At 41.8% G+C, this 144179-nt stretch overlaps 3 protein-coding genes and 2 long non-coding RNA genes across 11 annotated transcripts in view; 2 read left to right on the top strand and 3 right to left on the bottom strand.

The window, feature by feature from the left end:
• Window positions 1-22158: 22158 nt before the first annotated feature.
• On the bottom strand, window positions 22159-26398 carry LOC128773650 (uncharacterized). Its single transcript, XR_008418000.1, has 2 exons — window positions 25821-26398; window positions 22159-25111 (listed from the first exon to the last, which is right to left on the bottom strand). It is a non-coding gene; the product is annotated as an uncharacterized LOC128773650 (long non-coding RNA).
• Window positions 26399-26659: 261 nt separating this feature from the next.
• Window positions 26660-95640, top strand: RMND5A (required for meiotic nuclear division 5 homolog A). 6 transcript variants are annotated; one of them, XM_019444097.2, is made up of 11 exons: window positions 26660-27445; window positions 47225-47367; window positions 55602-55706; window positions 63379-63513; window positions 65297-65397; window positions 77364-77530; window positions 78442-78607; window positions 81664-81766; window positions 83694-83848; window positions 85043-85130; window positions 95412-95640. In XM_019444097.2, exons 1-10 carry the CDS (start codon window positions 27304-27306, stop codon window positions 85104-85106), a joined length of 1281 nt encoding a protein of 426 aa, XP_019299642.1. In that variant the 5' UTR covers window positions 26660-27303; the 3' UTR covers window positions 85107-85130; window positions 95412-95640. The 6 variants fall into 6 exon arrangements, with proteins under 6 accessions (XP_019299642.1, XP_019299636.1, XP_019299630.1 ...); XM_019444091.2 differs by lacking the exon at window positions 95412-95640 and adding an exon at window positions 85610-89536; XM_019444085.2 differs by lacking the exon at window positions 95412-95640 and adding an exon at window positions 85614-89536.
• A 2267-nt stretch (window positions 95641-97907) lies between these two features.
• CD8A (CD8 subunit alpha) lies at window positions 97908-103036 on the bottom strand. Of its 2 annotated transcripts, none has more exons than XM_053890921.1 (6): window positions 102872-103036; window positions 102418-102783; window positions 101695-101805; window positions 101364-101474; window positions 100698-100728; window positions 97908-98026 (listed from the first exon to the last, which is right to left on the bottom strand). In XM_053890921.1, the coding sequence occupies exons 1-6, from the start codon at window positions 102918-102920 to the stop codon at window positions 97975-97977; spliced, it is 720 nt and encodes a 239-aa protein (XP_053746896.1). In that variant the 5' UTR covers window positions 102921-103036; the 3' UTR covers window positions 97908-97974. The 2 variants fall into 2 exon arrangements, with proteins under 2 accessions (XP_053746896.1, XP_053746895.1); XM_053890920.1 differs by having other exon boundaries at window positions 102388-102783.
• LOC109264219 (uncharacterized) lies at window positions 103000-105620 on the top strand. Its single transcript, XR_008418001.1, has 2 exons — window positions 103000-103105; window positions 104885-105620. It is a non-coding gene; the product is annotated as an uncharacterized LOC109264219 (long non-coding RNA).
• A 36989-nt stretch (window positions 105621-142609) lies between these two features.
• Window positions 142610-144179, bottom strand: part of CD8B (CD8 subunit beta) — a 15437-nt gene continuing 13867 nt past the window's right edge. Inside the window, exon 6 of the mRNA XM_019444175.2 lies at window positions 142610-143351. Within this exon, the coding sequence (XP_019299720.1) occupies window positions 143339-143351 (13 nt within the window). The 3' untranslated portion in view covers window positions 142610-143338. The remainder of the gene's footprint in view (window positions 143352-144179) is intronic.

The following is a 144179-nucleotide window of genomic DNA, read 5'->3' on the forward strand; positions in this document are numbered from 1 at the left end:
TCCTATTTTTACTGTTTCCTCACGTAAATTGGTACTCTAAAATAATGTAATTTTAAAATTACATAGAATTTTTGGTAAAATTTAGCTTCTTTAAGATAATTGGGTAGTTTTTATAAAAGATTAATGGACTTGAGTTTTTGGCCAACATGGAGCAATGCGAAGTGGATTTATCCTCCCACCTGAAACAACAACAGAATCAGACAAAATATTTGAAACAATAGTTTTCAACACTGCACCTAGGGCAGTGAAGGAAGGTGATCCCTGGGAGGTAAGAAACAAATGAGATAGGCACTATAATTGTTAGTGACTTGGATCTAGGATACATAAATATTCTCAAAACTATTAAAAATTTTAAAAATCTGACAATCTGTCATAGAAATGGGCAAAACAAGATGGTTCGTCACTAAAGATCCACAGATGGCAAATAAGCATATGAAGAGATGTTTAAAATCATTAGCTATTAGGGAAATGCAAATTAAAAACCAAAGTGAGACACTGTTATACCCCAATTAGAATGTCTTAAATTTAGAAGACTGTCCATATCAAGCATTGGCAAGGATATGAATAGAAGGATGTGGAGATAGGAATAAAAAGTGGTACAACCATTTTGAAAAACAGTTTGACACTTTCTTAAAATTTAAGCATAACCTTACCATATTCACCATAAACTTACCATCCGTTTTATTTCTAGATATTTACCTAAGAGAAATTAAAGTATATGTCCATACAGTAACTTGTGCACAAATATTCATATTGGCTTTATTCATAAAAGTGTCAAACTAGAAATGACCCAAATGTGCACCAGTGGGTGAGTGAATAAACAAATTGTGGTATATCCATGTAATGCAAAACTACTGAGAAAAAAAAAAAAAGGATGACTATTCATATATGCTATAACATAGATGAACCTTAAAATAATTATGCTGAGTAAGAGGCCAGGCACAAAAGAGTACATACTATGTAATTTTATCTACATAAAACTCTAGAATATGCAAAGAAATTTAGAATTACAAAAAGTACATCATGTAGATGGGTAGAAGACAGGGCAGTACAGGAAAGAGATTATCAAGGGGCACAAGGAACCTGGGGGTGATGACTGTGCTCACTGCGGATTGTGGCAATGGTTTCATGGGTATATACCTATGTCAAAACTTATCAAGGTGTACACTTTACATATGTGTAGTTTATTATAACTATACGTCAAAGCTAATTAAAAATTTCATTTTTATATTCTGTATTTCCTCTCTGAAGAGAATCTTTTTAAAAATAATGTTTTACCAGTTTCTTTATGGTTGGGTACTTAAAAAAATTATTTGAAATTATATGAAGTCATTTATACATTGAGGCTCTTTATGCTTATGTGTAGTTTTTATAAAAGATTCATTTGCATCTTTTCATTTGAAAAAATTTACAGATTTTATATCAGTTACATGTTATTCATTATATTGTTCAAATCTACTCTATCTTTATTAACTTCATTATCATAATCTTTTGAAAATGCAGATTTCATATATTTAATTACAATTATGGTTGTGTTTATTGTCTCATTTATGTTGGATTATTCTCTCATATTTGCTTGACTAGTGATGGAGAGTGATGGGAATCTCTCTTTGAGGATTATTCTTGGAGACAACTTAAATTTTACCTCTAAATTTTGTTTTTGCTTCAGAAAATTTTCTTCAACTTCCTTAAATTGTGAATTTTGCTGACTTTCCATTACTTTATTGTATACCACTATGTCTTGCCAACTAGAGCTTAGATGCATAGAACCACATCATTAAATTTTTTTTTTTTTAATTCAGAACCACATCATATCAGAAAGAGATCTCAGATACCATGATTTTCCAACCTCCTTAATTTATAGATGAGGGAACAAAGTCACAGAGAAGTAAATGTCTTTCCTAAAGCCAAACAATTGAGAGAACTGGGCTGGAACCCCAAACTTTTGATTCCCTGTTCTTTGCCCTTTGAAATCATCATCTTCTTCATTTTTCTACAATGGATTGTCCATTTCTTTTTAATGGCTCTCTGCTTAATCTTTCCATGATTTGTGACTGATGTTTTAATTTTTTTCCCTTTATTATTTGCTATGTTGCTGCAGTATAAAATTAAGGAAACCTCATTTAGGTATACATGGGTGAAAGTTCCCCCTTCAGGGCTTCCTGACTCCATTATAAATGAAGCTTCCTTACACAAAACAAAAAGGCGATCTAGTTAATGGATTAACCTAGTTAAGATATTTGTAAATGATATATCCAACAAGGGGTTAATATCAAAAATATGTAAAGAAGTTATAGGGGCGCCTGGGTGGCTCAGTTGGTTAAGCGTCCAACTTCGGCTCAGGTCATGATCCTGCGGTTTGTGAGTTCAAGCCCCGCGTCGGGTTCTGTGCTGACAGCTCAGAGCCTGGAGCCTGTTTCAGATTGTGTCTCTCTCTCTCTCTGACCCTCCCCCATTCATGCTCTGTCTCTCTCTCTGCCTCAAAAATAAATAAACATTAAAAAAAAGGAAGTTATATAACTCAACACCAACACCAAAACCCCCCAAACAATCTGATTAAAAAATGGACAAAGGACCTGAATAGACATTACTTCAAAGAAGACATACAGATGATTATATACAAAACAACATACGCGTGACACAATAAAAGATGCTCAACATCACTAATCATTATGGAAATGCAAATCAAAACAACAATGAGATATCACTTCACATCTGTCAGAATGACTAGTATCAAAAAGACAAGAAATAACAAGTGTTGGTGAGGATGTGGAGAATAAGGAACTCTTGTGCACCATTTGTGGGAATGTAAATTGGTGTGACCATTGTGGAAAACAGTAGGAAGGATCCTCAAAAAATTAAAAATACAAATACTATATGATCCAGTAATTCTACCATTTGGGTATCTACCCCCTAAAATGAAAATACTAATTCAAGGGGTGCCCACTGGCTCAATTGGAAGAGCATACAACTCTTGATCTCAGGGTAATGAGTTCAAGCCCCACATTGGGTGTAGAGATTACTTAAATAAGTAAAACTTAAAAAAATTTTTTTAAACCTACTAATTCAAAAGAATGTATGCACCCATATGATTATTGCAGCATTATTGACAACAGCCAAGGTATGGAAGCAGCCCAAGTGTCCATTGAGAGATGAACAGATAAAGAAGATGTGGAATATATATACAATGGAATATTACTCAGCCATAAAAATTAATGAGATTTTGCCACTTGTGACAACATGGATAGATCTAGAGTGTATTATACTAAGCGAAATAAGTCAGAGAAAGTCAAATTCCATATGATTTCACTTACATGTGGATCTAAAAAACAAAACAAATGAACAAACAAACAGAAACACTCATTTAAAAATGCAGAGAACAAACTGATGGTTGCCAGAAGGAAAGTAGGCAGAGGGGTGGCTGAGATAGATAAAGGGGATTAAGAGGTACAATTTATAATTTATAAAATAAATAAGTCACAGAGATGAAAAGTACTGTATAGGGAGTATAGTTAATAATATTGTAATAATGTATAGTGACAGATGGTAACTACACTTGTCATGGTGAGCACTGAGTAATGTATAGAATTGGTGAATCAATGTTACATACCTGAAACTAATATAACATTGTATGCTAATTATACCTCAATTTAAAAAAAGATGAGAAATCAATTGACATGATAATGAAACACAGGATACATTCTGATTAAGTATAATTAACATTCATGTAAAATAAAATGTGCTCACTTGTTTGCACATTTGTATGTATATACTTAAAAGAATCCTCTGTTTTTCAGATGCTGAGCCAGAACCACCCAGGTAAGCCACTCTTGGATTTCTGAACCTCAGAAACTATGTGAGATAATTAATGTTTGCTGTTTTAAGCTGCTAAATTTTGGGATAATTTGCTATGTAGCGATAGAAAACTAATACAGCAACGCTATCATGACATTTCCTCTCAACTCATTCTGGGTCCAGAGAGCTGGATATTGAGACAGGAAGACCAGCCCAGGAAGAGTTTTCATTCTTGGGAGTTGTTGAATCAATGCTTTATCACTTCTCCTATAGTATGTTGAGTCATGGATTTTAGGCACTCCATTAATTCTTTATTTTTAATTTATTATTATGACTATTTTATTTTTAGGCACTTCATTAATTCTAAAGGGAAAACTAGGACTCAGATCACAGCAAGAACATGGGGTGTCTGAGAGAGAGCCCTTTTCTCTTGTGTAAGTAAAGGGCAATGTGTTAAGAAATTAAGCAGTTGCACTGTCTTAAACTCTCATCAGATATTTAAAATGTAATTTGTCAAATTGCTGATTATGCATTAGTCATAAAATTAAAAATTTCATTTCCAACAAATGAAATTTATAAGATTATGGTTAATATTAATGGTAATTAATATAAAAGGAAACACCTATAACTTTTTTGGGAAAGATTTTATTCTTTAAGTAATCTCTACACCCAATGTGGGGCTCGAACTTACAACCCTGAGATCGAGAGTCACATGCTCCACTGACTGAGGTAGTCAGGCACTCCTAGAACTTTTTGTAATAGTCAATACCTTAAATATTATAATTTTTGTATTATAAACAGAATTTTAATTCAGTAGTACTATACTATTTAAACACTTATGCTAAGTTGGGAGAGGTGCAGGAAAGAGAAAATTAAAGAGAAACCTACAATTTAGACATAGAGTATGATGAAACCAGCTATTTTTCTCCTCTCCCCCCTCCCCTCCCCCTGCCAACGAGTACTGTCACTTTAAATTTAATAAGAAGTGAAGTACTGAAACAAGACACACACACACACACACACACACACACACACTGTAATTTGCCAGGGGAAACTGGTAAGAGTTGTTAAACTGGCAACTTAGGTCAGCAAATAAAAATTGCCAAACTGGCTCCCTCCCTGAGATGGTCATGAGAGTGGGTAAAATCAAGATAGATTTTCCTAAGTGGCTTAGTATTATCTTCTGTTTGGAGGAAAATATACAAGCAGTTTTGGCTGCTGACTATAAAATAGTGTTTCGTGTATTTTGTGTGGAGAAATGGCCAGAGAGCAAAGTAAGAGAGAGAATAGAAAATTATGTGAGTAGCTGCCCAGGGAGGGGTGAAAAAACCTGTGACTCTTAGTGCAATTTAGTTCAAAAGCACATAGATGTTTTACTTCTGAGCCTCAGGAGTAGCTGCACAAAACTCTTGCCAGAAGAAGTAGCAAACTTGACAAACTGCCTGCAAAATGACTTAGTTTAAGTAAATATTCAGGGAAATTTGAAAATTAAAGGGATTTAGAAATAATTAAGAAATCATGAGGGGGGAGCCTGGGTGACTCAGCTGGTTAAGTTTCTGACTTCAACTCAGGTCACGATCTTGCAGTTCATGAGTTTGAGCCCCAAATTGGGCTCTGTGCTGACAGCTCAGAGCCTGGACCTGCTTCAGATTCTGTGTCTCTTCTCTCTCTGCCCCCTTCCCCGCTGGCACTCTGTCTTTCTGTCTCTCTCTCTCTCAAAGATGAATAAACGTTAAAAAGAAAACCATGAGGAAAGAAATCCACATATATCATAGAATACAAACATACAGGTGTACAGGCAAATGCACACACACATATTTTTTAGTAGGATGTGCTAAAGGTATATACACCTTTTACTGTAATTGCAAGTTGTTTTAGTTTGCTTAGGTACTATGATTTGAAATTCTAAGTTTAATATAAAGTCATGCAGAAACCCACCATTTAATTCATGAAAAACACATTCTTCTGCTCCTGTACCCTTCAATCTCAAGAATATGCAGCACTATTTACCACCACTTGGCAGCATTGTACAGCATCTGTAGGAATATCTGGACTTCATAATCCATTAATCTCTAAAATTGCAAAACAAATATCCTGAGGCTATAGCTTTATGATAGAACTCACTCATGAAAATGTTATGTGATAACTAAAAAGAGAGTATTAGGTTAGGAAAAAAAATTAAGCACTGAAAATTCTATCTATAAGAGAAATCCACAGAGGGGAGATCCAGGACAGCTCTCGTGATGTAGGGAGGCTTTGAGGAAAAATCAGCTGGGGTCTGAAGCATCGGATCAGACTTCAGGAGATTGGGAGAATTGTATTAGATTGGCAGACGGGTGGGGACAAGAGCAAGAACAGTGTGAGAAGAGAAAATGAGACTGATTTAGACCAGAACTGAAAGTTCATGCTAGGAAGTAGTTTAAAAACATTTTTTTAATGTTTATTTATTTTTGAGAGGGAGAGAGACAGAGTGTGAGCAGGGGAGGGGCAGAGAGAGAGGGAGACACAGAATCTGAAGCAGGCTCTAGGCTCTGAGCTGTCAGCACAGAGCCCGAGGCATGGCTCGAACTCATGAACCATGAGATCATGACTTGAGCTGATGTTGGACACTTAACTGACTGAGCCAACCAGGCACCCTTAAAATCTCAGGGTTTTTAAAGAGAAAAATATGTTTTTTGGCCCACTGGACTGGTAAAATAAAAATAAAAAAAAAAACAAGAAAAATAGATTTTAATTATTTTGCCATTTAAATATACACCTTGTCCACCAGGTTCAATTCCTCTGGTTTTCCTCACGGGCATTGAACTCAGCTCTTTAAAAGGAAAAATACCCGGGGTGCCTGGGTGGCTCAGTCGGTTAAGCGTCCGACTTTGGCTCAGGTCATGATCTCACAGTCTGTGAGTTCGAGCCCCGCGTCGGGCTCTGGGCTGATGGCTCAGAGCCTGGAGCCTGCTTCCGATTCTGTGTCTCCCTCTCTCTGCCCCTCCCCCATTCATGCTCTGTCTCTCTCTGTCTCAAAAATAAATAAAAACGTTTAAAAAATTTTTAATAAAAAAAAAAAATAAAAGGAAAAATACCCTCCCCCTGTCCCTTCTCCAAATGTCCTGCTTCAACAGGCTGTTGAAGATCTAAGGAGAGGCTCCAGGGCAAAGCAGTTGGTTTTGTGGTTTTGCTTATGCCTCAGAAACATGTGCATGATGAGAAGAGAGATAGAGACAGAGTCACCTGGTATGGCATATACCTACTATGTTCCTTCCACTTCACAGATGAATGCACCTATAGTTAGAGATTGGAGGAATGCCCTAGATATGGCTGGATGAGAAAAGTTCTATCTCAATGCAATGATGCGTTTTAGTTAGTTGTACCTTATTGGACATCCATGATCAGGAGTTTATTCAGAAAAAAGAGTTTAAAATATCTACATCCCTTGCTATCATGAATCCAACTGTAAACAGAGAAGATAAGGAATATATGAATGAGCTTACAGAAATTTAAGATGCAAGATTAGGTTTTACCTTCTGATCTCTTGAAATATCTTCACATTCAAACCAAACATGGAAATGAAATAAAATGCTGAATCCTTAAAATTTCTGTAGTTATTAAATTCTCCAAAAATTTCAGGGCATTCAAAATATCAGCTAAGAAAAATCTTGTTCTTTATTACATTTTTAATAGAATTTTATTTATTATTTTAAAAAATGTTTGCTTATTTATTTATTTATTTATTTTATTTTGGCAGAAAGAGGGAGAGACAATCCTAAGCAGTCTCTGTACTGTAAGCAAAGAGCCTGATGTGGGGCTCAGTCTCACAGTTCTTGAGATCCGTGACCTAAGCCAAAACCAAGAGTTGAACGCTACTGACTGAGCCACCCATGCACCCCTATTTATAGAATTTTATTCATATAGCTTAAGTTTTAGTGACATGAGGTTCTCCACTTTTCTTTCATTCCCCAAAAGAATACCCTTTTTCTTTTGCTCAAATCAGTAAAAAAAAAAAAGGTGGCTGTAGTTACAAATATGAATAAAATATAGTCCCTGCCTATATTGGGATGAGACTTTTGGGAACATTGGGAGGCAATGAGTGCATTTTGCACGTGGGAGGAATGGGAATAATTGGGAGGCAGCCTCTAAGTTGGATCCTAATGATTCCTGCCTCCTCTTAGCCTTGCTCTTGTGTAATCCCCTCACCTTGAATGTGGGCTAGACCTAGTGACTCATTTCTAAAATCAATGCAGGAAAGGTGAGGGATGTCACTTCTGAGGTCAGGTTATAAAAATAGGGTGACTTCTGTCTTGCTCACCTTCTCCAACTTGTTCATTTGATGGAAGCCACTGCCATGTTGTGAGCAGCCCCTATGGAGAGGCCCAGTGGCAAGAAACCAAGGGTGGCCTCTGAGGAACTGAGGCCTCAGTCCATCTATGAGGAATTTAATCATGCTAGCAACCATGTGAGCCTTCCAATAACTACATCACCAGCATAGTTGAGCCTTCAGACAACTACACTACCAGCATAGCTAACATCTTGATTACAGCCTTATAAGAAACCTTGAACCAGAGGACTCAACTAGCTGCTCCTGAATTCCTGACCCACAAAAACCATGAGATCATGTTTGTTGTTTTAGCCATTAAGTTTTGGAATAATTTGAATATAGCAATAGATAACTTACACTGCCCTCAAGTAGATTATGATCTAATTAAGTAAAATAAACATGAAAATGAAGATAACAGTTAACAATTTTGTAGTGCTTATTATATGCCAGGTACTTTAGTAAGCATTTTACATACATTAATTTAATCCTTACAATAACTCTATGAGGTAAACTCCCATGCCGCTTTATAGATGAGGAAATTAAAGCAACAAGCGGTTAAATACCTTGCTCACTGTCACACAGCTAGTGGAGCTGGGATTCAAACCTGGTTTGGTTTGAGTGTTTTGTTTTTGCTTCAGAGTTCAAGTTCTTAATCACTGTACTGTACCTCTTTCTATCTTATATACATACTTATATAGAAGTAGGTACTCTTTATAGAAGAAGTACAGCATAAGGAATGATTGTATCTATAGGATAAAGGGGTCAGAAGGATTCACAGACACTTAAGCAAAATGCCTTCTGGAAAGAAGGCATTCCAGACAGATTGGAATGGCATAGGCTAGGGTAGGGGGGCAAAAACAACACTGTACTTGCCAAGGATATATGTTACTACTCCTTTCAAATGTTTGTAATCAATTATGTGGTCTTCTTCATATTCTGACCTTTATTTCTATTGGTAAACACTACACTCTCTGAATTCTAGTAAGCCTTTACTCTTTTTAGAAAGAATAATGCCTGATTCTCAACCAAGGGCAAAGGCAGGAGCTCAGAATGAGTTGAGCAGAAAAATATCCCCATTGGTTTCAACACTCAAAGTGATTTAGAGAATTAGTAATGGAGGCATTTGTCTTTTGTAGCAACAAAAGCATACTCTTTACACACCTCCCATGTGCTATTGAAGAGTACCCAAAAACCATAATGCTCTCCCAGCCTTTGGGATGATGAGGAATATCAGTCATAGGTTTGAGAACCACAAGTCTTTATACTGAAATGTAACTCTAAATAATCTTGCATCAGATCCAAATGATGTATTAATTATTTGACAGGAAAATGGACAGGAGAGAAAAAGGGGGATTAAACATAACTCATTAAAAAAAATAAAAAATAATAAAAAATTAAAAAAATTTAAAAAACATAACTCAGAATTAATCATTGGAAAAAGTAAACCAGGTAACCCTAAAAACAAAGAGAAGTGGCTGTAGATATAATAATTACAGACATAGGGGATGTATGGGTGGCTCAGTCGGTTGAGCGTCTGACTTCGGCTCAGGTCATGATCTTGTGGTTCTTGGGTTTGGGCCCTGACTCGGGCTCTGTGATGACAGCTCAGAGCCTGGAGCCTACTTCAGAATCTGTGTCTTCCTCTCTCTCTCTAACCCTCCCTTGTCCTCTCTGTCTCTCTCTGTCTCAAAAATAAATAATAAACATAAAAAAATTATGGACATAAAAGGAGTGGTGCCTTTCCCCCTTCATCATCATAATTACCTCAAAAAGCCAATTAAAAAAATTTTTGAGATACTGTAGATTCACATGCAGTTATAAGAAATAAGGCAGAAAGATACTGCATAGTACAATATCACAACCAAAAATTAACACTGGTACAATCCATAGAATTATTCAGTTTTCACCAGTTTTTTTTTAATATGAAATTTATTGTCAAATTGGTTTCCATACAACACCCAGTGCTCATCCCAACAGGTGCCCTCCTCAAGGCCCATCACCCACTTTCCCCTCCCCACCGCCCCCCATCAACCCTCAGTTTATTCTCAGTATTTAAGAGTCTCTTATGGTTTGCCTCCTTCCCTCTCTGTAACTTTTTTTTCCCCTTCCCCTCCCCCATGGTCTTCTGTCAAGTTTCTCAGGATCCACATAAGAGTGAAAACATATGGCATCTGTCTTTCTCTGCCTGACTTATTTCACTTAGCATAACACTCTTTAGTTCCATCCACGTTGCTACAAAAGGCCATATTTCATTCTTTCTCATTGCTAAGTAGCGTTCCACTGTATATATAAACCACAACTTCTTTGTCCATTTGTCAGTTGATGGACATTTAGGCTCTTTCCATAATTTAGCTATTGTTGAAAGTGCTGCTATAAATATTGGGGTACAAGTGCCCCTATGCATCAGCACTCCTGTATCCCTTGGGTAAATTCCTAGCAGTGCTATTGCTGGGTCATAGGGTAGATCTATTTTTAATTTTTTGAGGAACCTCCACACTGTTTTCCAGAGTGGCCACACCAGTTTGCATTCCCACCAACAGAGCAAGAGGGTTCCTGTTTCTCTACATCCTCACCAGCATCTATAGTCTCCTGATTTGTTCATTTTAGCTACTCTGACCGGGGTAAGGTGATATCTCAGTGTGGTCTTGATTTGTATTTCCCTGATGGGGAGTGATGTTGAGCATCTTTTCATGTGCCTATTGGCCATCTGGATGTCTTCTTTAGAAAAGTGTCTATTCATGTCTCCTGCCCATTTCTTCACTGGATTATTTGTTTTTCGAGTGTGGAGTTTGGTGAGTTCTTTATAGATTTTGATACTAGCCCTTTGTCCGCTATGTCATTTGCAAATATCTTTTCCCATTCCGTTGGTTGCCTTTTAGTTTTGTTGATTGTTTCCTTTGCAGTGCAGAAGCTTTTTATCTTGAAGAGGTCCCAATAGTTCATTTTTGCTTTTAATTCCCTTGCCTTTGGAGATGTGTCAGGTAAGAAATTGCTGTGGCTAAGGCCAGAGAGGTTTTTTCCTGCTTTCTCCTCTAGCTTTCACCAGTTTTATATGCACTTGTGTGTGTGCACAGGCAAGCTTCTATGCAATTTTATTACATATGTAGAATTGTGTGGCTACCACAATCAAGAGACAGAAGAGTTCCATCACAAAGATCCCTCATATTACTCTTTTGTAGCCATAGCCAGCCTATCCCTCCTACTATCCCTAATCCCTGGCAACATTCAAAATCTGTTCTCCATCTCTAGAATTTCATTATTCAAGAATGTGATATAAAAGGAAACTATGAGACTGGCTTCCCCACACTCCAGCATAATTCCCTTGAGATTCATTCAGGATGTTGCATGTATATTAGTTCATTCCTTTTTATTGCTGAGTAGTATGCTATGGTATGACTGTACGACATTTTTTGTTTTTGTTTTTGTTTTTTAACCAGCCACCTGTTGAAGGACATTGGTGTTGTTTCCTGTTTGGGGCTAACACAAATAAAACTTCTGTGAGCATTTGTGTACAGGTTTTTGTGTGAACATAAGTTCTCATTTCTCTGGGATAAATGCCCCAAAAGTGCAATTTCTGGGTTACATGGCAAGTGCAGGTTTAGTTTTGTATGAAACTGCCAAACTCTGCTTCAGAAGAATGGCTGTATCTTTTTACATTCCCACCAGCAATGTATGAGTGATCCAGTTTCTCTGCATCCCTACTTGCATTTGGTATATCACTATATTTTATTTTAGCCATCCTAACAGGTGTGTAGTGATATTATTGTTTAAATTCTTATTTTGCTAATTGTTAATGATTGTTGGACAGCTTTTTATGTGCTTATTTGTTGTCTGTATACCCTCTTCAGTGATAATTATGTTCATGTCCTTTGCTTTTTTCTGATTAGATTGTTTGGTTTTTTACTGTTGAGTTTTGAGAGTTCTTTATATACTCTAGATACAAGTTCTTTGGCAGATAAGTGGTCTGCAAATATATTCTCTCAGTCTATAGTTGTCTTTTTCATTCTCTTTACAGGACGTTTCACAGAGCAAAAGTTCTTAATTTTGATGAGATTCAACTTAATCAATTTTTCATTTTATGTATTGTGCTTTTGGTGTCAAATCTAAAAATTCTTTGCTTAGCCCTAAGTCCCGATGATTTTTGCCTATTTTTTTTAAGTTTTAAATTTTGTATTACTTGTCTGACATTTAAGTCAGTGATCTGTTTTGGGATTTTTTTTTAATGTTTATTTATTTTGAGAGAGAGAGAGAGAGAGAGAGAGAGAGAGAGAGAGAGAGAGAGAGAGAGGGGGGGCAAAGAGAAAGGGAGAGAGAATCCCAAGTAGGGTCTACACTGTCAGCGCAGAACCCAACACAGGGTTGGATCATAAGATCATGACCTGAGCCAAAACCATGAGTCAGATGCTCAACTGACTGAACCACCCAGGTGCCCTGATAACATTTTTGTAAAAACTGTGAGACTTATATCAAGGTTATTGGGGGGGGGGGAGGGGCAGCTATGAATGCTCAAAATACTTTATGACTCTATTTGCTGAAAGGCTATTCTTCCTCTGTTGATTTCTTTTGCACCTTTGTTAAAAATCACTTGGGCATATTCGTGTCAGCCTATTTCTGGGTTCTTTATTCTATTCCATTGATCTTTGTGTCTATCCCTGTGCCAATACCATACAGTCTTGATTGCTGTCACTGTACACTGAGATTTAACATTGCATAGAGTGATTCCTCCCATTTTATTCTTCTTTTTCAAAGTTGTTTTAGCTATTACAGTTCCTACACCTTTACATATAAATTTTACAGCAAAATTGCCTATGTTACAAAATACCTTGCTGAGATTTTAATCAGAATTGCATTAAATCTATAGTAATCAATTTGGGAGTTGACATCTTTACTCTTTCAATTTATGAATACAGTATATTTATCCATTTATTTAGGTATTTTTCTTTCATCAGTATTTTATAATTTTCAGAATATAGACCCTGTATACGTTTCATAAGATTTACACCTAAGCATTTTTCTTTGGAAGCAATTATAAATGTCATTGTTTTTAATTTGTTTCCTCAACTAATGTTGTTAGTATATTGAAATATAATTGAGTTTTGTGTGTTAATCTTGCATCTTGTGACCTTGCTGAACTTAGTTATTAAGTTTTGGGACTGTGTATGTATGTGTGTAGATTCCTTGGAATTTTCTACATAGACACTAATGTTATTGGCAAATAGGGACAGTATTATTTCCTCCTTTCCAATTTCTCTTTCTTGCTTTACTGAACTGGCTAGCACTTCCTGTTGCTTCACTAGGTGGTGAGAGTGGACATTCTAGGACATCTTAGGGAGAAGTATTCAGTCTTTTTAACCTTTCACCAGTAGTTATGACATTAGCTGTAGGTTTTTATAGTCTTTCTTTAACAAGATGAGGAATTCCCCCCTTATGCTTAGCTTACTAAGGCTTTTAATCATGAATGGATGTTGGATGTTACCAAATGCCTTTTCTGCATCAATTGATATGATCATATGATTTTTCTTCTTTAACCTGTTGATATGGCTGATTACATTTGTTGATTTTTGAACATTCAACCCACCTTGTATTCCTAAAATAAACCCCTCTACATTATGATATATAAATCTTTTATGTATTGCAGGAATCAATTTACTATTCTGTGAGCATTTTTGCAACTAAGCTCATGAGATATTGGTCTATAGTTTTGTTTTGGCTTACTATCTTTATCTGGTTTTGGTGTCAGGGTAATACTAGCTTCACAGAATGAATTGTGAAGTATTCATCATTTCATATTTTAAACTGGAAGGGATTGTATAGAATTGGCATTAATTACTCTTTAAAGATTTGGCAGAATTCTCCAGTGAAACCATGTGAGTCTAGAGATTTCTTTTTTGAGAGTTTCAAAATTATGAATTCAATTTCCTTAATAGCCTTAGGACTACTCAAATAATATATTTCATATAGAGTGAGTTGCAGTAGTTGAGTGTTTTTTTGAGGAACTATTTATATGTATACAGTTGTAGTAGTATTTCCTTGTTATCTTTTTAATGTCTACAGGGTCTGTAGTGATATTCCCTGTTTCATTCCTGGTATTTATAATTAGCGTCATGCCTCTTTTATTCTTTGTCAATCTTGCTAGAGGTTTTCTTTTATAGATTTTCTCTATTGTTTTCCTATTTTCGCTTTTATTGCTGCCGGCTTTTATATCTATTATTTCCTTCCTCTGCTTGCTTTGAGTTTGTTTTGCACTTCTTTTCCTAGTTCTTTGAGGTGAGACTTTTTCTTTGACCCATGCATTATTTAGAAGTGTGCTTAGTTCCAAGTGTTTGGAAATTTTCCTGTTATCTTTCTGTTACTTATTTCTAGTTTGATTCCATTGTGGTTGGACAACATAGTCGGTAGGATTTCATCTTTTTGTTTTTAATTTCATTTCTTTTGAGTGAGAATTGTTTCATGGCCCAGGAAATGATCTATTATGGTATGTGTTCCATGAGCACTTGATAAGAATATGTATGTAGCTATTATCGGGTGAAGTATTCTATAAATGTTGACCAGATCCTACTGGTTGTTGGTGTTGAGTTCTGTTATATCCCTGCTGATTTTGTCTAGTTGTTCTACCAGCTGTTGAGAGAAGGGTGTTGAAGTCTCCAACTATTATTGTGAATTTACCTATTTTAGTTCTATCAGTTTTTGTTTCACATTTTATTTGCGGCTCTGTTGTCTGGTGCATGCATATTTTGAATTGCCATGTCTTCTTGGTGAACTGACCCTTTTATCACAATATGGCCATTTCTATCTCTGATAATTTTCTTTGTTCTTGAGTCTTCTATATGTGATATTAATATAGTCACTCATGTTTTCCTTTAACATTTGTATGATGTATCTTTTTAAATCCTTTTCATTTAACTTGCCTCTATCATTGTACTTGAAATGACCTTATTGTAGACATCATATAGTTAGGCCATGTTCTTAAATCATTCTTCCAATTTTATCCTTTAATTGGTATACTAGACTATTAATATTTAATGTAATTATTGATATGATACAACTTAATTGTGCCATTTTATTTGTTTTCTGTGTGTACTGTTTTCCATTTCTGTAGTTTCTTTTTTCCTGCCATCATGTTAGTTACTTGAACATTTTTGAAAATTCTAATTTATCTATAGTGTTTTTCCCCAATTTTATTGAGATATAATTGACATGTAACATTGTGTAAGTTTAAGGTGTACAATGTGTTGATTTGATACACTGATATATTGCAAAATTGATTGCCACTTCTATAGTGTTTTTTAAATTTACCTATTTTTTTCCTTGTTGGTAAAATATGCATAACATAAAAATTACCATTTTTAAACATTTCTAAGTGTGTAATTCAGGAGCATTAAGTACATTCACAATGTTGTGCAACGATCGCCACTACCCATTTATAGAATCTTTCATCTCATACAGAAACTCTGTACCACTTAAACAGTAATTCCCCACTTCCCCTTTGTCTATAGTATTTTTTATTTTATTTTTTTTAGTATTTAAAAAAATATTTATTTATTTATTTATTTATTTATTTATTTATTTATTTATTTAGAGAGACAGAGATACAGAGAGAGCAGGGGAGGGCCAGAGAGAGAGGGAGACAGAGAATTCCAACCAGGCTCCATGCTGTCAGTGCAGATCTTGATGCAGGGCTCTAAATCACAAACTGTGAGATCATGACCTGAGCTGAAACCAAGAACCAAATGTTTAATCAACCGGGCCACCCAAGTGCCCCTAAATGTATGTAGAGTAAATACTTAAGACAATTATAAACAGGGAGGGCAGAGACATAAAGGGAGTTAAGGCTTCTATACTTAAGCTGGTAAAATGATGACACCAGTAGACTGTGATATGTATATATACTGTAATACCTAGAGCAATCACTAAAAAAACTATACAACAGGTAAAAAATACCCTCCCTGCTTAAAATTGTGTTAAACATTTACTTTACATACATTTAAATATATATAGTTTGCTGTTTACTCATTTTTTGATAGAGACAGAGAGTGAGTGGGGGAGGGACAGAGAGAGAGGGAGACAGAATCTGAAGCAAGCTCCAGGCTCTGAACTAACAGCACAGAGCCTGACGCGGGGCTTGAAGCCACCAACCATGAGATCATGACCTGAGGTGAAGTCGGACGCTTAACTGACTGAGCCACCCAAGCGCCCCTACTTTACATACATTTAGAACCACATAAAATAGTGTTATAATTTTTGCAACTGTCAACTTAGAAATTTATAAAACTCAAGCAGAGTCTATTGTATACAGCAATATTTTTGCTTATTGTGTTCTTTCTTCCTGATGTTCTAAGTTTCCTTCTTTTACCATTGTCTTTCTGTTTAGAAAATATTCTTTTTGGGGTGCCTGGGTGGCTCAGTTGGTTAAGCCTCTGACTTCTGCTCAGGTCATGATTTCATGGTTATTGGGCTCACTGCTGTCAGTGCAGAGCGTGCTTGGGATCCTCTGTCCCTCTCTGTCTCTGCCCCTCCCCAGCTTGTGCTCTGTCTCTCAAAATAAATAAACTTTAAAAATAAAAATAAACTAAAAATTAATAAAACTGATTTCCCTTTCATTATTGAAGAATATTTCACTGGGTATAGGATTCTGGGTTGACAGTCCTTTTAATATTTGAAAAATATTGTGCCACTTCCTTCTGGTCTCCACAGAACCTCAGGTAAGAAATCTGCTGTGTTTCATATTGGTGTTCCTCTATAAGTAAAGTTATTTCTCGCTGGCTGCTTTCAAAATATTTTGTCTGTGTTTAGTTTTCAGAAGTTTAATTGTATGTTTTGGAGTGGATTTCTTTGGGTTTGTCTTTTTTTGTGAAATAACTTCTTAAATTTGTAGGTTTATGTATTTTGCCAAGTTAGGAAAGTTTTCAACTATTATTTCTTTGAATATTTTTTTAGTTCTTCTCTTTCTCCTCTGGTGATAATGATATGATTGCTACTTTTTTTTTTTAATTATATGTCTCAAAGTCCCTAAGATTCCATTAATTTTATTCCAGACTATTTTCTCCAATAGTTAAGCTTGAGTAAGTTCCATTGGTCTGTTCCTCAAGTTCACTGATTCTAAACTCTGTTATCCTCACTTTATTATTGAGCTCTTATGGTTTTGGTTTGTTTTAATTTTACTCATGTATCTTTCAGTTCTATAATTTCAAATTAGTTGTTGCTGGTTTGTTTTGTTTTGTTTTTTGTTTTTAAGTAGGCTTCATGCCATGTAGCCCAACGTAGGCCTTGAATTCACAACCCTGAGATCAAGACCTGAGCTGAGATCAAGAGTCAAGGGATGCCTGGGTGACTCAGTCAGTTAAGTGCCCAACTCCAGCTCAGGTCATGATCTCACAGTTTGTGAGTTTGAAACTGGGTCTGGCTCAGTGCTGACAGCTCAGCGCCTGGAGCCTGCTTTGGATTCTGTGTCTCCCCCTCTCTCTACCCCTCCCCCATTTGTGCTCTATTTCTCTCAAAAATAAATAAACAAAAGAATCAGATACTCAACTGACTGAGCCACCCAGGCGTCCCTCATTTAGTTTTTTTATACTTTCTATTTCTTTGCTGTAATATTTATTTTCAATTTGTTTCAAGAGTATTTGTAAATGATTGATGAAGCATTTTTATGATAGCTGCTTTAACATAATTATCAGACAATTCCAACATTTGATTTATCTCATTATTAGCATCTATTGATTGTCTTTTCTCATTCATTCACGTTGTGATTTTCTTCATTCTTGGATGAGTGATTTTTTTTCTTTTTTTTTAATCTTGGACATTTTGGATACAGTAAAACCTTGGTTTGCAAGCATAATTCGTTCTAGAAACATGCTTGTAATCCAAAGCACTTGTAGATCAAAGTTAATTTCCCCATAAGAAATGGAAACTCAGATGATTCATTCTACAACCCAAAAATATTCATATAAAAATTATATGATTTAATATAATATAAAATAATAGCAAAAATATAAAATATAAAGAAAAATAAACAAATTAATCTGCACTTACCTTTGAAAACCTTTGTGGCTGGTATGAGGGAGACAAGAGAGAGGAGGGTTATTGTGTAGAACAACTTTCACTATCACTAAAGGAATTACTGCTATCTATTGGCTGAATAGAATTTTTTCTTTTTGTGTAAATTTAACAACGAATGTATCCAATGAGGATTTTTGCCTCCTCTTGAGGATTTCGCAGAAATGTGACATTTCATTAGCAATCACCCACAATCCCGCAGTGAGAGAGAGAGAGAGAGAGAGAGAGAGAGAGAGAGAGAGGAAACCTGCTCAGTTGTGATCATGTGATGTTTGGCATCACGTACTACTCGTATTGCAAGACATTGCTCGTTTATCAAGTTAAAATTTATTAGAAATATTTGTTTGTCTTGCGGAACACTTGCAGAACATGTTACTTTCAATCCAAGGTTTTACTGTATTACATTATAAAGCTCTAGATCCTTTTTAATCAATTATTTATGAATTTATTTTTAAAGCAGGAAGTCCCCTGTTGAGATTTAGCACATGGGCTGCTGGGTGTGTATGTTTAGCTTCTCTCTGAGCCCTGCCAACACCACTTTGGCAAAAGTGGAGCACTGACTCACACTGCCTTGTTGCAAATGGGTGGGGTAGGAGTTCAGCTCTCCCCTTACTCCATTGACAACTTCCCAGTGAAAGTGGGGCACCAACCCCCACTGTCTCGTTGCATCTGAGTGGGGGCATAAACTCAGCTCCCCTATCAATCTGCTGATACCACCTGCTGGGGAAAATGGAGCACCACCTGCATTTGCCAGGCAGGAGGTGGAAGGTCAGCTCCCCACTCCAGCTATGCCAAAACCATCCTGCAGGGGAACTGGAATGCTGCCTCTCATGTCCATGTATTATGAAAGGTCGAATGGAAAATTAACTCCTTGTTTGCTCAGCTCTGCTGAAAACCATGTAGCTTTTCTGTCTTTGGCTTAAGTAGGACAAAATTGCCAATAAGGCTTTCCTTTGTTAAGCCACTCTTTTTTCCATCCTTTGGCTAGGGAGAACAGGCTGAGCTTTTATTGCCTGTGCTCATTCGTAGTGTTGGGTTGGAGGATGTTATAGTGCTCTGAGATATGAGAGGAAATAAGGAAACTGGGAAACTTACCATTGTGTCATTCCTCAAGTCTCCAGATTCCTATGCAGCCCAACTTCTCCTTACCTTCTTACCTTCCTAAATATTACTGTGCTTAGTTTTTGTGCCATGTCTAGGGCTTTTTAGGGAAACCCAGAGGAATGGGATTACTTCATGTCAGTTGAATTGGAAGTCTCCTTAAAAGGACATTTTTATTTTTATTTTTATTTAATATTTCTTTATTTCTGAGAGAGAGAGAGAGAGAGAGAGAGAGAGACAGAGCATGAGTCGGGGAGGGGGAGAGAGAGAGAGAGAGAGAGACAGAATCCGAAGCAGGCTCCGAGCTGTCAGCACAGAGCCCGACGTGGGGCTTGAACTTGTGAACTGCAAGATCATGACCTGAGCTGAAGTTGGACGCTTAACCAACTGAGCCACCCAGGTGCCCCAAAGGCCATTTTTAAATATTTGCTTAGTTTACTACCTAGAATCTCCCCAGGTTGTCAAAAGTCATGAATCTTGTATTGTAGCAATTTACAGCCTAGACTCTACACTGAACAGATGCACAGGAAGATACCTAAATACATGAATCAAATGCATACATAAAACGAAGAAATAACAATACCTTAAGTTTTTATGGGGCTTAATAGTTTACAGAATGCTTTGTATACATATATATGTATATACATGTATACAAATGTATATACATATATATGTATACACACACTCATATATTTACTGGTTAAGTGTATATTTACTATATATTCATATCACTTCATAAGTATAAATATTACTCTCAACAATATTACAAGGTAGGTAGAGCAGATATTGGTATCAAAAAAAATAAAGGCTGTTTGGTTAAGGTTCTTGCCTAAGGTTGGTAAGTAGAAGTGTTACAATTTTTGTGACTCTTAGTCCTGAGCTCCTGATACCAAACCACACTACCTAGGGTAAATGACCCTTTGTTGTAGTAGAAATCCTGTGCTTAAATAATCACAAAGCATAACTTTGCTTTTTGGGGGCATAGTGGCTTGTGGGCTATGGAGTCAGATTCGAATTCAAATTCCAGTTCCACCATGTCTTATTTGTGTAATCTTGGAGAAATTACTTAACCCCTCTATACCTCAATTTCTTCATCTGTAAAATGGGGATAACTGTAATAATATTTACTTCAAAAGGTTGCTTTGGATAATCACATATTTAAAGCAAAGTGCCTGGCATATGGTAAGCACTCAATAAATGGTAGCTATTATTATAATTAGGGCTAAATAAAGCAAAAAATAAAAAACCCCACTGCATTTCCATAATGAGGAAATAATGATTCAGACTCAAAGCTTTCAAAAGCAGAGAGGGTGCATCTGTTCATTCCTGTTTGGTTGTGTCACACACCTCACATGTTGCTTAATAAACATCGGCATCTCTGTAATTTTAAAACTGGAAGGACCTAAAAGGTCATCTATTTCAAGCTTCTCATTTTATAGATAAGGAAACTTAGGTTGGGAGGGGTTGAATGAATTACTTCAGAGTTACAGTGTTAGCACCTTTCCTGCTACACCTGGTAAAGCACACAAAAGAGCGAGCAGGAAATAAAGTACAGAAAGACACCCCAGATTCCAGAAAGAAAAATATTTGGGCCAATAACATCTGGGGAGGTGGGGACAGGTACAAAAGGTATAAATACCTCCCTAAAGGTTGGTCCCCATGAATGAGGGCAATGCCTGCACACCATCCTCACAGAGATCTATAAGGGGGGTAGCTTAATTGGTGGACAACAAATTACAAGTGTCCTGGCTCCCGGAAGCAATGAAGGCTACACTGGAGAAGTTTTGCTGGTGAGAGAGGCAGTCTGTTACAAACATTAGTGGGGTTGAAAGAAGGGGGTGGTGGATACACAAGACAAGTCATTGTCAACACTGCCCATCCAATTCCTAACAGTAGGTCATAATGGCAGGCGAGTATCATCTAACCAGCCAGCAGACAGGCATTTAAGTGGCAATGTGCCCCAAACCACACAGGAGACGTAAAAGAAGTGGAAAACATTCACAAGGATATTTTTTGCTTGTCGTGGTACTTTTACCTACTTATTAAAGTGGTCTTAGTAACAATTTCCAGCAATGTGTGGAAATTTTTTTTAGCTTGAAAATGATGAACATTGACTTTTTTTAAGTGATGAGAAGGAATATTTTTTGTAATTCAGTATTTCATTATCCATTTTGTCAGTTTACTCTTACTTTTATATTAACCATGAGCTACAACAGTCAGTAAATTAGCAAGATCTTTTCTACAAGGTCTTTTTTTATGATTATGATTAGAAACAATCTTTCTTAAGTGTATTTTTCATGAAAGTACATTTTTAAAGCAGTTTTTAAAAATAGTCTCAAATCTGAAAGATGAAATTTTGATTTTTTCTCATATTAAGTTTATTTATTTATTTTGAGAGACAGAGCCTGAGCAGGGGAGGGGCAGAGAGAGGAGAGAGAGAATCCCTAGCAGGTTCCGCACTGTCAGTGCAGAGCCCAATGTGTGGCTTGATCCCATGACTGTGAGATCATGCCTTGAGCCAAAATCAAGAGTCAGATGCTTAACTAACTGAGCCACCCATGTGCCCCTTGACTTTCTCTATCTTGCCTTTGTGTAATTTCAGGTTTGTAAGTATAAATGAGAATGAAAAAAATATATATGAGATATGTTGAATAAGGGTGAGTGCTAAGCTCTAGTTATGTACAACAGCTATTAAACATTTCAAAGGATGTCAAAAGCAGTTCTGGGGCACCTGGCTGGGTCAGTCAGAAGAGTGTAGAGTGTATGACTCTTGATCTTGGGGTCATGAGTTCAAGCCCTATGTTGGGTGTAGAGATTACTCAAAAAAACAAAAGCAGTTCTAAGAACTTTTTTTTTCTTAGAGAAATGTTAAGTGTACAACAAAAGCAGTTTACAAAATATATATAAAAAGAGCTATCTTTTATGAGAATGCACATATGGGTATATGTACACACACAGGAAAAATTCTGGAAATTCACCCCAAATGTTAAAACATTTTTTTCTGGCTTCTGTGATTTCATGAGATCACAAAATATTTATGTATTTTTTTTCTTATTTCTTTACAATGAATATGTGTTTTGGTCAGAAGACAAAGGGTATACATTTTCCCTTTCTTTTCATTCATGTTTACTTAAATGTTACAGAGAATCCAATTTAAAGTGAAGGGAAAGACCAAAGTCCAGAATGATTGTAAATGAGAGGTTCTCCAGATTGAACAGAATAAGTGGGGCAGGAGTCCATTTGATACTAGAGTGGGGTTTCTGTTTGTGTTTGTATGTGAATTTTTTTTAATGTTTCTTTATTTTTGAGAGAGAGTGTGCACAAGTGGGGGAGGGACAGAAAGAGAGGAGGCAGAGAATCCAAAGCAGGCTCTGTGCTGTCAGTGCAAAGCCTGACATGGGGCTCAAACTCACGAACTGTGAGATCATGACCTGAGCTGAAGTCGGATGCTCAATGGACTAAGCCACCCAGGTGCCTTGTGTGTGAATTCTTTTTTGTTGTGTGGTAAAAATGCAACCATAGATACATAATTTTCAGTTGTTCTGAAAACTGATTTTTTTCCCCTCTTGCTTCTAGAGATCCTACTCTGAGAAATCAAGGTATAGGCTTAAAGCAATTATGCACTGGGTAGGAAGGGCCAATACAAACTAAAGAGGGAACATAAAGATCTCTGCCCTTACAAGTACTATTTTTCTCTCCTTGGTTAAATTTGAAGCCTCTTCTCTTATTTATGCTCCTTCCTTTAACACCTAAAACACCTTTTGTATTCTGATTAAATAAAAAAGAAACATCAGCCCCGACCTAGGAGCTAACAATCTAATTGAGTAAACAAGGAACATATTGGAAAAGTTAACCAAGAAAAGAGCACTATGCACTTAGGAATTAAATGACTTAACACAGAGAAGTCCTATAGCAGTCCTATAGCAGACTGGTAACTCCACTGTGGTCATGGTCTAGATCTGCACTGTTCAATATAACTTTCTACAGTGATGATAGTGTTCACTCTATACTGATTAGAACAGAAGCCCTTAGCCACATGTAGTTACTGAGTACTTGAAATGCTGCCTGTACAACCGAGGAACTGAATTTTTAATTTCATTTAATTTAAAAAGTTACATAGAGTTGGTGACTTACCATATTGAAGAGTGCAAGCCAAGATCTAGAAGGTACCAATAAAGGAGGACTTGTCTTGTTACTTGAAGAAAGGGGGAAGATTTCAATGGCTGAGGACAAAGAAAGGCATTCCGGGAGAAGAAAAAAACATGAACTGTGCTTACTTCACATTGAAAATGTGAAAACGTCCAGTGTTTGGGTGGGGGGATTGTGATGGGTTACTACACCAGGCAGACCAGTGTAGATGCAGCTTAGAGTTAGGACTTGGAGCTGCAGGAAATGGGGAGCAATTGGTTATTTCTTTTTAAATTGAGGTATAATTGATATGTAACATTATATTAGTTTCAGGTGTACAACATGATTTGGTATTTGTATGATTATATCTGATCAGTGTATAATAATAGTTCTTACTGTGGGTCAGGCATTATGTTGAGTGCGATAGACGGATTATATCTCACTTAATTATTATAACAACCTTTTTAGGGGAATGAAGATTTATTTGATGTCACCGTAGGGGTAAAAGAAGCAATTATAATCTTGGAAATATCTCTGAGGTACTGATGATGAGAATGTGGAAGTTAAAAAGCCTCATTAGGACATTAGGAAGTTAGATTCAATAGAACGTGACATCTGACTACATGTAGAGGGTGAATTGAAAAAGGGAGGAGACAATTTGTATCCCTAGAGATACTGATGAGGACAAAATCCTGGGGAACACCAAGGATTCTGGGGTGAATGAAGGCAGTTGACTTAGCAAAGCGATCTTGGCAAGATAGGTGGCAATGGAAACACACTAGTGGAGTTGAGGAATCTGATAAAGAAAAGATTTTTGAGAGTCCTATAGGTGAATTAAAGATGAGGATGGAAAAGTGGCAGTCGTACCTGGGAGGCAAGGTAATGCAGACAAAAACTGAGTAAAAGGGAGACAAGTTGATTTTGAAGGGAAGTATCAATATTTTTTGACATGCTGACTAGAGGTAATGAGTCCTCTGGACGATGATGTCTTGCTGGTTGGAGGGAATATGAAGTTAGAGTTTATGAAGCAGATCAAGGATGGAGAAAACGGCAATTGTAATATGTTGTCCCAGGACAGCTGGTAAAGAGAAACAAGAAGGTTGAGAATAGAACCTGGGGCAAATGCCCACCCACCCAGAGTGCTAAATGAGAAAGAAGAGCCAGCAAGGAAGAAAGGGTGACTGAACCATACTAGGGCAATGTCAAGGGAGAATTTTACAAGTGGAAGTGAGTCATAATTTTCTTGCATTGCAGTGAGGTCAAGGGGAAAAAAAAAAAACACTGTGAAAAAGGTGACTGAGCTTACCAAGGAGATCCTTGGAGAAAAGGGAGGAACAAGTGTGAAGGATTTGTCTGGGCATTTTGGCTGTGAAAGGAATGAGAGAAAAAGGGAAACAGCTTGGAAAGGGATAAATAAAGATTACCTCCACCCTCACCGCCCCCCACCCCCCACCCCAACTCCCCAGATAGGCGAGTTCCATTCAGTCTGAAAGCAGAAAGGAGGAACCTAGTGCAAAGCAGGGGAAGAAGATCTGGACGGAGGTGAGATGAAGCCAGCAGGCCAAGGGTTGGCAACTTAGAAGGGAAAAGAGGCTCCTGTTCCTCCAGGTACTTGACAACAGTTCACAAAATTGATGGTGCAGACAGAAATACTTTGAGAAGAGTGGCAGAGGATGCTGGAGCTGAGTTTTTTTATCTTCTCAGTGATACTGCAATCAGGGCCATCTGTCAAGAAAGAGAAAGTTAAACGGGTTAGGTGGGGAGGAGAAAGGAGATATGTAATAGCAGTCTGGGGCTGCCCTTGAGAATCACCAAGAAATGAATGGAAGGATTGGGGACTATGCCAACCTGATTGCATTTTAGGTTGCCATCCCAGATTTACATCTGGGAACTGACAATAGTAACAACCACCACCACCATTTATCATGTGGCTATTGCGTGCTTACTACAAGTGTTTTGATATATTATCTCAATTTCCTAAGAATCCAATTAAGTATTAATTCCAATTATTTGCAAGTTATAAAAAAAGGAAACTGAAACACAAAAATATTTCACCTTAATTTAAAAACAAAAAAAAAAAAAAATCCCTACTACGTTGCCAGGCACTGTTCCTGGGCCGGGAAAAAGACAGGCAAGCCTTGCCTTTATAGAGATTTACTGGAGAGGTGCAGGAGAAAAGTAAACGGATAAATGAACCAGATCATTTAAACTTAATAAATGGGGTGAAAATACGAAAACTGGGGATACACTTGATAGCATAATAAATATGATTAAGATGATACAGCCACGGAGGAGTGTGGGAAGGTAGAGGCTTTATTAGTGGTCAGGGAGAGGGCCCTCCCTCAGGGGACAAGTGAGCTGAGAACTTCAGGATGAGAAAGGTGTACGGTCAAAGGAAAGGGTAAATGCAGAGGCTCTGAAGCAATTTACTAACATGGCTTTTGGAGGAAAGGTAACGTTTGCGCCACTGAAGCTTAGTGAACAAGGGGATACAGGCCAAGGCTGGAGGCACCACGGCAAGTCCGGGGAAGAATGTACGCAGAGGAGGTAACTCAATTCGTATCGATGGAATAAGGCGCCCGACAGCGGGAGCCAGGCTGTGGAGCCACTCTCCCACGAGAGTTTCCACCGCGGGAAGCTGCCTGTCCGCGCGGTGGGGAGGTTACCGGTCCGGAGAGGTCTCAGGCCTTGGGGCCATGGGGTTGAGGCCCGCGGGGGGTGGGGAGTGTGACCTCCCCGCGGCGCCCGCGTCCGGGCTTCACCGTTGGTCGCGCCGGGCCCTTCCCGGCGCCAGCCCGCGAGGCTAGCAAGCAGCTCTCCTCCCCCGCCCTCCAGCATCACCTCCGCCTGGAATTGCCGTCAGTGACTCCCTCCCGCAGCACCACCCGCCCCGCCCGGGTCGGTTTTTCGTCCGGGGCGGCGAGTCCAGCCTTCAAAACTTCGGAATGACAGTGCTCCCAGGAGTAATGGGGAGATGACATAAATTATGACCTGAGCGAACTCCTACAGGAAACAGACCTTTTCATCTCTGTCTTATTTTCCCTCATGGCTTTCCAGAAACAACTTGGTTCCAGTATGTACTCCAAAGTCACCCCCTCCAACAGCGAGACTATTGGTTTGGCCCCTAGACTCGGATTGGCTGAAGGTTTACGCCTCGGTCAGGGATTGGAGGACGTTTGTTCCTTAGGTATACTCCGCGCCCATTGGTTCTTTTTCCCCGTTTCTGGGCGGAGTGGTTAGGGACGGTTTCCACCCTCTTGTTTACGGAGAGCGTAGTTGTAGCGCTTTGCAAGCTCCGGGGCTGTCTCCAAAGTTCCTTATTTAGCTCCTTGGACCAATTGGGTTCTTGCTCCACCCTCGCCCTCTCCCTTGCACGCTTACCCGCGTGGTACTGCCCACACCTTTAGAGCGGCGGCGCGAGCGGACGCCCGTCGCGTTCCTCCGCCCGCGCTCTCCAGGCTGCCCCCCCTCTAGTGTGCGCTTGGTACAGCCCGCGCCGCCTCTCTCCCTTGCTGGGGTGGCTGCCCTCCCCCCCCCCCTCGGGTCGGCGGCGCTTGGTGCCGCCCGGGAGAACCAGGTCATCGGTCGGTTTCCGTGAAAACAAAAACAATCGGCGGCGCCGCTGCGGGCAGCCGAACGCGGCGAGTGAGGACCAGGGTCGCGGGGCCGGGTGGGGAGAGCAAGCGGGAGCGGCGGCGACGCTCCCGGGGGCCGTGGGGGGGGCATGGGGCAGGCGGGCACTGGCTGCGCGGGGCTCCCCCGGCGCCGCGGCTAGCGCGCCCGCTGCCTCGGCCGCTTCAGCCGCCCGCGCCGCCCGCCTGGGGGACGAGGAGCAGGACGCGGCCTCGGCCGGGCCCGGGCCGAACGGCTGCGGATACCCGGGCGCCGGGGAGCCTGGCGCCGCCGCCGCCTCCGGGATGGATCAGTGCGTGACGGTGGAGCGCGAGCTGGAGAAGGTGCTGCACAAGTTCTCGGGCTATGGGCAGCTGTGCGAGCGCGGCCTGGAGGAGCTCATCGACTACACCGGCGGCCTCAAGCACGAGATCCTGCAGAGCCACGGTAGGGCGGCCCGGGTGGGCGCGCGGGGCAGGGCCTGGCCCCTCGGGCCCCGGCGGGCCAGCAGGGGTGCCCTCTGGAGGGCCGGGTCCCCGCCTCCCCCCGAAGCGCGGAGACCCCCTCCTCCTCAGCCCTCTTGTGACTTTTCCTCCTGTTTCCCTCGAACCTGCCCCGACCTCGTTGTCAATTGAGAGTGAGCGCGATCCACCCGGAAACCCATCCCCGAACCGCGAGTTCCAGCCGGGTTAAACGCGTGGGTGGCCAGTCCGTGGCACCTGCAAACTGCCGCCCTCCCGAGGTGGGCGCCCCTCACCCCGCCCGGCGCTCTCGGGTTGTCCCCGCGGGCTGAAGGTGCGCTAATTGCGTTGGACCCAAGGGTCTGGGTGATAAGAGGGTCAGTGCAGGAAGCCCCTTCTTCCTCTTCTCGTGCCCCAGATCCTTGACCCAGGGACTTACTTTCCAAGTCTTTTTTTTTTTTTTTTTTTTTTTTTGTCTTTCTTTTCTTTCTTTCTTTTAAAATTAGAAAGTCGAGTGTTATTCTTAGCTGCGGGTTAACAGAACAGCCGCTGCTGCAACTTCATGATTTGACTGCTGTGTGGAAGGAAGCAGCTCTTCAATTCCGCAGCAGCACAGACCTGATTCCTAGGAAGCTAGCTGAATCGAGCTGTTCAGCTCTCCTAGTGTAGCATGAGGAAGAACAGGCAACTTTCCTGAAGAAAACTGTGGCACGCGTTGTTAGTTACTTGCCTTACCTGGTCAGATTTTTACTTGTTTCCCTTTAGAAAACAGATTTTCTATAGAAGGTGTTTTACCTAGATTATTTTGTTATTGCTCTAGGACCTGGGGGCAGATACTTCGCCGAAGTTAGCTTGTGGAAGCTGATTGGGAAGGGTTTTTGGTTTTGTTTTTTTCAATAACATTGAAGGTCTGGTACCTTTAATTGCAGTATTCATAGAGGTGATTTCTTCTGATCAAAAAAGGATTTTATTTAATGGACTTATTCAAGAATTTGGGGCAGTGTTCTCAGCTAGGTTGGACAGAAATTTATGGAAAGGAAAGTTTGGTATTTGGGGTGAAATGCAGGACTTTGGCAGGTGACGTGAAGGCAGGGGCACCACCTGAGCTTCTCCTTCCTTCTGTGCCCTCCTTTCATGACTCCTTTCAGTTGAAAGCAAGTGCTAGCCCATGTAAGGGACTCCATAACATCCCATTCTGGACATGGCAGTCACTTTGGAACTCTGGGGAAGGAGCAAGCCTGCAACCATAGTGGGAATAGGAGTTAAAATATTAATACGGAAACATAAGCAGACCTAGATGGCTGCCTGTAAAGGGGGAAGTGGAGGTGGGAGTTGAGTGCGAATCCTGGGAAGGCTCTGGTGAATTTGGTTGTGGGACAAAGCGGAAGGGCCAAGGAGGATGGAGGCAAGGGCTTAATGTTTACTGGTGGCCAAAGATGCATAGTTAGAATCTGAGGGGAAAGTGAGGTCCAATATAGATCCCTGGTATCATTGCTACAGAGGAGAGTGAAGGAAGTCATGTAGGCTGGAGGGAGGAAAGACTCCAGGGTCTAACCACACCTTGAACTCTTGGAGAGTGGAGGGCCATGGAGGAGCCAGCAGAAACAGAAAAGGGTAGGAGCTTAGAAAAAGAGAAGTTGGTCAGCTGGTATTGGGCTGTTGGGAGTCAGTGACCCTCTGTGCTTGGAGCTTCATAGAGTTAAACTAGATTAGTGGGAGTTAAGAAAACTGTGTAAACTGAAGTGTAGGGAAGCCTAAAGCTGTTTAAGTAAAGCGGTGGGAAAGGTGTGTGTGTGTGTGTGTGTGTGTGTGTGTGTGTGCGCGCGCGCGCACGTGCCCTTGTGTGTCCACCTGCTTGTCCATCCGTTCCAGGGAATCTATGTCTTGTTAAAGGCTGAAAGGAAGAGAATGAGTCAAGGGTCTAGACTTGGAGAGGTGGAAGGAGCATTTCCTTTTTAGGGACCAGGTCAGGATTGAGGGGATGGATAGGCAGAATTTGAGAGAGAAGATGAAAAGTGAAATACTTTCCTGTAAGGGGGGGGGGGGATATTAATTGAAGGGGATGTGGTTGCAAGCCTCATTTTAGGGAATTTGGGACCCATCCTGGACGGATAAGATAATTGCCAGAAATTGCTGGAGCAGGAGTTTGTTTTAGACAAATTGTTTTTGCTTGGTATCAAGTAACTTTGCAAGGAATATATGTGGTCTGAGGGTATTAGCCACAGATTGTGCCATGCTATTCAAACAGTCTGACTTGGTGAATTGCCTGTGTTCCACTTTCAACCTGTTTTTTACTGTGTCTACAAAATTGCAGTTTGATATTGCAATTCTTTAATTTTCTTGAATTCTTTATTAATAGGATCAAGTGACTAAAGGCAGTTATGAAACATAAAAGAAAAAATAAATACTGCAAGTGCCACGTCTAGTTTCCAAAACAGAATGGTTTTTCTTATGTGTTCTTAGGTGTGAAGGCAAACATCATGCTTTGGTATCTGGGTTATGGTAATTTTCAAAGCAGATAATTTCTAATGTTCTTTGCTCAGGATGTGGGTATTACATTTGTATCTTAAATATACCCTTTCTAAAGTTAGGTCTACTGAAATCTGAATTTAGAACTGCGTTTTCAAGTGAATGTGCTTGTCTAGGCAATTGATATTGTGGGCTCCTGTGACATGAGAGAGGGTCTCCAATTGGGACCATCTGTCAGGGCTTTGGATCTCACTCTCTGGGGTTATTGTGATAATATTCTTGTAAGAATGTAATGTGCATAAAGTAGAATCTTGGGAACCATATGGATTCCCCAACATGGCATCATACTGATGGCGAGTAACTGTCTGATTTGGAAGTATCTTTTTGGCTACAGTCAGGGGATCAGTATAGTTTTTGAGGATGATTTACATTTTCTTGTGTTTAGATGTCTTTTTTCTAAAGTGAGCAAACCATACTAAATGAGGACAGTTAGGGTAGTTTGTGGTGGGAACTGATCATGCATAAATGAAGTTTAGTTAGGAAGCCCATTGACAACCCTTGTCCACCCTCATCACTCTTATTCCAGATTGTGAGACTGCCCAGAGGGGGCTCGCCTGGCAGATGGCCTGGAAGTAGTCCTGCAGTGAGCCCTAAAATCTCTTTTCATCTGCTCTAAATTGCCTCTATATAGCCTAGAATTCTTTCATATAAACTTTCTTTAATTAACTATTTCTTTTAAAATGCACTTTTCTTAATTCAGATACCTTTGGGAGAATAAGGTGAGGTGGATGGTCACTCACACCTGGAGGATTAATTTGTGCTCTGCCATTTAATCCACTCCTCACCAAGTCCGGCCTGGGAGAAGGAAAAAAAAATTTTTTTTAATTAATTTTTTAATGGGAGTGTGAGGCCTGAGACCGAGGAGTAATTTCAGAGTATAAGGCTCTGACAGATAAGTGCAGGCTTCGACTGGGTCGTGGCCAGTGTTTTGGTGGTTGAGGGGCAACATAGCAGTAACAGAAGTGCGAAGAGGCAGTAAAGAATCACAGAGAATACTAAACAGAAGTTCTGCCGGAGCCTGATTCATTCCTCTTCCTGGAGACTGATCGACTGTAAAGGCTTTCTTCAGGCCCTAGAACTGCCTTGGAAACCTTAGGGTGGTAGATTGCAGGATGGGAGAGTGAGCCAGAGCCTGCAGAGTGAGGTGTCTGAGGTAAAAGGGATTAGACATGACTGTTGACAGCACATGAAAGGTCTGTGGAAAGGAATACCATTTTTTAGCGTCATTAGCCAGAAGTTCAAGGATTGTACCAAGCTCTGAGTCTTACCCTTACTTTATTTAAACTTCAGGTTTGCTTAATTTCCGTAACTCTTAAGAAAGAGGAGAGCAGTGGTGTCATTTAGTTGTACCAGCTTTTCAGTGAGTTCCCCCATATGCATGAAGTTTGAGCTAATTTAGGATTCAGTATGGTTGATTCTGTTTGGTGGTCATTCCTGGTGAGCCCTTGATCTTTGGGTAATGCACAAGTGGTTCTCAAACTTTACTCACACATATGCACTCTTTTTTTTTCCCAGATAGATTCATGGTTTCACTTAAATAGATTTAGCCTCATTGTAGGCACTAGTATTTGTGAAGTCATTGATTTGGTGTACTAGGTATAATAAACTATTAAAAGCAAATTCATAACTATTAAAATATTGTTTCACATACAATTAAAGTCACCATTTGCATCAATGGTATGGAAACCATACTTTGGACAACCCTTAATTAACAGTATGGATAAATTTTGGTGATTTGACTTGTGATTATTTGTATGCTTTTTAGCAATTTTTTTCTTTTGGCAAATACATTTTGTTTCCCACTAGCACTTCTGTTCTGGAAGGGAGAGCAAAAAAGAACTGTATATCATGTTTTGCTGGTATTCTGATTTCACATTTGGTGAGTAGAGAATGGACTGAAACAATAGGGTAGCATTTATGATGTATCTGAAGTATATTTTGGAAAATTACTATCTTTGTAAGAGTCAAAAGTGTGCAGTATTTTAAAAAATTATTTCTAGGCTATTACAGAGAGTTATAATGTAGTTTCTGAAAATGAGTCTCAGTGAATTTTCTAAGTTTTAATTTTATTTGAGTAGGTAGTATGTTCAAATGGTATAAATCCAAATAATAAAAAAGGATACTCACTAAGAAATCTCCTTCCTACTCTTTCTTATTTCTGGACCACCTAGTCTTCTACCTCATACAAAGATGCTAGCTTGCTTCCAGGAAAATTTTTAAGAAAATTCAGGGAAATGGTAATTTGTCACTATTCCTTTTTACTTTGAGGTATGGAACATGTAGTTCTACTTACTGTGATTTAAGCTTAGTATTATTGCAGTTTGCAAGCTGGTAAAGACAACTTAATTTGTAGGAGTGATCAATACATGTATTTGTTAGCTTCTAAAACTCCTTGTGTGTGTGTGTGAGAGAGAGAGACAGAGAGAGAGAGAGAGAGGGGGGAATAGGGAGAGGGAGAGAGGGAGGGAGAGAGAGGGGTATGACTCCTAGTAGTAAAACTCATTTAAACCATAACCGTCCATCTTTCTCTCTTTGGTGATTCAAAGAATATTTAGTTACTAGTTGCAGAACTGCTTCCAGTTTTTAAAATTTGAAGGTAATAAATGAGAAGGTAAGTAGGCAATTAAGCATGAAAGAAAAGGCAAATTGTGGTGGTCATGTTTTTCACTAATTTCTATGGTATGGTTTGTATCAGTAGACAGAACACAGATTCAGGGCCACATGGTAGGTATAACTTTTCATTCTAGAATTTGAGTTGTATATATTGAAAAGTATGCTTATTTATGCATGTAAATTCCCTGTGCTTTTTAGAGCCTCCCAGGGTCGAATGTGTGATGTTGAATGAATTATTAAAGGATCAGAGTTTGGTAGAGGAATAGTTTACCTATTCAGTCTCAGTCTTTGGTGTACTTGGAGTAAGCTGCGGTATCTGGTCTCCCATTTGTCAACTGAACTTTTTGCTAAATATTAACAAGATTGAGAGAATAAGGACTTTAAATTTTGAATTGAATAAAATTTGATATCTACATTTAACATCTAGTGTGGAAAGTAGCAGATAAGTAGGTCAGAAAAGTTAGGGTGGATAACAGTAGTCATTGTTCAAATACTCTAAGAGAAGAATAGAGCAGTTAAGGCACTACTTGGGCTGTTTTAGATGGTGAGAAGAATAGGTTAGTGTGGGCATTTCCAGTTAGGTTTAGAAGCAGATTTAACTTTGTCAGCCATTCCTTTCCAGGCTCTTTCAGGAGATAATTCTTTGTTATTTGGCTCATTATTCATTCATTCAATACACCAGGAGACTAGTATATTACTCAGGATTCTTTTGATTGCAAGTGGCAATCAAATAGTTTTAATTAAAGTGGGCTTTGTTGACTCATGACTAAATAGGCTGAGGTAAGGCCAGCTGGCTCCAGGACTAGAGAAGGTACCATAAGGACTGGTCTTTTTCTCTTTCTCACTCACCTGTGCTTTCCATGGTTGGCTTCATTCTCAGAGGAGCTTTCTCTACACAGAAGTTAAAGGTGGCCAATGGAGTTCATGTCATCCTTATCCTGCTAGTGATCCTAAAGACAGGAACATGCCTTTTTTTCCCCTTGTATTTTCAAAAACAAAATTACCAGGGAGTGTCTGTATTGCCTTGGTAAGGGTCATAAACCTTTTCTTGAATCAGTAACAGGGGCCAGGGCATGGAGTCCATTGGCCACCTTGGGCTGTCTTTGCTTACCCTGTGTACGGAGATGTACGGCCGTGTGATCATACAGAGGAGAGAGTTCTAAGAAGGAAAACTTGTATCCAGACAAAAGTGATAGATGGCTATTATAGTTGAGCAGCTGCAAGTTAGACTAATAGCAATGTTCTTTGCAATGTTTTCTTGACTAGCCAAACCTTTATTTCTCAACTTTTGTCTTGCCTCCTAACTGTAATGTTCAAACAGTTCAAATACTGAGTTGTTAGGACAACTTAATCTATAGATTAAAAAATATAATTTGGTTCATGTTACCTTTGGGAACTTACATGAAATTGCTTGTATGCTTGGAATAATAAAATCATTTTCCTAAGGTTATTTTATATCTTAAGTAGTTTCTAACCCTGGATAATAATATTTGTGAAGGAGAAGCTTGCTAATACTTTTGTGATACTATCATACTAGAGTATATAGAGAAATCTCCATTGTTTCCATGTCTTAGTCTCTTAGTTGTTAGGAAAGTGAAAATGCTGTTTTAGTAAACTATTCACTTAGGACATTGAAACTGACTTGTTTTTATTTGGGGCCCTGCTTCTTCATCTGTAAAATCTTTGAAAATGACCCTAAAATGCAGTATAGGGGAGAATTCTAGAGGGTCCCGGCCCTGTGCTGTGTATTGGAGCCCCATGGTACTCTGTGTAACCCCCAGAAGTTGATAGATACCAGGGACATGATGCTCTCTAGACTGGCATTTTTTGGAAAGCTCCAAGAGTTTGTAGAAGAGTGGCATAAACATCTGTCCTTTCTCTTGGATTAGATGCTCATCTAATGCCACAAAGAACAGAGACTAGAATCTCCAGCAAGACCTGAAGCTTTTAGAAATAATAGTTTCGCCTTATTTGGGTTTGGTGATAGTATGGCTGAGCTCAGAGTGGTTCTTAGGTAGCCTTGTCCTGGGAGTCCATAAGACTGTATTGCAAAGTCTTTTAACACCTAACATTGAGCCTGAATGGTAATTTCTTCTCATTTTGGGGCACAGTGTCTGGCTGTGTGTTATCTTTGAAGAGTTTGCTCTATCTGTGGGATCTATATAGATTCAGTATCTTCTTATCGTTTTTTTTTTAACTTTTAAATTTCATTTAAATCCAGGTTAGCTAACACATGGTATAATAATGAACTTATTAGTGATTATATGAAGGTATTCAGGAGGAGATAAGGAGTGATTTAAAAGAAGGATTATACATGGCTTTAGCCCGCTAGGAACTTGGAGGCTAGTTAGGGAGATAGAAGATGAGAAAATGAGTCTGCCACTTGAAGAGTAGACCATGAAATATTGTCCTTGAGCTAGGGAAATCTGGGTTTGAGTGTTTGCCACTTTGCTGAGTGGTTTTATAATCTTACTTAACCTATTTCTTCTTCAGTAAACTGGTAACTTACATTGCAAGAGTTACGGGAATTAAATAGTCAATTGGTATAAACTGGCTTTAAAATCTGGTGTATTTGTTATTTTTAACAAGGTGTATTTGTTATTTTTAAGATCAGTGCCCCCCCCCCCCCCTTTTTTTTTTAGGTCTGTGCCTTTAAGTAGTGTTAAGCACTGTCTTAATTAAGACATTTTGACTATTAGGTATCTTTTTTAATTGGTGTATGTTGCTACCATTCTGTGCCCAGTGGTCTGCCTGTAACACCATAAGGAATATTCAAAAGGTATAAGAAACAATCTTCAAGGAACTTTGGTTGGCTAATGAGACCAGACATGTACATTTGAGAGGGGAAAAGAAACTCATTATCTTGGCACAGTATAACAGTGTTTCTGGTTGGTATAAATACTAGCGGTTCAGAGAAATGGGAGGAGAAGAAACCTTTAGAAAGAATGGCTGGGGGTGTGGGGTTGTTATTTCACTTGAGTTTTAGAGCACCTGGTCAATAGTTACTAATCGCCAATTATATATATATGTGGGACTAGGCTAACTCTTGTGGGGGTTAACAAAGGAGAAGGAATCGTTCTCGTGCTCTAAGAACTTTCTGTCTAGTTAGGGAGATGACATTGGTGTGTTTTTAACAAACAGTGCCCTATAATGCAAGGCCATGTATATTGGCCAATGTTGATTGAGTGGTACTGGCAAGAAGGGGTGGGATTTGAAACCAAGTCTTCTAACCTGTCAAGTTTCAGTAACAGAGATTGAATGAGGATAGTAGGAAGGTAGGACAAAGTGCCAAGAGTGGAGGTTGGCAAGAAAAAAGATGCAGAAGAGTGAGAATACAAGAGGCATTCTGGGAACAAGGAAGGACCAGGGTGGGGAGAAATAGAATAAAGAATTAAAGTTGGAATCAGGGTTTACAGACTCTTAGATACCAGGGAAAGTAGTGTAGTAGACTGAGAAGACCTTGAATGACTTGGGTGGGTGGTACATTTCGAACAGGGACTGGGCAGGGACTTGATCGGAGACCGATTAGCAGCATTTAGGTTGACTGGAGTTGGGAGTGCAGTTTGGCTACAGGCAAGATGACTAGTTAAGTGCCAACTTAGATCTGAGGAAAGAGGGACCTGTCTTTGGGTAGTGGTGGTAGAGATTGTAAAGGGACCCATGCATGGGATCTCCTGAGGGAAAGAATTGCCAGGACTCGGTGCATGGATGCAGTCTGGCAGAATGGGAGAGAAGGGTTGGAAAAATCAAAGGTTAATCTAAGGTTTGAGCATGAGTGAGAGGTAGACAGTTATGGAACTAAATAGAAAATAGGAAGTTTATGAGAGAGAAAGGTGGAAATTTGAGTTTGATTTTTAAGTATGAAGTTTTACATTTAAAGACTAAAAGAAACTTCATCTGGTTCAGTCATTCATTTCAGAGATAAATAAGGAGATGGTTAGAGATTAATTCTATTTTGAATTAGAAGGGAGTGAACAGGCTCTATAAAGTGGGACTGTCTCACAGACATTTCAAAACTGGTGTTTTGTGTCCTCTTTTTTTTTTCGGTCATTTCTCTCAGTCTTGCCTCATTGTGTATTTTTGAAGTCTTCCCTTTCTTCCCTATGCCACTCATTTTGATCTAGCTCTCTGCTCTAGGAGCACTATTAGTCTGTACCATGTAATTTCATTTTTAAATATAAACTCCCCCCCTCCCCCCATGGTTGGTTTTGCAGCACACTAGGCCGCGATTTGCTGCACTGGATCAGAACACACCTGTCTGAACCTTTATTTTGTTCTGAAAGGTCAGGGTTGACCCCCAAAATACTGTACTTTGTAGATTTACCACCAATTAATATACTGAAAATTGTTTTCAGTGTATACTGCCCCTAGAAACGAAAAAGGGTGTGCTCTGTTTGTGCCTTCCCCTTCCTCCTTTGAGTGAATCTCTGTGAGCAGCTGCTGTGCCTTAGGTGCTGAGGTAGCTCTTAAGAAGCCCCAAGCTCCAATAGGCCACAATTTAGTTTGCTACTCACAGGATGAAACAGTCCTTTTATTGTTTTTTAAATACAAACCTTACCTTTTCAGGATTCCAGTTTTTCTATTTTAATATTTTACGAGTAGATTCATGTTCACCTTGCCAGTGACTTTTTTTTTTTTAAATGCTTTATTTACTTATTTTGAGAGAGAGAGAGAGAGGGAGAGAGAGAATCCCAAGCAGGCTCTGTACTGTCAACACAGAGCCTGGCGCTGGGCTCCATCCCACAAACCGTGAGATCATGACTTGAGCTGAAATCAAAGAGGCCTTTAACCAACTGAGCCACCCAGATGGCCCTTTTCAGTGACTTCTTTAGAATCAATCTTAGACCATTTTATTCTTTCTCTTTTTATTCCCATCCTAAATTTCTTAATCTGTCTAAAATACTTGATCTGTACCTTGAACACTACTGACATGGGTATTATGCACTCAGTAAATTGACTCTGAATGTCATGATTCTCCCTTTTGACTTTAGTGTTTTGTTGTTGTTGTTGCTGTTGTTTTCTGTTTTGTCTTTGTCTAGTCTCATTTTGTTTATTTTAAGGTATTAAGACTTTTAAAAATAAGAGTGGTATAATATAATGGGATAATGTAGAATTTTTTGCCCCCTTACAGCCTTCTTTTGACTTTTTTTATTTTAATATTTTTTAAGGAACTAAACTAGAATGAATTCTGGGGTATAGCTCTATGAGGTCTGGGTTTTCATTTAGACACAGTTATGTTGACTAAATGGATTATGTTTACTAAGTGGATTTCTTTGTATTTATATAAAAACTTGTGTGCCATTTTGCTTTCCAGTTAATTCCAAATTTAAGATCTCTGTCCATTTTATGAAGTGAAATTAACTTTTAATAATGCAAAGGAGCTCAAATGCAATATATACAATATTTATAAACTTGGATATTTAAATTTTTTTCTGCCTCCATGATATTCATAAGATTGTAAGGTCAAGTCTTCGTGATTTCTGGGGAATGCTACTATTTGCTTCTATCAAAATATTGTAGTCCTAGGTGGTAAGGTTTTCAGCCGTTTTGGACATCTGAGTAATCATCATCATAGTAGTCACCTTCCTGTGTTGTGCCTCACCACTTTTTTATAGAATGCTCTTAATTATAGTCTCATGTGTTGGACTCTTAGGCAGCATGCACTGCATAGTGTAATTGACACCTTTAAGCTGCCTTTTACAGACCAAATTAGAACTTTTAATTATCTGTCCATGAGCAGACATATCAAGCCACACCATTATAGTGCTGCCTACCAACAAGCTGTTTATCTTTCTTTAACAGTATGTGCAATTATTTGAGGGTTTTTTTTCCTCCTGATACCATAAAAATAAATGGCAAACAAATTGAAAATGTAAACACTGAGTAGGGATGAGAACATAGCTTTCAATCATCTTTGTCTTGATTGTATTAGATTAGCCAAAGTGATGAGTAAATCTTGTCACATAGTTGGACCTATGGTTGTCTTAAGCCATGTGATTAGTACTGAAGGAAAATAATTGGATAAATAAATGTAAAAAATGATAGACTGCCTTGAAAAGTTATTTATAAAAACCAAGGTATAAATAGGAATTTTATAATTTTTCCCTTTGTGGGAACAGGGCACTCTTAATTGTGTAAGTTTGTCCTGCTTTCCTACATTTTGACTTGGGGTGTACTTTTATAGGAACATGTATCTACTAAAGTTGAAATGTGTGTCATTTTTTCGACACACCGTGGCATGATTTTGTTTTACAAACACAGACTGGCTCAGATACAAGCCTGTTAATTTTTTTCCAAGTCTTTACGTACTTATTTAAGGTTTTTGAGGGGAGGGATTGGTCATTATCTGGAAAGGGGAAGGTGCTTACAACTGGGGACTCTATTCTATGAATGTGTTTTATTTGGAAATTTGTGTTGTGTGTGTGTGTGTGTGTGTGTGTGTATTTATTTATTTGGTATTTGGAAATTTTAAGCCATAATGCTATTGTGTAGTATGCACTAAACATCCTGGAAGGAAGTGGAAGGTGAGTGAGCTGCTGAGTGTGACACTGCCTGCAGTTTCAGAGGGAGTTAGTTCAGAGTATGTCATAGTGCCGGGAGTCTCCAGTGCTGGGCTTGAAAATTAGAATATGTAATACATAATTTTTAGGGGCCCTTGGCTGGCTCGGTCAGTAGAGCATGTGACTTTCGATCTTGGGGTCGTAAGATAGAGCCCCACGTTGGGCATGGAGCCTTCTTAAATAAAAAAAAATTATTATTTTTCTATTCCTTTGGTAAATAGTTATTGGATGCCTAATATATGTCAGTTACCATGCTAAACACTGGAGATTAAGCAATCGAGTTTCCTGTCTTCAAGTAATTTCATGGGGATGATAGACAAATATTTACAATTAAGTCTGAAACTCTGATAGGGAAGTACATGATGCTATGGAAACAAACATTTTTCTAGTTTATTTCTGTGAAACTAATGGACATAAATCTTGAAATCGCTAGGCAGTAAATGAAGCCCAAGGCATAGCTTGAAGTCATAGCTGTGCTCTATTAAAAAAAATGGTTTAGGAGTTCACTCAGATATGTTTAATTTAGTTTGTCTGATTTTGGAAGAGACTATGATTATTCTAGTCTCTGAGAATATCATTCTATTGTATTGAAAGACCAACCATGTGTGTTGGTTCTTTGCTTGGATTTAAAATCTCTTATGGATGTACCAATTATTTTATCTGTTGAATTAAATAATGATAAAAGTGATTTTAGGGGTGTTTTGGTGGCTCAGTCAGTTGAGCGTTTGACTCTTGATTTTGGCTTAGGTCCTGATTCTAGGACTGTGGTATTGAGCCCTGAGTTGGACTCCACACTGAGCATGGAACCTGCTTAAGATTCTTTCTCTCCCCTGCTTTCTCTTGCTCTAAAATTTAAAAAAAAAAAAAAAAAAAAAAAAAAAAAATTGTAAAAAGTAGTTTTGTGGTACAGCCACTTTGGAAGACAGCTTGGCAATTTCTTACAAAAGTAAACACTACTCTTACTATGAAATGCAGCAATCGTGCACCTTGGTATTTACCCAAAGGAGTTGAAAACATGTCCATACAAAAACCTTCACAGACTGTTTATAGTAGCTTTTAATTCATAATTGCCAAAACTTGGAAGCAACCAAGATGTTCTTTAGTTAGGTGAATGGCTAAAGTGCAGTACATGCAGATAATGTAATATTATGCATTGCTGAAAAGAAAGGATCAAGCCATGAAAAGACATGGAAGAACCTTAAAAATGCATATTACCAGATGAAAAGCCAATCTGAAAATGCTACATGCTATGTGATTCCAGCTATCTAACCTTCTGAGGAAGGGAAACCTATGGAAGGAAACAAAAGAATTAGCGCTTGCCAGGGGTGGGGTGGAGGAGAGAGATGAAGAGGCAGAGCACAGAGGATTTTTAGGGCAGTAAAAATACTCTGCATGATACCATACTGAGGGATATATGCTCTTACACATTTGTCAAAACCCATAGGTGCAACACCAAGGGTGAACTCTACAGTAACTGTGGACTTTGGGTGATAATGATGTGTCGGCGTAGGTTTATCCTTGGTTTAAAAATAAAGTACGTTTCAGGTGGGGGATGTTGATAATGGGAGAGGCTGTGCATGCATAGGGGCAAGGTGAAAATGGGGAATCTCTGTATCTCCTTCTCAATTTTGTTGTAAACCTAAAACTGCTCTAAAAAAACAGTCTTAAAAAAATACTTTTGGTCACTGTAAGTAATGAGCACTGCCTCAGAACTATTTCTTTTATGCTTGTGCATGGGGCTTGAGTCCAAAGAGGTTTACTGCATGGAAAGACAGTTGGCACAGGACGTCATTCTGGGTAAAAAGTGACCCTTGCAGTGGCCAGTCGGGGTTCTAACATATACTTTCACATCCAGTTTAGTTATGGTAAAGATGGTTGTCACAGTAATCCTCCCACTTTATTTCTAGGAACTAAATCCAATTAGATTTCTTTCACAGAAAGGTTCTCCTAGAGGCAGGTTTCGTTTTAAGACAGAGAAATCAGAAGAACATTAGAACTCTCCCTTTAGGACTTAGAGGTTTGGTCTCAGTCAATTTGATTATTACAGTGATTTCTAAACCTGTTTTTACCTTTGGCTGCTTTCCACTAAATCCATTTGAAAATGCATTAGTGGAATCTTTCTCTTTGAACAGGGCTTTCCCAGGGTTCTCTTTCAGATTATTCCATTGTACTTTTCCTACACTTCCAAATACATTGTAGAAATTATTTTTCCTTGGGGCATACTGAAAACTCTCAGTGTTTATTAATCGACCTTATGCTACTAGTGTCTGTCATTTATAAACTTGAAAAACAAGAAGTGGAGGGTCTTGTAGATGGTAAAGGAAAAAAAGAGATGACAAAGGCACCAAACTTCAGACATTTAAGTTGCTGAGATTGGAAAATGATGGATTTCAAGATTGGGGCTTGGAAGTTCAATTGGTAAATTCCAGATGACCTCTATCCTCTGCTTTGGTCTTTGCCGTTTTGTTCTTTAACCTTTTGTTTACTTTGCTGTCTACTGAGTGTAGGAAAAAAAAAATATGATAGAATGGATAGGACTTACAGCTTGCATTTTTAAGATTTTTAAAATTGAAAAATAGTTCACATACCATAAAAGTCACCCTTTTAAAGGGTATGATTCACTCACTGCCTTTCAGTATGTTCAGAGACGTGCACCCATTACCGTTATCTAATCCCAGAACATTTTCATCACTCCGAAAAGAAACCTCATACTTATTAACAGTCATTCTTCATTCTACTCTTCCCCAGCCTCTGGCCCCCATGAATCTACTTCTGTCCATGGATTTGGAGATTTCATATAAGTGGAACCACACAATGTATGGCCTTTTGTGTCTGGCTTATTTCAGTTAACACAGTGTTTTTGAAGTTCATCCGTGTTGTAGGATGTATTAGTGCTCCATTCCTTATGGCTAAATAATATTCCATTTTATGGATATGCCCCACTTATCTATTCATCATTTGGACATTTGGATTGATTCCACTTCTTGGTTAGTATGAATAATGCTACTGTGAACGTTCATGTACAAACTTATGTGTGGACCTCTGTGTTCATTTCTTTTGGGTATGTACCTCAGAGTGGAATTCCTGGATCATACAGTAACTCTTTAACTTTCTGAGGAACTGTCAAACTGTTTTTTTCAGTGCTACACCATTGTACAGCCACCAGCAATATATGAGGGTTCTAAATTTTGCGCATCCTCCCCAACGCTTCTCGTTGTCCATCTTTTTCATCATAGCTATCCCAGTGGGAGTGAAGTAGTTTCTCATTGTAGTTTTGATTTGCATTTTTCTTTTGACTAATGATGTTGAGCATCTTTTCCTGTTTTTATGGTTGTTTGTCTTATTCTCTCTGGGAAGAAAATGTCTATTAAAATTCTTTGCCCACTTTTAAATTGGGTTATTTGTCTTGTAGGGTTCTAACAGTTCTTTATATATTCTGGATACTAGGCCCGTATCTGACATATGACTTGTAAATGTTTTTTCCCATTCTGTGGATTATCTTTTCACTTTCTTGGTAGTATTTGGAGCACAAGAGTTTTTAGTTTTGGTAAAGGCCAACTGAACAAATGAAGGAATTAAGTAATTAATTTATCTGTTTGGTTTTTTTGTTGTTGTTGTTGCTTGTGCTTTTGGTATAATGTCTAAGAAGCCATTGCTCAATCCAAGGTCGAGAATGCTCTTATTCTCTTCTAGGTATTTGATAGTTTTGGCTTTTATATTTAGATCTTCATTCCATTTTGAGTTAATTTTTGTATATGGTATGATTCTTTTGCATGTCTGGTTATTCCAGCACCATTTGTTGAATATGGCATTCTTTTTACCTGTTTTTTTCTCTCTGCCATCAATCCAAATACTTACATTAATAGTGCATGAAACTGCAAGACAATAGGATAAGACTGGAATACACAGTTAACAATAAGAATCTGTCTTCCCTTCAGGACTTGTATCTAATTGAGATGGATGATGGGATTATACATAAAATTGTTGAGTGGGATATGATTCAGTGCCAGAGGAATGGTGGAGAGAACAGAATTCATTAGGAATTGAGAAGACTCGAATTAGGAATTGAGATTCACTCGAATCGGTGAACAGAGAGATTTATAGAGGAGATGAAGCTATTGACGTTAGGTAAGGTTTAGATACAGAAATGGCCAGAGTAGAGCTACTGAAGCAGTTAGATTCTTTTGGCTCAAGGTATATATGGAATACCTTTTAGACAGATTTTGAAATTTTCCTGAATTTCCAGGTCTTCTCTTAGCTTAAATTATGTTATTAGATGTTGGAAGCACCTGATACATACTTCGTATAACTGTAAATAGAGATCAGGGCAATTTATTTTGGCCACATCATACTGGATTGCTTACCTTATGGACACTATTTTCTGTCTGCTTATCGTTTTACTTCTCTCAGTGGTTGTCACTGAACCAAACATATTCCCTTCTTCATAGTGCCTAGAAGTCCCTAGGTTTGGTTTCTTCCTTCCCTCCCTCTTTCCCCTTCCCTTCCCTTCCCTTCCCTTCCCTTCCCTTCCCTTCCCTTCCCTTTCCTTTCCTTTCCTTTCCTTTCCTTTCCTTTCCTTTCCTTTCCTTTCCTCTCCTTTGTTTTCCTTTCCTTTCCTTTCCCCCTTCCTTCTTCTCTCTTCCCCTTATCCTTTCCCCCTTCCCCCTTATCCCTTTCCTTTAATTTTGAGAGAGACAGGGACAGAGAGAATCCCAACCAGGCTCTGAACCGTCAGCATAGGATCATGATCTAAGCCAAAATCAAGAGTCAGACACTCAACCAATTAAGCCATGCAGATGCCCCTTCTAGGTTTCTTTCCTTGAAACTTGAGAGAAACTGTTCTTGTCATGGTCACTGATAACTTCCACATTATAAATCCAGTGGTTAGCTCTTAGTCCACATCTTACTTAACATAGCAGAGCATTAATACACTTGGTTACTTCTTCCTCCTTGACACATTTTCTTTACTTGGCTTCCCCAGCACCATACTTGATTTTTCTCCTACATCACAGTGTTTCAGTTAGTCTCCTTTTCCAGTTCGACTTTATCGTGGTCTTATAAACTTGGAGTTTCCAGGACTCTCGTCTTTTACTACTTCTTTGTGTCTGTACTGATTCTTTTGATGATTTCATTGATTTAGCCTCATGGCTTTAAGTATCATCTACATGCCAGTGACTCACAAGTTTATATATCCAGCCCTGTTTTTGCTCTTGAACTCCAAGTTTGTATATCTAACTCCTCCTCATGTGCACTGAGGTGACTACTCACATATGAAATTTAACAAGCTGAAACTGAACTCTATCTCTTCTTCCTCTCATACCTGCTCAGCTTTTCATCTATATTATTCTAATTGAAGACAACTCCATCTTTCCAGTTGACTTAAGCTAAAAAGTTTAGAGTCATCTGTAAGTCCTTTTCTTTCCTCATACTTAGGAAATCCTGTTGGCTTTCTCATCAAAATATATCCAGAATCCAGCCACTTCTCACCACCTCCACGTCTAACACCCTGGGCTGAGCGACTGTCCTCTCATCTAGATTGCTGCCACAGCCTCCTAACTACTCTTCCTGCTTCTGTTCTTCTACTCCTGTCCTGAGCCAGAATGGCCATACTAAAATGTGTCAGTTTTTGTACCTGCTCTGTTCAGAACCTTGCAGTGGATATCCCTTTCACTCAAAATAAAGTCTAAGAAGCCTTTTATAATGCCAAAAAGGCCCTGCAAGATCATGACCCCGTAATCTTTTAAACATTTTCTCCTCTTTTTCTTTGCCAGACATCTACTTTAGCCACACTGGCTTCTTTGCTGTTCCTTGAATAATCTAGGATATTTCTGTAAGGGCTTTTGCTCCCTCTGCCTGGAATGCTTTCCCCTGAAGGAGAGGAAAAAGAATTGTTCCTCTAACCTTGTGAGTTCTTGGCTGAGACCCCTGTAATAAAAGGCAGATTAACAAGAGAAAAACAGTTTATTAACATATATACCTCATATATATGTGGGAGGTTCCCGGAGAAAAATGAGCAAGCCAAAAAGGTGGCTTAGAGTTCAGGAAAGGTGTGGGGAGACCAGTTTATCAGGAAAAGCACAGTAAGAGTAAAGTTTGTTATTCAGGTATAAATCTGAGCCTTCTTCATTGATAGGTTTCTTATGATTTAGTGCCATTCTTCTTTTCCAAGTATAGAGAGGGAAACATTCTTACCGATGGAGATTTCTAAATGTAAATTTCCCTTACAAAAGGGTAACTTTTACTGTTTTCAGAGTTTTTCCTGCATCTGCTGTTTCTCACAATAATACGCTCAAAATAATCCTTATGCCAAAGAAGCTAATTTTAGGGTGGCAGATATGCTGCCCTTCAACCCCCACAGTAGCCCCAAGGCTGGTTGCCTCATTTCTTTCAGGTATTTACTCAGATACGACTTTCTCAGTGAGGCCTGTAATGTCCACTCTGTTTAAGATTGTGATTGTTCAGTTCAAATGCACTCCCCATCTCTTCTACACAACTTTTTCTCCCCCAGTAGCATATATCATCTTTTGTCATGCTGTATATAATTGATACTTTGTGTTGTTTATCTTGCTCACCAGAAGGTACGTTTTAAGGCAACCTAGGTACTTGATGGTGGTACTTGATGGTTTTGCATCACTGCTATACCTGTCACATAATGAGTTCTCTATAAATATTTGTTGAATAAATGAACATCCTAGGACTACTGTAGTTTTGTGGTTGTTCTTGTTCGGGTTCTTGGGCCCCATCCCAGAGCTCTTGAATTAGAAACTGGGGATGGGGGGGGGGGGGGCGGTCAACTCTTTTGTTTTAACTAGACCTTCAGGTGATTCTGATGTAAATTACAGTTTAAGAATCACTGTTATAGTGAGTAGGGGTTTAGAAGCCAGGCGTGTTACTCACAGGTGGGGATATGTAGATATATGAGGTAATTGACAACATGACTCAATTTGTTCTCTCTCTTCCTCCCATCTTCTTTTCCTCCCTTTCTCCTGAGGAGGAGGTAGCACTGGGAAAGAGGATTTAAATTCTAGTAACTTTCCGTTGATTTGTCATGTGTATCAAGGTCCTCAAGACCACCTTTAGATTCCAGTGATCACTAGGAAGACACATAGGACTCAGCATGTAGTCACACTCATGGCTGAGGTTTATTATATAGCAAGAGGGTACAAAGCAAAATCAACCAAGGGAAAAGGCTCATGGGGCAAAATCCAGAGGAAACTAGGAAAAGATTTCCAAGAGTCGTCTCTCAGTGTGGTGTCACACAGGCAGGGCACATTTAATTCCTCTGACATCAAATTGTAGCCAGTTTGAAGTGTTGTCTACCAGGGAAGCTCTCTAGAGAGGTAGTGCTCAGGGTGTTTATCGGGGACTGGTTATATAGGCACTCTCTGCCTTAGCGTATAGCGTAATTCTAGACTCCCATAAGGAAAGCAGGAATTCATCATAAACCACATTGTATACACTTTAGGGCACAGTAAGCCTCTGTTATCAGGTAGGGTGGTGGGAACCCTTATAAGAATGGCTCACTGTGCCTTATACATGGGGATATGATAACTTTTTCTGCTATGTTCATGCTTTTCAACATGGTATCCAAAGAAGTTTGTTGGGTTTTTTTCTATCTTTCATATAGAATATAAGGCACTTGGACTAAATAATCTCTTCGGGAAATTTAGTAATGATGAAACTGTTTTGAGAATAATTTGAACAGTTTACTTTAAGTGGATTGAATAACTGAGTTTATTCACTTAGACATATTTTTTGAAAAATGCCTTGGCAGTATTATTCACAGTCTGTGCTATTTTGGTAATTACAAAAGTGGTTTATTTCCTAGTAAAGTTTTCTTATTTATTCCAAAAAATAAATTAAGATAGCTTTCTTAGCATTCACTTGAAAAATGTTATCTGTGAGTGTGACCATCTGCTTCAAAGCAGATATTTGTTTTTCTTCACTTTTCTTCCAACTCTCATGTTCTAAAGGGCCTATTTGAAATTTGCTGTCTTTTGGGTTTGCTTTCATGAGTAACCAATCTTCCTTCTTTCTTTTCTTTCTTTCTTTCATTTTTATAGGCCAAGATGCTGAATTATCAGGGACACTTTCACTTGTTTTGACACAGTGCTGTAAAAGAATAAAGGATACTGTTCAAAAATTGGCCTCAGACCACAAAGACATCCACAGCAGTGTTTCTCGGGTTGGAAAAGCCATTGATAAGGTATGGTGTTGAAGGAAGTGTTTGAGATTTTTAAAAAGCATCCTTCATCTCCTGTCACTGCTTTGATAACATTTGCTTTCTCCAATTATTTTATGCTTGCTTTTAACAACTTCTGCAGATCTGGTTTTATTATGTTATTCTTAAAGTTTTCTATTGATATTAAAAAAAAGAAAAATACAGCAAACCTTGTTACAGCCTTGTTGTTTATCCATTTGCTTGTATGATTGCAGTTCCTAGTATCATGATGAGTAAATTTACAAAGAAATTTTAGCTACTGTGAGGGAGTGTGTTTACAGGGGTAACTTTTCCTCCTTCCTGAGTAGTTCCCTGGCTGTGTCTCTCTTATGGGGCAATTAGAATAATACCCTTGCATCCGTCTCCCCTGCATCATCCTAACTGTTGTCTTCCTGTGGACATGCTAGCTGCTTTTCTCCAGTGTTGTGTTCTGTGTGAGTGAGTGGGTTGGTTGCTAGCCAGCAGGGCCAGTCATTTCTGTTGGGTGATTGTTCCAGTGACATCTCTTGAATCTTCCTTATAAGCAGTTATTTTTAGCACTGGACCACTTTTGCCTTTGGAGTTCATAGTCCTAGTGGGGCCTAAGAGAAGAGGCATAAGGTTACTATGTGATACCCCTGACTACCTCAGCCATTGGGGAGTTTGTAACTGGTTATGGACGTTTTTGTTGACCCATTGTAAACTTCTGGGAAGGTAGGAAGAACTTTTGGGAAGAGCTTTTTGTAGCAAAAGCAGTCCTATGAGTTGCTTAGTTTGTATATAAGAGAGCTAATAGCTATGATGTAGATGGAAACTCATGGAATCCGGAGAGTGGCTTTGTCTAACTCATGGGTAAACCTAGCTGTTAGAAATTACCCTATAAAGCAGTAGTATTGAAGGGCTAGACAAGGCAGCCTAAGGCAGAACTATATGCTTCTAAGGAGATAGATTTCTTTAACTGGTAGGTACAGTGTGGCAGGACTGTGTGTAGCAGAGGCTCTCGGGATTGTTTGGGTAGCTGTGGTTTACAGAAGTGTTAGCGCCCTTTGAGAGAGCTTTTGCCACTATCGTAGTGCTGAGGGCTTCAACTCAGCAAACGAGGCCAGAGAAGTAGTGTTGGCAGCAGCAGCCCCATTTTGGGTTAGTGATGGCATTTGCTAGCAAAGGCTGGGAAGGCAGTGAGTATTCTCTGAAATAGCTTTGAGGTTGTGATGCCTATTTGGTGACTCCAAGTGAGTGAACACAGCATTGGAAGTGGCTTTGGTATTAGACTTTTTGGGGGCTATGGGATTGGAAGTCTTCAGTTGGCCTGTACTGGCTTTAGTACTTACTGGAATGGTGATGGGGCCTTTAGAGAGAATCTTAAATCACTGTGGGTGAGGAACCTTCAGTTTCTCTAGGTAGAGTAACTACTGGTGCTATTTAGGAAGCTTCAGGGTTTGGTGGCTGACAGTGGTCAAGGCAATCTAATGGTTCTGATGGTTCAAACCTAGAGGTTGGAGGTTCCTAGACGTTTCAGGAGGCATCTGCTTGACCATCAGGCTGCCTGTAGTTATGACAGAGTGGGGGGAGAGTAAGACCAGAAGATGGCCATGACAGTGGCAAGAGCTGAAGTTTTCACAGCCAATCAGAGAAAGAATCTGAGAAGAGATCTGAGAATCGGGAGAGGTCAGGATGGCCTCAGCAGCCATAGCTCAAGTACTTGGACTGCTGGCCACTAGGATCTGGAGCATTTGGGCCAGTAATTCACTAGCTCTGTATTCTACCACTGACAGGGTGACCACCTGTCCTCATTTCCTAGATTGTGCCTGTTGTCCTGTCATGATTATCAGAATCCTCTTCTTAATTCTTGTTCCTCAGCTATCAGTGAATTGGGAAGTGTGTCTTCCTTCTGATCCACCAGGTCTTTACAAATATTCATAATGCTTGTCAGATATTTTGGCTAATCTTTGAGACAAAACATTTAAGTGTATTTGGTACTAGAAACAAAAGTGTCCCTTTTTGTTTGGGACAAACAAACATGGATACCCAGGGAATGCATGAGGAGTAATCTACGTTCTGGCTTTTTTGGTGGGGATGTGTTTGAGGTGGATATTCCTAGTTATATATTTTAATTTACTCATTTCTCTTTTGAGGACATTTTTTTTCATGTATGTGGAAGTTATAAGGGCTTTTTCAAGTAAAAAAAAAAAAATTTTTTTTTTTTTTTTTTTTTTTTTTGTAGCTTTATGTTGCTGTGAAAGTAGTTTAGGTTTTAGGTGACCTGGATTCCAGATTCTTCTGATCCGTCCTATGAAACTACATTGTTAGGCTGATATTGATAACTGTTTGTTGAATTATAGTCCTGGGGCACAGAAGAAAGCCTGGATCTTTTAGCCCACTTCTCTAACATGTTTCACTGCATTTTCTCCTTCCCTCCCCCTTTTTCGGGGTGGGAGTATCTGCTTGGCCTCAGCTGTAGGAAGCTGTTACCCCACTAGAACGAACCAGACATTGTGCTTCCTGCATACATAAGGAATTCTGTGTAGGCTGTTGTAGAAGATTCCACTGACTTGTAAAGTCTTCCTTTTCTTTTAGCTTAGATCTGGTAAATAAATCTGTACAAGCTTCCAGGGCCACCTGTTGTAACAGGGCAGGGTGGACTCCTTTGGGCTGGTGGTGAGCAAACAGGATGAAGCTGAAGCCATTGTGGCACAAGCCTTTAAGTACCACAAACAGACTTGAGTAATGAACTGGAATGCTGTGAAGCAGCCTGTGAGCACCATGTTATGGACACATTTTTCCACCCTGCCAAGAGGAGGACAGAGAAGCTGGTGACTCCTTTATGAGCAGGCTGGTTTTGAGTGAGGAACATGAGTAAATTTTTGACATGCTTGATGGTTTTTCTTCCTTTAATGTTTTAATGCTTGTTTTAAAGTTCTTTAGTCATCACTTAAAGTAAGCAGAAAAGAAGTTTGTGGCATTAGCTAAGGCACTTTCTGGCTTTTAATTATTGTGAACATAAAAAATTATTGAAGATTTCTTCCTTAATGTGTTGACTCTTTTCAGATGCCCACAGTATGATCACTATTTAAAATAAATAGTATCAGCCATTGGGTTCTGTGGCAAGTTATTTTTAGTAAAAACAATGTGTTGGGCTATTTCTTACTTCCTTTCCCATTTTAAGAACATCTAGAGTTCTCTCCTGCTTAGGGCATTTACTTTAGTGTTTTACTTAGTCTTTTGGCTTTTTTTTTTTTTTTTTTTTTTAGTTTACTTCCTAAGTAAGAAAAGTCAATAAAACCATTACTGCTTTAGATATGTGATTACTGCTTTAGGGGTGTGTGTGTGTGTGTGTGTGTGTTAAAATAAATAGTGTTAAGATTTGAAATTGTCTGAAATTTGCTGTGGGATAATTGAAAGCAAAATACATAGTCCATGCTCTTTAGAAGATTATGGTCTAGTTGGTCACGTAAGAGTGCTGCTTGTACACGTGAAAGAACTGGAAAACTTCTGAGGCAATGTAAAATAAATTTGCATGGGATGGGCTTTGCTTACTGTAAATGGAAGATCATTGTGCCCTTGTTTAAGTTTTGTGGAGTTGGTATCTTAAATTTGACTTGGAAGAGCAGGTAAGATTTCAAAACAGCAGAGTGAGTTGTGGTTTTCTGCAAGGCTGAGAAGGAGGCTGAACAACAGTGAAATAAATGCTGGACTGTGAAAGACTCTCAGGGACTGACTCAATTGGAGTGGCTGCCTTATCAGGAAAAAGCAGGATCAGGTTGATGGAAAGCCTAATGATTTGAGATTAGGGGAAAAGGGAGTGAATGATTTAAGCAGTTGCTTAAATCATTTGCTTGCCCTCATTAAATAGGGTGAAATTAGACTAAGGAGAAGTCAGGAGTAGGAAGATAATAGCTGTCACTTACTGAATTTTGACAATGTTCCAGCTACTGGGCTGAGTGCTGTACATATATCTATATTCTATGATGCTGGTACTTTTTTCCCATTTTAAGACTCAGATATTAAGTAACATACCCCAGGTGTGCAGCTTGGAAGTGCTGAATCAGGTTTTGGAAAAAGATCTCACTCATGAGTCTGTGCTTAAACACTGTGCTAGGAAATCAGTTAGGCCTTTGCAGGGGCAGTAGTGTTTTAAGGGCAGAAAATAAGGGTTAAAAAGTAGTTTTAAAAACTATTGGCCTAGGTGCGCCTGGCTGGCTTGCTCAGTTAACTGTCCAACTTCAGCTCAGTTTATGATCTCACGGTCCGTGGGTTCAAGCCCTGCATTGGGGGGCTCTGTACTGACAGCTTGGAACCTGTTCAGATTCTGTATCTCTGTCTCTTTCTGCCTCTCCCCTGCTCGTGCTCTCTCTTTCTCTGTCTCTCAAAAATGAATAAACATTAAAAAAATAATGATAAAATAAAAACCATAAGCCTAAGCTGATATTCTACCAGTAGATGGAGCATCTGCATGGGTGAGGCAAAATGCTGACTATGTTAAAAAATGGCATAAAGCTATAAAAAGTGAAATGTAGAATATTTAAGATAGTTCTGTGTGAACCATCTGGAACTGCCTTTTATGTAGGTTTGACTGTGGCATGAGAGGAGAAAAAGATACCAATGGGAGAAAAGGTGTTGGATTTAGCCATATAGATACAGAGTGGGTGAAGTCAGATATGTACTAGCTCTAAAGTTTTGTTATGTAATGGATAAATCCTTATGTAGTAGAGAGATGTTACTGGTAATGAAGGAAAAAGGAAATTAAAATGACTAGAAATGGAAATTTCACTCTGAGAAGAAAAAGACCTAAGTTGAGTTCTGAAATATAGACAGATAATTTGATAATATATTTTGAGTGGAATTTTTAGAATTACTGAAAAGGAATGGTTAACAAAATTATGAAAAAGGCAACAATAATAAAAAGCCAGGAATATAGTGCCCTAGAAATAAAATAAAACATGTCAAACTAACTCCTCTCCCCAAATTACTACTTAGTAATGCAAGGAAATGGAGTAGACTATGTGTCTAAATAAAAATCTCATAACTTTGTGGTCAAGATGGAAGATGTTTGTTTTTAAATTATGTGATTTGACTGGGAGCAGCTGCATTCTCAATACCTCATTGGGTTTGGCCACAGTGCATGGTCTGAGGATGGATCTGACCCCCCGGGCTTGGCCACAATTGTTTGCTTCAGGGTGAGTACCTCAAAGTCCTCTTGTAGGACCTTTTTCATTAGAGCTCTTAATGGAAGGAAGGGCTGGGAATGTGAGCCTAGAAGTGATTAGTAGTCCTTGAAAGAGTCTGGTCTGTTGTAGGAAACAAAACGCTTTCGCAGAGAGAAATAGAAGCAAAAGGTGGGGAGGGAATGAACATTTTTTGAGGTTCAGTTACCCTCTTACCTACCCCTGGTTACCTGGGCGTCCTTCAAATCCAACTTGTTTGGGCAAAACAGACTTCTGTTTATAAGAACGAAGAGTCCTGACTCACGTAAGCAGCTAGATGCTCTCTGCGTCTCTTCACTTGTGTTGGGCTCCATTTTCTCTGAAACAATAGTGGTTTTGCCTTTTTCAGTCTGAAGATCATTCTCAAAAGCGAAGATGAGTTAAGTTCTGTTTTCTTTGCCATCTGTTACATTACGTCATTAGCTGTAAGCTCTGGGCCTGTATTGTTCTTACCCTGTTTCAAGCGGAATGAAACTATATTCTTTAGTTGGTAATGATAATTATTTGCATTAAAGTATAGTCCACAGTGGAAAGCCTACACCTTTGCAATCACGTCTCCTATTAGGATACAGGATCAGATAATCCCACTGAACCTGGGGGTGGTACAGACCCACTTTGGCCTGAGGCCAGAAGATGAAATAGCTAGCTTATTCTAGAGTCCTGGTCAGGTTGGGTTGAGAGGGAAAAGGGATCTTACACCCAGTAAGTTGTGCCAACTAATCCAGTGTGTAATTGTATTCAAGTGATTTTTAAATTAATGAATTTGTTATTAATGCTTCTGTTAATGTGTTTTTTGTTTTTATTTATGTTTTCTAAAATGAAGACTCTCTTAAATGTAGAATCAGAGGATTTGGTGGCAAGGCCTGGTTTTTGATTCAGCTACTGTGTATTGAAGGCTTATTGTGGGATAGGTCCTGATAGATATTTTAGGATAAGTTATTATCAACACTTTGTAAGATAGGGATGATTGTCCACAGATACAGATGGGAAAACTTTGATCAAAGAACTAGAAAACAAATGGAGGAACTGGGTAAATACTCAGATTTTATGACTTTGAAGAAACTTCCTCAGTTGGAGTTCCTTGAGAGAATTAACTCCTGGTGTCCTTGGGTAGCCACTGTATGTATGAATTTCTCTCGTGTGCATCTAGAGTGGAAAGAGGTATGTGACATCTTTGGGAGAATTAGTAAAATAGTCCCTCAGATTTCTGTAATCTGTTCAGATAAGGAGGCAGTCAGACCAGAGCAGGAAGGTATGTAAAATAATTGTGAGGGATAAGGATGCAAATGTGACAGATGGTTAGATTGTGGGGCATTTTAAGGATTTTAAAAAGCCCAGCACAGAAGTCTGGCATATCTCTGACCACACCACATTACTCTCCCCTTCGTTTATAAGGTAAGAACTTACTAGTGTGGCTTTCCCCTCCTCCTTCCTTGATTTGGCACAACCTACCTCTCTATTTTGAAAATAAAAATAGAGGTATGAATATCCTAGAGAGGACAGAATGGAATGTCTAAGAAGGTAGTATCTACATCTAAAAATTCATCTACAAATGCTGATTATGACACACTACTGAGTTTATTTTCCAGCCATAGTTTGCAAGGCACTGCTGGCTGGTATATGCCCAAATATGGGTTATTTTCATCTGAGGACTTGCGCCTCATCATCAGCTTTACTAGGTTTGCTGCATTTTTCCCTGAAAAGCTTATACCAAATTCCAGTCCTACCAAACATGTACGGTAGCAGCCCTGTTTTCTCACTTCTCACCTATACTTGGTATTATCAGATTTAAGATTTCTTAAATTAATCAGATGTGAAATATTATCTAGTTGTATCAATTTGCATTTCCATCATCATCTTCGGGGTTGAACATCGATTCATGTGTTTGACTATCAGAATGTCTCTCTTTTGTGAATTTCTTATTCATTGTCCATTTTTTTCAGTTAGGTTGTTTGTCTTTATTATTGATTGGGGGATTTTGATTGTTCTCATTTTGGGAGGAATTTTAAAAAAACACCTCTTTTGGATGTATGTAAAATATGTACATATGTTAAGTAGATTTCTTTTTCTAGATTGTGTGTAACCAGAATTCAGGTCTTTTTATTCCCTATTAAGCATTTTTTTGCAGTTTATCTCTGTCTCTCACTGCTAAACCAGATTGACTGGATGCTTAGAAGGGGAATTGATTCCTGGTATGTGCAACAATAGCACATTGTTAGGTTTATAACACCAATTTTTCTTCAAAAGTAGGTAGTTTTTTAAAATATTATTAATAGTATTAAAGAATTTGTACTTAAGAATTGAAACATATTCTGAGTTTTATCATGTATTGTTACCACTTTCTCAATAATTATAATCTCATGAACTGTATTTCGGAAGTGTATTGGTTTTGGATGGTGAACAGTCAAAAACAGTCCTTAAAGTTTAACCAGTGTGTAAGCATGTTCGTGATGTGGCCAAAGAGGATGATCTGTTTAGATTTCATAGTTTTGTAATTTTTTTTTTTTTTTTTAAGTTTATTCACCTATTTTGAAGTAGAGAGAGGGAGCACAAGTTGGGGAAGAACGGAGAGAGAAAAAGAGAGAATCCCAAGCAGGCTCCTCACTGTCAGTTCAGAGCCCGATGAGGGGCTCAAACTTAAGAACCTGAGATCGTAACCTGACCTGGAATCAAGAGTCGGCTGCCTAACCGACTGAGCCACCCAGGCACCCCTCATAATGTTTTATTAAAGCCATTTATTCCTTCTCTGTCTCAGCTTCCAGATTTTAAAACTTAAATTCATCAAAAATATGAATGACACGAAGTACATATATGAGGTAGTATATGAATTCGTGTATCCTTGAGTTTCTTTCTAAGCTATAACATCCTCTTCAGACAGACACACCCTCGAATGTGTGCTCTTTTGCTTTTGATTCATGTTTGAATCCTGCTTTCACCTTTTAAGAACCTCTTCTCACGTCCTTTTTTCTTTAAAAATATGAGAGGGAAAAGTACAGTAAAACAGAAGTACTAATAATAGATATTTCTTTTTATTAGCCACTTCTTGGCTTCTGTGCAATGCTACTGATTTCCTGCAGCCATGCAAACGAATTTGGTCACCTAGCAACAGAAGCTGGAACTGATCCTAGCACTGATGCAACAGTAAGAACGTGCAGTTATAACAAAAGGAGTTCTAACACTGTGTTGCATTTCCTCAACCGCTTTTTATAATTTTAGCTGTAATTTTTACTATAGGTGAACAGAAAATAAGCTATGAAAGTATTTTATTTTCTTAGTAGTCTATACTGGAAAGTCAGAACGGCAGAAGGGAGCTCAGAACATTTCATCTAGTACATTGCTTATTCATGCTTAGTTATATTTTCCAAACCTACCAAATAAGTTATAGAACTTGAATGTAGTAAAAAGACATCCTGAGCGTGAGTGTTTGATTTTTTTCTTACCCGTGTAACAGGGACCATGGCATACCTTATGGAAATAAAAGTATGTGAGGGGCATAGTAAAATTGTTTAAATTTGTTTAAATATTAAATTTTAACATTTCCAAATGGTCGAATTTTACTTTTTTATGTATATTAAGAGAAGATTTGAAGGATTTTTTTTTTTTAATGTTTATTTTGAGAGAGAGTTGGGGAGGGAGGGAGAGAATCCCACCAGACTCATTGTGGATCCCGACTCGGGTCTTGATACCATGAACTATGAGATCATGACCTGAGCTGAAATCAAGAGTTAGAGGCTTGACTCAGTCGCCCAGGTGCCACAAAGGAATTCTTGAGCAGTTACTATCTGATGGTAGCTATTAAAATTTGGACTTAATATGTACTACCAAATGAAATAGTTTCTTTTAACATGTCCTGTCCTTTGAGCTGATAAGTATGTCTTCCAAAGTTGTTTCATTTCTTTCCTACAGAACAGATACCTTATAAATTTGTTGGAGATTGATGGGATTGGAGAATAATTACTAAATGAATATTTGGAAGTCTGAAGACTATGTTTGGATTGAATGAGGTCGACAGATCAGTGAGGAATCTTTCTTATGTAGTCTCAATAATTCTTGCTTATAGGTTACACTTAGACATTTAGAGAAATACTGGCAGATTCCTGAGTTTGTTATAAATGAAATATATAAATATATAATATAAACGAATATATAAATATGTATGAAATATATAAATAAATGAAATATCTATGAATGAATATGTAAATATATATAAATCAAATATATAAATGAAATCATCTTCAGATACCCATTCCTTTATTCATTTGAATGACCATTTGCCTGGGGCTTTGTGTACCCACAGATACTGGACAGTATTAGAAGAGGAACAGAATTAGCACCATCTCTACTTCTAGCGTTCTAGTGGTCATAGACGGCATAAAGCTACAATAATCTACTCAGAAGCATTGGTAAACTGTTATGAAGGCATCTCTCAACAGGCAGAATCTCATAAGCTGATTTGAAATTAGAGAGCCTTATCCAAGCATTTGTGGCCTTTTCTTCAGTGCTAGGGGCAACCTAGATTTAGTACGCGTGTGGAAGCTATTGCTTTAGCGTCTCGGTGCTTTGTATTATTAGTATTCTTTACGTTAAGTACTAGACCAAGAAAGATGTTTATAAAAAACAAGTAAATAAAAATTTAGACTCTGACAGTAATTTTGGATTGTTCATTTTGGTTTTTGTCTGAATAAGTCTTAGTCTTAATGTATGTGTTGACATCTAAAAATAGGGTAGATAGCTCTTTAAAGAAAGAGATGCTCAGTTTGGGAGAGGACAACTCCTTCATTGTAGTAATTGTAAATGGTAGGTGATTAGTAGTTCCTGCCTGTTGTTGTATGTGCTATAAAATAATCCTGTGTTTCTTGGTCTGATTTAAGCAGTGATTTCCTAGGATTATAATTTCAGTTAAATCTAAATGATCTTATCTAATTAAATTTATGTACTTAAAAAATGCAAGGAGGTTATTAGGGGGTAATGCCTATGAAAGATTTAGGGAATGGAAATAAAATTGGTCAGGGAAAGCTTTTAGACCACAAAGTAGACTTTTCTTCCTTTACTCTTGATGTTCAGAGTTTACTTACGGTATCATTTTCTATCTAGAGAACCTATTATAACAGTTGTTTCAGAGCAGGTCTTCTGGCAACAAATTCAGCTTTCCTTTATCTGGGAATGTTTTTATTTCATCTTCATTTGTAGAGGATATTTTTACTTGACATAAAATTCTGGGATGACTGTTCTTTTCTTTCAGTACTTGAAAAACATGCCACTTCTTTCTAGTCTCCATGGTTTCTGTGGAGAATTCTATAAGCAGTGCATCACTTTTCTCTAGCAACTTTCAAGATTTTTTCTTTGTCTTCAGTTTTCAGCAGTTTGATTGTGAGGTGTCTGGGTTTGAATTTCTTTGAGTGTATCCTTTTACAAGTTTGCTGAGCTTCTTGAGTCTGTAGGTTTATGTCTTTTGCTAAGACTGGGGAATATTTTTTTCTACATTACACTCTTCTCTCCTCCTGATACTCTGATGAAGTGCATGTCAGGTGTTTTTTGTCCCACAGGTCTCTGACGCTCTCTTCAGGGTTTTTTTGTTTATTTTCATTATTTTCTTAATGTTTATTTTTGAGAGAGAGAGCACAAGCAGAGGAGGAGCAAAGAGAGAGGGAGACACAGAATCTGAAGCAGGCTCCAGGCTGCAAGATCATGACCTGAGCCGAAGTCAGACACTAACTGACTAAACCACCCAGGCACCCCTTTTTATTGTTGTTTAGATCATTTCTATTGATTTTCACTGACTTTTTGTGTTATCACCTCCATTCTATTATTGAGTCCATCCAATGAGTTTATTTTGATTACCGTATCTTCTGTTTCTTTGCTAAGACCTTCTGTCTTTTGTTTGAAAGTGTTTGTTCTTCCTTATTAGAGCAGTTTTATAACTTGATATCTAAAGTCTTTGATGATTTCAGTGTCTTTGTTCTCTTGGCATTGATGTCTGCTGAACATTTATTCCCATGTGAGTTTAGATTTTCTTAGTTCTTTGTATGCCAAGTAATTTTGGATTGTATCCTGGACATTTTTAAATACAGTTGACCCTAGGGGCGCCTGGGTGGCTCAGTCGGTTAAGCGGCCGACTTCGGCCCAGGTCATTATCTCGAGGTCCGTGAATTTGAGCCCCGCGTCAGGCTCTGTGCTGACAGCTCAGAGCCTGGAGCCTGTTTCAGATTCTGTGTCTCCCTCTCTCTGACCCTCCCCCGTTCATGCTTTGTCTCTCTTTGTCTCAAAAATAAACGTTAAAAAAAAAAAATTAAATACAGTTGACCCTTGAACAATATCCTGCGCAATTGAAATTCTGCATATAACTTTTGACTCCCCCGAAACTGATAACTTACTATGACCAGAAGCCATACTGATAACATAAACAGTTAACACACATTTTTTAAAATGTTTTTATTTTATTTTTGAGAGAGAGAGAAGAGAGAGAGCAAGCAGGGGAGGGGCAGAGAGAGAGAGGGAGACACAGAATCTGAAGTGGGCTCCAGGCTCCAAGCTGTCAGCACAGAGCCTGCCTGACTCGGGGCTTGAACCCACAAACTGTGAGATCATGTCCTGAGCCAAAGTAGGACGCTTAACCGACTGAGCCACCCAGGTGCCCTAACACACATTTTGTATGTTGCATGTGTTATATACTATATTCTTACAGTAAAGTAAGCTAGAGAAAAGAAAATGTTACTGAGAAAATCATAAGGAAAAGAACATACATTTATCTTACTGTATTTATCAGAAAAAGAATTCACATATAAGTGGATCTTTGTAGTTCAAACCCATGTTGTTCAAGGGTCACCCATGTTATGTTACAAGATTCTGGGTCCTGTATAAATTCTATGGAGAATGTTAATGTTTTTGTTTTAGCAGACAGTCAACCTGGTTGGGTTCAGGCTGTAAGTTCTGATCAGTCTTCTCTGAGTTGTAATTTCAGTGTCTGAGCTATTTTAATGTGTCCTGTTTGTATGCCAACCAACAGCCATTCTGGGACCTGGAATCTAGTTCTGTCCCCTAGTTTAGTTTTCAAAGTCTGGCATATTCCTTAGGGTCAAACCCATGCACATGAAACTTGAGAGTGAACCCAAGGGTTCAGAAACAACTTTAAAGGGTCATGTTGTTTAATTCTTCCCTCTCTGGGATCTCCCTATGACTTTATGGTTCTCTGGGGCTGCTGTTTTGGTCATTCAGCCTGAAAGCTGGGGCTTTGTTTACCCTGCTCTGTGCATTTACTGAGATTATGCCTGTACCTGGGGGTGGGTGGTAGAAGGACAGAGAGCAGATGCAGTAGAGGTTTTTGCCTCTCCTTCTTGGGACCACAGCTCCTCTGATTAGAAAGGACCCCCCCTCTCAGAGTTTTAGGTTGCTCGCTGTAGAGGTAGATTTCTAAAGATTTCCTCCCAAGATTCTTGTCCCCTGGTTATTCAGACATTAATCTAGTTACCGCTGTGAAGGGACTTTACAGGTATAATTAAGGTTACTAAGCAGTCGACCTTAAAATAGGGAGATTATCTAGGTGAGCCTGGTATAATTCACATGAGTTCTTAAAAGCAGTAGAGGTTGGTAGAAAGAAATTCAAAGTGTGAGGGATGTCACCTCTGTTGTTGGCTTTGAAGATAGAGGGGGCCATGAGCTAGGGAATGTGAGTGGCTTCTATAAGCTGAAAACACTCCCTATGCCAGTTAGGAAACAAGGACCCTGGTCTTAAAACTGCATGGAATTGCATTCTGCAAGAACCTGAATGAATCTGGAAGCAGATTCGTCCCATATTCTCGAAACAAGAGCCTAGGTCACCGACACCTTAATTTCAGCTTCGTGGGACCTGGAACAGAGAAACTGCTGGAGCCTGTTGGACTTCTGATCTATCAAGCTGTGAGATAATAAAATTGATTTAAATTAACAGTCAAAAACTAGTGCACCTACAGACTGCCTTGAGCTAGAGTTGCAAGAAAATGGAGGGGAAAAACATGTGATTTCCCTTCCTGTCTTTCTGAACAGTAGGAGAAACCCATTCCTGTTTCTCATGCCAGAACTAGAGGGCTTCTCCTGGAGTTCTGTGTCCATATTCTGGGTGCCTCATTCTGTGTTTTGGCTGTATTGCATCCAGGCTGAGAGGTAGTGGTGGGAGAAAAATAGTAAACTCACTACTAGTTCTGTGATCCTCTTCTCAATCCACTTACTACTGTTATGGTCCCTGACTTGCGATGATTTGACTTAAAATTTTTTGACTTTATGATGGTGTGAAAGTGATAGGCATTCAGTAGAAACTGTACTTGGAATTTTGAATTTTGATCTTTTCCTGGGCTAGTGATACTTTGCAGTATGATCCGCATTATAGTATTCAATAAATTACATGAGATATTCTATACTTTATTATAAAATAGGCTTTGTGTTACATGATTTTGCCCAACTATAGGCTAACGTAAGCATTCTAAGCATGTTTAAGATAGGCTAGGCCAAGTTACGATGTTTAGTAACTTAGGTGTATTAAATGCACTTTCAATTTACCTTATTTTCAACTTATGAGTTTATCAGGATGTAATCATAAGTGGAGGAACATATGTAATTACTTTTTAAAAAATTAATTAATTGGGGCGCCTGGGTGGCTCAGTCGGTTGAGTGTCCGACTTCAGCTCAGGTCACGATCTACAGTTCGTGAGTTCGAGCCCCGCGTCAGGCTCTAGGCTGATGGCTCGGAGCCTGGAGCCTGCTTCCGATTCTGTGTCTCCCTCTCTCTCTGCCCCTCCCCCATTCATGCTCTGTCTCTCTCTGTCTCAAAAATAAACATTAAAAAAAAATTTTTTTTTAAATAAAAAAATTAAAAAAATTAATTAATTAATTGAGAGAACAAGCAGGAGAGGAGCAGAGAGAGTGGGAGACAGATGATCCAAAGCAGGCTCTGTGCTGACAGCAGCGAGCCTGATGTGGGGCTTGAACTCACAAACTGTGAGATCATGACCTGAGCTGAAGTCAGCCACCCAAGTGCCCTTGTAGTTACTTTTTAGTGTCCTTAAATGGCTGCTGCATTCATTCTGTCCTGATTTTATAACTGTATTCAGTGGGATAGAGTGGAATGTGTTTACATGATCTTACCCAGAACTGGAACTCTTAACATGTGTTTTGAAAAAATCCTCTATTTTCTTATAAAAGGAACATTTGTTCTTTGTGTGGAGAGTGGTAATCTCCAGTGATAATCTCTGCTAAAACTTTAATGTGTATTCTTTCAGGCTTTTTCCTAAGCTTTTACAAGAATTTCTTTCTTTCTTTTTTTTTTTTTTTAAACAAAAATGGGGTCATAATTTTGTAAAACTTGCTTTTTTTTCCCTTAAGGTGTCCTGGGCATTTTTCTGTGTTAGTAGATGTAGAGTAATGAACCTCACTTTTTCATTGTGAATGGTAATACTAGAATAATAGCAACTACCATTTCATTTAACCAATAAGGGAGTGTATTAATTTGCCAGGGCTGCTGTAACAAAATGCCACAGACTGGGTGGCTTAAACAGACCTCTATTTTTCCACAGCTCTGGAGACTGGAAGTTCAAGATCAAGATGCTGGCAGGGTTGGTTTCTTCTGAGACCGGTCTTCGTGGCTGGTAGATAGCCATCTTCTCCCGGTGTCTTCACATGGTGTCTTAGTCCATTTGAACTGCCAAAACAAAATACCATAGACTAGGTTATTTAAACAACAGAAATTTATTTTTCTCACAGTGCTGAGGACTGGGAAGTCTAAGATCAAGGTGCTGGCCAATTCATTTCCTATTGAGGGCAGACAGCCTCCTTCCTGGCTTATAGATGATTGCCTTCTCACACTGTCCTCACAGGGTAGAGAGACAGAGAACACTCTGGTGTTTCTCCTGTTGTCTGATAAGAGCCCTAGCCCTATCAGATTAAGGCCCCACCCTTGTAGCATCATTTAACTATTATCACTTCCTCACAGATGTCTCTAAATACAGTTACGTTGGTGGTTGGGGCTTCAATGTAGGAATTCCGGGGGTTGGAGATGGGGACATCTAGATATTCAGTTAATAACACATGGCCTTTCCTCTGTACCTGTGTCCTAATTCCCTCTTTTTATAAGGATACCAGTCCTATTGGATTAGGGCTCACTGTAATGACCTCATTTTAATTTAGTGAGGTACTGAGAATTAGGACTTCAACATGGGAATTTTGAGAAGATGAAGTTCAGCCCATAATAGGAAGGTACTTTTATTTTCTCCACTTAAGGAAGCTGAGGCTCAAAGACTTTGACTAATTTGGCGAAGATCACACAGCTAGTAAGAGAGAGAATGAGGATTCAAACCCAGGTAGATTAGCCTCAGAGCCTGCTCTCTTAATTACTTGGCCATCTTCCCTCCCCCCGACCCCTACCTTGGCACGGCAGTTGTTGGGCCTTGCCGTGATTATTTAATCCTGTGTTGGGCGTATGGGTTTTCTCTCTTTTCCAGTTAGTGCTGTATTGAACATGTTTGTATAGTTAGCACTGTATACCTGAAAATATTGCTGTATTCACTAGAAATCAGTTTATCCACAGAAATGATTAAATGTATGTATTTTCCCAAATCCCCTCTGAAAATATACCCATTTACTCTTCCAGCAATAATCAGTGAGGGTGACAAGTTTTGGAAAGCAGTGGAAAAACTACTTCTTGTGGTAGGCTGCAGATAATTTGAATTGGGTACTTACTGTGGATATCTGAGTGAAACGAAGGGTATTCTTTCTGTTAGGTAGGGTGAAGATCATATAAAATGGTATATCCTAGTCAACTCATGATTTGTTTTCTTTTTTTCAGAATTTTGATTCTGACATTAGCAGTGTGGGAATAGATGGCTGCTGGCAGGCAGACAGTCAGAGGCTTCTCAATGAGGTGATGGTAGAGCACTTCTTTCGACAAGGGATGCTGGACGTAGCTGAGGAGCTCTGCCAGGTAACAGTGTGCCTGCTAACAGTGTGCCGGTGGGTGAGAACATGATACAAAATGAGGGAACTCAGGGGAGTTTTCTTTTGGCCACAGACAGATTTTTAATATGTTAAGTACCAGGGCTGACCTCATTTTACTAGGAAGTCCTTTTTTCTTTTCTTTTCTTTTCTTTTCTTTTTTTTTTTTTTTTTTTTGAAGAATTTTTTTGTGTTTATTTTTGAGAGAGAGCACGTGAGAGCGCGAGCAGGGGGAGGGGCTGAAAGAGAGGGATACAGAGGATCCGAAGCAGGCTCTGCACTGTCAGTGTAGAGTTCAGTGTGGGACTGGAACTCATGAACTATGAGATCATGACCTGAGCTGAAGGCAGATGCTTAACTGACTGAGCCACCCACATGCCCCACAGTTCTAGAACTTCTTATTTGAGTTGTTTTTTTTCCTTATTCCTGCCTCATCACAGCGGTCCCAGGTAATCAATCAAGGGGTCAAAAGTGATACTACTTCCTCCATTTCCTCTTTTGTTAGGGAAGGTAGTATAGCAGAGAAGAAGAGGATAAAGAAGTTTACATATGTTCTGCTGATCTGGCCCAACTTGCAGCATTTTGTTTATCAAATAAGTTTCAAGCTAAAATTTACTTCAGTGAGCAGCTTTGCCTTTTATTGCTAGTAGATATGAGCCTAAGGATCTCAGAATAGTTCATCCATTCTACTTAGTTGTAATAATGGCAGCTGCCATGTATTTAGAGCCACAGGTCAAGCCCTGCCTTTATTCCTTACTGCAATCCTGTGAGGCAGAAATTGCTTCCATTCTACAGATAAGGAACCCAAGGTCTGGAGAAGTAGCTTGCCCAAGGCCATATGGGTTCTTCGTGAAGAAACTAGGATTCAGTCCCAAATTCATGTGTCTTCAAACTCCCTTTTAGTCCACCATATGTTATTGTATTTTCTGTTTAGAAAAGTGAAGGACTATAAAAATTAAATAGTTTAATGTCAATGTGTAAGCTAGACCTCTAATCTAAGCCTTTTCTTTTTTTTTTAAGATTTTATTGTTAAGTAATCTCTACACCCAGCGTGGGGCTTGAACTTACGCCAGGATCAAGAGTTGCATGCTCTACTGACTTAGCCAGCCAGGCACCCTTCTATTTTAAATAATTCGGAAAGCCAATAATTCAAGTCTTTCTCTGTACCTTTATGGGAATTTTGTGTGTGTCCATGTAAATTTCCTAAAGTGAGTTGTGTCTTTTAGCGTTAAGCTTATTTATAAGTAACAAAGACCCAAAATACCACTGGCTTAAAAATAATGGATTATATTTCTCTTGCACAGAAATAGGAAGTAGTAAGCCATTCACAGCATGTATAGTAGCTATGCTCCATGAGGCTTTTGGGGACCTAGCCTCCGTGTAGCTCTGCTGTTACTAAGGTGTCCCCTGTCCTTATGGTCCAGGATAGCAACCAGAACTCTAGGTACACCTTTTGGTATTCCAAGAAAGGGCAAAGAGTACATGTTTGTATTTCACCGGCCAGAACTTCCATCTCGCAAAGTCATACTCCATACAGTTACGGAGTACAGCTTTATTCCATACAGTTATGTACTCGGCTAAAATCTGGGGGCTCTGCTACTTTGGGAAAGAAGAAGGAATGTTAGTAGGACTCAGTCATCAGTCTGTACCATAGAAACACACGTTAAAAACTATTTTTTAATGGCTTGCATCATATTTTATAATTTAGAATATGCTTTTAATATATTTCTTTGTCTGATTACTGCTAACAAAAGTTCTTTCTGTTTTTTCAGGAATCTGGTCTTTCTGTAGACCCAAGTCAGAAAGAACCGTTTGTGGAGTTAAATAGAATTTTAGAAGCATTAAAAGTCAGAGTTCTGAGACCTGCTCTGGAGTGAGTTCCTATGTTTGTTTTCTTTTGAATACTTGGGGAGAACTCTCTGTAAGGAAACTTAATTATAAAACACATTAGAGATTTTGACATATATCTGTACCCCTCTATATATCTCACCTGGGGTAGACTTCAGAGAAAGTGAGGAAGAATTATTTTCTTTCTTTTAGCAAAGTGAGAATGGGGGATGGACAAATATAAGAAAATGGTTAGAGCCTTCTTATCAGTTGATCTGAATTCCCAGAAGAGAAAAAGGGTTTCCTATATCCAGGCTATTCTACTACTTTAGACTAGCATTGTAACTGAAGTACTATTGTTCAAGTGGTCTCACTTTGATATTTGAACCTCCATAATGTGCGGGGTTCTGTGCTAGCATTCTAAAAAAAACAACTTAATTGGCTATTGGAACTAAGTGATATGCAGGAAGACTGCAGATATTGTTATGAAGGAGTTCTGTGCTCATTACTACATTATAAAATTAATGATTCACTGTGAACTTGTCATTGATATGAATTATCTTAAATTACTGAGTAAGCTATAAGTAATACCCTAGAGCAGGATCAAGAAAGGTTTTTTGTCAAAGGCAAGACAGTAAATATTTTAAGTTTTGCAAGCCACATAAGGTCTCTGTCACATATTCTTCTTTGCTTTATTTTACCACCCTTTAAAAATGTAAAAAAACAAAACAAAAAAACCCACAAAACCATCTTGGCCATCTGGTATATAAAATGGGCAGCAAGCCATATTTGAACCTTAGCCATAATTTGCTGACCCCTGTCCTAGAATTTTTTAATGTGAGGATTACCAGGTGGTTTAGAAAAAAAAACAAAAACTCATAAAATAAAAGGAAGAAACTGGATGATAGAAACAGTGATACTGTTATGGGGTTCTAGGTATAGAATTCTGGTATTTTAAAATTGGAAGTATTTGAGATTATTGTTTTCAGAAAAAGGTGGGAAGATTCTTGATTTTTTTTTTTTTTTTTGTAAAATTCCACTAACCTATTTAATTCTGCATATTTAGTTTTCTGTTTCTGATCATTTATGAGTTCTTAAAAGATTTGCAGTGTTTTGAAACCAGCTCAGATGAACATGTAGAGATAGATTCCTGTGTACATTTATAAATGATAAATTCCTGTATACATTATAAATATGAGGCAGGTAGGTCCTGTGTCTTTAAAGATAGACATCAAATTGTACCACTGTGTATGGCATACATTACCTTTACAGTTTTTTTGGGTTTTGTTTTTTAGCAGATATTAGATTTTGACACACCTGGGAGATTAAATTCTGTCAAGTACCAGTCATAACTCTTAAATAGCCACTCTCCCATCTACTTTCATGTTTTACCTATATGATTAAACATCTATAGAGAAGAGTGAGGGAGCCTAAATATAGAAATGTATGGGTTTTCCAGTTGTTACATAATGATTTGGAAATAATATTTGGGTTATTCAACTGATAGTCATTTATCCGTTAATTTCTCAGGATTTTTTTCATCAAATTTTTGTTGAGTGCTTACCATGTGCCACAGACTGTGCTGAGTATTTAGACCACCTCAGCTCTCAAAGTACTCAAGGCGTTTCCCTTTTGGAGTGAAGAAAATTGATAACACCCTTTTAACTTTATGCTTTTTCTGTAAGATCTAAGATTCTTACTGATAACTATATCATATGTATCAATTATTTCTATCAATGTTTTCTGTTAACTGGTAGCCTCAAGCAGTGCCTCTCAGGCAAAGGCAGGGTTCATTCTATCCCCTTGGTTGTAATAGTGGAAATTACTACACAGTAAAAATTTTGTTACTTCACTTTTATGGGAAGGTTGCCATAGTAAATATTATCAGTATAGGGGGATGTGGCGGCAATTATAGTTAACTTTTCTTGAGTGCTTATATACCGAGCATTGTTCTAAGCATTTTACGTGTATTAACTTATAAATTCTCATCATAACCCTATGAAATAAATACTCATTTTATAGAGGACGAATCGAGGCCTGGCAGGTGCTTTGTGGAAGAAAAGGATATGGAATCAAAAGGTCACATGAGAAGCACTTCACATGATGTCCCGTGAATAATACTCTTCTCTAAGAGACTTATTACTTTAGCACATTACAGGGGTCATCAGCAGTCCTAAAGAAACATTTAACGTCGCCAAACTCCATGTTCCCCATGCATATCTGACCACAGAATCTTTGTTCTTGTCCCCAACCCCCCCCCCCCCAAAACGCTAAAACCCACAAAATTGGAGACCTACAGAACAGAAGCTTTGAAAATGATAGTTTAATAGAAATGTCTGTTACAACAACTCTGACTTTTCCAATTCTTGCCTGTTACTGGTGGCTACAAAGCCATTATTTCCTCAGCATCTTTAATGTCCAAAGTACAGAGAATTCACTTTATTCAGCTCATAGCAAAAGTTGACGAATATGGGACATCAGTTTGAAGAATTCTGGTTCAGGTACAAGACAGAGTATCTTTCAGTCATTGTGGCACTTTCTATTTGTCCACGCTGGGAGAGGCAGCAGCATGGAACCATTCACGAGGGGCTGCAGCACTTCCTCCAGGCAGTCTAGACATTTGGGGAGGCAGAAGCCAACCAAACAGATTAGTATGGATAGAGGCCATGAAAGGAACTTTGGAGAGCATTAGCTATCAGTTGCAAATGATAAGAGACAATGGAAAGAAGGAAGAAAAGAATGTTGATATGGCAGAAGTGGCAGAACAACAGCTAATTATATACACAGAGCTGGTTAGGACACTGCCTACTCTTTTGTTCCTGCCCCCTTATATTTCTGACTTTGTATATGGATTTTTCTTCTCCTCCAGATTGCCTTATCTATTTTTTAAGTTCTTCTTGGCACCTGGCATGGTGCTTTACTTCATAAGCGTATGGGATACTTCAGTAAATGATGGAATAGTTAGAAGGAGAACTTTGAGCAAACGTGAGACCTCTTCCTTCATGGGGGAGATAGAGGTCAAGCCAAAAGTAACTCGTGTCAACAAGAGAGTAATAGGAACTTAACACAAAGGGATGGAGAAATATTAGAGAGACAGAAACTGTTGTTATAGGTATGAGCCAGTTACTGACATTTTAAGTGCTGTCTTCAGGGGAAGCCTGTCTTCAGGTTGCCTTCCTTAAAGGTGTTTCAAAGAGTAATACCACCTTCTTGGATTTGCCACAGTCTGTGGTCTGGCTTACAACCTTGCAGACTTGGAAACCTGGTTTTTCAACAAGGAGGAGTAGGCCCAGGGGCCCCCAGCACTTGTTTAGAAGAATTTGCAGTTTAAAAGAGTTTGCAAAGCCTCAGTAGAACACTGTGAGGGAACAGACAATAACTGAATGGTTATGAGAAGGAGACAGAGAGAGAGAAGTTAAAAGATTTTTTCACAGAAGAGAGAAAAATATTCTGTTAGTTTAGACCACAGAAGAATTTTAGATTGGACAGGCCATGAACAGTATGAGGCAGCCTGTTGAAAAATGAAAGGACTCCATCTCTAAGCCTAGTGATTAGGTGGGGCTAGAAATAAAAACCACAGAGGGATTAGGATGAGCTTAACCATTGTAGTTTCTTTGTGGTATGAACAGTGGATCTAAGGAGAAGAAAGTGTTTGCCAGACTTAGAGAAATTGTAGTATCTGTGAATAAAACACCATTTATAAGCGGAGAAAGTTTTTAGAAAATGAAAATGAAGGCAGCAAGCTGAAGTACCTGATCACAGAGCCTTGACTACCACTGGCAATGAGGGTGACAATGATTAGGCAGTTTCTGGTATTTGTTTTCTTGTTTTTAGTTTTGGCTTCCTGTAGGTGGGCAGTCTTGCTGACTCAGACATTTTTTAATAGCCACATAGAACCACAGAAGAAAGGAGGCTCTGATAGATATACCATTGGAGAAAAGGAATTCAAGTTGGATTTTTTTTTTTTCCCAGAGCTTGAGTTTTTTGTTTTTATTTTTGTTCTTTTTGGGTTTTTTGTTGTTGTTGTTGTTCAGGATGGTTCTTAATTCTGAAAAGGCAGAAAAGGTGAGTTAAGGGATACATTTTTAACTCACTGTGCCCATGCGCTAAGTCTGATGGAGATGGAGCTGTTCTATTAAAAAGAAACAAATTGAGGTGCGCCTAGGTGGCTCAGTGGGCTGAGTGTCTGACTTCGGCTCAGGTCATGATTTCATGGTTTGTGGGTTTATTTATTAGCAGTAAATAAAAAGCATGTCATACTTAAGAACTTTATTAAAAAAAAATCGCTAATTGGTAGAACTGTGTCGTCCAGCATGGTGGCCACTTGCCTCACATTGCTTTTGGGACTCTTACCAGGCACTGCATTATGGAGAGGCTCAAATTAAAAGTGTGCGTGTTGTTTGCTTTGTTTTGTTTTGTTTTGTTTGAAGTAAATTAAATGCGTAACACTATAGTTTGTATTTAAAAAAAAATTTTGTTTTTAACGTTTATTTATTATTGCGAGACAGAGACAGAACGTGAGCATGGGAAGGGCAGAGAAGGGGGAGACACAGAATCCAAAGCAGGGTCCAGGCTCTGAGCTGTCAGCACAGAACCCGACCCAGAGCTCGAACTCACAAACCAGGAGATAATGACCTGAGCTGAAGTCGGATGCTTAACCGAGCCACCCAGGCACCCCTGTATTGTTTTTTAAAATAGCATGTAAGAAGGACAAAGATTCACACCAGTCTGAGATGAGTAAAATGTTAGTAGTTCCAGTGATGAACTCAGTCCATATCTGAGAAACTGCCATTTGCAAATATTTCAGAAAAGAAATGTTAAGCTATTCTTTTTGGTGTCTAAAGCAAAGTTATAGGATTCTTAACCTTTTTTGGCTGAACTTTGATTTTTGTCATTTTTGCCATTCTCTGAATTTTTTAAGCACTTGATTTGGTCACCAATAACATTGAGCCAAGTCCACGTCTGTGGAGTAAATAAACGTCATTCATTTCACTGAACTTAAGCTTGTACACTCCCCCCCCACCCAAGAATATAGCCCTAGAGGAGAACAGAAAAAGAATATATTTGTAAGCCTTTTAAAAATTTTCTGAAAGGTTGTAGTGGAGTGTCTGTGGGAATTGGCAAGAGATATTTTTCATTATTACCAGAAATAGACACCAACCCAGATTGGCAAAATTATAAGAGGAGTGAAGTAAATAGATGAGGCTGTCAGTTAGGTTCCTGGGGGACAGCAGCTAACTGTGAAGGTGGGATCTTGTTTTAATTATTTTTGGAATAACATGGAAATTCTAAATATGGAGCTAACAATGTGCCAAGTCTTTTCAGAGGCCTGACAGTTAGGATAATTAATGCTTAATGCTTTGTGGGATAATTGTGTGGAGTGGGTTGCTTCTAACTTAGTCACCTAAGTCAGTAGTATTGTTTTGGGGTCTTTTTATGGAAGAGGCACAAAAGGTCTCTTTATTAGGGAATGGAGTGGCAGTGAACAGAGATAATTGTGATATCAGTGACCTTACTGGGTGCCTTTTAGCCCTTTTTGGGGGGTTGTCTACAGTGTCTTTTTTTTTTTAATTTTTTTAAATGTTTATTTTTGGGGGGCGGGGGAGGGCAGAACAGGAGACACAGAATCCAAAGTAGGCTCCAGGCTCTGAGCTGTCAGCACAGAGCCTGACGTGGGGGTCGAACCCACAAGCCGTGAGATCATGACCTGAGCCAAAGTCAGACGCTTAACCGACTGAGCCACCACCCAGGTGCCCCAACAGTGTCTCTTTAAATGAGGAATAGTTCTAAAGCTCATGGTGCTCTCAATAACCCACATAGGAGATTTGGGATCAGAATTTTTTTTTAACAAATCACAGTGAAGTTATAATTGAATGTTTAGTTGGCTTTTTGGTTGTGTATCGTACTAGTTGTTTTCTTTTAAAAATTAAAAATCAAAAGTTTTCTGCTGGAAATGCCATTATCTAGAAAATAGCATTCTATTTCTTAACATCTCAACTATTTTTTTGTATGTGTCTTGTATTGCTTTATAGGCAGTGGTTAAGTTTTGGGGGCCAATTATATTTCGTGCTTTTGTAGTTTCCTGTGCTTTGGATTTGGTTATTACCAGGTTAATTAAGGCTCTGACGGTCTTCTACCTCTTATTCCTGCTCAGAGAAGCAAATACCCAAGTGAATATTCAATGTGAACTTCTAGCTACAAAAACTTGAATGTTTTGAAGAGGGTTAACTGACACATGGATATCATCATATTCCGACACAGTTGAGACTGTAAAAACCAAAGCAGCACTGAGTATTACATGGAAGCGCCCAAATAATTCTTGTCTTTTAAGTATAATTTTCTTATTAAAAATCATGACTTTGAAGAACCATTAGAGTTCATCCGTTCAGTAAATACAAATTAAGTTGCTTATTATTGAATATCTATTTGTGCCCATCTCTGTGCTCAGCGCTTTAACTAGCCCCCTTGTTTGATGCCCACAACCCTTTGAGGTACCCCCATTTTACAGTAAGGAAACAGATTTTAGAGAATTGAGTAACATTTGCCCAAATTCACACTGCAGAGCTAAGGTTAAAGTCCACGCGTAGTTGACTCTACTAACCTGTATTCTTTATCAGTATACCCCGTTCAGAGTAGGCAGGGTGTGCCAAGATGAGCAAGACAGAGTCCCTGCCTTATAAAAGACCAGAAACTATCCTACAAATGTGAGATGAGCCATGTGAGAGGTTCAGATACAAGGGACATCAAGAGTTCTGTGGCTGCAGAGATTATTTAGGAAAGTTGTAGAAAATGTGGCAATTGAGCCTGGCCCTTGAGTTTTTCTGCTCTATTCTCAGCTACTCACTTTGTGTTTGATTGTTCGTTTGCAAAAAATTAACCAGCACCTCCACTGGGAGGTAGGATCATGGCTTCTCACTGCACAAAGCAAACAGGTCTTCCATCTAGACCAGCTTTCATTCACTTGGACACATCACTCTTGATGGTAATGAAGTTTGCTAGATCAGGTTATCTGAATGTGTTAGGTTCAGATGTCAGGTTCTTGGCCTGAACCTGTGTCTCCATTCTAGTCTCATTATTTTCCTCCTTTAATTTGTCACACCACATGACAAACACCTCTAATTTCTCCTATTGGCCAACCACTTCTTGCTCCTGCCGACACCTACCCCTGTGCTGCTTAAGAAAAGTGGAGGGGCAGGGATCTTGGTGAGAAAAAGAAAACTAACCTAATTTTCTTTCTTTAAGAGTTGTGCCGTAGTGAGGGCGCCTGGCTGGCTCAGTCGGTGGAGCATGCGGCTCTTGATCTCAGGGTCATGAGTTCAAGCCCCACATTGGGCAGGAAGCCTACTTTAAAAAGAGTTGTGCCGTAGACACGTGGACTTGCTTATTAGTTCTTCAAACATTGCATCTTTCTCCTTTGTGCCACTCTGGGCCTTCTTGGCTTTTATAAAGTTGGGGTGCCTGGGTGGCTCAGTTGGTTAACCTTCTGACTGCAGCTCAGGTCATGACTTGCCGTTGTGAGTTCGAGCCCTGCATCAGGCTCTGTGCTGACCGCTCAGAGCCTGGATCCTGCTTCGAGTTTTGTGTAAACTGTAAGTAATTGCATAAGCTACAAACCTTACTCCCAAAACACCACATAAATAACAAATCACCACATAAATAACAGATGTGCATCTTGATCACAGCCAACCACATCACTTCTTCCAAGTCTGTCAGTGACTGGTCACCGCACATTCGTTACCCCTCAGCAAGCGTGTAGTTGTCTTGCCTCCTCATCCCCCAGAGATAAACACGTGCAACATATTACAGAAATGGATTTTTGAAAGAGGAGCTTGGTGAACAAAGATGAATTGCTAGAAGTGAAATTGCACGTGATTAGAAAGAGTTGAGGGGCGCCTGGGTGTCTCAGTCGGTTAAGAGTTCAACTTCGGTTCAAGTCATGATCTCACAGTTCGTGAGTTTGAGCCCCACATCAGGCTCTGTGCTGATGGTTCAGAGCCTGGAGCCTGCTTCGGATTCTGTGTCTCCCTCTCTCTCTCCCCACTGCCCCCTGCCCCCCACTCACACACACTCTCTCTCTCTCTCAAAAGTAAATAAACATTAAAAAACAAAAAAAAAGTTGAAAATGCCATCGACAGAGCGGAGCCAGGATGAGATGCAGGCCTGAACAAAGTCATGATAGAAGCTGTACTGAAAAAGCACTATGAATGTGAAAAATCAAGGTAGAGCCACTTTGACCTTCTGTAATTTAAATTGCACTAGGAACAGAAAGCTGCTTATGGTTTAAAAGGAATGTTTACTTCTACTTTGGATTGCAATTTTTTTTTTTTTAAAGGTTAGTTTGGCCATGTGGCAGTTGGCCGTATTGAAAGAAAACAGTAATTATAAGGAGATTGAAGAAGAACTTTACTGCCAAAGATGGTTTCATCAATTCAGAAGTCATCATGAACTGGCTAACGTTTAGCTCTCTGGGGAGGCTGCTAGTGTAGATAAAAATGCTGCTGTGAAATTTGTACCCAGATTCCAGAGATTAGTTAAGGCAGATGTTCTGATTGTCAAGGAAGGCAATCATTAAGAACTTCAAGCACAAAAGATACAGGATCATGAAGTGATCATGAAGGAGATAAGGGATAGATGAATTCATTTATATGAGACACCACAACAGTGTGACTTTATTTTTATTTTTTTTTTTAATTTTTTTTTCAACGTTTTTTATTTATTTTTGGGACAGAGAGAGACAGAGCATGAGCGGGGGAGGGGCAGGGAGAGAGGGAGACACAGAATTGGAAACAGGCTCCAGGCTCCGAGCCATCAGCCCAGAGCCCGACACGGGGCTCGAACTCACGGACCGTGAGATCGTGACCTGGCTGAAGTCGGATGCTTAACCTACTGCGCCACCCAGGCGCCCCAAGAGTGTGACTTTAAAAACCCATGTTTACCTGGCCAGTCAACTGTGGCCAAGGAATTGGGGTCAGGACAATACAAATGTGGGTGCCTGGAGGTATGAGGGAGAGGTGCTCTAAGGCAAGGTTTTCACCTTAATGCTTACTTATATATGTTTACACGTTTGAGGGCAGAGATCCTTAGTGTAGAAAATGACATTTTGCCAGGAAGGGAGAAGCTTAGAAATGGTTAATCTAATGCTTTGCTTTGTGAGATTTAGGCTTAATATAATATTTAAAAGTTAAGTGAAGATAATACATTGTTTCAAGACAGAAGGTCAAGAAATGTAATTTAAGAAATACATGACAACTTGTATTCTGTGAATTTGGAGTTTGCATTTTCCCCACATTTCTCCAGCTCCTTTTTGTAATGAAATAGCTGTTTACTTCTCCTGAAAATTTCTTGGTGGGCCTGGGGGTTAGGAACTAGCAATGTTAGCTTTTTTCTGATTATTTTGTAGCCTTGTTTATAGCTAAATTTGAAAGTGAGTAAAAATAAGTGATAAATTAGGAACTACATTGTCCAGTATTTAAATACCTCTCCAAGTTAAATGGGTTACATATATATATATAGTTTGCAGAGCTTAAAATCATAACTCATGGCTTGGATTACTTTTAGGAAATGTAATTTGCAATTACTGTTAGCTTTTTTGATTAAAAAAAGAAGTTAAGAATTTCGTTTACTTTTGCATTTGCTTAAAAAGTTACTGCCTTCTTGAAAGTAATTTTGTAAAACGTAGGACAGCATAGACTGTGTTAATCACTGTCCTCTGGACCACCGTTATGTCCTCCCATTATTTCTGGCCTCCTGGTGCTGCTCTGAGAGCTGATGCCCTGGTCTGGGTTGTTGTAGCCCATGCACCATAACAGTTGGTGAACAATGCATGCAGTCCAGCTTCCCTGGAGTCATTACCATTAAAGATTCTTGTAACTGGGAGTTATTTTTTCCTAGACAGGACAATTTTCCCCACCTTTAATATTATATCCTGAAAATCTGCCTGTGAAAATGAAATAGATTTTTTCCTTTGTGAATTGCCTACATAAGGACTTTGCCCTCTCTGTTGACTTTCATTGTTTATTAAAATTTGTAGTTACTCTCTATTAGTTCCCTTCTTGGACTCTGTAGACTCTTACACATGTACCTCATATCAGAAACAGAAAACAAGTAGCTTGCTGCCTCTCCTTCCTTGTTAGTAGGAAAACACACTCATGATTTTATGAGTGAGGGGTGTAGGATAAACTTTTGGTAAGCAACATGATTTAAATGTACTGCTTGGCCAAGTGTCTATAGATAGATGGATAAAGAAGATGTGGTGTATACACATAATGAGATATTACTCAGCCGTGAAAAAGAATGAAATCTTGCCATTAGCAACCATGTGGACGGAGCTGCAAAGCCAAATAGACAAATACCATGCGATTTCACTCATGTGGAATTTAAGAAAACAGACAAGCAAAGGAAAAAAGAGAAGCAAACCCAGAAACAGACTTTTAACTATAGAGGACAAACTGATGGTTTCCAGAGGGGAGGTGGGTAGGGGGATATGTGAAATAGGTGGGGGGGTTAAGGAGGGTAGTTGTTATGTTGATCACTGGGTCATGTATGGAAGTGTGGAATCATTAGATTGTACACCTGAAACTGATACAACACTGTATATTAACTATACTGGAATAAAAATAAAAATAAATGTACTCCTTGGAACTGGAAATCACGAAGGGCCCTGACAAGCTAGATATTGCCAGACGCTCAATACTTTTGGTACTGGCGGTTGGCATTGGGCATTCATGAAAGATTGCTGCCAAAAGTACGTTGCTGGTGTCAGCAGGATTTATCTCAGACTTGGTGTTGCGACCAGGCAAGGTTTCAAAGCTTACTTAAATTTAAGTAAATATTGCCAAAGTCTAAGTGATGAATATAGTTTTAAAATATTTTTAGCAATAACCTTGATTTTGAAGTCACAGAAGCTTCATGTTTGGACTCTAAGATGTGGATGCATCAACAGGTTGATTAGAATACCCATGTGCATGTGGAACCCTTAGGGTAGGATCCTGTAACAGTAGAGTTCTGTGAAGTCTAATCCCATTCAACTGATCATTATGAGGAACCTGAAACATTTTACTTTTGTAGTTTGCAGAGCTGCTCCGGGTTTATAAATCATACCCAGTTCACGTTCCATTGGTCCTTGGTGAAATGGGTTAGAATATTTGTCCAACTGAAAGTCAGATGAAAAATATGATATGGCTTCTACATCTTAATCTGTTTAAAGAGATAAAGTAATGCTTCCTTACCATTTGATTGCAAAATTGATTTTAACAGCTGGTTGGTACACTTTTCTGCCTAGTGCCACCTGGAGTGGTAGACCCAGCTCAACATTGGTTATCCCAACTGTGTGTACTGGAGAGTCCTGAGTCCCTGTACTTTGGATCTTTCAGAATTGGATATTCTTTCCTTCATTAGCAGTATGTTTGTACAAATCATTATGGCACAGTGTGATATAAATGTGATACATATGTAGTTTTATCTGCCGGATTAGACTGAAAACACCTTGAGGCACAAATAACCTTGTTTGTTGTTTTTAATCTCAGAGTGTGCAGCACAAAATCTTGTGCCCCCAAAAAGTCTAAAAATAGATGGTTCCCATTCAGAATCTTATGATTCATTTATAAATATGCCATGCCAGTTTAACAGGAAAAGAGTAGTGGATACGGGCAATTGAGTAGTGAATCTCATGGCTGACACCTGCTTCAAAGTGGGTCTTGTACAAGTTCCAAATATATCCTGTGACTCATCAGAGTCCATCTTGTCTTGGTATAAAACCTTACTAAATATTTAATTGTCATCTGACTTAACTATTTTTATCTTACTTTCACTAGCTGAAGTGTCTCTTTGGGTGTAGTTATGTTAAACATATTTTCTTTACAAAAGTCTCTGGGCCAAGGGATTGATGTTACCACTGATTTCCACAAGATGGCAGACCAGACCGTTTTTTGTGTGTTGTTAGGTTTCAAAGAATTTTTGACACTCTTTGCCGGCTCTTAATTACTGTTAAAATCTTTTCTGCTTTTCCTTTAGATGGGCAGTATCAAACCGAGAAATGCTCATAGCCCAAAACAGTTCCTTGGAATTTAAACTACACAGACTGTATTTCATTAGCTTGTTAATGGGCGGAACTACGAATCAGCGAGAAGCATTACAATATGCTAAAAATTTTCAGCCATTTGCCCTAAATCATCAAAAAGGTGAGTCTAGAGTCAAATGTTTTTAATTGGAACAGACCTATAGCCACCACTGGGATTTAGGTTTATCTTAAGGAGATCTAATACCAATTTGCTAAGGAACTAAAATAATTGTAGATGCTAATCGCTTAGATTATTATTAGATCGCTGATTGGACCTAGAACAAAAGTAAAACATTGAAGCCTCTTGGATTCAAAGTCAGAAAGAGACATTGCATTTTGGGGATTCTGTATGTAAGAGATAGGAGAAAGAGCAGGCAGGCATGCCACCACAAAGTGTCCAAGGTGGCAGCAGTGACACCGAATGTCAGTGTGGGAGTCCTGGCCAGTTCTACAGCCAGAAATGTTTGGTGGCCCCATTTACGACGTTATCATTACTCATCTAGATAATGGTAGTTACACTATGCTGTGTATAAGAGTAAAGTAACTTGAAGTTCGTATTCAGTGTTTTCCTTTTCTTCCCCTTTCTCTCAATGCTGTTTCTTTGATTTACAGTGAAGGGATAAACCAAGCTTAAGGACCAGAATTTTATTTTTTTTAATTTTTTTATTTTTTAAATTTTTTTTAACGTTTATTATTTTTGAGACAGAGAGAGACAGAGCATGAGTGGGGGAGGGGCAGAGAGAGAGGGAGACACAGAATCCGAAGCAGGCTCCAGGCTCTGAGCCATCAGCCCAGAGCCCGACGTGGGGCTCGAACTCACGGACTGCGAGATCGTGACCTGAGCCGAAGTCGGACGTTTAACCGACTGAGCCACCCAGGCGCCCCAAGGACCAGAATTTTAAAAGACATTGTTAATAACTTAGGCTATGTCAGTTGGGGGAATTTTTGCCTTTCTCAGCTTCCCACCCCCACATCAGCCCCTATTTCAGGAGTGCTCATTCATACCTCCAAATTGTCACCGGTTTTGTTTAGACATTCAGGTTTTGATGGGAAGCCTTGTGTACCTGAGACAAGGGATTGAGAACTCACCATACGTTCACCTACTTGATGCAAACCAGTGGGCTGACATCTGTGACATCTTTACTCGGGACGCCTGTGCCCTCCTGGGGCTCTCGGTGGAGTCCCCTCTCAGCGTCAGGTATGGAAATGGGTCCTGCTATTGAAATATGCATTGCTTGCTTTAGTTTTTCTTAATTTCCTGTCTAGCTTTTGAAGAGAATGTTTGTCTTTCTGAAGAAGAGTACGGTTGGTATTTCAGGAGATCATCACAATTGGTGATGAAACAGTCTTAGAGCAGTGTCATCTGTGAACCTCTGGGGGTCCCCCAGAGCCTTTTTCACTGTGCCGATATTTCCACAGATGGTGCAGCAACAGTGGTGTATTAAACTGCTTGAGCCTTAGCTCACAGATCAGCAGAGCGGTCCCAGACTCCTAAAGGACTTGGCATATTTCCCACACATCATATTTCACCACACACTTGCAGTTTAAGACACACTAGTTTTACTTAAGACTGTTCTTAAAAAAAAAAAAGATTGCTCTTGACAAAACATTTAAAATTATTAGTTTTATTACATCTTCACCTTTGAGTACACACCTTTTTAATATTCTGTGTGACAAAGTGGGAAGTTCTCATAAAGCACTTCAACTTCAAGCCAAAGTATCCTCTTGTCTCAGAAAACACCTGTGTATGTTGCTTGATTGTTATGAGCCAATACACTAGTTGTTGTTGTTTTTTAATTTTTTTAACTGTTTATTTTTGAGAGAGAGAGAGAGAGAGAGAGAGTGTGTGTGTGTGTGTGTGTGTGTGTGTGCGTGTGTGCAAGTGGGGGAGGGTCAGAGAGAGGGAGACACAGAATCTGAAGCAGGCTCCAGGCTCTGAGCTGTCAGCACAGAGCCTGATGCGGGGCTTGAACTCACGGGACCATGAGATCATGAGCTGAGCCAAAGTCGGGACGCTCAACCAACTGAGCCATCCAAGTGCCCCCACTAGTTGTTTTTTTCATGAAATAGTTCTTACTTGAAAAAAATCACTACAGCTGGGGCTCCTGGGTGGCCCAGTTGGTTAAGTGTCTGACTTTGGCTCAGTTCCTAATCTCACAGCTCGTGGATTCAAGCCCTGCATCGGGCTCTGTGCTGATGGTTCAGAGCCTGGAACCTGCTTAGGATTCTGTGTCTCCCTGTCTCTCTGCCCCTCCCCTGCTTGTGCTCTGTCTCTCTCACTCTCAAAAATAAGTAAACATTAAAAAAAAAAATTAGAATCACTACAGTTAATTACACTTAGGTTTTTGGCAGATGTTTTTTCACATGTATGAAGTGAGCCTGTCATGTCAAGGAAAGCAACTGACTATATCTTTTTGTATCTTTTAAATTCATGAGTTTAAGCTAAGATAGCAATTTTGGAAAACTTGTATCTGCCACTGTGGGCATGCAGCTTCCCAATACTGTTCTTTCTCCCTGCCTCCTTCTTTTCCTTCCTTCCCTTATTTATCTGAGAGAGAGCATGCAAGCGAGTGCACAGGTGAGTGAGGGGCAGAGAGAGAGAATCCCATGCAGGCTTTGTGCTGACAGTGCTCCTGCAGTGGGGCTTGAGCTCACCCAGTGTAGATTTGGAACTCATGAACCGTGAGATCATGACCTGAGTTGAGCCAAAGTCAGATGCTTAACTGACTGTACTGCCCAGGGGTCCCTTCCCAATACTTTTCTGATGAGATTGGTGATATTAATGAATTTTATTTTTTTGAGATTGTGTAATGAAATGTGTTAACACTTAGAAGATCTTAATTCACTGTGATCTTATAAAATCGTGCATGAGTAAAAGATTCATTCACAGTGTGAGACAGACAATTGGATTTTAATGTAGCAGGAAACAAAAAAATTCAGTGGCAAGGATTCACTCCACTCTGCAACTAACCTTTAAGAATCTACTACTTGTTGAGTTTTGGTGTGGCATTAAAGGAATATCACAATTATCTGAAAAGGCAGTTAAATTACTGCCTATCTGTTTAAAGCCAGATTTTTTTCCCCATTTATTTAAATCAAAAGAACACATTGCAACAAATTGAATGCAGCACAAGATATAAGAATCTGTCTTCTATAAAGCTAGGCATAAAGAGATTTGTAAAAATGTAAAACAGTGCCAGTCTTCTCACAATTTTTGGATTGGAAAATATGGATTTTTTGTTTTGTTTTGTTTTTTGGTAAGAATGTTATTTATAACGTGATATATTTATTATTTTAAACAAATTGATATTTTTTAAATGTGTCAGTTTTAATTTCTAGTACAATAATATAACCCACAGAAACAAATGCCTTTGAGATTCTTAATATCTAAGCATGTAAGTGGGTCTTGAAAACAAGAAGTCGATGAACCTGTTTAAGAAAATAACTTCTTTAGCTCTATTTATTTAATTCCTCAAGTGTTTTAGATCCCTGCTATGTGCCAGGCATTGTGTGAGCTACAAAGGTGAACAAGGTACCTTCTGCCTTCCGTGGGGTGTTCCAGCTGAGCATAGGAGACACTGAGGCAGTTTGTTATAATGCATGAGCAGGCTGCAGGTCAGGTTCTCTGGGGGAACAGAGTGTGAAATGGTGGAGATGACACGCGGGAGGTTTGTTAGGATGAGCCCCTGTGGCAGAATGAAAGCCGCAGGATTAGGGTAAGTTGGAATGCAGAGTAGTCTTATCAGAGGCCTCAGCACATATCTGAGGAGATCTGGCGCCATGGTGGGCCTGTGAAGCTGTTCCAAATTAGGGCGACAAGCTGGGCTTCTGTATCCTCACCCAGAGCAGTCATCAGATGTGACCCTGGTCAGGTGACTTGCTTCAACTGAGGGCAGTCCTGAAGAGGGACTCTGCTGAGAGACAACTGCGAGCATTTCTGGGTCTGAGAAATGAGCACTTCTGCCCTGGACAGGGGCATCCTGGTCTAGGGTCTAGAAGGAGGCTGAGCAAGAAACTGTTTCAGGATATCGTTAATGACTGATAAGCAGAGCCCATTGAATCTGGTGGTTTTGTAAAATGTGAAGGTTTTTGTTTTTTTTTTTTTTTCTTGGCACTGATTTAACAAAGCAGAGGGCACTGTGCCCTGTCCAATGGCCAGGACCCTGTGCACATGGAGTCTGGAGGGATTGATGTTTCCTGGGACCAAGCTGTCTGACACCTGGCCTGGCACTGACATTTCCTCTTCTCTCCCAGTTTCTCAGCAGGTTGTGTGGCACTGCCAGCGTTAATTAATATCAAAGCCGTGATAGAACAGAGGCAGTGCACAGGAGTTTGGAACCAGAAAGATGAATTACCTGTGAGTTCCACTTTCTACCATTCTGTTTTTTCCTGCCATGAGAAGAACATGGATGCTAAGGGTTTAAAATGCCTGTTTTGCCTTTTAACGAGAGAACACCGTTGTAGCCGTTCAGCCAGGATTCTTGTATGTCATGTGTAGACATGATTAAAAACAATAGAAATGGGGAGCTAGTACATTTTGGAGGCGCTGGAGTTTTTGGTTTTTAATTTTGACGTAGAAAAAAACGAATACAATTTTGACGTAGAGAGCTAGTGAAGGAAGACGTCACAGGTGTGCGTGGCGTCTGTACTGTGGCACACAGTGTGTTCTGCAGGGCCCTGGAGAAACCACTCAGACTACGGTTTTTTAAAATACAAGAGCGGTGAGTCAACTGGTTGAATTTAGTTTTGTGTTAAGCATCGATATTTATGAAATCATGGGTTTGTGCTTAAAATAAGCACAGAGCTGCTAAAATAAAGGTTGTCCCTGGTACACGTGCAGTCCTCAGCGGCCCTCCAGTGCTGCGTGTCCACTGCTCTCCTGGCCATGATTTTAAACATCACCTCTAGTCACTTGCCAACCCTATTACTTCTCTAAGCAGTAGTTTGTGGTACCTTCCTTCCCTTTCTGGGGCTGTTAAAGACTAGAGATAACTGGTATGCTTAGAATAATATGGGACACATAGTAGGGACTCCAGCTTTGCTGCCATAGGAGTTATGACATGGAGTGGCAAAGGTCATTGTATGTGACCTTTGACAGTAAGCACTAAAACTTGGACTGCACTTATCATGCCTGTCACGGTTGTGTCATGCATCCTAAAAGGCTAAATACGCATTTGGCTTTTGCTTTTTGTCTGCCACTCCTGTGCACAGGTTTATCCACAGTCACCTTCCAGCTGGTAACTGTCGGTTGGCTGCCCCAGCTCCTCCTCAGAGATCTGTTTTGATTAAAGACACAGGTGCATTCCCAGTCTGAGTGTGGTCAGGACACAGGCAGCACCCCTGCTTGACTGCTGCTTGCTTATTTGAACAAGTGAAAAGAAGTTGAGCCTTCACTTGCTTTGCTGAGGAAGGTGCCTGCAAGAATCTGGCAGCTTCCCAGCTGTGCTACGTGCATCTCTGACATTTGTGCATGAGCACAGAGCACGCTGAAGTCTGAATTCACCTGACACCTGTGTGTTGGGGTAGTAAAGCAATGGGAGGTGATGATCGGACCATTATTTCTCAGGATTGTTCTGTTACACTTGGTCAACATTCTTGAAAGAGTCTGGGTAATAGACTTTATATTGATAACCATTTTGGAAGGAAAGAAAACAGAAAGAACTGACGTTTGTGGAGCCCGCTGTCGTGTGCCAACCATTGTGCTAGGTGATTTCATAGCTTTTGTTTTGTTCCCTGTGAAGAGAAATGACTGGTACACCTACCATGGCTCTGATGTACAGATTGTGAGAGGTCTTGCTGAACTTGAGCTTAAAGTCCTTGTTTCAGGTAGTTTCTCTGGACCATTATACACAGAACATGGGAAACTCAGATCTGAAGCTTGCATAAAAGTAAGCCTTGTTTATTCTGTCTTTAAAGGAATTATTACACTGAATTTTGCCACCTACCTGAGTGTGTTGCAAAACAGGGTTTCTGGTGGGCTTTGCTCTTAGGGTATATCTATTCTGACAGATTTTCAGGAGTGTTCGACATCTAGAGCATTGCCTTCCTTTGACTCCTCAGACATCAGAATTTGGTTGAAAAGTAGTGTTATAAATAATCTTGAAGGTTAATTAGAATTATGAAGTAAGGCTTGAATCCCTAAGACTGCCTGTCTTTGAGGTAAGAGTGCTGTAAAAAGATACATTTGGATGAGTAGACTGATAAATGTTTTTGCTTCCCAGTGCGTATTGACATGTAGATGGTTTTCCGAGATGTAACTTGAGCCTTTTTACTGTTTTTTGAAGATTGAAGTGGACCTTGGTAAAAAGTGCTGGTATCACTCTATATTTGCCTGTCCCATTCTTCGTCAGCAAACAACAGATAACAATCCACCCATGAAATTGGTCTGTGGTCATATTATATCAAGAGATGCCCTGAATAAAATGTTTAATGGTAGCAAGTAAGTGATTTTTTAAATGTTGGTAAAAAAATTTTCTTTTGAAACTTAGTGGGAAGGTGGTATCTGATGTTTTTTCTTTTTTCTTTTCTTTTCTTTTCTTTTCTTTTCTTTTCTTTTCTTGTCAGTCTTTTTATTTGTTCATGAATTTGATGATTAGATTTATAAGCATGATCTTTAACTCTTAACTTTTGGGTAGGCAGTACATTGTCATTTCCCCCCTGCCTTTACACAAATGGTAACATACCCTATATGGTACTCAAGTTTGCTTTTTTTACTTAATGATGTGTTTTGAAGGTCTTTTATGTGCTACAGAAAGAGCCCTCATTCTTTTTTTAGAGCTGCAGAGTATTCTACCTTATGGAAATGTGATAATTTATTTAACCAATTCCCTATCAATGAACATTTAAACATTTTGTTGTTGTAAAGAGAATTACTTTATCTACATGTGATATATAAATTGTAGACTTGGAATTGCTAATTCGCAGGGTATATACATTTATGATTTTTATACTCATACTGGGCCCAACTTATAATAAAAAGAAAAAAGTCACAAAAGCCTATTTCTAGCTTAGGCAGTTAGAACATTTTTCATTGGAGTTCACTTGAGACCTGTTATGGTAAAGTCTTTCTTTTAAAAGAAAGTCTTCGCATGTAATGAAGCTATCTGTGCCCTTCCCAGACCATGCAGCAACCCTGGTGGTGCCGGTGGATGGTGACTAGACCGTGCTGGTTCTGGGCGTCGTTCTTTGTAGGCAGCAAGCCTTCTAGGCTCAGCCGCTGGCATCAGATTAGATTTGCTGCTCTTGAGTGGGTTGTGTGACCAGTCCATTTGAAGCTTGTTCAAAGACAGGCACAGCCTAAACTTTGGAGGAGGAAAATTGGGCTTACTTTTGAAACTGAAAGAGCAATTTTCAAAACCGTTGTCTTTGTTTTGTTTGTTACAAAACAGTTTTCACTCATTTCCACTGAAGGAAAGCCTTCAGTTTAGCATCTGGCTTGATTGGTATTTATTTGTGACCCTTCAGAGCTTGGCTGGTATAATAAGGGAAAGCACAGTTAACCCTCAAAACAAAATACAGACGTGAGTGTGTGGAGAGTGTGTGACTGTTAAAGACATTGACATTCCGTAGAGGAAAATTGAATGCTCAGTACTGCTCCTGTTCCTTGATTCAATGTTTTCTTTCTTGTCTTTAGATTAAAATGTCCATATTGTCCAATGGAACAAAGTCCAGGAGATGCCAAACAGATATTTTTCTGAAGAGATAACTTTAATTTGCGATTTGTAAGTGAAACTGAATTGTGGCGCATTTCAGAAGAGAACGTTCCATTTAATGCAGCTAACTGAGGACTCCCGTGTTTATATAAGCTAATGCTCCAGAAACTTTGCCAACATTTTAGTGTACACACACTGAGGGGAGTGCTCCAGATGAATATTATCATAGGGCTTTATTATATTCTTGGTCTTCATTTTTGATCAAGTAAATACACCAGCAGTTGTCATTCAATGCAGGTTTTTGTACTTAATTATATGGTGATTTTTTTACTTTTTAAGAGCAGAAACAGAAATCAACCTCCCTGCCATGTGTTTAATATTTCTCCTGCTTTTACTTTAGTCATTTCTTGATAATTGTAAGGTTTGAGAATGTTTGTGAAAAAGTTTTACTTCCTGTTATGTATACAAAATTAAATGAAAATTCTTCAGAAAAAGTTTGAAAAACTGAATTGTGGTTATAAAACTAATTTGCATTTGTTTTGCTTAAGGAAGAAAGCTGTGATAGATGCCCAGTTTGCTTTTTGGTGTTTTCCTCTGCTCCAGCTCTCCCCGAGAAGTTAGCAGACCTGCATTTGAGCTCTGCTTGTAGCCCCAGTGGGCTGCCTGTTTCTGATTCCATCATGAATTTAGCAGGTTGGTGTGAGAAGCCTTCCACTAGAACAGAGTGGAAGGAGTACTTGTGTTTCTTTGCTTTTATTGCCAAGAGGTGCTTGTTTTAAAAGGTGTGTTCAATAAAATGAAATTCTGAAGTTAGAGGTGTTCTTAAGTTAATATTTGCTCTCTTGGTCTTGGTAGCCCTATTCTCTGAAATCTGCCTTCAGGACTTGGCTGTCTGTCTCTTTGTATATCATTGCAGACACAGTGTTGTGTGTGTGTGTGTGTATATATATGTGCACCGGCATCAAACATTGTGTCCCTGGAAGGGAAGAAGCATGTTCCAGTCCTAAAATGCAGTTACCAGACTCATTACTTTAAATCCTTAAAGTTAGAAGTTAGCATATTTTCTGTAGTGCAGAATATGTTTATTGCTGTTTTTGTATTTGAATAGTATACCGTTCAATGCCTCTCTTCTGCAAAGTGTATCATCTCATTGACTGTGAATCTGTATATTATTCTAATGGATACAGATAATGATCTTTTCTCTTGTGAGGTATCTTCGTTTAATGCACTGTCCAGAAATAGCCATGTGTAAGAGTCTTTCTCTATATGATGAACGAACTACATGGAAAGGACTTCTTTGGACATACTTCTGACTTAAGCGCGTTAAGTCAGTTTGACTTAAGCGCGTTAAGTCAGTTCATTACGAGAAGAATGTTCTGTGGAAATCACCAAATATTTTGCAACTTTATTTCATCTGACATGGAACTGAACGTCAATATAGGAAAACTTTGATGAGAAAACGGAGAAAGAAGAAAACACAGAAGTAAAGGACTGGGACACTTTGTGTTTTAAACTGCAGATTGGTTTCTTCCGCAGGGAGGGAGAAAACAGGTTTGGTGCTGAGTTCACTGGAAAGTGTCAGCATTTGCAGTAGCATACCAGCCCATACCAGACCAGGTGGTTTGTCCTGAAATGTTTGTCTGGGAGAGCGGGGGTACGTCTAAAGGAAAGGAGTACCTGCAGGAGAACGCTGCTTGACTGCTGTGTGTGGTCAGGCTTCCGGGTGACCGCTTTGGGCAGCGTTAGGCTATCCAGGCACGACGCTTGCTCTGTCCGACCTCGCCAGTCTTGGCCCCACCGGGACTTTAGCCATGTTTCTGCTTTCCTGTTGGAACCCTCCCTAAAGTTTCCCCTCTATCCGGTTAAGCATTGAAGGAAGAGAGCAGAGAGAAGCTCGTTGGACTCCATAACAGAAGGTAGAGAATTCCAGGCAACTCTGGCTGAGGATGTAAAACAGATTTATGACCTATATTTTCCTTTGAATTAAAATCCAGAGGTTGTTTGTTTGTTTGTTTGTTTACTTCTTTTTTCTCACTAGGCCAGATTTAGCTTTACTCACAACTCTTATTCTCACCTTTCCACCTGAAAAACGTATAAAACATTTAGGCTTCACATAAGATTTGTACAATATAGATGTTGCTCTAGAGGCTGGTGGTAAATATTTTGGGGGGCCACACACTTCATACAGTTGGCTCAGGCCACTTTTAAGGACAAAGTGCTCTGTCCCTCTCCCAGTGTTGGGAATCCTGTTGACAGTTTTCTATGCAGCTCATGAAACTTTAAAAAGAGCATGCTTTTCACTGAAGCATTGGATTTTACAGTTTCCTGTGTAAGGTCCTTACAGTCCTACTGGGCAGGGTAGGGCCAGAAATTTGAAACTCTTGATTTGACATGAAAATTATGTCTTGTGACCTTTAACTAAAGGCATGGGCTTAAAACATTGGTGACGAAATGGGACGGAGAGGTGGATTTGACAAGGCCAGACCTTAACCAAAGATGCTGAAATACAACATGTGGCCCTTTCTGCTCTGGAACCCCCTTCACCAGTGGCGTCAGGACCTTATCGCCGAGGCCGTGTAGTCAACAGTGCAGGAGGATGCTCTTCGCCATGCTCTTCCTCTGTTTGCAGAAGGCCATGACAGAGCCAAGGGTTTTTTTTTTCTAGGCAGACTAATTATAATATACATCGAAAACAGAATTGCAGAGTGGTTTCCTCAATTACCTTAGGAACCATTCCATTTATCAGTCACGGACAAAGGCCATGGGACTATGCGAAACCAAGAAAACCTTATTAGAACCTTAGATTCTAATTTAGCCAGAGCGTCTGTGCTTTCAAGTACAGTCTGAAATACAGCGGCTAAGTTTGTCTTTCGATTTTTTTCTCCTTTATGTGATCATCACAAATGCCATTTCTGTCGTTTTGGTGGTGATTCTGTGAGACTTCTAATACATAAATGAACGGGTATTGGTGCCTCTTGATTTTAAAAATGTTGAAGAGAAGAGCCACCTCATATTCATAGGGTGTGTGAGTATTTTGTGAGTGTATGAGCATTTAATTGAAAATAAGAAAGTTATGGAGTTAATCTTTTTTTTTTTCTTTCTGTAGCAGCTGATGTACACAGAGACACTAAAACCCACAGCACATCCTGTGGGGAATGAGGATCCTCTTTTCTCTCCAGGCAGTCCCGCAGGCTGTGTAGTTCGTTCAGTATTCTTGATGCTGTGAGTTCTTTCCACCTCAGTGGTTCAGCCTTTGGGACAATAGATACTGCAAAAACCAAGAACTCTTGGTTATCCGCACAAGACAAGCTGCTGGTAGACATTAGCCCTCTGGTTTTCCAGCTCAACCTCTGATTAGTGGACTGACAGTCGAGCTGGTCAGTTTGCATAGTCAGCAGACTCAGGTTATTTTCAGGGAAGGCATGGTTTGGTTAATTTCATCACCAGGATGTGTAAGGTGAAGACACAAACCAAATACCTTTCGTTACTTAACTCTACGTACATTATCCTTGGTAACACTAGGATGCTGTGGTCTTGAGCGAATGTTAGCAAGGAACACACACGTAGAAGGTTTGGTGCTTCATAAGCCTGTCCAGCCGTGGTGGGTTTTATGTGGTACAGTAGTGTTTACTATAAGCAGGTACAAACTTCATGAACTGTTCTTACTGAACTATGATTGAATAGATACCAAAAATAGAATGACAAATGTATTTTAATAGCAGATGAGGCAATTAGTTTTAGGGTGAGTTTTCCGCTGTTGATTTTACTTCAGGGGATAGGGAGGGAAAACAGTTTTGTTTTCAAGACCTTTCCCTCTACAGTTGTAAACTGTAGTGAGCATATGCTTCGTTTACTTCCAAAGAGGCAAAAGCAGCTGGAATTGGCTTACGGCACATGCTTTGTTTCATGTTGTGGGTGAGGATTTCTACTCTTATTTTAGCAGTCCCTTCACGTTCTCCAGCAAGGCAGATGTGGGGTTCACTAGGATTTAGTGCCTGATCTTTTCTTTGGGGAAGGGGTGGGAGTGAATGTATTGGGGATGGGAGGGAAGCAGGAGTAGATGGGAGTGTGAGTGCGTGTGCATGTGTCTGAAATTCACCATAATCCCCCACCTGTGTCTAGCAAGGAACAGGTATTTAATGTATTTTGCTCATGACTGCGGTGTGCATGTATCTTTTTTTTTCCTCCTCCGTGTTTTCTAAACTTACACTAAAAGGATTCATTAAATCATCTTGTTCAGATGGCTCAGGATTGTATTTCTTTTGCTTACGCTGTGCTCTTGGGTTCTATAGTATTTCTATAATTATGTAACAAAAATAGTGTTGCACTGTAATCTATCATATAGAGCTATATGTATGGAAAATTTTGATCAGTTTTTTAAGAAATGTATCCTGTTTGCAAAGGCACAATAAAGTTGCATCTTATAGACTATAGGCAATAAAGCTAACAATAAACCTTATTTAACACAAACCATATTCATATTCTCTGTTCATTTGATTTTGGAAAAAGTCCACTGCATCCAGTAGTTTCAGGGATTTCATTTTGACTTTAAAAGTTCTGCTATACTTAATTTATAAATTTCAGACTGATATAATAGAATTTTGGAAAACTATAACAAATGCTTTGTTAATGTGTGTATTCCTATGTAAAACACATGGCTTCTCCTGTGTATATTTTTAAAAATTAAAGAAATGCACATTTAAAAAGTGTTTTGTGGAACCCGTCTGTATAAATGTGACAGCTGACAGAGGTATGAGGGCAGGGGAGCATGGAGGCGTCAGTTGTAAGAAGAGGACACCGCTGCCTGTGTTTGTGAAGGGCCTGCATGCAAAGAATTTAAGAGAATCTCTTTGTCTCCATCCCATCCTGTTCTGTGCCATAGCAGTGTAAGAAGAGGAGGTGGCCGGTCACCATCCCAGTTCCTAGGGCAGGCTCACATCAGTGTTTGCAGGCTCCTGTACCCTGTGCATAGCCGGGACCCTTTGACGGGAGTGATCGATTGCGTGTCACCTGGAAGAGGAGCCCTGAGACAGCTGTACTCGGGCTGTCGGTAGAGTGGGGCACGCACAGTCGGCATTGCCAGGGAGAAGAAGCAGGCTCAGTTGTCTATCCTGTTCAGTGATGAGCTAAGGTGGTAGAGACCAAGGATCTTTGTGTGCTGCTTTTGTGTATTTTTTAAGACTCATTCTTACGGGAGATTTCAGAATGTTTCCTACTTGGGAACAAGTGGGTCCTCGCTTGGGTCCCACCCCGTTGCTTTTGGAGCTAGTGGCTCAGGTGGTATATAGGTGAGGTCTGGCCAGCCCGGCCAAAGAGCTCACCACCTATCCCTGCAACGTGTAGGGCTCTCTAGGACTCAAAAGTGGAGTTTCCAGCAGTGTCGGCATCACCCGAGAGCTTGTGAGAAAGGCAGAATCTCAGGCCTCAGCCCAGATCTTCTGAATCAGAATCTGCACGCTTGTGAGAGAACTGGCTTCCCTTACGAGGAGCCTCTCGGATGCTCCCTATTTTCTGAGGTAAGGATCACGCCCACTGGGCAAAATTTACCCTTTTCTTGATGATTAAGACTTGAGTCCTCAAGAAAAGTTAAATTTAGTGTGCTTTGAATTCAGTTTGAGTACAGTTACTTTAAAAATCAGTGTACTTCTTTAAACACCCAGGCAGTTGAAAGGAGTGTTGTATTTGCAGCATGCCAAAATGCATTTCCCATCCCCTACCCACTAAAATGGGCAATGATGATCACCAAAGATGGAAAACCGGATTTTTTGTAATGGCAAGATAAAGCCTGGAAATGCACCCTTAGACCAAACTAAACAGTAGCTTGGTGCCCCTCACCCTCTCACAGAGGACACACTGTTTTGTGGCAGCCAGTAAGAAAATCTCATAACCCTGTATACACAAAGTTTATAGTTCTGAGACAAGTTTTACAAAATGAATGCTTCTAAAGTGTGATAACACTGATACTTTAGATTTATTTGTTAATGTTCACCAAGTCTCTAAGTTGATTTTATGACCTGCTAATGGGTCGAGATCCAATTTTAAAAACTTTGCATTAAGGGACAAGAGAATGATCCATTCGCAAAGCTACTTTGAAATCTCTGTCAGTATATGTATGTATGACAGAAAGTATTATACTCATTTTTTTTTTAATTTTTTTTTCCAAAACTTTTCCTTGTAGTGGGGTGTTCTTAACACTCCTATGAATCTTCTATGCTAACGTAACATACCTCAACATTGTAAGTAGTGCCTAGGAAAGCGCTACGTGACAGAGAATTTTGAGTTTCCTTGGAAAAGCCAGTGTTTCATTCTAAATACTGGCTTGTGCATTAGAATCCTTTCGTTTAATAACAGACAGATGTGTGTATGGTTTTTTTGCTTTCTTTTAAAGTCTAAAAAAATTTTTTTAACATTTTTATTTATTTTTGAGAGAGCACAAGTGGGGGAGGGGCAGAGAGTGAGGGAGACACAGAATCCGAAGCAGGCTCCAGGCTCCGAGCGGTCAGCACAGAGCCTGATGCAGGGCTTGAGCCCACAAACCATGAGATCATGACCTGAGCCAAAGGCGGATGCTTAACTGACTGAGCCACCCAGGCGCCCCAGATGTGTGTATGTTAAATGCAGAAAACATCTTACATACAATGATATGGCACCTTCAGTCATTCGACATGGGGTTTTTTTAAGGCATTGAGAGAGAACAGGGCCCTCCCTGGGCCTCCTGCAGCTTAGGACTGCTGGGAGGTAGAGAAAAGTAGAGCACCAAGACCCTTCTGGTGAGGTTAATTCCCACCAGTGACCTAACTACTGGAGGACAATGGGAGGGATGAGAAGGGAGAGATGTAATAAGTTGTGTATTTTTTTAATGTTTACTTATTTTGAAAGAGTGTGCACACGTGGGGGAGGGGCAGAGAGGGAGAGAATCCCAAGCAGGCTCCGCGTTCAGCATGGAGCCTTACGAGGGGCTCGATCTCAGACCATGAGATCATGACCTGAGCTGGATTCAAGAGTTGGATGCTTAATTGACAGCCATCCGTGCACCCCATAAGTTGTGTATTTTTAAGGCCCACTCTGGCTACAGTAGGATGAAAGATGGTTGGGGAGGGGATGAGGTTAGAGCAGAGGAGGCCAGTACAGTAAGCAATTAAAGTGAGTATTGAGCATTGTATGTCCTGAGAATAGAATGGTGAACAAGACAAACTTGGTCTCTACTCAGTGGAGACCCAGATATTGTGAGAGTGAGAAATCCAATGAAGAAAACCCAGCAAGATGTTTTTATCATAAAATGTCAGTGCTCTGAACGTTTTTATAATTCAGAGAACCAATTTATGGTGAGGTCTCTTAAATGATGGGCTTCCTTGCCCTGGTGTTCTAAAATACACTCTCCATTCTTTCTGTCGTCTACATTTTCTAGAAAGGTGAATTTCTCACTTCAGACTCTATATGTTGGTCTCTACACTACATGGGTTGTATGATTTTCTGCCAATTTCTAGTCAGGAGGGATCTTTTTAACTCCGTTTGAAGGCTGCATTCAGCCACTGTGCAAGGGCCGCCGTTCAAGGAAAGGACTTTGATGTTGTTTCCCCTCTAGAAGAAAAGTGTTCTTTAAAAGGAAACCTGTTATTTGTCAGTGTTCAAGACTAATCATTTTGGGAGTTTCTGAACATGCACTTAAGGTTTCCTTTCATTCTTAAGACCCTGTTGCTTCTAGTGATTTTAGATTAGTGAGCTCATCAATTAGTCCTAAAGAGGAATTGTACAAGACATTATTAAATTGTCATGAAAGCTTTGAGAAGTAGTACAGGAAATTTGGGCAGATGGCCTTTGACTTGACTAGTGTGTACCAGTGGCATGTGAAGAGTAGGCAGTCTAGGGTTTTTGCCGTCAGGGGCCCAGGCTCCTGTTCTCCACAACCTTAAGGTGTGGCTTCAGTTTCACCTCTTTGTTAGACATATAACTGTGTTAGGCAAAAAGAGGAGGAAAGGGGTGGGAAAAGGAGCTTGCAGTTGAATTAGCCTCTTTGAAGAGTCTCCTAGAAGCTCCAGCCAGTGACTTATTAGCCACACTTGGCTGGGGGCAAGTCTGGGAAATGTCTGGGCACATCACCCCCTGTAATACAACAAGGGTTCTGCTGGTAAGGGAAAAGGGGAGAATGGTTGGTAGGCAAGCAACCTGCGAATTCTACCCCCCTGCACTGTGCATCTCAGCCAGGAAACAGGTGACATTTCATTCACATAAAGGAATAAACCATCAGCACCAGCGGTCAGTGCAGCCTTCCACCTGCCCTGAGATATTAGACAAATGAGGAGTTAGCTATCCCTGAACCATCTCCATGAGCTGCATTTCTTGGCCCCTCTTGGTATTTGTTTTAGAAGCAAAGCCCTCACCCTAACTTCAGACAGGATCCCTACTCTACCCTTGTTCTAGAACATACTCTTTCCCATTTGTTTCATTTCAGAGCAGGTGGTAACCTTCGTTTTCTACCTTGGGCAGCATAGGTGAAAAAAAATACTTTTGGTTTGAGGTGCTTACAGAGAGTTTAGAGAACTTCTAAATTTTAAAATTAAAAACAATGTAGGGGATATAGTCAATGGTATTATTAACACATTATATGGTGACAGATGGTAGCTACACTTGTGGTGGCATAGCATAGTGTATAGAGTTGTTGAATCACTATGTTGTACACCTGAAACTAACATCGTGTCTTAACTATACTTCAATTAAAAAAAGGTGGGGGCGCGGGGGCGGCGCCTGGGTGGCTCAGTCAGTTAGGCATCTGACTTTGGCTCAGGTCACGATCTCACAGCTCATGAGTTCGAGCCCTGCGTCGGACTCTGTGCAGACTGCTCAGAGCCTGGAGCCTGCTTTGGATTCTGTGTCTCCCTCTCTCTCCCTCCCCAGCTCATGCACTCGCTTGCTCTGTCTCTCAAAAATAAATATTTAAAAAAAAAAAAAAAAAAGGCAGGTAAGATACTCAGTAATAGCGTAGCAGCTGAGAGTTTGGGCTACAGGATTGGACCTGAGTTCAGACCTTGATCCCACCAGGTTCTAGTGTGATCTTGGGCAAATGACCAAAACTTCCTATGCCTTAGTTTTCTCATCTGTAAGAAGAATAGTACTAGTTCCTACTTCATCGTTCTGATGAGGCCCAAATGAGAGAGCGGGCCCATGCCGAGTGCTAAATAACTGGTAGCTATTATTTTATTTCAGTCGCTAAAACATAAGAACAAATGGCATCTGCAGATCACAACCACCTAAAGGAGAGCAGAAAAGGGGAATTAGTAACTGGCCTGCAAAAGTGAGGTTTCCCAAAGTGGTGGGGGCTTCAGTAGGTGGTGAGGTGACAAAATGGTAGAACACACAGGCTTTTTCTGCTCTGCCAACTTTATTCGACGGCTGTAAGGATGGTGGAGCTCTCTCGCAGCAGGGCAGTGGGGGGCGTAAGGGGTGGCACTCAGAAGGTGAGGCTGAGGGGAGCTTCAATGACAGTGTGAAGGCTGTGTGCATCTGGGAGTGAGCTCTCCTGAGGTGAGCTGCGCAGGAAGGGTTGTCCTCCCTAGCACTGGGATGCTGAGATCCCTGGGTACATACATAAATGTGTATCTGTTGGAAATGGTTACTGTGTGCCCATTTCTGAGAATAGGAATTGGGAGAATCAGGTGACTGCATTCAGAGTGTAATAGGTACTACACCAGTTTTGAAAAATTGGTACTTTTTTCGTATACATTTTGTTACTATGTTCCAGGAGCTGTTCCAGGAGCTTAAAAATACATTTGAACTCATATCCTTCCCAACAACCTTTGAGGTAGGGACTATCATTACCCCCATTTTACAAGTGGGGAGACAGAAGTTTCGAGGCCTTAAGTGCTTGCTAGAGAACACACAAAGTAGCAGAGCCAGGAAGCTGCCTTCACAGCCTCTGCATTTAACTTAATCTAAGGCAATCGTGGCCTCCTTCAGTTCCTTTTGGTGGAGAAACATAGCTCAGGCTTCTTTTAGGAGCAGGTTAGGTGGTACCTGACCCTCGTGGTCACAAAACTGTGTGCGGGGGGAAGAATCTGCCCCCGGGGCTGGAGGAAGGGGTGGCTTCTTGCTGGTGAAAAAGAGAAACTTCTCCCCCTCTCAGTGGTTGTGGAGTCATGCGGGATGTTCAAGTGTAGGGTGGGATCTCTGAAGAGCAGTGTCACAACTGGAGAAAGAAACGACAAAGTTCTCTGACTTTTTTTCTTCCGCCAATGGGGTATGTTTTGTTGAATGAATGAATGTTAAGTGAACTGCCTTGGAGCTGTTTCCAGCCAACTGTGACCAAGTTAACTGCATAATGGAGAACTCATTTCTCTACTTCCTGTTTTTCAGGGTCCAAAGAATGTGTTGTGGGCATCATCCTCCAGGGGGAGTTTGTAGAACCAATGCTTCAGGCTAGAACTTGCAAGTGAACCATGACCTGGACCTGAGGCTGCCGGCTTTGAACCATGAGGTGCTTCTTGTGCCTGTGCAGGATGAATGGCGGGTGTTTGTGGTTGCCAGCAAGCCCTGAGCCTAAATTCACAGCCCACCTTGAACATGCTTTAGGCCTCAGCCTGCACATTGTTTTTCTATTTTCTCCCTGGTCCTGAGCGCCAACTCTAATGCATACCTTTTCCTATGTTGATACTTTGAATCCCCAAAGTAGTGTTTACCATCTTAGTTGTGGTAAGTATGGTGTGGTAAATTAGGGAGTATGAAAAAATCAGTAAGTCTTGAACCCTCTCCAGAGCCTCCCCAGTGCGGCTTCCCTGCTGCTCATCACCTGAGCTGAAAGCGGAGGAGGGAAGGCCCTTTTCCTGCCTTCACCCTGGCCCTGGTTCTTTGACATTGGCCCTCCACAGCCAGCGCCATGAGGAGGCCGGATGCTCCTTGTCACCCTTTTCAGGGACCCAGGGACAGCTTCCACAGGCAGCTCTGAGCCTGGAGCCAGCTCTGAGCTGAGTCTCAGTCCCTGGACTGGCGTCTGGTTCTGGTCAGCTGGATATGTTCGGGGAGGAGGGGGGCAGGGGCAAGACTTTGTCTTATGGGAAGTTTCTTAGCTTTCACAACTGCCTTTTCACATTTGCGACGCTTTTTCCTCTTGATTTCTGTTCCTTAAAACTTTTGGTTTTTGAAAATTAAGGTTGCCGAAGGCAGTTTTAGGAAGGCAGGGAAAGTTCTCTGTGGACCTGGTGCTGGCTGTGTTGAGTGTGTTCACGTAATGACGTCTTGGAGCTGCTGTATACTTAGGATTTGGGCACTTTTCAGTATGTATATTTGACCTCAACCACAGCCTGAAGATTTTATGCTTCCTTATTAGAGGTATCAGCTCATCTGTTACCACGAAAGAACAAAAGACAAGGTGTTGCGAGAAGACGCTAATCAGTTTTTCTTTTTAAGTTTATTTATCGATTTTTGAGAGAAAAAGCACAAGCAGGGGAGGGGCAGAGAGAGAGAGGGAGACACAGAATCCAAAACAGGATCCAGGCTCTGCCCGAGCTATCAGCACAGAACCCAGTTCGGGGCCCAAACCCACGAACCATGAGATTATGACCCGAGCCAAAGTCGGATGCTCAACCGACTGAGCCACTCAGGGGCCCCAAGGCTAACCAGTTTTAAATGATGTGAAAATAGGGGAGTGCACAGTGAAAGTAGGGACCGACCCAGTCATTTTACTTTTAGGTTTTTACCCTAAAGAAACAAAGCTGTGTGCAAAGTTTTGTCAGCGTTATTACAGTAGTGAAAAACTGGAAACTTCAATCCTGAGTAATAGTTAAATACATAAAAGATGCTACAATCAAAAACGGAGTGCTATCTTGTCCTTAAAAAGCATGCCATAAATGTTTGTTTTTTAAAGCCATTTATAAACACACAGTGCAATCCCACTTTTTAAAAACAGAAGTATGTACTTCACATACATGCATAGAAAATAGAGAATGTGCACCGTAATATTAACAATGGACTATACCCGAGACAAAGAATTACAGGTGATTCTTATTTCCTTATCTACGTTTTTTTCTTCCAAGCAGCACTCACTGCTTCCGCAAGTCCATAAGAGAGGAAGTGTGCATGTAGGGCAGCATGCTTGGCTCTCAGCTTCCTTACCAGACTGACACGCAAATCACACTCGGAAAGGAGTGGTCTCCCCTCCTTCATGGGCCCCTCTGCAATGCAAGGGCTGGGCGAGCAGTTTTGTCCCCCTCCCCTGCAGATTTCACAGAGATTTTCTTCATGTGCCAGGATTCAGTTAACCCTTTCCGTTTTGAGGCATTCCTACTCCATACAGTTTCACACTTCATAATTTACAAAGTCTGATACTATTCAACTACATTATCGAACTCTGAAAGGCAGAAGTTCTCTTATTCTATTACCTCTTTGGGGCTATGGCTCTATCACTGGTGCTCAAGAAATAATTTGTGCCCTTGAGGTTTGAGACACAACACCCCACGCTGAAACAGAGGTCTCCAGAAGAAAGATCTGAATGGCTGGAGGAAGAGCCCTGAACCTTGCTGTGACTCTGATCAAGCTGCCCCCCCCCATCCCTGGATGTCCACTGAAGAGGTTTGGGCTAAGCTATGTCAAGGTTCCCTCCTCCCCCACCAGCTCTAACCGCCAGATTCCGAGAACATGGCTCACAGTAGCTCTGGCCTGCCCACCCTTTACCCCAGTGCGTGCACACAATGGTATCGTAACCCTTGTGGTGTATTGTAGACATACAGTCTTGTTTTGTGTCAACTGAGGAAAACACATAAAGAAAAAGTCACTTCCCCACCCCACCCCCATGAAAATAATAATGAGAACAGATACATTAAGAAGGAAGCTGGAAAAACAGAAAGGGAAGGACTGTTACTGTCCTCATAAAGAGAGTTTTATTTGGTCTTGTAGTGGCTGGTGCATGGGGCCCATCTCCATGTTAGACGTATCTCTCTGAAGGGCTAGGCTTGCCTCCTGCTCTGACCACGGGCCTGAAAGAGAGACAGGTGACCAACTGTTACTGCAGCAAGAGCCCCCACGGTGTGATGCAACATCCATGCATGTCTCCCCACCCTCTCCAGCCTCCCGGCCCCTACAGGGCCTGAGGACTTGTCCCTGGAACACCAGCATGGGGCTGGGTGAGTGATGTCAGCAACCCTGTCAAGCATCACTTGTCTGTCGTCTCGCGGTCACAGCTACCTGAGGAGTGAGGGGCACTGGGAATGAGAGACTGGAGAACTTGCCCAAGGTCACATATCTAGGAGGTGGTGGAGCCAGGGTCTGAACCCAGTTTGTCTAGCTTCTTGGAGCCTTTGTCAGGGTACCCATGGAGGTGACAAAAAGAGGCTGATAACCAACATCATCAGTTGACCTGATTCTCAGCCCCTGGGAGGATCACAGGGATAGGGGAGGATGTGAGCAAACCACCACCATCAGCCACGCAGAGCTACTTTATCTAACACAAACAACCCACATTTGATGTCACACTAAAAATGTGTGTTAATTCAGTACTGGGCTAGTGCCTCCTAAATGGGCTAATGCATCATGAGTGTCATGTCTACGCACACCATCCTCCCAAACGTCTCTGTGGAAGCTGAGCTGCCCTCAGTCATCACTAGATATGTTAACTCAGGCATGTGGATCCCTGAGATATGCTTACTCAGTATAGCTTTGCATTCTAGGGCAGAGTTGCGTTCTCAGTTCCTTTTTCTTTTTTTAAGTTTATTTATTTTGAGAGAAAGAGAGAAAGAATCCCAAGTAGGGTCTGCACCGTCAGTGCACAGCCTGATGTGGGGCTCAGACTCACAAACTGTGAGATCATGACCTGAGCCAAGATCAAGAGTCAGACATTGAAACAACTGAGCCATCCAGGTGCCCCTCTCCGTTCATTTCAGAATGAGAATTTTCAGAAAAGATACAGATAAGGGATGATTCTCCTCCAAAAGCTCCCAACTGCACCCCAAGTACTTGAAAATGCTAAAAATCTTTCTCTGTTTTGAAAGGGTCTTTATCCCCTTGTTATAGCATTTAAAACAGGCATTGGAAATTCATTACATTTCCATTGTTACATATATATATATATATATATATATATATATATATATATATATATATATATATATAAAGATATATGCGATAGTGAAGTTGACTTCCTGCAGGGAAATATCAAGGAGTGTGAAATGCAAACCCTAGGAATGAAACTTGAAATAATTTGGGGGCGCCTCAAAAATTAATGACTCAGTTAAGTGTCAGAGTCTTGATCTCAGCTTAGGTCATAATCTCACAGTTGGTGAGTTCAAGCCCCACATCGGGCTCTGCACTGATGGTGCAAAGCCTGCTTGGGATTCTGTCTCTCCCTTCTCTCTGCCCCTCCCCTGCTTGTGTGTATGTGTGTGTGTGTGTGTGTGTGTGTGTGTGTGTGCATGCGCCCATGCTATCTCTCTCTCAAACTTAAAAAACAAACCTTGAAATATTTTTATCTACTGAAAGAAACCAGTGAATATAATTCTTACATGTTATCCTTAAACAACCCCATCCCCCAACCCCCCAATCGTAGGAAGCAGCCTGAGTTTTGGGTAGACATCGCAGCTCTGCTACCTGCTGATTGTATGGCCTTGGACAAGTCACTAAATGTCCTACCCATTAGTTTCCTCATCTGAAAAATGGTGGTCATGGTAACTACTTGTAAAATTGTTATGAAACTTGAAATTAATATATATATGTATATATATATGTATATATATGGCTAGTAGCTGGGACTCTGCAGGCTTTATCAAGTGGTTTATTATTATCGATAATCTGGGTGTCATCATGTCTCTGCCGTCTTTGGTGGGTTTCTTGAGCTGAGCTGCTAATCTGTGAGATGGGACTGTGGTATCTCTCACATGGGGTTGCTGTGTGGATAAGAGAGATCCTGAGTGTAGCCCCACCATAGTGCAGGGCTCCAGTGGTGCCAGTGAGATGTTAGGGCAGGGCTGCCTCAGCCTAAGTTCAAAGGACAGTGGAGACGGAGACCTCTCTTCCAGACACTGGTCTTTGTTTTTGTTTTTTTCCTGATCATTTCAGAATGATCACAGCCTGGAATTGGATCAGGGAGTCACTTGAGCTGCCAGATAGTTAACTGCCCCTGCCTCTGGTTCCCTTTTCTTCCATTCCAGTCCTTGGTCATAAATCCAGGCCCTGCATTGACACAGGGAAATTAGGAACCTAGACCATTGTTTATTTGGTTCCCTGATAGAAGATTGGCTCTCTCTCAAAACACTAGACTCTCAAAAATCTAGAACAAGCAAGTGGGAAGGAAAAGTTTTCTTAAGAAAACAATAAAAGCCAGCTGGAATCATCCAGATGAAGAGACCTCAGGTCTTTGAGGAGCTAGGATTCATTGGGGGAATGCTTCAGATGGGATTTTTGGTGCTAGGCCAAATAAGAGGGAGATTTACTATAGTCACACTGCTCTCCCCATTAGCCCAACCTGTGCCCCCATTTCCCCCACAGTGCCTGCCTTGTGCCTCTCTTTGCTCAAGAACTATGCTGATTCCCTGCTCCCAGAATTCCACTGCTGTGGCCTCTCTCTGGGAAGGGTTCCCACCGACTGCTGTTTGGGAAGCCCGGCCTCTGCCCAGGGCTGCCCAGTGTTAGGCCCAGGGATTACAAAACACTCACCTCGGACATTTGCAAACACGTCTTCGGTTCCCTGGATAAGAAAAAGAAGGGGTAAAGTGACTGACCCCCCCCCCCAACAGTCCCCAGATAGAGTTTCTCCCTCCCTTTTCCTATTTCTTTAGGATTATAACTTTTGAGAGCCAGGTAAGGGAATTTTCCTTCCCTCTTCTCATCAATTTTAAAAAGCATTGAAAATACAGATGTGGGTTAAGATGAGTTAGTACAGTTACCCACGGTGGGACCCAAAGTAGTAGGGGATTCATGAGGAGGCGGCTAAGGGTCAGTCTCAACTCCTCATGGTTTTGACCAGCCTTTCTGGGCACTGGTCCCAGGGCCACAGCGGCAGCCTCCCCCGCGGGCGTTTGTGATAAGCCAGGATCTGTGCGCTCGCTTGTCCTTAGCCAATGGACTCACCACAGCTACGGCCCCTGGGATAAGGGCTCTGTCGTCGGGAAAATGTCCCGGAGAGTGGAAAGCAGAGGGACAAGGGACTTTCTTGAGTTCTGTCTCCAGGAAAAAAATGGGCCCTGCCTTACCCTACAGTGCAGCTCGGAGTCCCAGAAATCTCCATCCTGTCTGCGGGCAAGGGCTGCTTAGAGCAAGCCGCGCAATCGGAGTCAGTGGAGCAGACCGCTTCCCGTAACTCCGCGCTTCCCTAAGACTTACTGTGGTTGCAGATGACGGTGATGACCAGCGACAGGAGAAGGAAGGCGCAGGTCCCAGCCAGGGGTGCCCAGATGTAGATGTCACAGGACAAGTCCAGCCCACTTGCTTCCACTGAAGACACCGAAAACGCCGACATTTAGGAGCCGGCCGGCGATCCTCCCACCCCATACCACCAGCTTGGGCCTGTCTCTTGGGTCCGGGTCTGTTTTCCCACCACGTGGACAGCTTTCGCCTCTACCTCCAGGATCAGGGCTGGCCCTAGCGGGGGCTCTCCCTGCGGTCCGCACGGCCCCTGGCCGGTTCCCGCCCCGGGACCTTGTGCCTGTCTCACCTGTGCTGCCCGCTGAAGGCTGGCAGGTCCCCGGGCGCAGAGACACCCGCTGAGACGTGGTGATGGGCGCCTGAGTGGGCGGTCGCGGCGCGGGCGTAGTGGTGGGCTTGACTGCGGGAAAAACACAGCCTAGTTGGAGTCGGACCGGGGACATCTACCTTAACCCTCCCCACTGCCCCACGCGCCTCTGCCCCAGGGGGCGCCTCCTCCGCGCTCGCGGATCTCTGCACTCAAGGCGGGGAGACGGATTAGGGACTTCGAGGATTCGCGCTCACCCCTTTGCGGCGCGCGCGGTACCCTGCCGAGTCCCCGGCTCCGCCAAGCGCACCCGGCGCCTCGGACCGGAACGCAGGAGCCCGCTCCCGGTCACCCAGCCTCTCTCCATGGCTCAACCCGCAAGCTTGCGGGCTTGGGTTGATATCCGCCGGTCACTGACGAGCAAACGCTGACTCACAGAATTTAAGTAACTGCCCAGGAGTAGACGAGCACCCGAACTCGAGCCCAAATCGGCCGGACCTAAGAAGCCATCTTCAGCCTCGACCCAGCCGCATCTTAGCCTCAGCTTCCTCGTCTGTGAAATGGGAGCAGTATTAAGGAGCCCCCCCCCCCCCCACACACACAAGGTCTCTAAGAGGCTCGAAAGCGGGGGGTTCGTGTGAACACGGGTTCAGAGAGGAGTCCTAAACCGCACACCGAGAGGTGCCGCGCCCTGGGCGCTCGGACCTGGCAGGAAGACCGGGACGAAGGCGCTGAAGTACAGAACGGAGTTGCTCACGACCGAGCAGAAATAGTAGCCTTCTTCCTCCTTGCGGAATCTGTGCAGGGTGAGACTGTAGAGGGTGTCCTGAATCCTCTCGCCCGAGATCTGTTTGGGGTCCAGCCCCTCGGCCAACTTGGTCCGGCTTCTGGAGAGGTACGCCAGGAAGATGGGGCGGGCGGCAGGTTCGTTCTTCTGGAAGAGCCAGGTGCAGCCCGGCGCCGCGCTGGACAGCAGCACCTCGCACTGCAGCTCCACCCGCTGGCCGAGCCTGCCCTCCACCTTCCCGGGCGATAAGCGGAACGGGCTCGGCCCGGCGGCTGCGGCGGCATCTGCGGGTGGCAGGTGTCCAGACTGAGCCGGGAGCCCGGCGCCCCGCGTCTGCCCCGCCCCCGCCCTCCCCGAGGGTCGCCAACTCACGAAGCAGCAAGGCCAGCGGCAGGAGCTGGGCAGTCACCGGAGAGGCCATGGCGCACTCGGCGCTGAGTGACACGAGCGGACGCGCGCAGGAGCTGGTGGGACCCCGAGGGGAGAAGTTGCGCCCTTCGCCGGCCGGCCGAGGAGCCAGATTTCGCGTTCGGAGGATGTGATGTCATCCGAAGCCCCGTCGAGGAGAGTGGCCCTGTTTTTCCGCGGTTGCCACCTTCCAGCCCGGTGAGGGGGCTGGGAGGGGGATGGTGGTCCGTGATCTAGATGGGCCATCGAAGTAGGCTTTACAGGACAGCTGGGGTCAGTGGAGAACTGCGGGTTTGTGGATGAAGAAAAAGGCTTGCAAATGACCCTCGGGAAAGGCTCTCTTGTGGGGGCGACGGAGACAGAGGTTTACAAGAGGTGAGGGTGAGGGTGAGCAGGAAAGCAGAGCACACACGTCCCCTTCCTCTGTAGTCACTCAGAATGTCTCTAGCAAGATGGGCACTGAGGGTTGAGGATGGAGAGGCGTTGATGATTTGCAAGCTTCTCTGGCCAGGGGACTCTGGGTGTTCCGCCGGAAGGAGACTACCATGGGGCAGGGGCCACTCAGCCTTGTGTGGTACTGGCGGTCAACTGCTGACCACACCCGTGGAGATTTCTCCCTGTTGCTAAACTTCACCTCACAGGTTTTGTTTTTTTTTTCTTGTATGGTGTAGCCACTGCAAACAGTGGGGCCTCTACACCAGTGACTCTCTTGGCTAGACCTTCAGTCACCCTGCCATGATCATTATTCTCATAAAGGGGATCTGAGAGTGTGACTCCTGGAGGCGCCTATCAAATCCAGGACTGAATGGGAACTGAAACACAGGTTGGCTCCTCCCAACCTCTGCCCAGTCCCCTGGCCCTGCATTCTCACGGGGACTTGAGGTCGTCAAAACTCCTCTTGCCTTCGTTGTTCCCTTTGCGGGAAATACCATTCTGTTTAAGCCCTGGGGCCGGCTCCAGTGCTGTGGGATTTAGACCTCATTCCTCTGTGTACCTGACTTTAGGTGCTTGGCAGGGACATGTGTGTAGCCTGGGTGAATGCCTGGGGGGAGACAGTTTTCTTCCCAGGCTCCTGCACACCGTGTCCCCTTCCTTTTTGTAGATTGCGGTCCTGAAACCTTCCGGCTCCAGTAGGATGCCCCTCCTCCCTTTTCTTATGGTTGCCTGAGCCTTTCTGCTTTGAATCCCATAATGAATGTACCTCACACTGTTGCTACTTCATTCTAGAGTCGAGCCACGTGGCATTATCTGTGCCATGTGTCTGCCCCACCTGTGAGTTTTGCCTGGCGAAGACTGTGTCTCAGACACCCCTCCCCACCATGTCACATCATAGCTTGGGGTGAGCTGTGCTTGCAAAACTTTAAGTGTTGAATGGGCTATAAAAAAAAAAAAAAATTTTTTTTTAATGTTTATCTCAGAGAGAGAGAGAGACAGAGCATGAGCAGGGGAGGGGCAGAGGGAGAGGGAGACACAGAATCCGAAGCAGCCTCCAGGCTCTGATGCGGGGCTCGAACTCATGGACCATGAGATCATGATCTGAGCCAAAATCGAGATGCTCAACTGACTGAGGCACCCAGGCGCCCCTACCTGTTACATTTTCAAATGGAAGATGAGGGAGGCTGGGGAAGGAAAACCTTTTGTAATGATGGTTATGACTGTGGCTCACAGTAGGGCATCATCCCCTGGCATATAGATGTATACATGTGTGCGTGTGTCCCTGGCTGTGTATACACGGTGCTGTGCCTTAACTCACATGAATGAGGGTGATGGAGAAAGAGCCAAGACCAGACAGGCCATGTCTGTCTCCTGAAAGAGAGCTGCAGCTGGCTTGGAGGCCTTCCAGCCTTGCAGCTAAGAAAAGTGTCAGCCACGAGGGTGGCAGCCCCTTTGTACAGAGCACTACAGAGGGTTGAAGGGAGGGGGATGCCAAGGCAACGTGTGAAACAAAGGAGGCTTTGTGATATTTTTTTTTTACAGAATGTGGCGGATTCTCGATGCAACCACGAGGACATCCGCTCCGCAGCAAGCAGGAGAGCAGATGCAATCCGCGCGCAAATTCGGGGGATACTTGCATGCAGTAGGGCCAGGTGTGCAGAGGGCTGAGCGGGGCCTGCCCTCCCCTGGCAGGTGCATCCCCTACCCCAAGCCACGGCACTCCAGCGGGGTGGCGTGAAGAAACGAGAACTACACTCCGCCAGGCGAGCCCCTTCTTTTTAAAAACATCCAGAGAGAGACAAGGTAGGAGAGTCACCAGTTTCTGTGCTGAATTGAAGCAAGTCTTTGTTTTTCTGGAGGTGTTCGTTCTTAAAACGTGGAAGTAAAATCATCTTAACTGACATGACACGAAGACACTCAGAAGGCATACACGGGCAGGGCAGGGGTACGAAATTAATCAGGGCTCCGTGCCACAGCTCCTAAGACACTGACTACACGGACAACTTGAAATCAGTGGCCCTGCTGCCTCCTCTTGCCAATCCAGTTCTGTGGGGACAATACTGTCTCCTTGGAAGGAGTTAGCTTGTTTGGGCCTAGAAAGGCCTTTGGGTTCTAGAGTTGACAGGGCTTTGCTTTATCTCAGTGACAAACACCTGTCAACGTCACTCCCACTTTTTCTGGAGAATGTTTCAATCTACAGACACATTGTCAAATTGTATGTCTTTGAGTTTGCATTGTGTTGTTACATATAGATTTAGTTCATTCATTTAAAATGGTGTATAGTAGGGGCGCCTGGGTGGCTCAGTCGGTTGGGTGGCCGACTTCAGCTCAGGTCATGATCTCACAGTCGGTGAGGGCTGTGAGTTCGAGCCCCGCGTCGGGCTCTGTGCTGATAGCTCAGAGCCTGGAGCCTGTTTCGGATTCTGTGTCTCCCTCTCTCTGACCCTCCCCTGTTCATGCTCTGTCTCTCTCTGTCTCAAAAATAAATAAATGTTAAAAAATAAATAAATAAATAAATAAATAAAATGGTGTATAGTAGCATTATCTTGTGAATACACGACAGTTCAGGGGTCCTCAAACCAGAGTATTCATACCCCTGGGGGACAAGGAGGCTGTCTGCGGGGATGCACGATATTTGAAGGGGCTCATTTTCCAGATCCTCAACTGCCATTGGTTCTCTTTCCTAAGACGGATCTGCCCAGGAGCAGATGTCTGTGTCTTGTCTTCATGTTGATTCTCTTTCCCTGCCTTCTTTTTCATAATTGATGTTTGCTTGCTTTAAAACAAAAAGGCAGACCTGCTACCATCCCGTACGTTACTGTGGGGCAATGCCCAGGAGGTTCGAAACCCTCTGTGGGCAACAAGGGGAAACACCCAGATATTTTTCATTCCATGCCCATTCCTTTAGGAATAAACATTTCTCCTGAGGAGAGTCCCGGAGATCCTGGCAAAGAGGGTGTCTGGGAGAAATGCTGGATGAGCACTTTATGGCCAACTCCTTGGCCCCATCACTTTACTCACCTCTCTTTTGGAGAGCTACAATGCAGAAGCCACACAGTTACTATAGGAGGTGCGCTCATTCCTAACGTGTTCATTAGCATTGCATTGCAAAGGGAACCAGGCTTCCTTTTCTTTCTTTTTTTTTTTTTAAGTTTATTTCTTTTGAAAGAGAGAGAGAGCAGGGGAGGAGCAGAGAGAGATGGATAGAGAGAGAATCCCAAGCAGGCCCGCTCTGTCAGCGCGAAACCCAATGTGGGGCTCGAACTCCCAAACCGTGAGATCATGACCTGAGCCAAAGTTATATACTTGACCGACAGAGCCACCCAGGTGCCCCCAGACTTCCTTTTCAACACACAGTCTGATTTGCTACTTGGTTTGACATTGAAGACTGGCTTTGCCAATGACATTAGTTGGCAGCATTTTTATTTGCAACAAATCAAATGAGGTAAAAATCCTCAGCTCCAAAGTTTTGATGAAAACAAAGTTTAAAGTCTATGGTAAAATAAAAACATTTAATTAAAATATAGTTTTGTCAAATCTGTATTGAAATTAAAAAATATTTATATTTCCCCAACCCCTTCTAAGTCCATCAGTGAGGGCAGTTGCTTCTAGGTGACATAAGAATGGTACAGTTCATAGGTATGAGTAAACAGTGTTGCATCCACACGACTCCTGAAACAGAATGCTACGGGCACCAGTGACAGTCGCAACAAAGTTTATTACAATGAGAGGCAAGGCCGACCAGAGTGTGGCCCCGAACAGCCGGGGTACAGAGTTTTTAAAGCCGATCACATCGTTTTATCATTATCTGGGAACAGAACAGAGAAACAGTTCCCAGATGAGTCAGAAACAGTTATCGAATGAGGTGATTATTTTAGACTTTCTGCCGCGAAGTTGCAACCAGTGGATCTCCTTGACCTTGTCTCTGATGCTCTTTTTGAGGTTTTGTTTCCTTCATTGGTAAAGCCTGATTCACAAGAGTATGAAGTATGATTTACAAGAGTAAAAGCAAGGTTGTTATCTTTTGACCTTCAGTGTCAGAACAAAGTTGTTATCTTTCAAGCTAAGCGTTAGCCCTACAGTACAATTTAACCCTTACAATAGGTATTGGTAAAGCCTGTCTTAGTCGGCTTCCAGAAACTGAGAAGTGAGTAACTCTAAAGATAGTAATCAAGGCACTTGCAGTTCAGTGGTTCCCAAGTCTTTGCTTTCAACACAATTGAAAGAAGACCTACTAGATTTGCCAACTGTTAGGGGCTGAAGTGTGTATGTCCCCTGAAAATCCTATTTTGAAATCCTAACCCCCAGTACCTCAGAATATAACCTTATTGGAGATAGGGTTTTATTAAAGGTAAAGTCAAGTTAAAATGAGGTCATTAGGGTGGGTCCTAATCCAATATAACTGGTGTCCTTCTAAAGAGGGTACATTTGGATACAGACACATACCCTGGGAGAATGTCATGTGAAAATAAAGGCAGAGATCACGGTGATGATTCTACAAGCCAAGAAACCCAAAGATGGTGGGGAACGCACCAGAAAGTAGGGGAGAGGGAAAGCAGATCTTTCCCACAGCCCTGAAAAGGAACAAACTCACCCCTGACCTTGGACTTGTAGCTTCCCGAAACTGTGAGACTATACATTGCTGTTGTGGAGCCGCTGGTTTGTGGTACTTTGTTTACAGCAGCCCTTGCAAAGTAATACAGTAACAACTAGATCATTAAAATGGCTTTTTGTTGGTAGCTCACTATTGTGGGTTTTTTTTTTTTAATTTTTTTTAATGCTTTATTTTTTGAGAGAGAGACAGAGCGTGAACAGGGGAGGGGCAGAGAGAGAGAGAGGGAGACACAGAATCCGAAGCAGGCTCCAGGCTCTGAACTGTCAGCACGGAGCCCAATGTGGAACTCGAACCCACCCATGAACTGCAAGATCATGACCTGAGCTGAAGGTGGACGCTTAACTGACTGAGCCACCCAGGCGCCCTGTGGTGTTCTTTTTTCTTTCTTTCTTTTTTTTTTTTTTTTGAAAAAGTTAAAAGATTTAGCGTCTCTGCTACAACCAAACCAACTATTTATAAGAACAAGATTTCTCAGTGCTTACACTGGATGAAAAGAAGGTAGGAAAATAATTGATGTTGAACCCTGTCTCATTTTAGCAATAGGTAATAATTTCTTATGGGTTCATTAACTAATTGGGCCTTATCCATCTCTTTAAGAGCTGAATTTCCCCTAAAAGTTATTTTTTTTATAAAAATTCTTATTTTGACACTGCATTATAAGAAAAAATACAGAGCTCTCATATACTCTTTACCCAGTGTCTCCCAATGGTAACATTTTGTAACTATAGTACAGTATTACCAAAGGCTACTTTTTATGTTTAACATTTCATTTTCAATATAACTTCTGTTGTTTTTGAGCAGTCTGCACTGCCAATAGCTGTAATGATGGCATAATCTAAGTACATTTTTAATACTTGGAAATTCATGGTTATAGGAAATTAAAATTTCATTTTATATGCTTTTCTGGCAGAGAAGTCTGATCAATAAAAGCTCTTCAAGCATAAAAACATACTACATTAGGATAAACTTCTATGCAGGAAGATAGGTAGAATTCATAAATTAGAGGGAAAAAAGGAATGATGAAAAATTTTCAAAAGTTAAAGAACATGTTCTTGCTTTTAAAAACAGGTGAGGGTTGGGGCGCCTGGGTGGCTCAGTTGGTTAAGCCTCCGTCTCAGGTCATGATCTCACGGTTAGTGAGTTCGAGCCCCGCATCGAGCTCTATGCTGACAGTTCAGAGCCTGGAGTCTGCTTCGGATTCTGTGTCTCCCTCTCTTTCTGCTCCTTCCCCTGCTCATGCTGTGTCTCTCTCTGTCTCTCTCAAAAATAAATAAACATTAAAAAAAAAAAAACAACAGTGAGGGTGGAAATAAAATTGATACATTATTTATTCATATTCTATCAGAAAAAGTTAAAAAGTGATGTAAAGGTTTTATTGGTAAAGCCTGTCTTAGTCGGCTTCCAGAAACTGAGAAGTGAGTAACTCTAAAGATAGTAATCAAGGCACTTGCAGTTCAGTGGTTCCCAAGTCTTTGCTTTCAACACAATTGAAAGAAGACCTACTAGATTTGCCAACTGTTAGGGGCTGAAGTGTGTATGTCCCCTGAAAATCCTATTTTGAAATCCTAACCCCCAGTACCTCAGAATATAACCTTACATATAATTTTTACAACACATTGGAATTATATATTTTACATCTATTTATGATGAAAAATGCTTGATGTCAAGTTAAAATGGAGTGAAGGAATATACCTACATTCATAACAACATCATTCACAAGAGCTACGACGTGGAGGCAACCCAGGTGTCCCCCGATAGATGAAAGATAAGCAAATGTGGGATGTCCACACAATGGAATATTATTGAACTTTTAAAAAGGAAGGAAATTTTGACATATACTACAACGTGGCTAAACCCTGAGAACCTTATGACGAGTGAAATAAGCCAGTCACAAAGGGACAAATACTGTGCTCAGATCCATAGAGACAGAAAGTAGATTGACAGTTGCCATGAGCTGGGGGGCAGAAGGTTGGGGAGTTATTATTTGATGAGTACAAAATTGGAGTTCTGGAGATGGATGGAGATGGATGGAGATGGATGGTAGTGATGTCTGTACCATAATGTGAATGTACTTAATACCACTGAACTCGACACTGAGAAATGGTTAAGATGGTAAATATTATACATATTTTACCACAATAAAAACTTCAAAAAAAAAAAAAAAACCAAGTAAAGGAGCACAGAGTCTTTCATCTTTGGGGTGGGATACAAGAGCAGTAAAATCTGATAACAACCGCCACTCTTTATTTATCCATTCCTTTGTGTTTTTTTATTTAAAAAATTTTATGTTTATTCATTTTTGAAAAACAGAGAGAAACATAGCACAAGCAGGGGTGGGGCGGAGAGAGAGGGGGACACAGAGTCTGAAGCAGGCTCCAGGATGTCAGCACAGAGCCCAACGCGGGGCTTGAACTCACGAACGCAAGATCAAGACCTGAGCCACAGTCAGATGCTCAACCAACTGAGCCACCCAGGCACCCCTCTCTGTTCCTTTCTTAATGGATCTTTAGGCTGTTTCTAGTTTTTGCCGTTATAAACAATGCTACAGTGAGTATCCTTGTGAATATTTCCTACAGTCTATGTACAAGATTTTCTCTAGGGTGTCAGCTTGGGAGAGGAAGGGCTTCAAGAGGATGCCAACTGACCTGGAACATGGGCTTCTCTTCAACCTCCCTAGCTATTGGCAAGTTTCTCTCCAAAGTGATGATACCAGTTTATCCTCACACCAGCTGTGGATGAGTTTCCATTTACCCACACGCTTTATAATTCTTAGTTTGGTCAGTCTTTTCAATTCTGTCACTCTGATAGATGAGTTGGTATCTTGCTGTTTAAACTTGCATCTCCCTGACTAAGGTTGAGAGATAGTGTGTCCTTCCCATGCGGCCATTCAGCTGACCTCTTCCACCAAATGCCTGTCTGCATTCTTTGCCTACAGGTCTGTTGAACATTTAAAAGACAAATTTTGTTGGTGCTTAGAGAACCTGATTTCTTTCTAACCAGTTGTGCAGTATTGATTCCACAATAAATGAGGCTTCAGCTCTCCTTTTTCTTTCTGGCTGTGCTGAGTCCTGCTGTACTCATGGTTAAGTCTCTGGCAAAAACAAACAAACAAACAAACAAACAAACAAACAACAACCCAGGTGCAAAATAAACTTACAAAAACGGCTCACTTTCTTCCTTTCTTCCCTCCTTCCTTTCCTCCTTCTTTCCTTCCTTTTTCTTCCTTTCTTCGTTTTTTCTTTCTCCTTTCCTTTCCTTTCCTTTCCTTTCCTTTCCTTTCCTTTCCTTTCCTTTCCTTTCCTTTCTCTTTCTCTTTCTCTTTCTCTTTCTCTTTCTCTTTCTCTTTCTTGAGACAATTTGTTGTCTTGACCCAGTGTATCCAAGATAGAAACTTGAAAAGTCAGTGGAAATGTTTCTTTGTACACAAGATGGTTACTTCTTTACTTGGGCGCTGGTGGAGGATCCATGAAGTAAGCTCAACGCAACCATGAAGCTTTCACTCTCATGTTTTATAAACTGTGACCTTGCCCGTGGGAAGCCCCCGTGCTACTTTCTGAGGGCATCTTCGCGGTTCTCTTCAGATACCTGCTTGGTGAGCTGTGGAAGCTGGAGGGCGCAGCAATGGAAAATTGCAAGGGCGGGGGTGGGAGGCGATTGTTTCCACAGCTAACCACCCTCGCCTGGGGCAGGCGGAAAAGGTTCCAACTCGTCCTACAGCCCACTGACCCCTTAATTACAGTTTCCTCCTCTGCGAACAGGAAGACAGGAGCGTGAAGAGGAAGGTAGAAGGCGAAGCTTGAGAAGGAGAGAAAAGACCTGGAAACCCAAGGGCTCTCCCCATCCTCCCTCCCTCCTCCTGTAGTCCTCCAGCTCCTCCCTCCTCTTTCCGTTTTTCTGGGAGCGGAGTGAAAGGGGTGAGAGGGTTTCCCAGGAAGGTTTGCAATTTCTCAGGTTAGCAGGAATGGGAGAAATGAGCCTCCTCTCCGCACCTGACATTGAGGCGAACTGTCCATCAGGAACATTCCTAGCGCAGAGCGGTGCAAGAGGACTCCCTAGGCCCCACAGTCAGCTTCTAACTTGGACTGTGGAGAATGTGTTCCCATGCACCCCCCCCCCAACCCCAGGCGGGTGTGCAGTGGAGGGGAGCTACGTGGAGCCGGGGTGCGGGTGGGGCCTGCAGCTGGTGTCCTGCTTCACCGCACCGTTTCCAGTGCTGCAGGTCCCCAAGCCAAAGGGGACAGGCAAGGAAACACGTGATACCAGATGGGGGGTGCCAGGATGTGGTGGGTGCAGCGAGGACAGGAGCCCAGCCAAAGTCGCCACCCTTAGCAGGGGGGCGGAGGGAGGCTGGGGGAAGGCGACCAGGGTGACCAGCGCAGCTGCACCTGAACCCAGTCTTCACCGAGGCGGCGACAAGCAGCGCTGGGGAGCCAGGCTGAAGGCGCACTCACGGCCTAGGCGGAGGGGAGGGTTTGGGGAATCTACACCAGCCAGGTCGCTTGAGGCAGAGTTGATGGACAGGAGGTGGGGCCATTGTAAGGGGTTTGCACCCCCTTCCCTTCTCAGTTGCTCATTCTGCGCCATTCTCTGGGCCAGCCTGGGAAGATGTCTAAGGTATCCACGCTGCTTGATCCAGGGCCGGGATCCCTCCCACCATTTCGCACAGAATTTATTTTTCTGTGCGTAGCAAGCTCCCGAACAAAAGCAGCCAGCACATTTCCCACTCTTACCCCAGGAGACAGTGGCCCCTAAAGAAAGTCAGGGCTTGGCCTTCTGCCCCTGCCCCCCCCCCACCCCACCCCCCAGAGGAAGAAAACATTACATTACATTACATTACATTACATTACATTACATTACATTACATTACATTACAAACATTACATTATAGAGGAAGAAAAACGGAGTCCCAGGAGGGTGAGCATTTTACTACAAGTAACTCAGGAGGGCCTCCCTAAACTGGGTCTAGCAGCCCAGGACGCTCCCCACCACGCCCGCCCGGTGCCCACCGTGGATGAAAGCTACCGCGCCGCTCTGTCCAGCAGGGGGCGATGTTGCTCTGGTTTTTACCCACCTCTAGTGGGGAGTGGGGATGAGGGGTGAGGGGTGGCGGGGGGGTGGGTAATCCGATTCAGTCCGCGCTTGACCACAAGCAAAACGGAAGCAGGTGCGAGTTCCCACCGGGTGCCCAGCCTCGTTCAACCTCCCCACATAGCCCCAGTCTTCCCCGGCTGTAGCTCCCCCCCCCCACCTGCCTTTCTCAAGATCCCCACTCTGACTCCCTAGTCCTTTTCCAGGCTCCTTAGAGCCCTATCTATTTTTCTTCGGCAACGGGGATTAGTATTGGGAGGGGGTGGGGTGGGTGGAGGGTGGGTTTGCATTTTAACAGGGGATCAAATGACGAGTTAAAGATGGAATTTCTGGCCCAGTAGTGGGGGTGGGGGAGAGATTTCAGGTAGACTCTTAATTGCCCCCAATGTCTGAATAGCTACCATTAGTCTTAAGCCATCTGTGCAATGCCTTGTCCCTAGAAATAGCTAGAATGTCAACGCTTTAATGGTAGGTAGGAATCCCCACTTTGAGAACCCCTCTTGTTTGGGCCAGGCTGCGATTTCTCCCAATTCAACATCCCGAAGAGGGACCTACTGGAGATCAGAGATCCCGCGCGGTCCCGGGAGCCGGGAGGCCCGGCTGGGGCGTGACCTGGTCGCTGTCTGGGGCTCCCCAGGTGGGGACGGCTCGGCCGAGGTACGGAGGGAACGCGGGCAGAGGTCCCCAGGCTTGGTCCTCCGGACCGGGAGCCCCGAGAGGGGGCCCTAGGCCAGGGGCGGGGGCGGGGCCGTAGGAGAAGGGGAGCGTCGGGCAGGAAGCGGTTGGGGTCGGTCGGGGGCGAGGGGGGGGGGGGGTGGGGAGGGGGGAAGGGGCTCCGGGTTGGCCTTGGGGCAGGCGGAGCATCCGGTCTCCGGCCTCCCACCCACTCGGGGCTTGGAGGTAGCTGTTCTGGGATGGGTCCGGGCGGCGGGTGCAGGCTCGCGCGCCCCGGACTCGGGTTGGGTCTGCGAGAGGGGGAAGTCTTGGAGCGCTAAGGTGGGTGGTGACAGGAGCCGTGCCTCTCCGAGGTTCCCGGGACCTGTTCACCCATTTCATTCCGCGTTTGGTTTCAGTTTACTGGAGGGCCCGGCCCTGAGCTGGCCCTGGCGGTGCTTGGAGCCAGGGCCCCTCGGTCAAAATGCGTCATGCTGTCCGCCACTGACAAGTCTTTAGGCCCCGTCAGTTTCTTCTGCTGGCGTGAATCCTCGGTTTTGGTTATTCACGTGGATCCTGAGCTGATTAGACCCAGCAATGGGGGGGTAGGGGGTGGGGAGCAGGGGTAAGGGGTGGACAGCGCTTCACTCAGACCTCTAAATCCCTCCCTGCCTCAGATGTACACAATCGGTATTTACCCTAAGAAAGTTTTGCCTTCTTTCTTAGACTAAAAATATTTTGGAAAATATAAAATGGAAAAGAAAGAGAAACATAATCACTCATGGTGTCAACAGTTGTTTTGGTATCATTTTTTTGTCCTTTTTTGTTCTGATCCTGTACTGATGTATTTTTTATTTTTTTTCCATCATTGTCATCATATTTCCTCTTCAGGTTTCCAGCCTGCTTTTTAAAATTCCTATATCATACACATTTCTTTGATAACAGGTGCATCATGAATCTCACCTGATATCAGCATAATATCCTGCTCATATTTTGCCCAGTCAGTCCCCAGTTAGCTGGACATGTAGGTCGTGCCTACTTTTTCATTATGACATAGTGATTTCTAAATAGTATGTAATTTTTAATATTTTTTCTTTTTTTTCTAAATAGTATACAATTTCAATTTTTACTTAATTACCTCAAGAGTTCTTAAAAGGTGTTAACAATTTTCTAAGTGGGTAGATTTTCCCCATTTGTTTTGCATTTTATTGCCCTCTAGTCTGAGAATGTGGTCCATGTTGAAGCTTTCTGAAAATTTTTCAGCTTTTGATTGATGGTTGATTTTGTCAATAACTTTAGGCATACTGTTGAATGAATGATTGAGCACGAAATTCTGTATATTAGATCAAGCTTAGTAAAATACATTATCCATTCCTACTCTGTCCTTTATTTTTATCTACTTGATCTGCTAATTTCTGAAAGAACTGTAATTTTTCAAACTATGTGGATTTACCATTTCCTTTTTATAGTTCTTTCTAACAGTTTGTGCCTTACATATTTTATTTATTAAGATGTTTTCCAGCTTCATTGAGGTGCAGTTGACATGTAACATTGTGTAAGTTCAAGGTGTACAATATAATGATTTAATATATGTATATATTGTGAAAATGATTATCACAATAAGGTCAGTTAACACATCCATCACCTCACATAATTACATTTTTTCCCCATGTGTGTGTGAGTTGAGAACATTTAAGATTTACTCTTAGCAACTTTCAAAGATACAATACAGTATTGTTAATTGTAGTCATCATGCTGTACGTTACATCCCGAAAATGTGTTCATCTTATAACTGGACTTTGTACCCTTTGGCCATTGTATTTCCATGTTACGATGATAAACAAATTGGGACCATCTGAGTGCCTTAGTGGGTTTTGGTTGGGGTCGTTATCTTACGGGTTCATGAATTACTTCAGAGGCGCTTGGAATGCTCTCTTCCCCCCCCCCCCCCCCCCCCCCCGGCTGCCCCTCCTCCCTCTCAGAATAAGTAAACTTAAAAAAAGAACAAATAAACAAATTGGCTTATATATCTTTTTATGGATTTTGAATTATTTTCTCAGTCTGGATTTTTGGAAGGAAAGGGTGTTGAAAGCCAAACTGGGATTTGACAAATCCTGAGGATTTGACAAATGCACACTGTAGGCTGCCACAGTTGGCTTGCTTTACTAACTCCAGTCGGCAGCAGGTAAAAAAAAAAAAAAACCCAAAAACCCAGAAAACAAAAAGAACAACAAAACCAAAAGAAAAAAAGAACAAAGAACAAAAACAAAAGCAGGACATTATTATTTTTGAGGTAGGATATAGGATATTTTAAAAGATTTGCTTTGATATTTATTGAAGTTGACTTTTTTCCCCCTGCAAGTCTGATAATCAGTTGAATTTTCTTTGCTGTGTGTGGATTGTTTGTTCGTGTCCTTTTGTGTTTCTGTTTTCTAACTTGTAACTTGAGGAGGTTAATCTCTTTCAAGTCGTACATTCTAAGAATTATGTTTATATTTATTTGACTGCCAAACACCTTATTGACAAAGAAAAAAATCCAGTGATCAAGCCAGATACCACAAATTCTCCCTGACTGCCTCCCACCCTGCTACCCCTGGACCTGAGCAGACCTTTCAGTGTAGCATACAAAGCAGGTAGGGGTACTGTGGAGCCTAAAGTTTACACAATTAAGGGGGAGGGTGCTTTTTAAGATTTTTTTTTAGAGTGGTGAGATTTTAGGGTAACTGGGCTGAAATATGGAGGAAAGTGATGCCCACTGAGATTACATGATTTTCCTGGTATTGATAACATTCCTGTTTCATTGTCCCTAAGGTAAAGGGAGTTTGGTGGAGAGGGAGGAGAAAGCAAGATGTGGGAAGCTGGAGGGGCACCTAGGTGGCTCAGTCAGTTGAAGCGTCAACTTCAGCTCAGGTCATGATCTCATGGTGTGTGAGTTTGAGCCCCGTGTAGTGTCGTACTCTGTGCTTGCTGACAGCTTGGAGCCTGGAGCCTGCTTCAGATTCTGTGTCTCCTTCTCTCTCTGCCCCTCCCCTGCTCACGCTCTCTCTCTCAAAAACAAAATAAACATTAAGAAAAAAAAAAAAAAAAAAAGGTGTGGGAAGCTGAGTCTTATGGTTTTTTTCCAGGACTAAGAAGATGAGGAATAGCCCAGCCTGTCATACGCAAGTGGCCCCATCCATTTATCCTGTCCAAGTGATCAGTAGAGATGACCCTTCTTTCATTTCTGATATTAGTAATTAGTGTCTTCTCCCTTTCTTTCTTGGTTGGCCTGGCTAGCAATTTATTAATTTAATTGATCTTTCCTAAGAACCAGCTTTTAGCTTTATTGATTTGCTCTATTGTTTCCTTGTTTTCCATATCATTGACTTCTGCTCTCATTTTTATTTCTTTCCTTCTGCTTTGCTTTAGGCTTAAATTGCTTTTCTTTCTTTCATTTCTCAAGGTGGAAGCTTAGGTTATTGATTTTAGATCTTCCTTTCTTTTTAATATAAGCATTTAGTGCTGTAAATTTCCTTAGAGGCACTGCTTTGGCTGTATCCCACCCATTTTGATAAGTTGTATTTTCGTTTTTGCCTAGTTCAAAATATTTTTAAATTTCTCTTGAGACTGGTTCTTTGACGCATGTGTTATTAAGAAGTATGTTGTTTAGGGACTCCTGGGTAGCTCAGTTGGTTAAGCGTCCGATTCTTCGTTTTGGCTCAGGTCATCATCCCACGGTTCATGGGTTCGAGCCCTGTCAGCCCAAGAGCCTGCTTGGGATTCTCTTTCTCCCTCTCTTTCTGCTGCTACCCTGCTAGCACACATGTGCACACACACACTCTCTCTCTCAAAATAAATAAACTTAAAAAACTAGAAAAAGAAGTATGTTGTTTAATCTCCAAATATTTGGGGATTACCCAGATATCTTTCTGTTATTGATTTCTAGTTTAATTTCATTGTAGTCTGAGACCATACTTTGTATGGTTTCTATTCTTGTAAATTTGTTAAAGTATGTGTTATGGGCCAGAAGGTGGTCTGTTTTGGTAAATATTCCGTGTGAGCTTGGGAAGAATGTGTCTTCTGCTCTTGTTTGATGGAGTGTTCTATAAATGTCAACTAAATCAAGTTGGTTAAAAATGCTATTCAAGTCAATTAACTCATTACTGATTTTCTGCCTGCTGCTTAAAGAAGGGTGTTGAAATATCCAACAATTATAGTGGATTTGTCTCTTTCTCTTTGCAGTCAGGCCATTTTTTATCTCACATATTTTGACGCTCTGTTGTTAGGTGCATACACGAGGAATTGTTAAGTCCTCTTGGAGAACTGAGCTCTTCAACATGATGTAATGCCTCTTTTTAATCCTGATAATTTTCCTTGTTCTGAAGTCTCCCCCATCTGAAATTAAAATGACTACAAAATAAAGTGCTTTCTTTTGATAAGTATTAACATGATGCAGCTTTCCCCATCCTTTTGCAGCCCATAAAGGGCCTACTTTCCTTTAAAGTAGGCTCCGTGTATGGGGCACGGGGGTGACTCAGTCCATTAAGTGTCTGACTTTTGATTTCAGCTCAGGTAATGATCTCACAGTTTGTGGGACTGAGTTCTGCACTGGGCTCCGTGCTGAGTGTAGAGCCTGCTTGGGATTCTTTCTTTCTCTCTCTCTCTCTCTTTCTCTTTCTCTCAAAAGAAATAAATGAACATTTTTTTAAAAAAGAAGTAGGCTGCTTATAGACAACGTATGGTTGGGACTTGCTTTTTATACTCTGAAAATCTGTCTTTTGGTTGGTGTATTTAGACCATTCCCATTTGAAGTGATTATTGATGTGATGGGATAAATACCTATCATATTTGTAACTGTTTTTATTTTATTTTTGCCTCTGTGGCATCCATATAAATAGTTATTTCTCAGTGTTTTCCTGGCATGTGCCTGAACAACATCATGCCTACCTATGGGTGCAGCAGAATGTGCTTCCTCACAGCCATCCATAAGGAGGCAGGTCCAAAAATGTTCATGCAGCACGGCCTATGAAGTGAATTTTTGGAGAAAACCCAGTGTTCATCAATGGGGCAGTGGGAACTTAAATTATGGTTCACTGACCTCAAGGGATACCATCTAGCAGTTAAAAGCAAGTCAATATAGGGGCACCTGGGTGGCTCAGTTGGTTGAGTGTCCGACTTTGGCTCAGGTCATGATCTCACAGTTCATGAGGTCGAGCTCCGTATTGAGCTCGCTGCTGTCAACACAGAACCGGCTCTGGATCCTCTGTCCCTCTCTCTCTCTCTGCCCCTCCCCTACTTGCACTCTCTCAAAAATAAATAAATATTTTTTAAAAAATAAGCCAATAAATTTGTATGTCCTGGAATAAAACAAATTCTAACATCTATTAAATGACAAATGAGTTGCAGAACAATGTATACATTAGGACTCTTTTATATAAAAATTATGATGTGTGTGTGTATGTGTATAAATGCACAGAAAGTGCTGTGGTATTATGTCAACTAATGTGGTGACGGTGGATTTGGGAAACAAAGAATTATTAGTTACTAATGGCAAACTATTAGTTTTTCTGACAAAATTGTATTCGTAAGATTTGTATGAAGCTTTAAAAAATGAAAGGAGATTAAAAGTGCTTTTCCTCAGAAGGAGGTCACCTGACATAAGCAACTTTCTCTAACCTCAGATTTGCCACTCATCGGAAGTAAGGGAATCATATCCATGGTGACCCCCTGCCAGAGATGCAGGAATAGAGAGGTTCCCAAGTGCTTGCTGATTCCAGTGCTGCCCTTTCCCCCATTCTCTAGGACTTTGGGCAAATTTATTAAAGGTGGACACTCTGTAGATCATACAGGGTGACCCCTGTCTACAGCGCTCACCAGGGCAGAACTAGAATCTCCTAGGATTTGGGCTGGGAGTAGGGTGCTGGAACACCCTTATGGGAGGGCGAGGGAATCTGGTGAAAATGTGAAAGATCCACTCATGTGGACCCTGCACTTCTTGCCTCTGAGTCTCATGATCCTGCAGCCAAGCAGCTTTGGTGAGGTCACAGCACGGCTGTACTTCCTAGGCAGGCACCATGAGACAGGGATTATTGAGATGCCTTCCCCTTGAGGCCCTGCAAAAGGCAGGGTCGCACCAAGGTGGTGACAATCTGTTGGTTACTTGCTAAGGATGATGGATGATTTACTATGTGATTTAGCTCACCAGTCCGATGGTATGTCAACTTAAATAGAAGGAACCAGGACGGTAGCACCCCACAGGCCTAAGGGCACAAGAGGATCCCCCCATTTAATTTAAGACCTGAAGCCAGAAACCTCTGGTTCTGTTTCTTCTGAATTCCCCTCAGAAGGAGGAAACCACACAGAACCACTTACTGTAATTGTGCCCCCAAGGTAAGCAAGTTCATCTCATTTGGGAAAGTAAAGTGAGGGTCTCACCCTTCTTTCCTGGCCATCACCTTGGGTTTTATCACCGTGGTTAATCAAGGTGAATTTCAGTAGTGTGTGACCTGCAAATTAGTTCCCTGACATTTGGGGTCAAGGGTAGAAAGGTCTGTAGGTGAAAGAGACAATCCTCATGCTCTTAAAATTTCTCCCAGCAGAGTTGTGAAGTGGGTCGGTATTGTCATCTCAGGTTGGAAGACAAACCAGTCTGTCCCAAATGTCAGTGAGCTTGTTCTGACAGAAATGTCCTCGGAGAGGTACACCATATTGGACAAGAAGGCTCAACTTCAAGATGTCTGTGTTCCCCAGTTAATATTACAGATCAGTGTACTCTAAATGTGAACTAGACCTTCTTAACAAACCGATTATAAAAATTCATGGGAAAGTATAAAGGACCAACCAAAAAGGGCTAAGATAAGTTTGCTGAAGGGTAAGGGGAGAACCTACTTTTCCAAATATCAGGATTCATAAAATGTAGTAATTTTAATAGTAATAAAGAAGAAAGTAGAGGGCTTAGCAAAGATACATATGAAGATATTGGAGATGGCTATACACATCAGTGGGTAAAAGATCTAGTCATGGGCTGTGACCATTGGCTTTCCACGGGAAAAATGTAAAATCTGACCTATATCTCCAACCATTTACAAAAGTATATCCCAGATGGACCCAGATGGAGTGGAGACGAAGTGTGAAAATAAATGCTTTAAAACTTTTGGGAAAAAAAAATTTATGACACAGGATAAGGGCAAGATTTCTTGATCAAGACCTTAAAAACACAAACCATAAAGGTCTGACAAAATATTACCATATTAAATGTTTAAAAAAGAATGTGGTACAAAAACCAGTAAGTGCAAAGTTTAAGAACAGATCTCAGATTAAAAAAAGATACTTTCAGTGCATAGAAGCAGCATGATCCATAATGTATAAGACTATTACAAATTAAAAAGATAAAGGCAAATAACTCAATTAAAAATGAACAGCTCATGAACCAACCAATATCCATATAAAAAGACAGTAAGCCTTAAATGAGTAAGGGAAATGCAAATTAAAACAACTGATATTACTTTATACTCAGATTAGCAAAAATTAACAAGACTAATAATATCAAGCACGAGAAAATGGCCAATGAATTTTATGCAGTGATGATCGGAATGTGAATGGGTGCATCCACTTTCGACACAATTTGGTGATATCTAGCAAAAATGAATGTACTCATCACCATTCCCACCCCCTGCTTTTCGAACTGCCCCCCCATGCCCCCGCCCTTCCACTTCTAGGTTCATCGTTCAGAGAAACTTTGAAGTATGAGTGCTCACAGAGGTAACAAGAACAGAAACTGGAAATTTGTAATAACAAAAATTGGAAACAACTTAAATATTGAATAATAAAGGAATGGATAAATAAATGTTGATAAATAACACAGTGAGCAAACCAGATTCACAGGCATCAACACAGATAAACCTCAAAAATATGCCATTTAATGAAATAAGAAAATATCTAAAGTGTACTCTCAACCTGACACCATTTATAAAAAAGAAAAACACATGGACCATAATGTTATGTATTATTTTTTATTATCATTATTTATAAATACATACATATAAAATATAAGTATAAAAATGTAAAAACCTGACTAGAACCAGGTAGAATCCACAAACTTCAGGATGGGGATTACTTTGGCGGTGAGTGGTACTGGAGGATGGAATGGGAATGAAGTAAGTGTTACCATTTTATATCTTGAAATAAAAAACTGAAGAAAATTTGGGAAAATGTTAAATTGTATAAATCTGACAGTGGGTATCTGGGCATCTATTATAAGACTTCTGGTGCTTTTCTTTATATGTGAAGTATTTAATAATTTAAAACAAAAATTTAAAAACTCTGTCCTTTTTAGAAGGTTAATAGACTAATCATATAATGAGTATCTGCTGGGTTCTGGGCACTGTGTAAAGTACTTGAATTTCCAAGGAAACAGGCTTTGCGGCCTTTGTCAGAGGACAAACTTTAAGCTATTCAAAAATAGCCACGCAAATCATCTGAGAAGGGGCTAACATCCAAAAATATAAAGAACTCACACAACTCAATAGTAAAAAAAAAAACCCAAACAATCTTATTTAAAAATGGGCAGAGGGGGGCGCCTGGGTGGCTCGGTCGGTTAAGCGTCCGACTTCGGCTCAGGTCATGATCTCACAGTCCGTGAGTTCGAGCCCCGTGTCGGGCTCTGTGCTGACTGCTCAGAGCCTGGAGCCTGTTTCAGGTTCTGTGTCTCCCTCTCTCTCTATGCCCCTTCCCTGTTCATGCTCTGTCTCTCTCTGTCTCAAAAATAAACAAACGTTAAAAAAAATTTTTTTTAAATGGGCAGAGAAACTGAATAGACATTTTCCCAAAGAATACATTCGGATGGCCAATAATCACATGAAAAGGTGCTCGACATCACTAATAATTAGGGAAATGCAAATCAAAAACAATGAACTATCCCCTCATACTTGTTAGAATGGCTATCATCAAAAAGACAAAAGATAAAAGTGCTAATGAGGATGTGGAGAAAAGGGAACCCTTGTGTATTGTTGGTAGGAATGTAAATTGGTGAAGCCATTATGGGTAAACAATATGATTCCTCAGAAAAGTAAAAATAGAACTACCATAGGGGCGCCTGGGTGGCTCAGTTGGTTAAGCACCTGAGTCTCGATTTTGGCTCAAGTCATGATCTCAGGGTTGTGAGACTGAGCCTCCCCACCCCCGCCTCTATGCTGGGCATGGAGCCTGCTTGGGATTCTCTCTCCCTCTCTCTCTGCCCCTCTCCTGCTTGTGCTCTCTCTCTAAACAGTAATAATAAGAAGAACTACCAAATGATCCAGCAATCCCACTTCTGTGTGTATATATATTTACCAAAGGAAATGAAATCACTATCTCAAAATGGAATCTGCATCCCCACGTTCATTGCGGCATTGCTTACAATAGCCAAGATATGGAAACAACCTAAATGTCAATGGATGAATGGATATATATGTTACAATGAAATATTCAGCCACTTAAAAGAAGAAAATCATGCCATTGTGACAACATGGATGAACCTTAAAGGCATTATGCTAAGGGAAATAAGTCAAGTGGAGATAGACAAATACTGTATGAGGGGTGAAATGGATTAGAGATATTCTACATATATATATATATATATATATATACACACACATATATATACACGTATATACATGTATATACGTGTATATATATGTGTGTATATATAAAGTTTATTTATTTTGAGAGAGAAAGCGCAGATGCGAGTAGGGTAGGGGCAGAAGGAGGGAGAGAGACAATCCTAAGCAGGCTCCCTGCTGTCAGCACAGAGCCCGCCTCAGGGCTCAAACTTACAAACCATGAGATCGTGACCTGAACGGAAATCAAGAGTCAGAGGCTTAACCGACTGAGCCACCCATGTGCCCTGAGATGTTCTTTCTATATATTTATTCTCAAAAGGTATGAACCCATATATTAACAGGTACAAACTTCCAGTTGTAAGATAAATAAGTTCTGGGAGTATAATGTACACCATGGCAGCTATAGTTAACAATACTGTATTGTATGTGTGAAAGTTGCTAAGAGAATAGAGCTTAAAAGTTCTCATCAACAGAAAACAATTTATAATTATGTGAGATGATGGGCGTTAACTAGACTTATGGTGATCATTTCATAATATACACAAATATCAAATCATTACATTGTACACCTGAAATTAATATAATGTTATATATCAATTATATCTCAAGAAAACTGGGGAAAAACAGCAGCCACGGTCACTTGGCTGGGATCACATAAGCGGCCCAGGTTTTCTGGATGCCAGCCTTTGCCCTAAACATGGAGCCTTCCTGTCTGTCGCTCGAACTCTGGATTCACCCTCCTCCAGCCTTACCTCTTCTCCTGAAACATTCTGTATTGCTGGGTTTACCTGATTTGAAAGCCAACTTAACTTTTTTTCTCTCAGATAACCCCAAAACTCAGACCTTTAAATCAGGTTACACACGTTTTCTCCCAAGTTTTTCTCCAAACTCCTAAGCTTGCACTTCCTCAAAATCTAGAGAAACAGCTTGGCTGTGCCTGACAAGTGTGGGGGGTAGGTAAGGCGTTGGAGTCAAGCTGCCTGGGGTTGAATCCTAGCTCTCGGATTTAGTAAACACTGTGTGATTTTGATCATGCTGCAGAGCCTCTCTGGGCCTCAATTTCCTAAGAAGTTAAAAGGGTTGGTTACTAGACCACCCACCCTGTTAGCCTGTCAAGAAAGGAGGCGAGAAAGAACGTACTTCTCCGGGCACAGTGCTGGAGCCTGGGAGCAGAGGGGAGTCTTATTATCCTTATTTGTCTTGTGCTGAGGAAGCAGATGGGGTCTCGTGCTGTCGGGCACACTTAAGACACACGAGCTCTTTTACCCCCCCCCCCCCCCTCGCCCATGCTGGGATGCCAGATGTGCTGGGCCCACTGCAGACGAGCCTTGAATACAGAAAGCAGGTGGAGGGAAGGATTGTTTTTAAGCCAGTGCAGACCCTCAAGTGGAACATCTTCCCTCCCAGGGCAAACCCCTTTAGAACCCTTGAAAAATTATGGTTTCACTTTTAGCAAGACCCTGCCACAGTGTGGGGAAGCCCCCCACAGTAACCAGTCCCCTCCAAAGCGGGGGCGGGGTGGGGGTGGGGCAGTTCCTCTTGGAGGGGCTGTGTTTGTTTCGCGCCCCCTGCTAACTGCATTCTTGCCTTCCCGCTGCTTAATTCCTTGGCTCCATCCTGTCCTGCCTTCTTTATTCTTTTGCCTTTTCCAGCCCTGCTCCTCTCTCACTTTGGAGGGCTGGCGGAGCCTTGGCATTGCTGGCAGGTCCCGGATGGTCTGTCTGCCGCAGGCTTGGCGGGGATCCTCTCCCCAGCAGCCTCAGTGCAGTCTCGTGCTGTGTCTCCGCACAACTCCACGTAACACTGTGCTTAGATTACTGCTTCTGAACAAGACCGCCATGGTGTGCCCCCAGGCACGTGGCAGAAATGAACCAGGTACCCTATCTAGGGTTTTGAGTTCCTGCGGTGTGAACATACGCTCTATATTTCAGCTCCACAGCACAGGAGGCAGGTCTGTGTACCACAAGGGAAGATGTTCCACTTGGGAAACACAGAATTTTAAAGTGCTACATTCTTCCAAAGCATGATCCACGAAAGAAAGAATTGATAAGCTGGATTTCATTAAAAGTAAACACTTCTGCTCTGCTGAGACAATGTCAAGAGAGAGTGGTAAGACAAGCCACGGTCTGGGAGAAATTATTTGCAAAAGATATATCTGATAAAAGGCTGTTCTCTGAAACATACAAGGCACTCCTAAAATGCAACAATAAGAAAACAAAGAACTCAATTAAAAAATGGTCCAAAATATCTTAGCTAACATCTCACCAACAAACATATACAGATAGCAAATAAGCACACAAAACAATACTCCAGGGGCACCTGGGTGGCTCAGTTGGTTAGGCGTCTGCCTCTTGATTTGGGCTCAGGTCATGATCCCATGGTTCGTGGGTTCAAGTCCTGTGTCCGGCTCTGTGCTTGAGATTCTCTATCTCTCCCTCTCTCTCTTGCCCCTCCTGCACATGCTCTCTCTCTCTCTTTCTCTCTCTCTCTCTCAAAAACAAACAAACAAACAAACAAACTTAAAAAAAAAGAAACGTTATTCCATCTAATATGTCATCAGGGACATACGCATATTAAAATGACATATCACCCATACAGAGAAAGACAGATACCATATGTTTTCACTCTTATGTGGATCCTGAGAAACTTAACAGAAGACCATGGGGGAGGGGAAGAGGAAAAAAAAAAAGAGAGAAGGAGGGAAGCAAACCATAAGAGACTCTTAAAAACTGAGAACAAACTGAGGGTTGATGGGGGTGGGAGGGAGGGGAGGGTGGGTGATGGGCATTGAGGAGGGCACCTGTTGGGAGGAACACTGGATGTTGTATGGAAACCAATTTGACAATAAATTTCATATTACAAAAAATAATAAAATGACATACCACCACACACCTACTAGAACTATCAAAAGCCAGAACGCTGACCATCCCAAATGCCAATGAGGATGTGGAATGACAGGAACTCTCAGCCATTGCTGGTGGGAATGCAAATGACATGGCCACTTTGGAAGACAAGTTGACAGTTTCTCTTAAAACTAAACATACTCTCATGCCTTGGTATTTACCCAAAGGAGTTGAACACTCTTATCTTCACAAAGACCTACACAGATATTTATAGTAGCTTTATTCAGAATTGCCAAAACTTGGAAGCGACCACAATGTCTTTCGGTACGTGAACGGAGAAGTCGACTGTGGTACGTGTAGGCAATGGAATAGAATTCAGCACTAAAAAGAAATGAGCCGGGCACCTGGGTGACTCGGTCCGTTAAGCATCCAACTTCGGCTCAGGTCATGATCTCGCAGTTCATGGGTTCAATCCCCAGGTCAGGCTCTGTGCTGACAGCTCAGAGCCTGGAGCCTGCTGCAGATTCTGTGTCTGCCTGTCTCTCTTCCCCTCCCTCGCTTGCACTCTGTGTCTCTCTCAAAAATAGACAAACATTTAAAAAAAAGAACAACAACAACAAAAAGAAATGAGCTGTCAAGCCATGAAAAGACATGGAGGAACCTTAAATGCATGCTACTAAGTGAAGGAAGCCAATCTGGAAAGGCCACATACTGTGTGATTCCAATGATATAACATTCAAAAAAGGCAAAAACAATGGAGATGGTGAAAAGATGAATAGTTGCCAGGGGTTAGGGAGTGGGGAGAGACGAACAGGTGGAGCACAGAGAATTTGAGGGCAGCGAACTACTCTGTATGATGCTATAATGTGGATACATGTCATTATGCATTTGCCCAAGCCCATCGAATGTACAAGAGTGAACCCTAATGTAAACTACATACTTGGGATGATGTGTCAATGTAAGTTCACCAGCTGTAACAAATGTACCACTCTGGTGGGGGATGTTGAAAATGGGGGAGGCTGTGCATGTGTGGGGGCAGGAGGTATATGGGAAATCCCTGTACCTTCCTTTCAATTTTGCTGTGAACTGAAAATCGCTGTAAAATATAAAGGTTTTTTTTTTTTTTTTTTTTTTTTTTTTAAAGTAACCGTCTTCCAATACAAAATTATCACACAATGCTGAAAAAGTATTTCCCAACCTATAAGCCGGTAGGGAAAATAAAGGTGATACTTGTTGTGGGTGAAAGTGTGGTACATGCTTGTGGCTATAAAATGTTTACACCCATGAGCTCAGTAATTCCAGTCTGGAACATTTCTCCAGTAGGTATAATCTTTGATTAGGTACAATAGGGTATGAACAAGATATTAAGTGTTAAAAACAATGGAAATGTTTACAAGGAACAGATAATTTAGGTAAATCATGATAATCCATTCAACACAATTTTAAACATTAAAATTACGAAGTATTATAATTATGAACACTACGCAGGAACAAGGAACGTGCGGAGAGTATACTTTAAAAAAACATAACATGCAGCGAGATTACAACCAGGTAAATAATATTTCAAAACCATTAGAAGAAAATGATCAAGATTCCCTTCCTTTGCTCCTTTTTTTCTAGTTTCTAAATGTCTGCAATGTGTATGTGTTATTGCAGTTAGATGACTTTTACAAATGGAAAGCTTAAGAATAACTCGCTTCCCTTCTGGGGGGTGGTGTCAGTGCAAAGCCACACTCCGCCTCCGACACAACCTTCAGAGTTGGACTTTTTTCTTTTCAGGGGCCGGACTGAGCAGAGTGTATCAATCTTTGCCTGATACTGTCTGTGCCATTGGTTCAGATGTTGTCTGATCATTCTCCAGTTGTTTGCTAGGTTTATATCTTTCTCCACAACCATTTTAAACATTTTTTAATTGTGACAAAATACATCTGACAGTAAGTTAACCATTTTAGCCATTTTTAAGTGTCCACTTTGGTGGCATTAAGTACATTCTCAATGCCGTGCCACCTTTGCCACCATCTGCCTCTGGAACTTCGTCATCTTCCCAAACTGAAACCCTGTCCCTATTAAATGCTAGCTCATTGCTACCCCCCCTGCCCCTAAACCCTGGTATCCACTATTCTGCTTTCTGTTTCTGTGAATTTGATTACTCTAGGAACCTCACGTGGAATCATACATTTGTCTTTTTTCCACAACAACTTAAAAAAATTTTTTTTAACATTTACTTATTATTGAGAGACAGAAAGAGACAGAGCATGAGCATGGGAGGGGCCGAGAGATGGGGAGACACAGACCCGAAGCAGGCTCCAGGCTCTGAGCTCTCAGCACAGAGCCCGACGTGGGGCTTGAACTCACAAACCGAGAGATCATGACCTGAGATGAAGTCGGACGCTTAAACGACTGAGCCACCCAGGCGCCCCCTCCACAACCACTTTTAAAGCTTTTTGAGGAAAAGGACCAAATCCCTGATTTGTTTTCATTTTAGGTGTAATGTCTATTTGCTCATTTGTTTCACATGTATTGTGCTGGGCACGGGGTTAAGCAATGCTCAAGAAATACATGTGGTGTCCAAGACTGACAGTGTAGTGGGACAGAGATAATAGGGAAACCATAGGGAGAAGAAAGAACCACAGAGCGTGAGGAGTAGTGACTGAGAACCCGATGGGGTCTTCTGGAAAGTCTAAGTGTTTGTGGGATGAATGGGGGAATGATCTGGGAGGAAGGCTGAGGAGGAGCCCTGGGGTTCCAGGCAGAAAGAGGGGGCACAGAGCCTAAGGAGGGAAGGGCCTTCTGCGGTGTGTGTGTGTGTGTGTGTGTGCGCGCGCGCAGGGGGCCTATGGTAACTGGGTGTTCTAGATGCAGTGGGGAGCTGTAGTGGGATCCCCTACATCTGAGAGGAGGAAGGGAATGCACAGCCGACATGTCAACACTTTGCTCTGGGCACTGAAGGCCATACTCTTTACCCATACATCCTCCTGGGCCAGGTACCCTGAAAAGCCTTGTTCCTTAGACACCAGGATCAGCGCAGCCTCTCACACGGCTACAGGCAGCTAAATGGGCGCGGCTCATGCTCAGATCTACCATTTGGTTCCGTGTCTTTGTTCACAGCTGGGCAGCTCTGTGCACAGTGTCTGGCAAATGGCAGGAGGGTGATTGTTACCTCCAGTTTGTAGAAGTGGAAACTGAGGCTTGGGGGCAAGGAACCACCTGCCCAAGGTCAAGGAGCAAGTAAGTGAATGAGGAGTAAAGTTGTCACTGAATGAGCAAATGAAACGTCTGAGCCCATCCCCACCCCATCCTTCCCTCCTAGGGGCCTGAAGGAGGGACTTTACATGGCTGACTGTGGCCCCAGGAAGAAGCAAGAGGCTTGTGGGTGAAGGCGGGAGCGAAGCGGGGAGCAGAGCCCACCACAGAAGATGAAAAGAAGATTCTAGTCTCTCCAAAGCACATGCGAATTTGCTTTCTTGTGCTTCTTTCCTAAGCCTGTGTTGACCTTACTGCAAATGCAATGTTATGTCCTATTTTTCTTTTACTTATTTGCATAAACATTCTCAGTCTCTTGTTTTTGAAAATTTTTTAACGTTTATTTATTTTTGACGTAGAGAGAGACAGAGCATGAGCAGGGGAGGGGCAGAGAGAGAGGGAGACACAGAATCTGAAGCAGGCTCCAGGCTCTGAGTCGTCAGCACAGAGCCTGACGCGGGTCTCGAACTCACGAACCATGAAATCATGACCTGAGCCGAAGTCAGACGTTCAACCGACTGAACCACCCAGGCGCCCCCTCAGAGTCTCTTATAAAAATCTTTATGGCCACCATTTTTGAACTTTGAATAATTGTCTACCCAGGAAATGGATCACAATTTCTTAAAATAGCTTATTAAGAATAGCTTATAATCACTTATTGATCATTTAGGTTGATTTCAGTATTTCTCAAATACATAAATAATGCTAGTAAATAGTGCTAAGAACGCTGAGAGTAGTGTTTCCTGAGGATTAATCTCCACGCTGGGTTTCCAAGGTCTGAGTGGTTTCTTTGGGCCCTGTCGGGTTTGACTCTCTACGGTGCCTAAGGTGGCTGTGGGCGGGCCGAGGAGGCCAGGGACAGACCGGGATGCCACTGCATCTGTGTTCGTAAATGAACTTGTTCTTTCCCTCCCAAGCAGTGGGGTAGGGGTGGCGGGCCGCTGCTGGAGCAGGGAGGGGCGCCCCACATAGCATCCCCACATAAAAGGGCAGGTGTTCAGGCAGGACCTGGAGTGATAGTGGTTTGGCCTGACTCCCGGTGCTTGTTGGGGGCGACGGCCTGCATCCGCTCTTCTCCAGCCCCTCCTTGGTCTATTCCCGTTAGCTTCCTTGGGAAAGAGTCCCACATTCAGGGATTCTTTGCCCATTTCAATGTGATCCTGCTTGATGAGCAGCCCCAGAGTCTGTACCGGTCGCAGCAAACCCCAGGCACGCAAAAACAGAGGCTTGTGGCTGGTTTGAGGCGGCTGTGATCTCATGGAGTCAGAACCGCTGCCCCGGCAGGCGCCACTCAGCGCATCCCAAGTGGGAAAAGCCCTGTGCCAGTGGAAGCCGTGAGACTCTGGGAAAGCCCCCAGCCCTGAGACCTTGGGCTCCAGCCAACGCAGCCTCCTATTGGATGATGCCCGGGGTGGGGGTGGGGGTGGGGGGCAAACACCTTTAGGAAGAAACTAACAGAAAATGCATGTGGAAGCAATGCGGGAGAAGAAAAGTGCTGTGGCCCATTCTTGGCTGCCACCTGCATGGTCAGCAGACCTTGACCAGTGGTATAGAAGCTTCCCAGAGAGAGACACTCCCTTCCTAGCTGCTCACCTCCAGCCCAGACACCTCTGCCCTTTATTGCCATTACCTGACTCTGTCAGGCTGTGTGACTCAGCATGTGCCTGCCAGCCGTGCCCCCCACCCCCACCCCAAAGCACACCAAGGAGAGCGGCTGCAGACCCTGTCCTCAAGGAAGGGCCACCAGGGCATTTCAGTCATGAATGGGAACGTACCTGAATGTGCGGATACTGACGGCTGGAGTTTTTGGAGGAAAGCATCCAAGACGGCTCCTCCAAGCTTTGATAAATCCGTAGACTAAGCCGACTTAGACACCTGTGTTTTTAGGTGGTTTTTTAGAAAGTCTCATTTATGTTATACTGATGTAGCCTTGAAAGACTGGGAGGAAGTGTGGTCTTGTGGGGGGAGCGCCGTGCAGGCAACACCAGGGCCTGTGTTGTCTTCTCAGCTCTGCCCCTTGTTGTCAGGGGAGTCCATCTGGGCCACGGGAGTGAAGGCAGGTCACACCTGCCCTCTGCTTAGCCAGCAACACCTCCCCAGTTGTGTGGCAGGGTGACGGAGTTATAAAGCCAAATTACCCCTTCCAATAAACAAAACAAAGCAAAAGAGGGCCTAAAATAGTGATTTTGCAAACAATGAAATATTCTGAGAATCTGTAATATGTGTGGGTTTGTAAATGAAGCGGAAACAGAAACCACTGATCATAATGATACCATTGAAAGCTGCGTTGGTTCTGGGCCAGGGGGCACCAACAGACATTCTAGGAAAGCAGATGACCCAGGACACGTGGCAATGCCTGGGCCCTGTCACGTGGAAAGAACCCCAGCTTACGTTCTTAACCTTCTCTGTATGGGTACCTTACTTTGTCACTGCTGGATGTGAAGTGTAACAGAAACATACTTCCTTAAAATAGCAGAGCAGGTTCAAGGTTATTCCTATAAACTATAGTGCCACGTGCTTACTTGTATCATGGTAGGCTCCCTTGAGTGGGCTAGAAAGGGATGGAGTGACAGCTGGGAATTGGCCATGGAAATGGTCACACGTGGACATCAATGTGAATTTCGTGGCAGCAAAAAGCTCACCTTGGTGCATTAGGAATTCAAAACTGCAGTCAAGTGTAAGCCATTGAGTCGACTTGCTTTTGAGGGGTTCTTGGAAGCTTGCAGGGACTTCCTTTGAGAAAAAACACTTTGGGGTAGAATTAGTGAAATGGGAAATGGTTGCCCAGAGAATGTGCGTTCTGTGTCACAGGAAATATTTAAATGTGGGGAGGACAAACACTTGGCGGGGCTGTCGTAGAGGGTGTTCAAGTATTATTTTGGAAGCTGAACTGGATAGGCTAAACTCTTTTCCAAACATAGAGATCTAAATTTTAAAGAATCAGATTTCACCAGTTACGAAGATTTTGAATTTTAGTTGCAGTTTGCTGCTGCTTCAAGCGGAGTAAAGAGCCCACAGGACGGCCGTTATGTAGCGATCATGAACTCTGGGCCTTCATGCAGTGCTAAGATTAGGTAAGCTTGTGCAGGACCCGAGATTAAACGGCTCTTGCTGTTGTTCCCATGGGTTCGGGTGGGGGGCACAGGATATCTCATAGGTATCATTGGGTGGTGATAGTCAGGAAAGTCCTATCTCTGCCATTTGCTTTTTAGCCTGGTGACCGATGGTGGTTAGGCTTAGCATCCTGCTTGTAAAACGGCAAGAGTGCGTAAAGAGTTCATTGAGGGAGTGCAGGTAAAACAGTATAGTAGTAAGCACATAACAAGTGTTTGATAAGTACAGATGGTGGCTGGCAAGTGAGGGCAAGTGTCAATAAACGAAGGGCAAAGACAGGGGTCATCTGGTCACGTTAAACTTTAGCGGGATTGGATGTGGGCTACCCTTCTCTGAAAACAAGTAGAAACAGGTGCACATGTGTGTGTGTGTGCGTGCTCAGACGCCAGACCGCTTTTTAAAAATAGATGTACGAAGTGGATAATCTCACTTATAGTTTGGAAATGTAAAATTTATTTTTTGTTATTTGATGATTATTTTTCTCCTCTCGAAGGAGATTTTGCAGCTGCAGGAGATGTTCTTGTTGAGCTCGCTTCTGAAGGTAAGATGCCTTTAGAATGGCCGTGAAGGTAGAGAGTGAAACCCTCAGAGCAGCCGGAGAGGATGAGCCTGTGATATTCGGAGCCACCGTGGAAGTGAGAAGTTCTGTTCAAGTGGTTACAGCCTTAAAGACATTATTTTCTTATATCAGAATCAGGTGTCTTTTCAGGAAAAATCTAGGCTCTAGCAAAGCAAAGAGGAGAGGAAAAGAGAATATTCATATAGTCTTACCCCAAAGACGCAACCAGCAGCTTCTGCTGTATCAACTTTCAGATTCACATTCTCTTAAAAATGGGGTCATGCCAGTTGCTTTAATATTTCATGACTTTTTTTAAACAGTAATTTCTCTCTTGTCATTATACAGTCTCTCTCTATATATCTATATATTTAATTGAAATTGCTTTATTGTTTTGTCTGGTTATACATGTCATATGCAGATGGAAGTAATCCACATGCATGGACAAGACGGTAAAAGTCACCTGTCGTCTGCCACCTCCCCCGGCCCCTCGGGCAACCAGGGCTAACATTGACCGTCTTTCTATTTTTTCTAATGTATGTTTCTGACACACAGATGATTCCCCTCCCCTCCAGGATTGGGTTCATATGACATCTAATGTTTTATAACCTGCTTTTTAAATTGAAAAATACATTCTATCTTTCCTGTTAGTAAGCATTCTTGCACAGCATGATTTTTAATGGCTCTCATGACACTGTATGGATGTATTCTCTTTTGTATCACTAGAGGATAATTAGATTTTTAGTATGTTTTCAACATGCTCACAATAAATGTTTTTGCCATTATTATTATTATTATAATCTTTGTGATAACCATAGTAATCTTTTCACGATAGATTCATTTAAGTGGGATTCCTGGGTCAAAAAATATACATGACTCTAAGGCTTTTGGTACCTATTACCAAATTGCCCTTGGCAATGGTGACACCATTTATCAGCACTCTTCTCATCTCTATGAAATATTGTATTTTGGTATAATCTGGTATAATGCCTTTTAAAAATTGAATTTCTTTTTAAAATTTATTGTTTAGACAACTCTAATCTATATTTGAAACAAGTTTGTATTTAATTGTTATTAGAGTTTATTATTCATTAAATTACTGACCTTCTGGTTTCTTTACTTATTGGGGCGCCTGAGTGGCTCAGTTGGTTGAGTGTCTGACTTCGGCTCAGGTCACGATCACATGGTTTGGGTTCGAGCCCTGCATCGGGCTCGGCTCTGTGCTGACAACTCAGAGTCTGCAGCCTGCTTTGGATCCTTTTTTTTTTTCTTTTGTTTTTGGAGCCTGCTTTGGATTCTGTGTCTCCCTCTTTCTCCTCTTTCCCTGCTTGCACTCTGTCTCTCTCTCAAAAATTAATAAACATTAAAAAAAAATTCACTTATTTAAGACACCTGGACTTGCTTTCTGTGTAAGATGTGAAGGACAAAAACCTAATTTTTTCCAAACAGCTAACCAATGATCTCAACACCTTTATTATACAATCTTTTCTTTCCGCTTGTATGTGAATGCCACTGGTGTCGTGCACTCTAATGGGGTCAATTCTCATATCACTTTAGTTTAGTTCTTAGAATCCATAATTATAAACTGGCCAGTATGTATTTAATAGCTGATAACCCCTTGGGAGGAAGAGGCTCTTGCCTTTGAGGAAGAAAGACTTCTTGATTCCAAAAAGATGGGCAGTCACATTCCTGCATGTCTGCAATTTTTCCTTCTGCTAGGACCCAAGGATGGGAAGCACAGGACATCACAGTGAGGCTACAGGAATCCAGAATTCAGAACCTGGATGACCAGTAACAAAGCTTATGGGAAAACTTAAGCTCCCCTTCCTTGGGCAGGGAGGTGGGGAGGGGATGAGGGGAGCGGGATGGGAGGGTGGGAGGTGGTCACAGTAATAGCTGAAGATGAGCCTCCGGGATTCTGACACTTTGAGAAGCCAGCCAAGTCCTGGGACCCTGAGAAGAAACTAAAAACCAAGAGTTTGGGAGGAAGTAGTGTTCTCATGCTATTACTGATATGAATTATTAAATGAATCCAATAACAAAACAGATAAACAAAATGATCCATAGAGTCATACCTTAGTAAGTCAATAACCTCATTGTACCTATGCTTGAAATGCCATCGTTTTAAGCGTAGGAACCGACAATATGTTTAGCTGCTGTCCAAATTCTACTTCTCGGGGAACAAAAGTTTAAACGAGTGGAAATTGCGTTCTCTCATGTAACCATACTGCTGAGCAGCTGGGGCGTTCACACCACGAACCCACAGCCGGAGCAGCACGGTGCATCTGGGCTGGTGAATGGTAATTTTAGGTCAACATAGAGGAGAAAATAAACTATCTGGAGTGACTGGAAAACTAAAAATAGAGGTTGATAACACATCAAGTAAGATGAAGGACATAGTACCACCAGATCTTCATTGCTGGTTTGCCCTTTTTCACGGTTCCCTTTTTGCGTGTGTAGCTTTGTAACCTGCCCCAAATTATTTTTGAAATTGGGGAGTGCAAGAATGAATAAAAATATTGATTCTTATGCTTTCCACTGTATTATAAAATTGCATTTTATCAGTCAAGTTAATTAATAAGAAATAAAAGGAAGAGTTATTTTGTTTCAATTTCTCATTACTTCAGCGAGACTCATTCCTTTTCCTGGGGAATGTTTGCTTTTTAGGGCTCATGCCCAGGATTGGTGGTCAGGTGGGTGTCCTTCTACAGGGGCACCCGTCTGGCTCTCAGCCCTAAACATGTAAATGATTTACCACAGGTGCTTACTTGCTCGACCAAAACAGGATCATATTGCAAATTCTTCCCTTCATCCAGCTTTTCCTACCTAAGGATTTCTGGTAATCTCACCAAATCATTCTCTTGAGTCATTCTTCTGATGGCTACATGATATTTCAGGGGGTGTATAGATCACAACTTATTTAGTCATTCCCTGTTGATGAACTTGGGGTTGTTTCCAGCTTTTATTTTGCCCAAATGAAATTGAAAGAATCATCTTTGTATGTTTATTCTTTTGCAATAATGTTTTTACTTCATAGGGGCATATTCCCTGGATTGTTGAGTTAGAGTATGTGATTTATATTAGGTCTTACTAGATATTGGCAAACTGTTTTCCCAAAAGACTGTAGTGTGTCACGATACCATCAGCAACCCCTGTAAGTGCCCTCGTCCACGTCCCCTCTGGCAGTGCGTGGTATCACTCTTCTACATTTTCACCCAACCAGTGACACGTGTAGGTACCTGACAGATTTCCATTTTCCTGGAAAGTATATTCTTTTTTATTTTATTTTATTTTATTTTATTTTATTTTATTTTATTTACTTTTCTAACGTTTATTTATTTTTGAGACAGAGAGAGACAGAGCATGAACGGGGGAGAGGCAGAGGGAGAGAGGGAGACACAGAATCCGAAACAGGCTCCAGGCTCTAAGCGGTCAGCCCAGAGCCCGACGCAGGGCTCGAACCCACGGACCGTGAGATCATGACCTGAGCCGAAGTCAGCCGCTTAACCGACCGAGCCACCCAGGCGCCCCAATGTGTATTCTTAACCTTGACCGAATCACCCCTCATTCTCTGAAGGTGAAAGTTTGGTGTAAAGGTTATGGCAGGAGAAATGAGACCATGTGACTCAACCATCCTCTCTTAAACGTGCAGACACACTCAAAGGTCTTAATTTAGTTTGGATACTAAATGCAGGGCAGGGAAGAGGGCAGGGAGGTTTTGAGTTAACCTCGGCAGGGTCTGCCCAGGCTCCACTGTGGGACAGCTGTCCACTGAAAGGCCCTGTATGGCACAGTAATCAGGAATAGTTTACGAGGCTAACATCCCTGCCCCCACCTTGCCCGCCACACGCAGGAGCTCATTCCCTCTGAAGTGAAGTAGACTAGATCCCAATAGTATTATCGCTCTTTCATGGATAAGCTCTGTAGTTGCAGAGACCTGTTGGGCCAGCTCGGCTCCCACCTGAGCCCCGGTGAGCCTTCCTTCTCTCCTTCTTTAACACCCACATCTCAAGATGGGCCATGAGAGATGGGATGCTGAGTTTCTGGCCAGATGGGCTCAGAGCGTGGTCCAGGAAAGGGCTTCCACAAAGGCCTGGGGTGGAGTGAGGGTAGAGGGACAGGAGTCACAGCCTCCCTTTTACCTGGCCTGGTCCTACCCATTCAGCAGGTCTAGCCAAGCAGCCAGCTTTTGGCCCACAGGATGCTGAAGGGGTGCTGGGGAGGGGTGTGTTGGGGAAGATGGGCCTCCGCCTCCCCACCAACACTTCAAATCTTCCCTCTTAGCTTTGCCCCCACCCAACCGCAGAGACCTCCACAAAATCTACTGTGAAAGGCCTCATGCTCTTTTGTGAGGTGGCAATTCATGCCTTCAGGCTTGTGTTTACATCATCTGGGTATTGACCTGTTCACTCGCCCTGAGGACACTCACTCTTGGAGTCGCACAAGTGCCGGACCTGTGTCTGGGTTCCCCACGACGGTGTGAGCCCGCTGGGGACAGTGTGTGTGCTGAATGCATCATTAGTGCCAAGGACACTCAAGGTGCTCAACTCAGCGCCAGTTCGTGGAGCTCGTGTTCTTCAAGCGGTTTGTCGACCGTACCTGGCAGAGCAAACACTGAGAAGTGGGGATAAATCAAATTCTCACAGCCTTGGGGAGCCCCGACGGGCTGGGTTGGGGAGCCGGCAGCAGAGGGCTGAGGGGGTGCCTCAGGCGAACTGTGTTCCTAGCTCAGCAAGCGAGGAGCGAGCGGGGCCCGCTTGTGGGAGCCCTTCCTGCCTCGCCCATTTATTCATATTGATTCTGGCTTCGGGGCTCGGGAATGCGGACTTGAGTGTGCAGATGGCAGGACAGGCTCCCACAAGCCTTGGTGTCCCCAGGAGATCAGGGACTGGCCAGTCGGGAGGGATCGGGGGCCAGGCTGCATCTGTCCTGGGCCCGTAGTCCCAGCACAGGGCCAGCCGGGCACACAGAAGGTGCCCCAAATAAATGCATTTGAACTGGCATCAAGAACCTGAGGAAGGGGAGCACGAACGGCAAACAGGAGGCAGGCGATTAACCTTGTCCACGGGGGACAGGACAGGAGATGGTCTGTGGTTAAAAATATATGAAAAGACACCTTTTCCGTTCAAATTCAGAAGCCCAAGCTAAGCTAAAGACGGGGACTTGCTCATAAAGGGCAGTACATGAACGCGAGAAAACAAGATCCAGGAGAGTCAACGACACCGTGCAGGAATAAATTCCTTTTTCAGCACTTCCGTGTTCAGCACGACGAGAATCACACGGGCCAGATGTCTGTCTGTCTGTGAAACCCAAACCGAAACGGTGTCGGGGGATACGCTTCCTTCTGTCTGGACTGAAGCACCAAGTTATGTAGCCCGGAGGACTCCAGGAACCAATGACTCACGGTCACCGAGGAGAGTCAGTGACGCATCTGAGGAGGTTTCCCAAGAAGTGATGGAGGAAATCTCTTTCGTCCTCCACACCTGGAAAGGCCTCTGAAGACAGGGCTCTTTCTCTCTTTCCCTTTGACTGGGTGGTAGATTCGGATCAACGTTGCAGCCCACACAGGGCTGGGGATCACTTTGTGAAAACAAGTTGCCCACTTCCTACAGGTAGAGACGCGAGACGAGGGGGGCCGGGGTGGGGATGAGGAAGGATGAAAGGGAGGGGGTGGCGTAGGAGCCCCCTCCATCCTTTGAACTCGTGCTGCTGGGTGCCACACCTGCAGGCTGGGCACCCAGAATTCTCTACCCTTGCTTCCCACTGAGAGGAAGGCTGGCCAAGGAACCACCACGGTTCCCAGACCCTGCCATCTGCCAGCCTCACAGCAAGACAGACCGACACTATCGTGGCTCCCATTGCAAAGGAGGGAACTGAGGCTCACAGACGTTACAGGGCTTGTCCAAGTTGGCACAACTGGTAGGCTCAGGCCCCGCTGTCCTGCAGCCCCCACATGCGTCACATGATTCCCATTGCACGGATTTTTAAACACTCTCATTTATGAACAAATCTCTCATTGATGGATATTTAAGCGGATTCCAATTAAAAAATTTTTTTTAAATATTTATTTACTTTTGAGAGAGAGAGAGAGAGCAGTGGAGGGGTAGAGAGAGAGGAAGACACAAAATCCAAAGCTCTGAGCTGTCAGCAGAGAGCCCGATGTGGGGCTCCAACCCATGAACCGAAAAAGATCATGACCTGAGCCGAAGTCAGGCACTTAACCAACTGAGCCACCCAGGTGTCCCTCCAGTTTTTCAATAATACAATGATTGGATGGGGCATCTGGGTGGCTCAGTCGGTTGAGTGACCGACTTCGGCTCAGGTTATGATCTCATGGTTTGTGAGTTCAAGCCCCGAGTCGGGCTCTGTGCTGACAGCTCAGAGCCTGGAGCCTGCTTTGGATTCTGTGTCTCCCTCTCTCTCTGCCCCTCCCCCTCTCATGCTCTGTCTCTGTCTCAGAAATAAATAAACATTAACAAAAAATAACACGATGATTGGAGTCTCTTTTTAAAAAGAGGATGTTTTTTCCCCAAACCTTTTTACCCCCAATTATAAAATGAATACATGATTATTATAAAAATTTACACAACACAGAAAAGTACAATGCAGAAGTCGAAATTCTTCAGAGTAACTACCATTAACGGCTTGGAGTACATAATTCCAGACCTTTTTCTATGCATATACAAATATGTCCAGAGGCATTGATGCATATATTAGATGGAAAAAAATCAAATTTGCAGAATAATAAGATTCGATTTTTTTATATTCTACATCTTATGTGTTACATATTACATTTTATAAGGTTTCAATTTTTTGTTTAAAAAAGTACACACAGGAAACATCTGGGAGAACAAGAAACTTTCAAATACCAATGTTACACATTTTTGCAGTGCTCTGTGCTTAAGTATTTAAAATATCTCTTTATTTAAGTATAATCTATTGTCTATTTCCATATGTATATATGAAGCATTGGCATATCATACGTGTATAGCTCAGTGACTTTCCACGAACTGACCACACCCGTAAGAGCAGCTCCCAGATGGAAAAGCAGAACATGCCAACCCCCAAACCTCATACTCTCTCCTACTGATCACCCCTGCAACCATGGTAAACATATCCTGACTTTAACATATATCTGCTTTGCCTGTTCTTATCTGTGCTTGAATTTTAACAGTGGCCAGATGTGGCACTTAAAACAAGGATAGGGGTGCCTGAGTGGCTCAGTTGGTTAAGCGCTGACTTCAGATCAGGTCATGATCTTGCGGTTCGTAGGTTTGACCCACGCATCGGGCTCCTTGCTGTCAACGCGGAGCCTGCCTCGCATCCTCTGTCTCCCTCTCTCTGCCCCTCTCCACCCTCTCTCGCTCAAAAAATAAAATAAAAACATAAAAAAAAATAAAATAAAACGAGGATAATCAATACAGATGTTGTTAAAATATATGCTGAAGCCATGGCCGTTTGATGCTAGCACGTGTGAATCCAGTTCATTCCTTAACAGCTGCAGGGAGTCTCTTGTATCACAATTGATCTAACTGGCTTTTTCTTTTTCTTTTTCTCTTGTTTATTTATTTATTTTTGAGAAACAAAGACAGAGAGCAGGAGAGAGAGAGAGAGCACGTGTGTAAGCGGGGGAGGGGCAGAGGGAGAGGGAGACTGAGAGAGAGTCCCGAGCAGGCACCTCACTGCGAGTGTGGACCTAGACGTGGGGCTCCAGCTCATGAACCGTGAGATCATGACCTGGGCTGAAGTCAAGAACCATATGCTTAATCCACTGAGCCACCCAAGTGCCCCCTTAATTCACTTTTTCTGATGGACATTTGGATTGTTTCCAATTTGGCACTAACAAGCAGGACTACAAAAAAATTTTTTTGATGTGTATTTCTTTGTACATGTAGCTTTGAGACGTGTTTTTTTAAGATGATGCCTAGAGATGGAATTGTTGCTGGTCAAAAGACAGCCAGGTTAAAAACATTTTTTGGTAAATACTTTTGCCGTAATGGCCTTCCCCAAAGTAGTAAATGCTCGGTGCCTTCTTCAAAACAAAAGTCAGGTGCTGGGTGCAGACCTCTTCACCACAGCCCCTGCCCCTGCGGCTGGCAACCAAGCCTGCTCCAGCTCTCTGGGCGGACCAAGCTGTAGCAGGTGTCTGCCGCACAGAAAACAGACGGAGGTGCACCCCCCTTCACCCTTGGTCCCCCAACCTCACCCCCTGTGACTTTGCAAACAACTAAGCACAACTGCAGAGGCGGCAATGGGGAGATGCTGTTAGTTAGCAGAGCCTGGAGTGGGACAAGGGGGCCTTGAGGCCTGTTCTGACTTCCGCTGCGGACTGGGTGTGAGCCTGCAGGGACGGTAGGCTGCATATCTGGGCTTTGGTCGCGTATTAAATGGGATGTCTTAGAGCAAGAAGCCCACCTTCAATGTGAACCCTGGAGGAGTCTGGCCCAGGCTACCCTGGCCCTGCCCCCCTCCCCTGGGCCCTGGGAGGCAGCCTGTCCCGTTGTCCTCAGAGCTGATGGGCAGGGAGTGTTCGCTTCTCTCAAGCGCCTTCTGCATGGACACCCTTCTAACTCCCACCCACACCTAGTTCTGTGACCTTCGCTCCATAGGCGGCATCCCTGATGCTGCGAGAGGGCCACGCGGCCCCCTCCCCTCGAGCCATCTTTCCTTTCCTGCTTTCTGTGGCTGCCAGAGGCCTCTGGGCAGAGCCTGGTTCGCCATCTCCCTCCCACAGTTGCACCTCCCAGCTGGCAGGAAAAGCACCTGGGGCTCTATTCTCCTGTGGCCTGCCCATGGTGCTTCAGTGAACGCAGCCTTAGGCCGCATTCGTTTTTGGCTCAGTAGCTCTCATGCTGCTAAGGCCCAGAATGGGGAGTCAAGATAAGATCCCTGGGCTTTTACGGAAGGCACAAGACCTTCATCTCAACTCCCTCATCCAGCTCAGCCTCTTCTTGCATTTTCTTTCCCCGTCAAAGCTGAGAAACAGTTTAAAAAAAAAAAAAAAAAAAAAAAAAGGAAGGAAGGAAGGACATGAGGACAGAGACTCTTCTAGTTTTTTTGTTTTTTTTTTTTTTTTTTTAGAGAGAGAGAGAAAACATGAGCAGGGGAGGGGCAGAAGGAGAAGGAGAGAGAGAATCCCAAGCAGGTTCCACACTCAGCTCAGAGCCTAATGCAGGGCTTGATCCCACGACCCTGGGATCATGACCTGAGCCGAAATCAAGAGTCTAATGCTCAACCGACTGAGCCACACGGGCTCCCCTCACCTTCTTTTTACTATAAGGTCACCAGCCTGTGGCTAGGAGTCTGGGGGTTCCACTCTGTACAACTAGTGAAGATGGCTTGGAGTGGCCAGAAGAGTCGGCCCCTTGGGCCCCTGCCGCCTGGCTCTGGGTGCTTCCCAACCTCTCAGACTCTCTCGATGCCTCTGAGACTCTCTCAATGCCTACAATGCAGACGACAGCATGTTGTGGGGGCAGATGAGGACAGGCACATTTTATCTTTGTTACTTCTGTTTTAGCTGAGCATTAACATCTTTGCCGTACAGATGGGCTTTGTGCTTTTACATCACGGGAGCCGTTTGCATCTTTTATTCAGGGTTTTATTTTTACAACCAAGACATTTTCATAAAAAGAACAGTGAGAGAAGAAATATACAAGCCATGGGAGGGCAGAAGTGAAAGTCGAGGAACTTCCTAATGGGAGACTGAGGAACTTCCTAATGGGAGATTAAGTGAACTCCCACACCACAAGTTCCCGCTCCACAGGAGGTCCCTGGAGACTGAACCGACTGAGTCAGCCCTTCACAGAAAGCACGGTTCCAAGCTGGGTGTGGTCTCTGTGGCTCTCAGTGAGGACGGTGACCCCCGCCTGGGAAGACCAAGGAGGAGCCATCCCAGCACCATCCCATGAGAGACTCAGGACTCCATGCCACTGCCCTATCAGGGCAAAGCAACTTGCGAGAAGGTGGCCAGACGGCCAACACAAGGGTCCCAGCCCAGGGTGAGTACAGGAGCTGGGGAGTGGTGTCATGGTGGCATTTCTTACTCATTTGCAGGAAGTTGCAGGAAGTGCTCCGGGGCTCTGAAGCCTTCTCTCCGTGATTCGCGATGACCAACTAACAAGTTTCTCCCATGCATGAGGCCCACAGAAAGAACTTGCAGTAGTTAAAAGCAGGCAACTTCAGCAGGTCAGTGAAATTGCCACAATTGAGGGAGTTGAGCGTGTCCCTTCTCTCTCATTTTTCCAGATCTTGCTCATTATTGACCAACGTATTTTTGTAGCAGGACACCAAAAGCATATTCTCCGTTCATTTATAAAACCTGAAAACAATAGCAAGTCAAGAAAGCACTTATATTCAGGGAAATGATATGAATTTCCTGTAACAGAGACAAATGACATGCAGGGATGCAGGGCTCCACTCCCAGTAAGGAGCCCGGGGGCCGGGAGTTTTCCACTAGTATGTTTTTAGGGCCCATCTTAGTCATTAAAAAAAAAAAAATGAAGAAGCTCAAAACAAAAAGCCCAAAGAACTCTAGCTTTGAATAGTGTTACTTCCTGCAGTGCCTTCTTAGATAAGCTATTGACAAATGCACACTGAGGGGCCAGAAGAAGTTGGTTGCTGATGGGCAGATTTTCCAGGGTCAGTTATAGGCTGGGGAACGTCTTCCCCAAATCACAACTTGAGTTTGGAACAGCTGATCTGTGAGGCCCATGGGCTCTTTTGTCCACACCTGCATCATGGCAGCAAAACTAGAGGTGGTTTCCGAACTTTTTTGTAGCCACAAACCCTTTTGTTCAAATGATGTCTCACAGGTGAGCCTAAGTACAGGCAGCCGATGACAGCAGAGGGTTGAGGGAGCTCACGGCCCCCTGTGACCAACCCCCAGCTCCTTCCCCATCACGGTGGGTCCTCAGAACCCCTGGGTTTGTCAAAGCATGAGACACTATATCCAGCTCCCCTAAAACTGTCATCAGATCACTTGGGAACAAGTTAAAATGAAGGAGTTGGTGGGGGCAGTACCCTAATGGGGACCCCCCCACAATGGGGTCACCATGGGGAAGATGTTGAATGGAACATTCTGCAGATCTAGGCTCAGACAAATACACTCAGGTTATTGTCTCTTAGGTAGGGGGTAATTTCTAAATCC

Source organism: Panthera pardus, unplaced genomic scaffold (assembly GCF_024362965.1).
Source record: "Panthera pardus isolate Hobbes unplaced genomic scaffold, ASM2436296v1 HiC_scaffold_26, whole genome shotgun sequence".
In the NCBI taxonomy this organism is placed as follows: domain Eukaryota; kingdom Metazoa; phylum Chordata; class Mammalia; order Carnivora; family Felidae; genus Panthera; species Panthera pardus.

Excerpts from the sequence above, each read along its gene's own strand:
- RMND5A (XM_019444097.2), top strand. The coding sequence starts at position 27,304 with ATGGATCAGTGCGTGACGGTGGAGCGCGAGCTGGAGAAGGTGCTGCAC. Across the intron at positions 63,514-65,296 it reads TAGCTGAGGAGCTCTGCCAG|GAATCTGGTCTTTCTGTAGA; the intron begins GTAACAGTGTGC and ends CTGTTTTTTCAG. Across the intron at positions 77,531-78,441 it reads TGCCCTAAATCATCAAAAAG|ACATTCAGGTTTTGATGGGA; the intron begins GTGAGTCTAGAG and ends GGTTTTGTTTAG.
- CD8A (XM_053890920.1), bottom strand. The coding sequence starts at position 102,920 with ATGGCCTCTCCGGTGACTGCCCAGCTCCTGCCGCTGGCCTTGCTGCTT. Across the intron at positions 102,784-102,871 it reads GCCGCTGGCCTTGCTGCTTC|ATGCCGCCGCAGCCGCCGGG; the intron begins GTGAGTTGGCGA and ends TGCCACCCGCAG. Across the intron at positions 98,027-100,697 it reads CGTGTTTGCAAATGTCCGAG|GCCCGTGGTCAGAGCAGGAG; the intron begins GTGAGTGTTTTG and ends TCTCTCTTTCAG.